The sequence below is a fragment of the Anopheles coustani genome, chromosome 2 (genome assembly GCF_943734705.1).
Source record: "Anopheles coustani chromosome 2, idAnoCousDA_361_x.2, whole genome shotgun sequence".
Classification (NCBI taxonomy): Eukaryota; Metazoa; Arthropoda; class Insecta; order Diptera; family Culicidae; genus Anopheles; species Anopheles coustani.
Window position 1 is genome coordinate 16,318,730 of NC_071289.1, and position 125,881 is coordinate 16,444,610.

Consider the following 125,881-nt stretch of genomic DNA (forward strand, 5'->3'; position numbering starts at 1 on the left):
TTCGCCGCCGAGGACACGTTAAACAGCTATCTTGTTCGGGTCGTCACACTTGATGACTATCTGGACCGGTTCTACGATGAAAAGCTGTGCACGCCTGTGCAAGCCATTATGCAGGTGTTGATCGCCTCTGGACCGTGGGCCGACTACTGCTTCAGCAAGTACTCGCCCCGCCTACCCGAGCTGGTGTCGATCAACGCGAACCGATTCCAGCTATGCTACGAGCTCGAGGCAGTTCGACTGGAGAAACTGTACGAGATCGTCGATCGGCTGGTCCAACAGATCCTGTACGACGTGGAGAATCTCGCCGAAGACATCCTGACCTGCCTCTACCGTTGGGAGAATGGCTCAGATTGTATTGCCCTGGTAGGTCGTGGTGTTTTCCAACACTCAGCTAAGTTTCTCAGTCTGCATGTTTTAATTCATCACACGCTTTTCCACCTCCCTTCTCAGATCGGTCCGTACTACCTTGAGCTCGCCCAAGTGATAGTGAATAAGCAGGAGGACCTATCCGCCATCCTCGAGCACGAAACGGACGCTAGCTACAACCGCATGGCGGCCTGCGTTAACGGCGGCAAGTGTGGACTCCTCGCGTCCGCAGAAGATCTCGTGGCGGATATACAAGCTTGCGAGCTCGATGGACCCAACGCCTAACGCGGTGTACGGGCTGCCCTGTGCACTGGGTTTTACAAAAAAGATGGGTAGTAAATATTGGAAACTCTGTTTTTGTTTGGGAACCAATTAAAAGCAGATAATAAAAAAGTTAAGATTTTGGGTTAAAAGATATTTTCCTCTCAAACGTCCTTCGTACGAAGAAACATAAGCCTGTTGAAGTTGGCTCCATATGCTGGGAGAAACGATACGAGTCGCGAAAAATATCACACTTCGATAAGTATTCAGCTGAAATTCTAAGTCACTTCACGTGCTCCCTTGCTCGTATGTTGAGGTTAGGTGCACGTCCATAAGCAGTGGAGCAAGTAGAAAATTGTGGACAGCTTCTGTTCAGTACAGATTGCAAATTGGATTTAAAAATAAAGTTGTGTACCGATGTTGACGAACCTACAGCACTACAATGTATAGTTTCAAAAAAAAAGAGCAGATCTTATTATACCTTCGTAACATTTCATCGAATTCGCAATCTCATTCCATGGCTTTTTTCAAGGTTACTTCAAGGTGAAACATCCAGCAAGTTTCTCGACATTCACGACGAGCGCAGTGCCCTCTTGCGAACGGTACGACGGTGGCACAAGTTTGTACAGCTGCATACCGAGCTGGCCAAATTTGGTGAGACGGAATACTACTTCTCCCGCCCGTTTCGTTTGTTGTTCTTGCCTTAGAAACGTCGCGCTTCTTTTTTGTTGCTGTGTCCGATACCGTCGCGGTGCGGTGCGGTGCTATCAGCAAAACATTTGCACAGGAAGGAAGTAACCGTCTTTCCCGGTTCAGAAGTGCACGGCGTCCAGCCGGACAGTGATAAACGAACGGAGTAGCGCTCAGTTGCGCGGTTGCTATAATCGATTGGTGCAAAGCAATGGGAGGATCGAGACATTTCTGGACCGCCGCTTGTTGGCTGGTCAGCGCAGTGCTGCTGCTCTGTTGCCTGGTAACGACGAACGATCACGTGGCGTTAGAGTATGGACAATGATGATGATGAAGATAATTTGTTTTCTCTCCTCCGTTTTGTCTCGCGAACCTTTTCGACGATGTGACGTTTTGATAGGGAGGCGGAGAAGCATTACCGTTTCCGGATTTCGGCATTCCTGGACCGGTGTCCAATAGTGCCAAGGTGCAGACGATCGCTAACAACATTCAGGCGGACTTCTCCAACGTGGACGAGTACGGTATCGACGTGGAATCTAACTTCCAGGATCTAGCCACTATTCGGGACATCCTATACTCGATCAGCCAGGATGTGGCGACGGCCGGCGAAGCCATTGGGACAGCCTTTGCCACCCTCGCCACCAACACCGGTCCCTCCATTGATACGGTGTTCAATGCGGCTACCAACGCCATCACCAGCATGGAGACACTGCTGTCGCAAGGTTTTAGCGACGAGTTCACCACCCTCGAGGACATCATCGGTACGTACGTTACGACCGAGTTCAGGGACAGCTTCGGAGAAATGGGTACCGCGCTGGCTAATCTGCGGCTAGCGCTCGGCCGGCTGAAGCCGGGAATCGAGCAGGCAAAGGCGGCGAGCAAGAACTCAGCCACCATTCCGGCGGCGCTCATCAATAAATATGTTACGCCAAAGATGATGCAGGACGTGCAGGATACACTGTATCGGACCCGTTCGAACATACAGGTGATCACGTACACCGTGACGAACACGCTCGACAAGCTCGAGGTGGCGGACGCTTTCATCATCGACATTACGGACAAAGTGATGACGGATATCACCGAGGTAGAGACCGAGTTCGATAATTACTCAACGGCGACCCTCACCATGGCTGGAGAAAGCTCGGACGGGATTGCCGCGGCACTGCAGGCAGGATACGAAACCGAAACGGATGCGATTGCACTCATCCAGGACGAGCTGGACGCTAGCACCGATTTTACCGACAACTTCGCACCGGAACTGACCAAAGTCGACGACATTCTCGGCACGCAGGCGCTCGCTTCCTTGACACTCGACATCACCGACGGTGTCGCCGCCTACCTGGATCTCGTGGGTGCCGTTGACGACGACGTGACGGAGTTCTTCAGCGAGGAAGGCTGCCTGCCCTTGCTTGCGGTGGTGCACGTGCTGATCGACAATGGTTACTACGCGACGTTCTGTTTCGAGAAGTACTCCTCATTGGCGTACAACATGTTCGCGAACTTCGTGGACATGGTGGGCGACTGCTACGCAAACGAGAACGTAAAATTCGATTACCTCTACGAGGCCACTGAGCCGCTGGTACAGCTCATCCTGTTCGACGTGGAGGATCTGTCCGAAGCGCTCACCACCTGCATCTCATTCCCGGACAATACGCACTGCTTCTCGATGGTAACCTTTAGCTGCATTCGGTTCTTACGTCGTCGGTCATTGGTATCCAACTTTATGTCTCTTTAACCTGTTTGTTTCTCCTTCCACGCTCAGATCGCTCCCCTCTACGACACGCTGTTGGGATTGACCACGGCCAAGCGCGACTACCTCAAGGAGCTGTTCACGCACGAAACGGATTCCAGCGTGCAGCGTTTCTCAGCCTGCTACCACGCACAAAAGTTCGCAATTCGGCAGGTAATGAATGAACTCCAGGCGAACGTCGACGCTTGCGAAACGGATGGGTCAATGGCGTAGTAAAGCTCCCCTGCACCCACCGTTTACCGACTAGTGAAGTAAATGTATTGCTTAAAACTGTTTTGTATGTGTGTGTGTTTTTGTTTTTCGTTGGTTTGACCAAATAAATTCTATTAAATTACATTATAAATCACTTAAAAATAAATCGGTTCAAATATCGGCCAATAACTGATCGAATATTTGAATTTTCATTCATTTTACTGGTCTGGACCATGCTCCAACGTTGCCTTGCTCATCCGTAGAAGTAATCCATACTAGCCGGCTTCGTTTGAACCTGCCGACACTGAATGACTTATTGAATACGAAAATCCAATTAAAACTGCTCATGGTTGCTATGAAAATAGTTCTATCTCATAATTGGTTGCCTAAGATTGATCTCCTGATTGGCTTTACCCAGTGTTGGTCCTCCCATTGGGGACAGCATAAGCTCTTCGTCTTTTTGGCGTAACAACAAGCTTTTTTGGTCATGCCTGCCCATGAAAAGCTTACTAGACCTTTTCCCTTTTGTACGTTGATAGTCAGTCCTCTCATACAGAGGAGGAGGGTCCGGTTTCGGTTGGGATTCGAACCCACGCCGGCGAGGTGGTGGGCCTCGGCGCTCATGGGCCGATTTTCTAACTGGCGCTACCACTGTATTTGTTGTACCCACCCTCATCTTGGGTTATTATTGAACTGTATATGCCATTCGTAGTAATATAAAGCAATTGCATATACAAACAGCTTAAAGAAGAACAATGTGAAAATTTCAAATACGGAAACATTTCTAACCTTACTTAGAGAATCTTTTGATTAAGCTGTTAAGTACATTTTACAAACTAACAATTGTAGATAAAAATATTTTTTCGAGAATGAAGAATTAAAAAAACATAAATACTTCCATTTAACCACCTACTATAATAACATAGGATATCGTTTCGTCATGATCAAATACTACTGTATGCGAAAAGTTTCTAGAAGAATTTTAAAAATATTGCAAACCTTTCATACAAATAAACCTATCATAATAATTCCCTACGGGAGAGTTGCGATAATTGTTACAACGTTTCAGACAAAAAAAAAACGAACGACTTGAACAGCTCCACGCGATACTTTGTACAGCTGCAAGTGCCAGCCTTGCTACTAGCTGAACAAATCAACCAAGTTGAATAACAACACGTTGTCTCTACGACAGAGGATAAAGAACAACAAGGGGGGGAAAAATCTAAAAATTCGTGCGCACCGTTGCAGATTTCCGACGCAGCATGAAGACACGCCGTGAAGTATTCCTACTCAGTTGGTTCGCTTGCGTAGAACCCCCATAACGCACCGTCTGTACCAGCAACGGGCACAGCCTGGAAGACAAACAAACGCGCGGGTCATAGGTCAAAAACTCACCGTACCAGTTCGTGAGTGTTTGTGAGTGAATGTGTGCATACTCCTCCTGGGGCACGATGAAGATGAACTGGGGATGCAATGTCCTGCCGCTGCTGGCACTGGTGGTTTTTCTGGGAACGACCCTGCAGGTGAGGATGAAACACGACACGTCATCAAATCGCTCCAATTGCGTTCGGCTGTTACGTCACGCTAACTACGATATACTCACACCGGTTTTTTTTTATTTGGCTTCATTATTTAGCATGCCAGGGCCGAGCCACGGCCAGATTTTGCCATCAAGGCCACTCTTACCGGAACCCCGAAAGTGATCACCCTGTCCACCACACTGATTAGCACGTTTGACAGAGTTGACAATACGGACCTGCCGCTCACGTCCGGCTACAACTTGCTAAATAATATGAAGACTGCCCTTATGCAAATCGGCTCCAAAATTACCACCAAGGGTACGGCAATTGCGACCGCCCTCGGCACCCTTGCAGCGGACAAATCAAACGTGAATGTGACTCCGCTCTTTCAGGCCGTCAGCACGGCCATCAGCCAGCTGAGCCAGCTCGTCCAGAGCGGCTTAACTGCGGAGATGGCCGTCCTGAAGCAGCTGAACAGCAACAGCAACATCGCGGCAGGCCTCAATAACGGTTATCTAACAACCGTGGAAAGGCTGAACACGCTCTCCGGCGCACTGGATCGCCTCAAGGCGGGCGTTATCGCGGCACGCGACGCACCAGGCAACACACCCACCGCCATATCGGCCGCCAATCTGCGCAAGTACATCACAATCAATATGGTGCCGGACGTGCAGGATGCGCTGATCAAGCTGAACTCGGACGTTCCCATTTTCAAGTATGTCATCGAGTCGGGTCAACAGATGCTCGTCGTGGCGGATGCGTTCATCAGCGACATCAAGGACGAAGCGAGAGAGAACGTTGGCTTTGTACAGGATGATCTTCAACAACTGCAGAACAAGGCCACCGACATTGGTGACAACATTTCTACCGGATTTGACGACCTTATCACGCCCGTGTACAATGCACAGCTGACGGCACTCAGTGCTGTGCAGAGTACGATAGAGAGCATCTCCACCTATGCGGACGATCTGCAACCAGCGCTTTCAAGCCTGGATCTGCTACTGAACGCGGACTCCTTAAGCACCTTGACCACCAACCTTGAGGGCGAGTTCACTGCCTACAATGCGGCCCTTGACAGCTCGATCGCTAGTGACAGTGCGATCGAAAGTTTCTTTGTCGCTGAAGCTTGCGGAGTGGTTAAAGCCCTTGTCAACTCGCTCGTTGCCGCCGGTGATTACGCTGAGTACTGTTTCGTCAAATACTCGAGCAGAGCGTTTAGCCAGTTCGGGATTGCATACTACCTCCTGTCACAATGTTTCCAGATCGAGCAGATACGGTTGGAGCGGCTGCAAGACTTGACGGCAACGATCACCCAAATGATCATCTACGACATCGAGGATCTAGGTGAAGCGATCGCCTCTTGTGCGCCGCTCAACGACGGTGCACCGTGTCTGACTTTGGTACGGGCGAGTAGTTTTAACTAAATTGTAGTACATACATTTCATTACTTATCGTTTTGATCTCCTTCTAAGCTAACTGTCCTGCTTGCATAACCATTGTAGTAACTACTAGTTTTCTAGCCTTGATATTTTTCATAGTGAACCAAGCTGATGTAAGCTACGGTGTGAATAATCGTTCATTTTCCAGCTAAAAAAATCATGTTTCGATTGCAATAGAATTGTCGATATAATAATTATCTCAGCTCACAGAATGCGTTTTCATGCTACCTTCTCTTTTTCCAACTTCAGATCGGACCGCACTACGAAGTTCTAGCCACCACCATCGATGACAAACTAACCTATCTGCTTAACTACGTCGATAAAGAACTAAAGCTTAGCCTGCAGCGCGTATTTGCGTGTGTAACTGTATCCAAGTACTCGATGGTTGTCGCCCTGCAGCCCATTCCTGTGAATCTAGCTACGTGCGACCGCAACGGATACGCCCAATAGACTGGGCTGAATAAAATTCAGCCTGCTTTGCGTGAAGTAAACCTACGAAAAAAGAAAATGGCATAATAAGTACACAAATAAATGATTACAGTCAACGGATACCAATGAATGGATTCTACATTTTCGGTACGAAAGAAATCCAAATATCTTACGTATTTATGCAACTTTTGTTCGCAACGTGGGACTGTACATCCGTTATTATTTCTTTCATCGTAAACTACCAGGCGTCTCCATGGCAACTCTACTAACCACTCTCATCACTAGGCGGGGCACTTTTTTAAACTGTATTTTTATTCTCAGTAATTCATTTCTTTCTTCTATATAGTTTACATTTTCTTTTATCACCCACCCAAGCTTTAGAATGTCTAGGATTTTATAAATTTATTTCCTTCTTCCCCTTTTTCTCCTACTGGCAAACAATCCGTAATTTGAACGAAACAGCAGCTTCACTATCGCGAGAGAATATGGAACATTTGGATTTGGTTTGAAGGTGGTTACAACTTGTTTTCAATATGAATAAAACAAAAACCATGCACGTTTAGTGTTGCGTATTACCGATTGTTTGTGGTTTCAGATATTATCGCATGTAAAATATAACCTTCACTGGCTCCACAAAATTGAATAAAATCATCATCGCGAATAGAAGCGACAATCGTGAATAAAAAAAACGAAAATTACAATTTACCAATAATATATCCTAATCCCAGTGATGGTTACTGCTTCGATCAAGCGAACCGAGAAACGGATCGCACATTACACAGAGCGCAACTGTGACAAAGGATAATCTGTTGTCACATTTGTTCCCTATCTTTCCGTTGGTTCGTTGCCCTACAATTCACCAAATTTGGTCTAACTATTTTACATTTCCCGATCGATCCACTTACGAACGTTCTTTCTCTCCTCACCCGCTTGATCAACTCTATACATTATATACTATCTCTTGGCATATAGCCCTTCTCACGTTCAAACTTTGCTTCCACCGAAGCTTTGACATTCATACAAGCCGATACACTCAACGAATACCGTGTGCCGACTGTGTTGGAAATTTTGTTTGAAATGAAAATGTAAACCTAAAGACTAATTCTAAACAGAGCGACAATATAAGTATTAGTTTGAGACGTACATAACGTTTTTCGTCTACAACGCTACTGCTTCTGAGGATCTGGTACTGAAACGAAGTAAGCAATAGGCAAATTATTGTTAGCGTTTGATTTGATTTATAAACATTGCTTTTGCATTCTTTCCTCTACCGGAATAACATAAACGTTTACCTACACACAGGCTTTTCTCACAGTGGTATACGCGTTTACGTTTGTTTTACCTTCCACTATTACTATAAAGGATGGATGGTGCACTTATACAACAAATAGGAAGAAGCACTGTTGCAAACATACGCACACGAAACACAAACTCGAAGTTTGTGGTTTGCGTTCGTTGTTTGTATGGAAATGTTATGCGGCGCGCTCCTTCCATCTTTTGAATACTTTTCAGTAAATAGGAAAAACAAATTGGAATCACAAGTAGCTGGTAAGAGAAGCTCCCGCGAGAACCGGATGATGTCTGCCTGTACTACGCGTGCACACCTGTAATGGACCTACGAGTTTTTCTATAGTTTTCCAACGATATAAAAATAAGCCATACGACCATACGAAGAGCAAGGCACTGGGAGGCCAAGAAGCCTCGTGCAACGCTGTTTCAAGTCCCAAAGATATGACAGGGAAGGATTGGTAGCATGCGTCCTGCCAATGGTCCATTTGTCCCAAAGAACGCACGCGAACCCTGAAATTCTATCTAATCGTAATCGAACTTTGACTACTGCAAAGGCGGCATATATGACGTAAGCTTATTTTTTTTTTTAAATAATAACTCCATAGAAGACATAATGAACAAACGAATCACAGTCACATTCGTTCGATACGACGATCTCTTCCAGCCGTAACAAATATCAACAATTACCCTCACACCTCAGAAATAGAACTTTTAAACAAAACACACTGTTTAGCGGATTTTTGCAGCAGAGCTTACTGTTAGGGAGCCGCATACACTTTCACTGTTTTCTTTTTCCATTTCGCATTTCCATCACATCATGTAACGCATCCTGATTTTTACACCATGTGCATTTATAATCTATCTGTCCAGTTTATGGGCAGTTGTAGACATCAAATTTTATGCATAATTTTCTTAACCCCTAAGAATCGCCTGTGTTGCATTCTACCCTTTATATACTGTGTCTAGGCGAAGTGCGTACATTGGAACGGGCAGAAATAGGAAACACACAACCCCACCCCCAGCAGGAACTGGCATTCAACCGTGGATTATTATGCTCATATTCGTTACTCGAACCTGATTTTGCCCCCCGTTTTTGCTTCGCATAACACAACTATCCTTTCTTTACTCTCTCGCATACAAATACATACATACATATCCATCCATGTTTGATTCGATAAGAACCATTTCCTATTACAAAACTCTGTTTTCATTCTATAACAACCAACAAATAAGCAATCACAACGAACCCTTTCCAACTAGTTTCGCACACCCTGCCATATTTTTCATATTTTGCTTGCAAAAACTTCCATCATTATCACTTTCTTGTCCCATTTCTTTACATTTTTTTTGTTGTGATAGTAGCAAAACCGCACGAACATATGACCATGACTTTCTTCCACGACTTTACTTGCTTTGTTTTTACAATCCCTATACCAAATTTCCTACTGTCAGCTGAGATTTCCAGCATCGTAGCGTGCCACGATAAAATGTATGTTAATTTCAATATGTCTATCCATCCGGAGACAAATGTATACCAAGCCACACACGCACACACAAGACAAGAGCTGGAGTTTACGCAAGTTATTTGATTTTCCTTCCAAGTATCTCTTCCGTTTTCTACTACCTGTACATTGCCGCAGGATAAAGCTTACCCTGTGCGTTCCGTGTTCCATGCGAAAGATTCCTATCACTAAAGGAAAGGCCCATGAGTCGATTTCTCGAAATTTCGATGTCTCTTCTAATGATTAGGTTTGTATTCCCCTTTCAATTGTTGCTTTGCATCACAACGACGCCAATCTCATAGAGTCGGCAGTAGTCAGGAACGGAAAACCGGTCCACTAGTGGTAGCTCTTAGAAAGAATTGTGTTGAATCACTCGCTAGCTCTAGCCTTTTTATTTTGCTGTGCAATTTTGATGGAAATGTAAGACCCTACATTTGATCTTCGTAAACGATAGGTCGCGTATGAGCCACTGTGTGTGTGTGTGTGTGTGTGGGTGTATATTTTACGGTCTCCGAACATCTAAACTTCTTCTCCGATCAACGGACCATCATGACTAAAAATATAAATATGCATATATAGGTATGTATATATATATAACGATCTGTTGTTCATCCACTCCCGATCACCATGCTCCCCTGTACTCTCCTCGGCAATGATTTGTCTGCACGCGCAAAAAGCAATGTTTCAAGCTCTTCATTGCTTCCACCTGTTGGTTTCTTCCCGCTCGCGATTGGAAGCCGAAGCCGTACTCCATGACGTCGAATGCAAGGTACTTCGAATGCTATTATCGTCCGCCCCGTGGTCTCTCTCCCCGTCATCGGCGGTGATATAACTGGGACTCCATCGATTCGACGATGTGGTTTCCTTATCTTCTTTCTTCTCCTCCACACCCTCCTCCTCGTCGTCCAAGTCTTCGGAATCTTCCGCTACTACTAGCGGGGCCTTCGGGTGCTCGATCTCCGTCTGCGCGTCCTTCGATCTGCTCTTGCGCAATCGATTCCGGCTGGCTGCAGATGCTTTGGATGTTTTCGATGCCTTCGACGATAGAGACGACGAGGAATTGGAGGAAGTTGGCGAGAGCTTCGGTGCGCTGGCGCCACCGGAGGCTGCAGGCAGCTCAACGTTTGACTGATGGTGGTGTACCGGTTCCACGATCGTGCTCCCTCCTTTCGGCTGGCTTTCCCTCTTTATAGGTCCGTGCGGGGCGCCCTGCTTGCTGGAGGATGCTTGTTGCAGAAGAGGCTCGGTAAGCCCCTCGGTATCCTGACTTGTAGGAACGGCGTGTCGGACGTGGATGTCGAGGATTGTCCGATGTTGTTGGTGGTTGTGGTGCTTCGGGGGCGACTGATGGCCTCGGTGGCGTGCTGCGGCGATTCCACTAATCCTTCTTGCTGCGTGTTCGGTTTTTTCCTGCTCCTGCTGAACCTTAGTGTAATGCGATTGGTGTGGTCGCTGCTGGTGGTTATCGTCGCCGTCGTCGTGCTGGATGATGTCGTCGTGGTCGTATTCATAGTCGGCGGATTGTCGTTTTTGTCGGCCCTCGTCGTAGTACGCTGCAGACTGCTCCGGATTCTGCTCCTCATCGATCTCAGCAGGATTGGGGTGGTGTTGGGTATTGGCGACGTTGTCGCTGGAACGTCTTCTTCGGCGATGCATCACGCCTGCGTTACGACGACGATGCGTCCAAAAAGGGCAAGTAAACAAAACACAAGAAATCAGTGATCCGAAAACGGTTCCACAAAACCACGCGTACGGATAGGGGGAGAAGGAAGATAGCGAAGAAAATACATCACGAATAGCAGAACTGTACATGACATAACTATGAGAAGCACTCTACGATGATACGGTAACATATTCCGACTAATAAATAAAGCCAACATAAATAAACAGTTAGCGGAAACACAATACGTACTATAACTAAACTAAACAAAAAATGCAAATTCAACAACCTCGAAACATAAATTAATCAAATAGATATCGTGAGCTATCAAGCGATTTAGTTTGATCAAAATATTCACAATCTTAAAGAATTCAAAATGTATATAGGCCTTTATACAGAAGACTTTGCAAAATACACCTTACATCCAAAGCAACTATGAATGTGATTGCCCTTCACATATTCCCTGCCGTGCCCTGGTATGCCATTTATATACCACGACCGTGAAAAATGCTACATACTCCCAGCGGAAAGGTTAATGGCGCAAAAGAAAACGTTGTTAAAAGCTTTAAGCTAAAATCGTACCAACTATCCCTCAGCCACGACCGGGATAACGCTGTTATGTGGATGTACACAATGTGTGGAATGTGACTTAGTATTCAAAGTTGTGAATATAGGGTTATAGGCGCACGTGCGCAAGTGTTCATTGCTTGACACTCCTTGGGCAGGTGGTTTCTGTCTAGTTGTGTATATTGCCGCTACGAAACCCTAGAAAGCAGCATACATCTATTGATAGAGCGCTATGCACTAGGAGTACCACAGTTGATGCCGACCGGGATCGGCAAAATACGCACCTTTCCTCAACATGATTAAGAACAATGTCTAAAAAGGCACTGGCGACCATTGTCGGGCGTCGATTGTCGGAAAATTTTCCGCGTTGCGCACCCCATGGTTGGTAAACATATCCGAAGGTGGACTAGAACCTCCAATAATGCCACTTTTGCGCAAAATAATATTAAAATATCAAAACGAAAAAAGGCTCCACCAAACATTATCAACCACTGTGTAGATTGAACAAAAAAATTACTAATTCAAAAAAATACGATCAATTTCAACACATAAACATTGAAAGCTCATTTGGAATGTCTGTTTCATGGTATAAGCCATAAGAGACTGGTGCAACAGATGTGAAAATGATAGTGCAAAACGATCGAAGTACCACATGGGGAAAACAATAAACGGTAAAGGCCAAACCAAAGGAACACGACGTTTGCAAACATACTAAAACATATGAGCTGCACATTTATCGATGAGCATTTGGCAAGATACGGTGAACAGTATCCTTCCAATACAATATCTGTACCATAGCATATAGAGAGAAAGGCACGCACAGAAAGAAGATTGATCAAATGAGTTCTATATTCTTGGTTGACAAACAAAAACAATAACGAAAAGAAAGACTCTAGGAAAATCAAAGAAACTGAAACGAATGTAGAAAAGCACAATCATCGACGGAATACTTAGTAACCGTGTATATCGGCCTCGATCCGTTCAAACATAAATATTCTTTCATCCCGGTGCAGCTGCAGCGACAACATTTCGTACGCAACAAACGGACGAGTACAACACACGGGCGTATCAGGATCGAGAAGGGCAGAAGTACAATAGCAAGATGAACGGGGTGAGAAACGCCGTCAAGAAAAACACGGATATGGAAAAAGAAAAAAGGGAAACGAAACAACAATGGTACGATTAGAATTTTTGCTGCTACTTTGCCTTAGCTCCCCTTCCCCCCCGCAATCGATTGATGATGATATGCGTTCAATTGCTAGTGCGCTCTAAGTTGATTCACAGAACAGAAAGTAAAGTTAAACAATAAACGGATAAAAGGAAGGAACAGCACATCGGGTCAAACAATCAACATCCTTCGATGGATAGATTCTTTAGGAAAAATAAAACAACATCCCTTTCACACGCACAACGATTGACATTTGCTACCATGGGTTAGCAAAAAGCTTTCTTCATGTTTGCAAAATGGATAAAAGACGGAAGAACGGATGTAAATCCTGTTGAATAGGATCGATTCGTGTGGATTTCATGCATACACAATTAAAGATGAAAGTTGTTAACCAAACCTAATTGTGTACACCTGCATGATAGAAAGAATGCCAAATTTGCTATGAACGTGGACAGTTCTCACGGCTCATGTTTAGAAAATTTTAAATTCATATTCGGAGAATGATAGAAGCGGTTTGACAACTTACTAAAAAAAATGACGATGCTGTAAAAGAGTGGGTGTCAAAGGGATGCACTATTTTCTATTAATAATTCTCTTGTAAAATGTTGAAATCTAATTAGCAATGGACGAATACAACATTGGTGGTTACTATTCATCTCCAATGGACGATGATGACACACAACATACGAACGAAAAATACCAAAGAAGTGCTTGTGGAACCAGTGAAAGTTAAATAGACTTTCGTAAGTATCGGCGTGTACTGTGGAGTGCCTCAAACAGTCTAGTTAAACAGGCTACAACAGATTGTAAACAAACCAAACGTGGCCCTCCTCCAGACGGTGTACTCGGTCGAAGTGTATCTAACAAATTCATACCGACACCAAGATACACTAAATTGGTAGGTTGCGTAATAAATGATACATACTTTAAAATGAGGGATGCTAGTGGAGTTGCAGTAAACACCAAGCGAAGCCAGGTCAAATGGAGTTGAATGATGGGCGCAAATTTTACATGTTTTTCGATTCCATCCCACCAGTGGTTGTGGGTAGAAAACAAGGATCGTGATTGCCCACGATGGTGGCCACGTCATTCATCGGTAGAGTGACATTGAAGCAATATTCCGTGTTCGAATAGTACGTGCTTTCGTTCGGCTGCCTGACGGACGAACGGAAGCAACAGAACTTCGAGGGTGGATGCCGGTGGTCCCGCCCAAGCTTCCACCGATGATCGACGCAACTACCGCAATCGTTGGCTCCAGTCAACCCCCTGCGCTCTGCAGCATCTGGTGCCCTCATTTGTTCCGGCTGAAACCGGGTTGTTTCCGCCGGAGAAGGGTGGTTCGGTGGAGTGGAAACGTGCTTAAAACTGCTGGATTTACTCCAAACAGCGTGATTAGAACAGCGGCAACAGCCACCTGCTGCGCCGCTACTGCAAGACCGAGTTTGGCAGGGATAGGATCGTTTCTTAGAACTACTAGAACACAAAACCATGCGAAAGCAGTGCATAAGGGGTGCTAATGATGAGAAGGATGATGGTGGGACGGTGCGTGATGATGATGATGACGACGATGGTTGTGATAATGGGGATGATGATGTCGGTGGTGGTGACACTACGCTAGTACAACAACAACAACCACTAAAACAGCCTCCGAGACCACCAGGATCATCAAGGCAACGGTGGCCATCGGCAGGACGAGCGCTATTATTAGTGTGCGGCTGAGAATGGTGGTGATGACGATGATGCTGGTGGTGATGCACAACACTGGGGTTGGGTTTGCTTACGGTTGTCGACAGGGACGTTTCCTGGGTTTCCTGCATCGCTTGCCGTCGGTGATTGGCGAGTTTTACTTTGTTGATAGGCGCGCCTACAATTCGGTTGCCCGGAGGGGGGATTTTGATTTTTGTTTTCGACGGGTTCAAAAACACACATACACGTCAGCGCATTCGATTCCGCATCGAACGAATTTTGCATTATGCATCAACAATTGATTACGATTGTCCATCGATTTTTGGTTTTTGTTTTTTTTTTTTCGTTTTGCCGTATTCGTGCAGATGAACCAAACCAAACCGGTGACATTTAAACACCCGAATGCGTAATGCATGGACGTCATGGACACACATACAGACGGGAAGGGAACCCGGGGAGTTGTACGCGCGATATGTTTTGGTGGTAATCCAATTCGAATTTATTTCGGCATTGGACAGGTTTTTTGTATGGTTCATGGGAAGAGAAGAAAAACGGAGAAAAGAATACGTTACAGGATTAATAAATTTTGGTCTCAGAACGAGCTTTTTCAGATATGCGAGTATGTACATATATGTATCGCTAGAGGTAGCGAGATGGGAGTATTTGAAAGAACCTTGCTTTTTTTTCATAAACATTTTGGTTGGTCAAAATGTTTTCTGGTTGTGCGACTTCGAAGAGATTAATACGAACGAATAGTACATACATTAAAGAAACATGCACTACTACCCTACTGAGCGATGCTTCGATGGTTATTACCAAGGTGTTAGAAACTATGTTTAACTAACGTCGCGATGGTGGAGAGAGGAAATTCGGACGGGCGCACTCGCGGGATCTACGTAAACTATTCTAGGAAACATTCATTTTTAGATGAAAACATTGCTGCTAATGATATGATGACTGGGATGTTCTAGACACTATGTAGAAGAATCTTCAATGATTCTAGGTAATGGGGAACATGATTGAACAATTTTGTTTAACGAAATCAAAACTAAAAATATGAAGCCAAAAACCACCTTGCGATTGATGCAATTGGTATGAAGACAAATAATATGGTCTGGAGAAAAACAAAACTAAATATATTCGTGCGGAGGCAAAGACAAACAAAATACACAACTCATTCGCTATTCAGGGTACGAAAGAATTATGTCATGAAATGAAACGAGCTGAGTAGTTTCCTTCTCCAGCGAACCAACTCATCACGCACAGCGCACACTCAAACAAAAGCGTAAGCGCGGATGATCTTATATGATCAACTGTTTAAAATATGAAATTACTTCATACTAACAGCTACTTAGAAGAAAACAAACGCGATAAAGCCGCTCATTCAACGATAGCAACGAAACGATTCCTATAGCTCATTTTTCCTTCAAAGATGATCATAAACAACGGGGTCACTCGTCTGCACAAAAGGAAGACAATTATATAACTCACAATCCGCCGAATGCGAACGATTGCAAAAGCCGATAAGGTAGCGTAGATAGAAAGGAAATTAGTTGCGACGCACAGAGAACAGAGTAAACATAAAGCTCGAATTCGCACACCACCTTGTGTGTCTGTATCAGTGTAGAGGATCTCCCTCTCGGGTCGCCGAGGAGAAGGCAAGGAAAATCTTGGCTTGCATGACGTTGAACCGGGTGGCAAATGACACTTACCGATATAGCTGAGTAGAACCGGCAAAAACACGAGCCCGTGGGCGGCCCCGTACAGCACAATGCCCAAGTACATTCGGAAGTAGAACACCTGGAAGATTTGGCTGTGCGCGAACCCAAGCACCAGGATGCCACCGAACTTGGTGAGCGTAATGCCGGAGAACACGGAGCTACCCATCTTGGTGAGTGCGTCGGCGGCGCGCTTCTCGCGCGTTTCCTCCACCGACATGGCGAAACTGTGCACGAGATGAGAGCAAAACTCGACACTGATACCGACCGCCATTACCAGGTTCACGAGCGAGACGGCATTGAGCGAGATGCTCCAGTGGTACATGAGGCCACCGATGTTGATCACGATCATGGTGATGGTGATGACCACCACCAGTGACGAGTGGATGTCGAAGCCCATCAGTAGGAACGTGACGATGAAGATGGCCAGCACCGAAATGCCCATACTCTTGAGCGTGTCTGGCCACATCGTGAGGTATTGCTCGTAGAACACGTAAAACACTGAGTACGGGAACACCTCGATCTGCTGGATTTCCGCTTCGCTTCGGCCCTGCAGCCGCAGGTTCGCATGGATGGTGCTAGTGATGTTGGCGGAAATCTTTCGCGCCGACCGGAGCGCCTCGTAGTAGTCGGAGGACGATTTTAGGATAGTGTGAAAGGCCATGAAGTAGGATGCGCCAACGTCGTTGTAAAGAGCGGAGGCAGGATCTGGTTGGTACTTAACGCCCGTGCCATACGCAGCATGACCCGCCTTGGCACACGCTACATCCGGATTGTCCTCGAGGAAGAAGGACACGTATTGGCGGAAGCTACTCTCCACCGGACGTTTTTCCGGCGTCAGTGAAATATCGCACGCTCCACAGGCACTTTCTGTAAGCAAAAAAAAAAACAGTAAGTGGGATGTATTTAAAATTGAAAATTTACTGCTTATGCCCAATACTTACTTTCATGCGGACAGAAACTTCCGTTGGCCCACTGTTTGCAGCATCCCGACGAACCGGACCAATCGATGTAGTCGTCCAACCACGATTGGGCCGGCCGGGCGAGGTACGTGGACTGAGGCTGCTTGCTAGCGATGTACAACTGTGTCGAAAGGCTGTCCACGTTGCAGTACTGCCCGCCACAGATCAAATTCTGATCCTGTAGCATCGAGTAGTTTAGACCGTTCTTTACCACGAAGTAAACCGGAGGTCCAATGCTCAGATACTTCTGAAGGTGGCGGAAGAATTGCAGCACAAAGCTGTCACCCGGCATCGACAGCTCCTGGTCAAGACCGATGTCGATGTGTGGCGCAACGGCGATACTCGAGCAGAGCCACCCGAAGAACACGATCATCACGGCGACGCGCACCGGCTTCCGCATCACGAACGGTACGTAGATGCTTTTGAAGAACTTAAACAGCAGTCCCTCGCTGATGCTGGTCGGCATGTCCTTCTTGGAGCCGCGCAGGAAGCAGAGAATGTCCAGCCGATTGTCCGCCTGGCGGATCGTGTCGAGCGCCAGCAGACTTACAAAGCACGTAATCTGCAGGAAAAAGTCGATCAGCAGAGCCATTCCTGCGTACAGAGCGAAGGCACGTACGGCCGGCATATCGGACAGGCCTCCGAGGAAGAAGCAGCAGCTTTCGCTCACCGACGTGAGCAGAATCGATGGTCCGACACGACCCAAAATGCGCCCGATGTGTTCCGCGTGTGTCTCCGTCGGTTTCTTGGTGTCGCGCTGATGCGTCTGCACCAGGATGAAGATGTTGTCCACACCGACCGCAAGCACGAGGAACGGAATCACCTCCACGATGATCAGCGTTGCCGGTACGCCAATGTAGCCAAATATGCCCACCGAGGCAACTACCGAGGCCAGCACAATGGCCACACCACCCAGCCCGAGGGTTACCTTCGAGTCGATTAGCGCTCTGCTCCACTGGTTGACGTGACCGAGCGAAATGGCGATATATGCGAACATAATGATGTATGACACCAGGATGGTCGACACGTCGGACTGGGATTCGCGGGCCAGCTCGTCTTCGATCGAGCGCTCGGAGGTGAACGCGATGCTCATGTTTGCCCGCGTCCAGTTGCGCATAAAGTTCACGTACTCCGTTTCCCAGGCGAGAGCTGGTTGCAGCTTTTCCTTGTCGTGGTAGTTGCGCACCAGGAACGTTAGGATGACGGCGCTCGCCTGCGCATAGTTTGGCTTCTCGTCCGGCGTCTCCGGCTGCGGGATCCCACCGAGTGCGATCGCTGGATCGATCGGGCCACCGTACGGTGCCAGACAGTCCGGGTTGTAGTAGTTTCCGAAGCACTGGATCAATTTATCGAGATAGTTCACCACGTAGCCCTGGCCGTCCTCTTCCTCGTCGTTGAAGTTATCCATATCGTCCCCGAAGTAGCCCCACAGCGACTGAACCACACAGTCTTTCGTCACGACTGGCCGTTCGCTCGAGCTAAGCGGTGCAATACAGATATCCTTCAGCCCGACCGTATCGTTGCTTCCATCGTTGAGCGGAGCGGAAATCTTCTTGATCTGTTCCTGGAGATCGAACACGTCCAACAGAAACTGTCGATTGAACACGGGACCGAACTGTACCACACCGTTCGACGTGTTGTGCGATACGTTGCTTAGGTTTTGCGCCGCGATGATGATCTGCTCGATACGGTAGAACGGTTCGAAGGTGGAGTCGAAGTACTCACGCTCGACCCGAGACCTGGAGTACGGCGAGGCCCACAGTTCCACCGGGTTCGTGGTGACACGCAGGAAGTGAATGCCCATACCCATGGTAACGATAAACACAAGCCCTGCAACAACAAAAAGAAACATTCCGAGTTTAGTAAAATTTAAAACAGTCAGCAACGGTGTGTTACGTACCTCCGAGCAGCACAAGCCAAGGATATTTGGCGCATGTTGTTCCCCATGCGGTAAAGAAGTGCTCCAGTGCGGTCTCCGTCTTCGCTCCAAGGCGCTCGAAGTAACCCGACTCATCATCGTCATCGTCACCAGCGGCAATATCCGACGGATGGGGGCGCAGTTCTTGCTCGCCGTCCCATGTAGCACCTGTAGCTCCCGCAAAACACAAAAAAAAAACAAAAACATAATCTATCAGCGACAGCACTAGAGACACTTTAAAGCAAAGCTCACGTTTAACAGGACGCATAACATTTATGTATGAGTATTTATATATAATTACGATACACATGCACATTGTTTTACGGATAAGGAAAGACGGAAAAGATGTTTCAGAGAGTTGCGGAGAGGAGTGCTAGGAGAAGAACAACACAGGTTTCAACGAGACATAGTTGGTATGCGTGAGACTTGGGTTTTGATTTTGAGTCAGATCTTCACGTAAGAGATCGTTGCTAGCCTAAAAACCGTGTGTGTGTACAACATATGTCGATATATGTCACGTGGAAATTGTTCCTGTTATGGGCCACTTCATGTCATAGTGAGAATATTCTTGCTGGGTTTGTTACATCGACGGCGAGACAGCAACATAAAGCTTCAAAGGACATGAGTGTTGTCGGGACTAAAGCTTGAGAAAGTCCTTACGGGCGAACATAGATTGGTGCCAGTTCGGTGTTAATGTGTTGAAAAGCGGATGAATAACATAAAATTTGCACGTAATTTGTACTGAATAATTAAACCAACCTAAAACCATTGATGCAATGAAGCTACCAACCAATGGGATTAATTATACACCAATGAGTAAAAGTAATGGAGTTTCATGAATTTATAAGCAGCACAATGAGGATGTTTAATGTCAAACTGTGAATGGCTAGGTATAGTGCTTTTCGTGTGAAAGTTGATGGTCTTCGTTGGGTTATGATGATTTCAAACTATACACACAAGCGTATGATTTCCCAATACAGTATGTCTAGTATCGTAACGTACAAATATATGATGCCGATTGATGATGAGATGCGTAAACGAAAAACAACGTGAATAAAAACGTATCCAAACAAACCAGAAAGAAACCTACTCGAGCGCTTCGACTGTAGGGGTGAGTCTTCCCGATCCGTGCCCAGATCGCCACTGTTAGAGGAGAGTCCACCGGCCAGTCTGCGGCCAACGGAGGACCGCAGGTCCGAGGGTAACGTGTCATCACCGTTTACCAATAGTTCTACAGATGATGTTTGCAGTAGTAATTGCAGTAGTAGTAGTAGTAGTAGTAATAGTTGTAGTCCCCACACAGGAAACAGCGAGTGGCACGCGTGTTGGCACATCGATCATAAAGAGCGGGCGTGGGTTGATATTTTCGTAGATCATGTCGTTTGTTGTGGGAGTGGTGGGTGTTCGATGGAAATTTTTCGGTTTTGAAAATGGTTTTTGGCGCAAAAGAGGTGTTGACGTTTGTTGAATGCATGAGCGGCGGATGTTGCGTTTGTTCGATTCGGTTTTGGTTTGAATATTTTTGTTCGTTTTGTTTTCAAGTTTTCAGTACCGCAAATTCATGTTTTGGTAAAACCGAAGAAAAAGAGAGAAAAAAGAGAACGAAAAAAGAACAATGGTGGGATCAGTTTACAGTTATCGAATCCAGCGCGCAAGCGATTTTGTGGGTATATTAATATGATAAAGATTTTCTTTTTTCTCCTTTGATGTGAGCTGGACGTGTCCAGAAATAGTGTGATAGCGTGTGTTCCTGTGGTGATTTGTACCGGGCATTTTCATATTAGAACCTTTTCCCTGCAATTCACCTTAGCTTACAATCCGTGTCGGTAGATTAGTGACATTGGCGAGAATAGGTTAGAATCGCATGATTGAAAATATTCTTCTTTTACTTCAAGAATGAATATAAATCGATTTAATCAAAGTTGAAAAATTACACTAAAGTATAAGATACAACGTCCCGAAACGCAAAACCGTGTGCCAGACCCAACTGAATCATTTCAACCCGATCGTAGCAATGATAAAAATAATCCAGTTATTTGTTTTCCAGCGGACCTTCTGTTTGTATACACACAACTACTGTTCCCTGAATGGACGACGATTGCACGAACTTCTTCGCTCGCCAGTGGTTCAATCTAATCGTTATCTACATTTCGGTCGCTTATTGCCATCATTATTTTCAACGGTTTGAAAAACAAAATAATCATTACTCGCCGGTATGGGGTAGCAGCGTCTTTTTAGCGCAATACGACAAAACTTCTTCAATGGGTGCGCAGCACGCAACGCCTGTGAACTGAACAGTGTCCAAACCAGTACCTCCTCCTATCGTGCAGTAGAGCATATCCGGCACAGGGATGGTCACAATGGTTTTATCATTATTAACTTTAGTTTTGCATACATCGAATATTTAATTGCATTAATTGCCCTAAATTGTTTAAGCGGACTATTACATTTTTGTCTCTTTGTGGACGCACACATATAATTAATGCTGCCTACGTACCGTTCGTTCTTCGCAAAAGCAGAAGAAAAGTAACATTAAGTTAGACGAGATTAAATTCATCGCATTACATTTGATTACGCAAAACCAGACAGGACATGTAGTGGGAAGCCCGTGCTGGTTCAGTCCAGAATTTAAGTCGCCAGAGGCACGTGCTCGAGGTCAACCAATGTCACCTCGCTCGGAAACGGATAATAATCAACCGCAAATCTATGCCGAATATTCAATCCTTTCATTGCCACCCACAGACGGGATGGGATGCATCATTCATGAACTGGGTAAGAACGTACTAGACTGACCTCAGCGAACTAAAATCAATTTATGGAAATAAAAAAAAATCGAGTGAACGCTAGCGCGTTTGGTGGGGTTTAATCTTTTGGGGTTTCTTTTTATCCTGAGCAACGTTGAGGTTACGATTGAGAAAGGATTTCTCGCCACGGTTCTATGTTGTACATTCCATTTTTGATGCATTGAGACTGGTATAAGTAATAGATTGATTCTTCACTTATTGACATATTCATATCCTGCAGCGTAATACACCGGAAAAGCCTTTGGCATTTGTGTATAGCGGTAAAATTTGTAAAAAAAAAACTATTTTTTCAATTTTTGTACACTTTACTATCATGTGAAGCAATTCAATCCTCATGCCGTCATGCTTTCCCAATATAATATGATGTAAAAGAACATTGAAAGTTTAAAATTAAAAAAAAAATCTTCCACATAATTTTGGAATTAAAACAGCACAATCTCATGGGACGCTATCGCTGCTAAGGTTGGCATAAACAGCGCCAGACTAGAAGTAAAAAAAAGCACACACAGCTGACGTATACTTACTTGCTCCAATGACGGTTGCGGCAGCACCAGTGCTCGAGTGGCAGAAGCAGGCACCGATCAGGAACAATCCGCTGCAGACGACAAACACGACGAACATCACCACCGCGTATCCGTCCATGTTGTAGATGATGAACGGCTGTGGTGGACTAGGCGGTGGCGGAGGCTTCGGACAAGACGCCTCGCAGTCGACACAAGAACAGGCCGGAGTGTTGGGCTACGGTGCAAAAAAGAAGTATTACAAACGAACCCAACCGAAGTTGTTGTCTGTCTACTCTGGTCTCGACCACTTACATCCAGCTTTTCATGGCACGGCACGATCCGTGGGTTCCAGGGTAGGTACCCGTCGATGGTTTCGTTGGGCGAACTATGCGCCACGTAGTCGATCTGGAACGGTACGTACAGGTTGTTCTCCGCGTCGCCCATGAAGTGGAACCACTTGGACGGGCTGCAGCGGGATGCGCCCCAGTCGCCGCACATCAGATCGAGTGCGAGCTGGCCGGTGGACGGCACGGACACCTGGTTACACGACTCGAACGTCCCGTTCAGGTACTGCTGCGTAATGTGGATGTCGATTTTCGTGATGAACTCCTTGGCGGGCTGGGCCGTCGTCGTGCCGGCCGTTGCCAACGGCGCTTCGTCCTTCGTGTCCTCCCCATCCGTCGCTTCGACCTCTTCCGTCGAAACCACCTTTATGAAGCTGGATTGCTGCGGGCTGCAGGTAAAGTCGCACATATGCCGCACCAGATTGGACATGCACGACGGACACCGGGCGAGGAAGTTTGATGCCAAGGCAACATTTTTGTTCAGCACTTCAACCTGCCGCAATGCAGCGATGAGTAAAAATTAAAATTTTAGTAAAAAATAGATTAAAAGAAGACTAAATGGAATGATGAAATATTAACTTATCAACAAATAAAAGGAATTTGTGCATTATGCGACTTTGTTTCTACCAGCAAGTTCTCTTGACTATTAATGGTGAGTTAAAGGTGAGTTCTAAATTTGTATCGAGGAATTTTTAGTTCAACCGTAGCCGATTCTAATTTTTCTGATCTTGTCTATTTTTTTATCATACACATCAGGGACCATGTGTTTTACGCATCGAAGGATTGGATTTCCGTTTGACCAAATGTTTAGCTAAGTTGAAAGGTATACGATTTGGTTCATGACTATCTTTATATGCCTCCATGATCAGATCCTTAAAATAGGGGATGCTTAAAAATATAGACGGAGAGGCTAGCGATTGTTTGTGAAAATATTTCCCAAAACCAGAACCAAACTAAAAGTGGTACAGCAACATTATGATTGCTTAAGCCCTAAACCTTCCCTGAATTGCTGGCGTATCTAGGAGAAAAAGTGACCCTTCATTTGGCAAACAAGATTAGCCTCAGTTTAACGTTGCTCCAATCCAATCTGACCATGACGAGCAATCGTGGAATGGAAATGCAGCTAAGGTTGATCTTCTTCATTTTCCAATTCGTAAAAACACGTTTCGGTTCTTGGGAAGCAAAGAAAAAAAAATCGACACTGCCAACTGATGGTCAGCGGATGCTTTAAGCGATCTGGCAACCAACAAGCTGTAGTCACTATCCGCGGATGGGAGATATCCATTCATTTTTCTACCCAAGAGCTCATCCATCAAGCCAAACCCCGTAAACACACCAGTATTGCAGAAGCACGAACCGTGCAAGAAAAGTAATGCATGCTTTCTAAAATAGTCTATTGGCAAAAACATGAGCCAGTACGAGGAAGCAGCAAAACAACACACACATACAGATGCAAACATACATCGCGGTAGGTGGTCTGGTGGTGCTGAGAGCTAATGGTGTAGAACACGTCGGGAATACGCCGACATCTTGTTCCCTGAAAAACAGCGCCGAAAGTCTCGGCCGCTCTGTTTACCTTTGGGTCAGGAAATTCAAGTTCTCCTTTGAAGTCTGTCTCGCGGGTCGCAAAACACGATCGCAATTCGTAAGACAATGCCCACCCAAGGTAAGCCACTGCAAACACCGGGTGGGACCGGTTCGAAGATTCAGTGGGTTACTTGGCCGCGAATACAAGCTATCGAGCGGATCAGCATAACTTGCAGCCTTCGCGAATGTCACTGCCCTCTCCGAGAGTATTGCCGTGAGGGCTATTGGTGGTGGTATCGGGTGCATCGTCCTACGTTGACCTTAGCAGCCTAATGCCAGAGCAGTAGCGGTATCATCGTCAGTCCGTCAACCCCCCCTCCGGGTGACATCGCGACCGAACGCCTAAGACTAAGGCAAACACACCCGTGCGTTCTATCGCTGCACCTGTCTCTGGCAACAAACAATCATTGGCACTTTACTATTGCACCAACCGTGCAGATACCGCGCACTCTACCGCGTGCAACGGTAGTACCATTGATTCCGCTTTGCTCGGCCAGGCAAAAGTCGAATCTGCGCAGGAACGCGGGGAATGCGCACAATTCTGACGCCTCTCTCGCTTCTTCTTTAAAGCGCCAGTTTGTCAATTGCGTAGGGCGGAACAGGCCATACTTAATGTATGGCTACGCATCACAGACTTCGCCTCACGGTCCCGATGCGTGACACGCGGAAGCAGCTGGACGCGGCGGATAGAGGATTTTCGCCACTGTCAAGGTCAACCGGGCCGCGCTCTTCATTCCACCGTTCGTGTCCCCCATTGCCCCATGCTTTGGGAAGGAAACGCTACACACCGCCGTCAATACTATTTCCTTGCATGAGATCACAAGTCGACTACAACACGGTAGATTTCTTCAGCTTCAGCGACATTCTTCGGCTAGTATCCGACAGGTTTTCCTTCACAATTTTAGCAAAGAATTTTAATCTCCCATGCTGATAGGGTGAGGAGCGGAAGTGTACGACTTTAAGTGAGGAGCAAAAGTATAGGATTATTGCTAGTGATGTATCAAATAGCTCTTTTCAGTGAGTAGAGCATTTTGGAGATTTCAACCAGACTAAACTATCATCACGCGATTTGAACCGTGCATAATGAGTTATTAACCGCCGCATAGAATCCCAAAAGATTGAGTATGTCAAAGAGTCACTACTCACCACATCTTTGAATCAGTAACAAAGAATCGAATCCTATGGAGTCATTCTGGATTCGAATCCCTGTAGCGGATTTACAACCTCTCCTGCTCACTACCCAGCCCCAATTATTGCGTCGCAAAAAAAAAGTCGTCACGCAAATTCCGAAGGGTGATGTTATCCACCCTTTAAAATCCTGTATGATCTAGGCGTGTCCATTTGTCCCTTATCAAATAAACACTACAAACCGGATCCACCGGCGGAGTTGGCCACTCACCTGCGCCGCATCACAGCACGTGTTCACGTTGCCTGCGTCATCCTCGACCAGCAGATGGCCGCACCAGACCTTCAGCAGTTCCTTCGTCTTGCCGTCGACCACCTTCGCCGTCCCGTTGTACGCACAGTACTTGGCCCGGTTCAGGGTGTCCACGTTGCAGATGCCGTACCATACACACTGGCCACCGTCATCGCTACTGCCGGCGGACTGACTCTGCACCTGAGATGAGACACGAAGTGAAAGAAGAATTAAGGATAGAGAAATTGATAGAATGTACATTACGAACGGTGACATATTTATTTATAGCATTCAAGGTGAAGGCAAACTACACAAAAACGGAGAAAAAGACACAGGCGATGATGTGGCGCAAGATTAATGATCCGCGCAACAACCACCACAGATGCACAACGCCAACATGCACCGCAAATCATCGTACAGTCAGAATTAAATAATGGCCAAATTACGATGTGCTTGCATCGCGCGTCACATTCCGCCCGAGTTTTCCTAGTTTTGGTTCCGCTGCAGCAAGGCTTAGGCAGTTATATTTTCGCACCCTATTTTCAATGTCACCTATCTTGTGCCAAAATGGTCAAAAATTGTCAACACGGACCCGAACGACTGTACTTGTGGCGCACAGTGACATTTATTCCTCGGTGGTTACACCCGTACAGGCAGGAGGAGGAGGAGGCACATTTTCCCAGCCGGATGTGATAAGCAGAACGTTTCAATGCATACAAATAAACACCGACGAATTGAAAATAATCGATCACTGGCCGCCAGTCGATCGGAACGCGTACATTTCCATTTCACGACTGGAAAAGCAAGCAACAACATTAAACTTAAGAGCTATTTAAACATGGATGACTACTTGGATGGTTCGTCCGTAAATAATTTAGCGTCATGGAAACGTTTGAAGGTCTGCTTGGTTCTATCTCTGGATCGGTTGCATCAAGTTCAAGTGTGGCTAATATCGCTGTTCAGTTTGTAGAATGGAAAATTCCTCCACGGCAGCAAACTGGATACTCGACGAGGAACATGTACCGTACAGCTCAACTCCCCCACTCCCCGTTTCCCGGCGCGATATTTTATTCAACTAACCGACGTTCCATCAACGAGAAGAATATTTCTCCCATAACGCTACCTTTACGCAAACATCATATATAACAGACGGGGGGCAGGCAGGCAAGGCAGGTCTCGTTGGGTTCACGCTCGTCTGATGAATGATTAGCATCAAAGTCAATTAACCCCTACGACTACCCTGGCCGTCTGCTCTCACCACGGCCGTCTGGAACCATGAAATCACGGACCCTCACTGTACTGTTAGATAATTTACGCACCACTACCTTCTCGATGGAAGCTGGTAACAAATTGAATTTTCTACGGTTGGATACTATTTCCCATCGTGATGTTATTTCCTGGGTAATATCATTTCTCGTCTACCTGCAGCAATCTTACCACATGCAGATAGAAAAGGCCACCTGGAGCGTTTAAAAAGCGAGTACTTCTCAGTGCGACGTTCGATGTCGTAGTGCGGAGATGCAGAAGTCCCCTAATTCAATCAAACAATTTCACACGTCACATCGTGGCACCCGCTTGCCAGTGAACTGCGGGTTCAAAAAGACCGACCCGCGCAGTGCTCCTTCCCACCGAAATTCTTTCCCTTCGCCTTCGGTGGTCGACCGTTTTGGCAGGAGGTAAAACGATGGCAGTTCTCAGACAGCGACGTCACATGGAGGACGGACAATCGGTGGAATATGAGGGCACATACTTGAGATCATTTCCGAGGCAATTTCAAGTGAGCCTCTCTCCTGCACCGACCGAGCTCCACGATCGCTTTCCTTTCGTGTGACGCATCATCGGCGACGTTATCAGATCAGACCATGGCTAATTCAATCAACGACAGTCGGAAGTCAATGGGGCATTTTGATGAATAAGAAGTACATGGAACGGTTCTCTCGCAGTGCTGGGAAAACATCGCAAGGATCATGCCACCGCTGCTAGTGATGGGCGTAATGAGTGAGAGCGAGTGAGTGAGAGCGAGTGAGTGAGAGTAGATACTTAGTGAGTGAAGCAGTGATAGATTAAACTCAACACAGGCAGTTTTTATAGCACTTTTGAGTTTTAAGCAATGCAATGCAAATGAATTAGGAATTGCAACACAAATTTGAGTCCTAAGCAAAAAACAAATTCGAAAAGTGAGTAAAAGAGTTAACAGTATTCCAAAGAGGAATTCGTATCCCAAAACAATGAATGAGTATATAAACTAGAGTTCATAAATTTTATATCTTCTGTTTTACTTCTTCATTTCCTTTTTTAGGATTCGCATCCCGGATTTAGCCTTCAAGTATCTGGGACGACTAGTAGTAGCTCTTTTGCTCACTCTGGGGATGTGAATGATAATTTAGTATTCGAATATCTGAGTCAAAACATATTTTGCATGTTATAAATCACCAAAGAGTAACCCAAAGATTAGAATCAACGTGATGATTCTTCAGTTCGATACATATAAATGGTTAGCTAAAAGAGGATCAATCTTCAGACATCACCATCAAAAGAGATCAATCGATCAATAACGGCGTAGTATTTAAGCATCCATTAAGCCGGCGATTCGGAGTTGTGTCCCATGTGTGAGACGTCACACACCGTGCGCTCTGGGGCTTGTCACTTATTCTTAACGGAACTGTCTCGGGTTACCTTCCATCTTCTCTGCTCGAACAAAACAAAGCCACTCCACCACACCCTCGTCAGGTAGTAGTGAACGATACGGCACGTTTTTAATGGCGCTTTCGCGACGATGATAATCATGATGGTCCACAGGCTGCTCGTGTGCCGCTCGTGTTTTCCATTGTCCGACGCTGTCCGTTAAACGCGTCTGTTCGATCGTCCTAAGAATCCTATTTTTAATCCGCCCAAAAACAGTGTGCGATGTAAAAATACTACGATCCGTTGTCTCCCAGAGTTCGCGTTAGCAATGGTTGTTTGTTTTTTAATCTTTCGTTTGCCGTTTTACGACAGCGCCCAAACGTGTTGTTGCCCAACCGGTCGTGCGCTTCCTTTTGCCAGATGTGAAATGCTGCGTGTTACGATCGTTACAAATTTTGCCACAACGTCCGCGAGTACGACACGGGGAAGTAATGAATAAAAAGTTCACCCAGTTTATAGATTCTCGTTTCCTGGGGAACTTGGTTACACATTTAACCCTCCCAGTAAAACCGATTGAGACAGACAATTTATTGGCAAGGCATTATAAGCCCCTCAAGTGACTGGCTTATTTACTGGAAAGCAATCGCATTCTACTTGCGCTGACTCACTGCGAAATAGCCTGTTCAATGGATTGTAATGTTCATTCTGATCAACTTAGGTTTCCCAAGCTGGTCACGTGGGACGCATTGACTATGAGCGTGAAGCTTCCCAGTTTTATTGTTCATCGGAGATCACGATTCACGGAAGCTCATAACCAACGGTGTGAAAATAAAAGATATACGAACAAAATGAGTTAGGCTTTTGCGTTCAGAACGATCGGTGAATTTGTTTCCCATAGGTTTCCAAACGTTTGCTACTAGCTCGCTGATTGAACATTATTTTTAAAGAGGTCGTAAATGTAAACAGCACTTCTTATTTTCTCTACACAAATTCTACGTCACAGACTTATTTTGTCACGAACTGGCGTTCACCATATCTTGTCCTGTGCCTCATGTCTTAAATCATCGAGATGTCGTTTGTTTGCTACCTTTCGCACCAAGCTCGGACCGGTTTCCAGTGGTCATAGGGCGTAAAAGGCATACTTCAATTAGGCACCACTCACCACCTCACCTTCGGCCGCTCTCTTCCTGAAGTGAAGCTGACTACGACTCGAGCGGAGTCGAGTTACAAGGTTTATTCATTGCTTTTCCGAACGTAAAATAATCACTGTGACAAGTTTACCTTCTCCATCGATGGCCGAGGTCACTACAATAACCACTTGAAATGGCGTGTTTCCAATGCAAATAATCGATACGCTGAAAAATCCCTCGGAGGAACTGAACCCTCTACTGATGTGTAACTTTCTCGGAAATGAAAACACACGATATTCTTGGAGACGCACTAAAGCCTGCATAAGCGAAACGAGTAACTCGAGAGGAATGCAAAGATCGAGAACGTTCGACGAAGGAGGGCTTCAGGTAACATTGCGCAACGTGTTTTGCGCAGGCCGCGGAAGATATTTTGATCTTTCAACAGCGTAAGCGCCTGTCCAGCTAGTTCCTAGTTCCTAGTGTTGTAGTGGTTAGCCTTGAGGTCGTGATGCATCGGTGTGATCACGGTGCATGCGAAAAATGCAACGATAACTGCTAGTAGTTCGACTAAACATAGAGAGCTCCTCTCCAAAACACTTACGGTAGAATGTGTTAACACAACTTAAGTAGTAGATAAGATGAAACGAAGTAAAAAGAATAAATGAAAACAAACAACTTACTACACCGAAGGCATACCGAAGCTTAGAAGAAAGTGTATTTAGAGCATAACTTCAAACGGCAGCCGTTGGTGATGATTCCAAACCGTTCCAAGACCAGTTAAGCGCTAGCGCAAACGCCGCTATATTTACGTTAAGTTAGGTGATGCGTTACAGAGTTGTATTTTATTTACCACCGAGCTTCAATTTCCAAACGCGCACATTAACCCACTTCGAAGGCAGTGCAGCAAAACAACAATTAGGCTGGTATTTTCGGAAAGCTGTTTAAAGCACCATTAGCTGGAGAATTTGGACCAGTGGTTATCTGTTTTCATCGATTGTGCCTGGGGATAAAACCGCACTAAATTATGCACACTCACACAAACCCCCACACAAACACTAAGATCGATCATTACACCGTCGACGATGCGTGAACTAACGCGCCTCGAATTAGTGCCATCGAATGTTCCAAAGTTCGAGAAACTTCCTCCAGTAACCTTGAGGAAACGAATCAACGGAAATGAGCGAAAAAAAAAACTTTACGATTGATTAATTTGCGAGCCGAATCGAATATTGTTTTCAAAACAACAACCTATGCGATAGTAATATAAATTTGCGTTTAATAAAAAAAAGTTTATATAAAACCTTCAAACATATAAATAACGGGTACGAAATTGTTCTTAGTGAAAGTTCACCAATCGATTTAAATTCAATGCCAAATTCTGAAAACAATTAATTTGAAATGTAAAGACCATTCGAAAAACAACATCTACCCTGTTGTTTCTTTCTGTGCCATCCATCAACTTCAGCGCCTTCGAAACCGACACCATTGGCCATGTAAAATTGATGCGCTGAAAAATGCATAACAGAGAGAAGCCACCGCGATTCTGCAGCCTGGTCAGACGTGGTCCAAAGGAAACAGCACTCCATCGCGATCTGCTTGCACGATCGATGACAACCCGTGCACCAGTGAAATGCATGCCACCGATGGCCACGATTAGCATATGCGTGTCCAGTCGCCATCCGAAGGACATTGCTTATACATGCACCCTGTGTGAAATGCATCTAGAATGAATTGCTCATTTCCCACCCGGTGCCTTTGCGATGGAGGAAAAAATGGACGCCAATACCATTTCCACAAGGGGGCCCACCACCACCACACGGTGGAAACTACATTATTTCCACGCATTCAAATGACCCGTGACCCACCGCCCACGGCCTGCAGCGTGCAGTCTGGCTCCGGAGGAACTAGACGGCACGAACTAGGTTAATGCTTAATTTACATAAATTGTAAACGATGCCTCGCGGCAAACAGGGCGCGAAGAACAAAACAAAAAAAACAAAACTGCGCCTCTCGCGGGAAAAATCCGGGTCATCTACCCAGGATAAAGGATAGCAATTGTGCTGGAGAAAATAGTGCCAACGGACGATGATTCCGGGTGGAAAATGGGTAAGTAAAAATAATTAAATTACTCAAAGCTCTACCCTTGAACTCGCCACATCTCACGTACTGGCACCGGTCCAGAGGGGCTAAACGCGGTCGGAAGTCGACGTATGAAAACGTAGAAGGACGGGACGCTGTAAACGCTTCCGGAAGGTCGACGTCAGGGTGTGTAGGAAAATTTAGTTTAGACTTTTTGTCCCGATCGTACGCTGGATAAATGTAGGTCGAGGACGCTCAGACGAACGACGCTGGATGAGTCCCTCGAAGGAACGATCACAAATCGTTTCGTTCGTGAAAGAAAAGTGCACAAATCTGATGCAAACTGCAGGGACAATGAACTTAGGTTACGTAAGTCGAAAAATCATTGACGTCAGGCAGCTTCGGGAAAATTGGATCAAGGATAAAGACATGAACTAGGACATTCCATATCCCTGAACTACCAAATCTTAACATTTGTCATGCAAAATTTTGTTTAAAAAATTCAGTAGAATATTGAATTTCAGGTAAAGATATTATATGCACGCGTTGTATCTTTTATGACCTGCACATAGAAAAGGAGACTGTTACTAGGCATAGGTTCATCCCCGTTTAACGCGATAATTGAATTTTCCACGTGATCCTCAAAATTCTCCCTCACTCGCCGTGCCTCCCAAGTGGCCTTACGGAGAGGTCTCCAACCGTTACGGACAACATCAACCTTGAGGGTGCTGCCCATGACACACGAACGTGACCGAAAGTTGACGAGCATAAACAACGTCGAAACGACCCGACAGCAAATCCTACTACAACGGACGGGGACCAGAAATCAATTGTGCATAGGCAACAACCAGTTTATGGTCGTGGAAAATAACGGCACGCCATGCTGTGCACCGACGATACTCCTTCCGATGACCTTCCACACGCAGACAGGTTTTGCGGAAGAAAGCGTCCATGAACATCCCGTTTGGACCACTCCATCACTTTGACCCGACGCCTGAAGGACACCCGCTGCCATTGAAAAGTTCAACAGGACACACGCACACACACACACGCTGGCTCTTTTGGGGGACACGTTCTATTATTCAGCAAGCCTAACGAGCCTAACGTCGAGAGTTCTTCGGGCGCAACCTTTTTTCCTGAGCAGAGTTTTCTTCGGCCAGAGTTGAAAAGTGGGCACGAAACTGGTAGCACAAATTGGCGTCACGTAATCATCAGCCTCCAAAAACCAAAAACAAAAACAAAAAAACTGGCCTATGAGAACAAACCTAACCGCCGTTGCCAGAATTGCTGCAGGTGGAGAACACGAACGGCCACAACGCAACAGCCTATCATAATGATGATGATGATGACGGTCATGGTGACGATGGAGAAGGTCCAAACGCTTATCGATTGACGTTGGGAAGGTGGTTCGACCATGAAAATAGTTCAACTGTTTCCACCAAGCATATGCAAATAAGCTGCTGCTTGTTTTGCACTGTTGCATAGCAAACATAATTCTTCACATATATTTTACTCTGTGCTGATAAGACTCGACACATTGATGGTTGTGCAAGAACCATAATATTAAACGATTTCATTTAAACGAATCAAATCCTCATTATACAACTCGAACCACAACACCCCCTTCCGCCACGTTTATTTTTGTTATTTAGATTTGTTAATTATAGGACGGCGTCTCTTGAATCATTTTTTCGCGTCTTATCAGCAAAGTTTCAGTACCGGCAAACCATTGACTCATCGGCATTTTTTCTGTTTACATATTTCAGTTCGTTGTACCCCATCGGTTGATTTGAAACCGCACAACAATCACGCGACCACTCGATGGCAGCCTCTTGATAAGGGAACGGAAACGGTTGCGTTAATCTGCGCCTTTTCATCTCGAATGATTTTGCATGTCTGGCTTAACATCAAAATTAATGCAAAAAAAAACACACCGAAGTAAACGCATTCCATTCCATACAATTCCATTCCAGACATACAATGAACATAATCTTAATTTATGGAACCAAAGGTCTTAAGGGCCAATCGAGCCGTTTCGGAGGGAACACACAAGGGAAAAGTAAAATCTTAAAATTCCAATACACTTGTTCCTTTAAAAAAAAAAAAAAAGAACACTGATCATGAGGTGATGGAACTGGTTCTACCACTTTTCATTTCGAACGACCACGGCGTAATTTGGATGCTTTTTAAACGCCATAATCGGGACGAGATGTTTCGAATGCCTGCAATCGCCTTTGGACATCTTGAGCATCACAAAACGAACGGGGAAAAAAACGAACGAAGTTGATAAACGACCAAAAACCGGAGTTGATGCTCCCGGCTCGTACTCTCAAGGTTACATTTTTAGGCACGCGATCACGTCACAAACCATCCTGCGCACACTTGTAAAACCGGTTAGAGATCGCACTTCTAGTATCGACACTTTTGAGGTGTGTGTTTTTATCCACCACATGGGGTGATGCGATAAGAAATGATACTAAAAGTATTACGCACCGAAAGAAGGTTCGGCGGTTTTTCCAATGATTATAAAATGTCAATTGCATTACAACATGGAGCTTGAGCGCCAACAAAGTGGAATGGTATTTGCTTCGAAGAAACATCGCCGTTTCTGATATGGCACGTTGCATGTTCTTTATACGGTTTATTGATAAGAGCAATGCACATTCTGATACGCTGTTTACAGGACAGCATTTATGCATGAAGTTTGTACTTAAGCTCTCAGAAGGAATGGCTGTCGTGCATGCACGATATTCTCTGGCTGATTGGACATTACTTCTTATCTTCTACACGTGAGCGCGCAAGATTGTCCTCCCTGTAAGGCACAGACCAGGGCCGGCTTGAAAGAACCACCAATGTCAGTGTGTCTTTCAGCATTTCCGACACGGTGGTTTTATGTGATTGTCCACAATTTGAGTCACATTGCCACTAGCTAGTATGTAAATAATGGTATGAGATCCTGCGCGAACATTTAATGACTTCATGGTAGTTAAAATTTCGCAAGGAACCGTCCCCAAACGAGGTCATTCTGGACAACGTAATGAATTCCCCTTCTTAAAAGGAGATGGTTTCAGTGATAATACAATCATTTAACAACTTTTAGACGCCGTTCTTTCAAACGGCGCTGGATGTTAAACAGGCACGTATAAAAAGGGTCAAGCAAACGATGACTCCGGCCAAATTACACCGGTATATCTTAAAGATGACGATGGGCAATGCAATCAACACATACGTAGGTCATGGCGCAACGATAGCGTGACCGGGCACATGGAGGTGTCGGGATTACTTTTATTGACGTTATGACGTTGGACAAACCTGTTCCTACCACCCTAGCGTACGTCAGAAGTACGACAGGGATGGTTTTAAAATTGCAAATATTTATAACTTCCTGTCGTCTAACGATGACGTTCTCTTTAAACAGTGTTGGCGACATTTGTTTCTTTGTTTTCACATTCAATTAGTAAGCTCAAGCGTTTCTTCCAACTTCTCAGAATAGTATTTGATTTTTTGGTAACATCTCTATCAAAAAAGATCCAACGACAGACAGCCCGGTTGGTAAATTAAGTCCTCAAGTGATGCAGAAAAAAAGGAACTCAAGGCTTTTGTTGGTACTTCTCAAAAGAAAACAAATCTTTCTCTTCCGATGGCTGGCAGTTGTTCAAATCCCTTTCGGATTAATCACGAACAGGTTCCTGCCCACTTTAATTCCAATTTGGATGGTGGATGATTAAAGGCATTTTCTAGGTATGATGCTCATTGTCGATGCGTCATGTAGATATTTTCTTCCACTCTTTCCTACTACTTTGTTGTTTTGCCGAGTTACCCAATTGTGAAAGAAATCGACGCTTCAAATGTCCGTCAACAGAAAGTCGATGACGATAATCAACAATTCATCTCCATTAGGTGGAGTACACGAACGGGTTTAACTCATCAACGTTAGTTAATCGTCTATTGTATTCCAACCGGAAATATATCAAGACGGTATCACTCGACGACGTTTGACCATTTTGCAACCCGCCCTCACAGAACATAGCTTGGTTTATGGCATTCATAAGTAGTCTAGAGCAAAAGTAGCGAAAGTATGTGAGGTTTCAGGTATCTCACCGGAAACCTTCAAAGTATACGTTAGTATGGCATTTCCTTTGTCCCCAGGAAGCCGGACCACTGAAGGTTGCGCGAAATAACAAATCAAATAACAAATAAGTGCATGTAGGACAAGCATGAACCGTTCCACAAGCCAGGTTGGTTGACTGGCAGGTGTCATATAAGCACATTTTTGCACAATATTACCAATGGCCAACGTCGAGCCTAACCGACAGTATGTCAAAGGGGAGTGAGTCATTCGGAGCAACCACAAATCGACTTCACAAGCTGCCCCGTGTCTCATGTAGCCTTGGCTTGTTCCAGTCGCTACACCAAGACGAAGCGAAGGAAATATGATTCTCCAGTGGATACGCGAAACAAACTCCCCCCACAAAAACCAATGACGTCATCGATGGATATGCCTATCAAACTTCAGACAGGTCTGGCAGGTGGACCGTGTATGTGTGTGCCATGTTTCCGAACCTGCACACACCCCCCTTGCTAAAAAATGGATGGCGAATAGAGCCTGGGCTGTTCTGGAAGGGACTGAACCTAACGTTGTGAAATCGATAAAGGACGAACGGTACGGACTGCTGGCTGCTCGGAATTAAGACGCATTTTCCTCACACCCAAAGCAGCAGCAGCAGCATTCAGCGACAACGTGATTGGATGAGGTTTTGGCACGTTGGAGCATCGGTGGAGCGGACCGTTACGTGCGTTACGGGAAACGTAGCGTATGGAGGTTCGCCGAAATGCACCCAGCCTTATAGTGCGCAGACTCCTGTACGGACAACGTGCCAGGAAAACATAAAAGACTGGTAGCGAATTTTGGCTGTGCAAGGACTGCACGAAGGAAAAGCCCGATTTGTTAGATGTGTGAGTGGGCCGGGATTTTTCCCTCCGGCGAACAGAAAAACAGATCCCACCAGTCACACCACCTTATCTCGGCCTACTGACTCACACTACTACTTTGATAGTGCACTTTGCACTCTGCAACAGCTGATGTAGTGGCGGTTTTTGCTTTCGAAACTCAAAACAAGCGAATCTGAAATGGTTATAAAAAGATCCAGTTTTTAAAGAGTTGTGCTTAAAAAACGTGATATGCTCAAAAAGCGGTTGCACACGTAGGTTTTCTGTGCCTCCCCGAAAGTTCGAGGCTAGTCACATGTATTTGGAATGGAGCTCCACGTGAGTTTCCCATCGTTCGGAATTCACCATAGGCTTCACATTCATTTGACAAACTGCCCTTTAACTAACATAGATCTTAAACAAACAAGACAGCAACAAGTAAAGCATTACTTTTTCGTATTCACCAATTGACGACTAAATGAATCGTGATGAATCTAGCAAGATAAAATAATCGATTCAAATAAAAGATGTACAAGACACATGTTTACTCAATACGTATTATTAAATAATCATTATTACCCTATATAATTAAACCATAAAGAAATGCAAGTGCAAGATGCAACGCACGAAAGTAATACAAAAAATTCTGTTCATCAACACGGGAGGATATGACTGAGATTATAGTGAACAAGGCGTGAGTTGGCGACACATTCAGAACAAAGACGCCAATCTCACACCAAAGGAGACCATTCGGTGGACCTGCTTATCAGCAAGTCGGCTTAGTCACAGCGCAAACCGAACATACGAACACACTTTGCTCGTCGTGTTCCAGGAAGCGCGACTCAAAGGCAAACACTTGACGTGGTTGTACGAGAAAAACATACGGTTTCCTCGATTGGAGGTTCGGAGGAATGAATACTGTGCCTCCTTCGTGCTCTGCTGCTTGAAGATACTTCGAGTATTACGGCGTAGAACTCCACCTCCTCCCGATCGATCCAATGTCCAGTCCAAGGCTCGAAGGGGGGGAGATGGACTTTCTCCTAGGTTTGATTGTGGTCGATTTCATTTAGGACTTGGTGGGGCAAAAGTTTGGAAGAAAGTAATCCATCCAATCCGTGGAGCAGACTTTGGCCGCCACTAAGAAAGCGTAAACAAACGGAATCTTACCCACTTGCGCTGCACAGGGCAACGCGAAAAATGGTGCAAAGAAAAACATCGAACGCGAAAATGTGCGAACCCAACGGAAAGCGAACCGCTGGACTTTAATTCTGGACGTGAAATTTTCACCAAGTTTCACGGGGCTCGAACGCACTTACACATTTGGCGGACACTGCACGCCATGGAACAGTCTCGAGCAGGACTGTGAAAAAGACGACGATGGACTAACATTCCACCGATGCACTAATGAGTTCACCATGACTACACATTGGTCGCCAATCGACGACAGCTTCGTCATCCGGTTATTGTTTGAAGTTTGTTTACAAACAGGTGTACCAAGGCCGCCCCACACGTCATGCCGCTTCTGCAAAGCGCCTGACTAAACCGCTTAGCCATCGACACCCGATATGGGTGACTCAACAAGGCGATCAAAACCCGATCTGATGGACTACAACCGTTGACCCCAAAAAATCATAACGAAAACATCCTCAATACCGCCGTTGGGCAAACCACGTAAGGCGATGTGAGCGGATGGCTGCTGGAGTAAGAAGGTCAGTGTGTTGTCCAATCGAATACCGAATACCGGAGGGTCGGAACGTGCAGGGTCGTAACCAGCAGGTACTGAAAATCGTCCATCACTCGTCACGGTTCGTGTCACGGACTTCTGGTGTCCTCCGGTACCTGGATTGCGGCAGTGGAAGCGATGTGGTCAGAATAAATGATTGGAACAGTATTTAACACATTCCACGAGATTGTCATTGCTGGAAGGGAATCGTAATCTTTTATCTCTTGAAATTCATCAATAAAAATTGGACAAACATTTCTGGTCATTAAAATACATTTGCAATGAGAGCTGGCAACCTGTGCGGCTCAAGAAAAATAAAATGGGAAATTTAGTGCTCTTTAATCATTTTAAAATGTTGTCCATTTCAAACTGAAACTCTCACTTCGGTGATACGTTGGTAGATCAGGCCACCAAACCAAAGGCATGGCAACTTCACATCACAAATTAGATTAAAGAGATTGAGGCGGATAACACACGGAGAAGCCTAAAGAATTTAGCAACGAATTTCGCACGTCCGTCTTGGCGCTGTTGGTGTTTTTTTTAGTCTTTTTTACCGAACCACACCAAAAATCGATTGATAGCTTAGTATTGCGCGCTTTAGTGTCTTTGTAGACAAATGCAACAGCACACCCAATACTCACGTGTTTCGTACGGCACGCAACGAAGGACATTCGACGTATACGACATGTGACCATGTCTAGCGCTGTCAGTTGCAGATTCCGCCGAGTTGCAAAATCAGCTTAGGCCACCGAACGAACAACTCGACCCTCATACGGGGAGCTTTGGAGAAAACATTACATAAAAAAACATACTTTCGTAATGGTGCGTCTAACGCTGGCGTATGCACACATAACCTTGGTGCAACGTTTTGCGCCACACGTCCACCGACCGACCACATTCGGTGTGTTTGCTAGTAAAACTGTCGGCCATTTTGGCACGGGCAAAAAGGTTGCTTCTTTTCCTAGCCCCACAAATGTCGATCAATTTCGTCTTCCTAAAGGCCAAGTGTGCATGGTGCGATACATTACACGTCATGTTAAAAATAACTCAACTCCTGGAAAGCATATTCGATTGCTTTCCGAAGAGATAACAGACCGGCTATGAGTAAGCTACCTGTAGCGTAAATCCCAAAATAAATATTAAGAACCCAACGCTTTGCTTTATCTTTCGTTTTCGGCTATTGGGAAAAGGCAACCTTCAAAAAGAAACCCCCTTCTTATCATCGTATGTTATACGATGGAAACTACCAACTCCCTTCGCTGAGGTGTCCGTTTCGCTCGTAACGGTTAAATGTTCATCAAATCTTGTAGCAAAGCCCTTCGGAAAACTGGTGGTCAGCTTAACACTGTTGCTGCAAACAAAGTGTTGCAAACAAACAAAATTATTATCAACCGTCCGACTAATCGGGCGTGCTCGCCGTCGGGGAACTAGTAAAATCCAGATAAGCCGTTGCCACTAATTGGCCCTCTTAAGTGTCAATTTTCCTTGGTCGACGGACTGTACTAGTTAGCGTAAAAGTGCGATCATGCCACCACTTGCGTCATTCGCATGTGCAAAAAATGTTATACACGCGCTGTTTGGTTATTTTAGTATGTTTCCGTAGGACATACCTTACAAGACGAACACATTTTACTTCAAACAGCCTTATTCAATGATTTAAAGAACAAATTCGCGCCCAGCAAGATGTTCTTATGGACAGACTTATACACGAAAAGAAGTCAAAGTTAGGGACGAAATTAAATACGCAATTAAACGAAGTAAAATATTTCGGAGGAGAGAAAACCAAATACCCGACGGGATAACAACCAATGTTGATTGCAAAAATCCTTTAACTACCATTATGTGACCGGAGTGGAACAAAATTATATGTAATTTTGGAACCATTTTTTTTTTGCATTTACTGCAACCTAATTTGCATTGTTCGACCGAAGCGGCAGGGCATTGGGCCTAATTGAATTAGCAGGCGTTCGCTAGTTCTTTGACTTTAGCTCTCACGAAACCGAAAGAAGGATACACAGACAGACAGTCGAGCAAATTGAGCCAATTTTCGTTAAAAGGCAAGTCACATCGGGCACCTTCCTGTCGGGCATTCTTCTTCTTAGGTCCTTGATTGATGAGTTTTGTAAGAACATGTTACGTGGTCCTTCGCCCTTCAGGAACTAACAACAAAATAAAATGGATCGGCGACAGAATGTCGGTCGCGAGCGATACAGCTCGAACGTATGAATTTTTCGACAGTCCATTTGTTTTCTCGTACTTTTGCAGGCTAGAATCCAATATTAAAATAGTATCTTTCAATATGCCCTTCTACATGCCAAAAAGAACGGTAAATAAAGTATTACCCTAGGATATAATTTAATTACCTAAACTAAAAAAAAACATGGTCAACCGATGCAAAATGTTTCACAAAAGGATCACCACGCGTTAAAGAAGTATCATAAAAAAATCCATATAAACAACCTGATAAGGAAAAAAGATAAACACAAGATCAATATTATTTTTATAGTTTTACGTCTTCGTAGGTAACTCAATACAGTCTGTTCAAACGAAGCCACAATCACCCCACAAAGGAATTGGAGAGATCGAAAATGCGTTTGCAAACTAGTCTCTTTCTACCTCCTTGACATTGGGGGTATTCGTCACACAAGGACGAAGCAATGCATGTCAACTGTATCATAAATGATTTGCATCAGCGTCCAATTGCGACAATCGATATCGTCATCGCCATTTTTATTGCTTGGGGAACATGTGACCGTTTGTTAATCACCGTGATAATCAATACGGGAGCCGCCATCAAGCAAAAAAAACTACACCTACCGGTATCATCCTCACCCTATATGTAATGGAATTGACGCCAGTCTTCGTTCGACCCAAGCTTGGTTGTTGGTTTAAAAAAGAGGGATAATACGGGGAAGCATTCTACCCATGACCCAGATAACATCCCCGTCCGACATATCATTGGTTCCCGTTGCCGACGAGGACCTATTAATCACCCACCAGGAACCACCCGGACTTGCTGAAGACCCATATTCCTACTCCGCATCCTGGTACACCGTGGGGCAATCTGTCCGGCGAGGGACCTTGTGCTAAATAGTAACCGCGTTTTTGGCAGCTCAAAATAATCACTACGAACGTGGGCTCTAAATGTCCAATCTTCCGATCGCATACTATATCGATGACTAAAACATAAATCTCGTTATAGCACCAGGTGCGACACCAGCAATCCGACATCAAGATGACGTACGAGGAAGAAAAAACAAGGAGGCAAAAAGATGCGAACTCACCGCTAGATTAATAATGGCCATGGCAATGGTGTCGCACATGGCTATTGTTACTGATAAGAATCCACCCTCCTAGTGATACATTGATTGTTGATGCGGGGCGATAGGATTGTGTCGAGGGCTTTCAGGAGAACGACACACCGTCAGACGCGTGATTACCGGATGTCCTTCTCGTACAACAAATACCCCGAAATAGAGCTCTGATCGACCCTCCGCATGAGTTACAATTTCAAAATATATGATTTGTTCACCGTAGCTGTTTCTTATCAAACCGTCGTGTGCGATCTATCAATGAAATCAATTCAAGTGAGTAACGTCACAAAATCACAAGTGAACGTCGTAATCAATGTTGAAATTGAAAGAAATCTCTCACTAGATAAAGATCGCACAAAAACTGCCTAGCATATACATATGAAAAAGAGTTTTCTAAAATCAAAGAAAACATTAAATGTAATGTTTGAAAGCGGCAATCGATTCATTCGTGAATTCGTAGCACCTTTAGCTGTGGTTCTACTGTGTCGAAGAATGTATTGAACCTTTTATTAAAGTTTCAAACATGTAGCTTGATTTCAAGCACGTTATGTTGAGCATTCACCGAATGCGAAAGGCCTGCATTTGTCGATTTGGAATTACTTATCACTTTAAATGTTTGCGAAACTGATTATTTGAAAAAAACGGGAACATTTCAGAATGAGGTGAAAATTGACCCATCCACCATTGGCAATAGAGTGCGCCATTTGTCCAACAAAACGGTTTTAGACTGTCCAACGAATTCCGAGGCAACAGCGCAAAGACGTTCTCACCTACAAAAGTCCTTCAAATGTGAAATATTGTTACCTATAGCTGAACAATTTACATGTATCATCTTCACAATCGTGTGGGTATTACAATTAGCATGCTGCATCTTACTCTTTCCTTCTGCTTTGGGCTGGGTGTTGATCCTTTTATCAAACGGCACTACCGATTGGAAAGTAGACTTTTTAAAACGAAACATCAAAATACCCCACGCAAAACCGGAGATGTAGCATGTGTGAAATGTTTTAACCGTTTCACGAGGCGCCATGAACGGTACATCGCTGCTATCATTTAATACTTCTTTTCCAGGCAATGACGTCCATCGATCTATCGAGAAAATTTTTGCGCTTCGGAATGTTTTCGGCTAGCGCGCTACAGAGAGCTTGTCCGGCAGGGGTTTTCCTGCATCGTTGTTTTTTTTTTGCACTGAAACAGCCATACCAACATTACCCCACCAAGGTGAAGTAGCAATCAGTACAAAGAGCGCGAGCCCCTTCGGGGCCAGTCTACTTTCCTCTCGCTGGTGCTAAAGCTGTGTGAGTAGGCATTCCATGGGAGGCCACATTACTTTACTTTTTTTTTAATGGCACACGGCATTTTCCTCTGGCAGGTCCCCAGTCTGGTGGACGGTGTTGTGAAGCTGTTGTGAAATATGCAGCGACGCGTAAAATCGTTGTGGCAAAGCGCGACCTCTAACCATCAACGGGCCCGGTCCACACTGATGCATTGCAATATTTGTATGCAATGTTTAGCACTTGTGGGGTAAAAGGAAGGAGAGTAAAATAAGCGGGGTGGTACCCCATGAATCACTCCCTCCCGCGGAGGTGCATTAGAGCGATAGATGGTGATAGAATGAAACCGATGCGCGCGCCATAAATCGTGACGTCAAACGAGTAGTTTTTTTTTGTAGTATGTAATTCTCCTTCCATCTTCATGTTCGACCGCGAGCAAATGTGCAGCAGCCGAAGAATGATGAATCTGGAAACCGCTGTTTACAAACAACTAACACCAAGACAAAAGGGGGTGCGCTGCCAACTGGTGGGCTCGATTATTGTCACTAGGTGTGTTACTTTACCTGTAAATAAAGAAATTGAAGCACAAATTAGGACACTTGTATTTGGGTTTCAATTGCATCGATTAACCAATGTCAAAGTAACACTTGGATGAGAGAATGATAAGGACCTTACTTGGGGAGGACACAGACAAAGGAAAAACGGCTACTCACCTGATCGATAAGCAAGCTGGCAAGTAGGAATGGAACCACGAGCCACAACGCGACGTGTCCCCTGCGTGATGTTTTTCTATTCGAGCTCGGCAATACTCCAGCAGCTGCGACCGGCGGGCAAGCTTGACTACTGCCACGGAACATTTTCATTGCTTGCGCACGGTTGCATCTACCGCGTGCGGAAATCGTAAACCTGGCTCCGGTGATAATCTTTATTTTCACAGATTTTCTTTAAATCGGTGTCACACCTCACGCCCGTTTATGCTTTAGTTTATTTCCTTTGATGCAAAATTTTCGATCGACAAGAAATCGAAAATCTCCTCTTTCTTCACTTTTAACTGTTGCCGTTGGTAACAGCACACCTTCACTGTTTTGCACTGCACGGCGAGGTGAGCATCGGACAAATAACACAGTAGAAAATACACCACCTTCTTTATGCACTTTCTTCTAGCAACACGAACGTGTAAAATGCATGGACTAACTGCTAACTAAACCTGCTATTAGAAAGCTACACTAACTAAACGGTGGCAGTTTTAGGTTTGCCTTTTCTTTTTATCGTGCCGTCCTCCACGACACCGACATTGATTTCTCAATCGATAATAACACCTCACGCAAACGTTACGCGGGGTATGCCACAGCTGCTCTGGCGATATGATTGGATCGGGGGGAAAAATAAATATGTTTGCATCGAAACACTGAAGGGGTCTGAAATCTTATCTAGCGAACGACGTGCACGGTACACACTGCCTTTTTTTCTGCACACTTCCCAACGAGGTGGAGTTTTCTTTTGTTGTTGGGACAAGAAAAAATTACCACTGCTCCGCCATTTGCAGAAACCTTAGGAAGACGGCACACGCCACACCTTCGCGCAAATGGTTAGGTTACGCGATGGATAAGCTGCTATTTCTTAACGGTAGCAGCAATGCCAGGCACTACGCCCCTTTGACCACAAACGAATGCGTGCAAAAATAGTGATTTTGTTAACTTTTTAGCTCGAATACCGTACGAACACTTTAGAATACCCCCAAGCGAACCTTCTAGTTCGCAATGCAAAATCGAACTGAAGTGAAAGATCAGAAAACTAGTGTTGGCAGAATCAGGATTCCGAAGATTCGAAGATTCGATCCCTAGGCGGATTCCAAAGATTCGAATCCCATCTGACGGATTCTGAAGATTTGATTTGTTTGGCATTCGTATCATATTTGATTTGTATCAGTTGTGATTTGATGGTATGAATCCCATGGTATGAATCCCATGGGATTATTTGGTATGAATCCCATGGGATTAGAATAAATGATTTCCAGACCGGCATTGATTTGTTTCGACCGTCTCGCGACTGTTTGCTGGATTGGGATTCGGATTTGGGGATTCGATGTACCCACCACTAGAACGAAGCAGTAGCACCACTAAAACAAGCATCAAAAACCTTGGTCACAGCTTGAAATAATGACCGAAATTGCTAATTTGTTAATAACTTTTTAGCGCCTTGGTCAATTTCAGCAACAGACCCCTCAAATGAAAAGTCTTTTGAAGGCAAAAAACTTGATACAACCCTTTGGGTTTCACGAACTTCTTAGATTTTAAGAAAAATTGTTTTATGGGAAGCAAAGTGCCTATATTGAGACCTTATTTTCACTGGGCGATAGTGTTCTTTGAATCATTCAAAAACTGAAAGCAATAGGCAAATTTGTTCCTGAGAAGTTAATATTCTCGTTAACTGCTCTTCTTAGACATGTTTATCATCGTTTTAACTAAAAAAAACCAGGGCCCTTTCAACGAAACAACAAACATACTCAATCGGCTGAATTACACAAACCACAGTTGCTATGCCCGTTCAAAAACACATTTCATGAAGTGAATTTCCTTTATTGGTTAATTCACATAATTTGCACGCGATTCTGCTGCTTCACTCGTATTCAATCCCAAACCAATCATTTGTTATTCAATTAAACGCGCCTCCACTTCCAGCTGATGGACAGCTTAATTGCCCTTTTCCCTTCTGTGTTAATGCTTCTTTTTCTTTTTCTTGCTCTTGGATTTCTTCTTTCGCTGCCTTCCCTCGTCCGAGGATATCGATCCCTTGCGTTTCCTTGATTTGTTACTGCTTTTCGACTTCTTTTTAGAGGACTTCTTCTTTCGTTTCCGGCTTTCTCTCTCGCCCGACGAATTGGAGCTTCCGGATGAATCCGTGCCGTCCGAAGAGCCGGACGACGACGTAGACGGACTACGTTTCTTCTTTTTTCGTCTAGATTCGTCGGATGAATCCTTGCTGGACGAACGACGTTTAGCTGCCGGCTTTAAGTTCCGTTCCGGCTCTCGACTGGATTTAGCTGCGGGTGATTTCATCGATTCATGTTTCTGACTTCCCTTTACCGATCGCTGTTCGATGACGCCTCCGCGATCCTCAGAGTAGTTCCGGCGCCTCGAAGGCCCATCCCGTGAACTCGATCGTTGCTTACGGTACCGGGCGGGGCTTTGACGACGATCTCTGGAACGTGACCTGCTTCTAGAGCGTCTGGGGCGTCGATCTCTAGACCGTGACCTAGAACGCCTGCGTGGCGGTGGATCGGGTCGTTTCGCACCACCACCACCCGAGCGTCCACCGCGTGCTGCTTGCTTATCTTTGGGAGTGTTCCGTTGAATGAACGTGACAGGATAGGGACGATTTTTGTAGTCGACCTTCCCTTGATTAATGCGAATGTCCCTTCCATTGCGCTGCTCCAGATAGGCAGAGTTTCGATTGGTCAAGCTAGGCTTCCGGGCACGCTGGTTTTCCACTGGGTTACGTCTGGGTGAGCCTTTCTGGCGTCCTCTTTCACGATCTCTATCACGATTCTGCAACGGAGACCTACTGCGTTGCCTTCGCGATGCATTAGATCGTTTCGCTGAACGCGACCGGGATCGAGATCGAGATCGAGATCGTGAGCCCGACTTCGAACGTGAACGGGAATCCGACCGAGAACGGCGCTTTGCCGATGGCGACCGAGAACGTACTCGTTCTTTCCGTGGAGAGACTTTCCCCGCCTTGGGACCGCCGTTCTTGTTCGATTGCTTTTTTCTATCATAGTCCCGAAATGATCGCTTATCGGCACCGTCCTCAAATTCGATGCCGCGACCCTTGCCGCGCCACTTCACCTTCGACACTGACTGCGAAAAGTCCACGTGAATACGCCGGTCATCGATGAGCACGTTGTCCATCTTGAAGTAAGCGTCCTCGCATGACTTCTGGTTCTCGAACTCGATAAAAGCGTACTGCAGCGAGTCACCCGTCACCTTATCGCGGATCACCTCACAACCCTTGATCTTGCCAAACCTACTGAAGATAATCTGCAAATCATCGTCGGTCGTGACCGGGTTCAGCTTGCACACGAACAGTACGTTCTCCGGTGGAGCAATGTCCGCGTCCGGAATGTCGCCAACAATCTCCAGGATGGTTGCGCGCGCTTTTGCCTCCCGGTCTGCAATCATTTCTGCAATTTCCTGCTCCGTCTTTCCATCCAGATCGTCGATGTCTTCGTCTGCGGCGATACGCCCACCCTGCAACCGCTCGGCGGACGGCGATGGCGAACGACTAGGCTCACGGAATCCTCTCGGATCCTCGAAAGGATCGTCCAGCACGACCGTGTGCGTAATGCGTACGTCCTTGTACGGTCGATGGCGGTCATCGCAAATCACTTCGTTCAGCTTACGGAGCACTTCGTGACCTTCGGTTACCTCACCAATGACCGTGTGTCTGCCATCCAGCGAGGTAAGATCGGCACCGAGGGTAAAGAAGAATTGCGACCCAATTAGATGCTCGCCAGCGTTTACCATCGAAAGCAGACCGGGCTCGGAATGTTTTATCTTCGGCACGGCTTCGCCTTCGAAGTACCGCTTGTGTGCACCTTCCAGTATGCCCCACACGGACATGCCACCGTCACCGGCACCGGTCGGATCACCGGTTTGAGCGATGAAATCCTGCTGAATCGTGTGGAACAGATTGAAGTTGTAGTACTTCATTTTGCATAGCTTGACGAAGTTTAGCGAAGCCATCGGACGTTCCTTGAGAAACAGATCGACCGTAATGTCGCCAAGAGTGGTTTCGATGACGACCGACATTTTGCAGCCGGGGTGGAAAACACGTCGATTCCAAGCGCAATATTGATTAAAACTCCACGCCGACACGACCACACGGCAGCTCCTCACAGTCCAAACGTAGGAAAAGTAAAACACCGATATTACAGCTTTTTTACTGTAACATTTGTTTACACTCGTTTCTATTGATTATTGAAAAGGCGCATTTCAACATCTTTTACAAAATGCCTGACAATTGATAGGAAAAAAAGAAACTCAATCGGATGTCACTTTGACAGCGATGCGCGTCTTTTTCTGACAGCATAGCAAACAGAGACTAGGCTTTTACCAAACTCTTTTCCAAAAAACTATATTTTTCACTTACTCACAATTAAAAGTACTAAGCCCATTATTTAAATCAATTTAATGTTAAATTTACACTTTTGTGTCACATAGACACAATATGGAATAGTTATTTTGCAATGGATTGAAGATAGAGACTGGGAACGTCTACTTACCTTTGGCATGTAAACAAAAGCAACTAAAAACAAATGTATTTTCCACACATCCCAATCAGAAATCAATTTGATTCATTCATTGTGAGCGAAACAACGTTGCAGAACCTGTAATTGTAAACAAAAATGTTTCTTTATTGGTTCACTTGAAATCGGTTCTAAATTAATTGATTTTTGTTGCAGAATTATGTATTAAACTCAGCTAAACCGAAGATGGAGACAACGTCAGAGCTTCCTTCGTACTACTATCTTCAACCATCTAAAAACATCGATGGGGAAGACGAAGAGGAGCTATTCGATTCAAATGGCATCCACATCACTTCCGAATATTTGAACGATGTTGTTGCCAAATCGATGTCCGATCGGTACACCGTTGTAGACGATTCCCCGGATGGTTGCTCGTACAAGTGCAACGAATGCAATCAAATGCTTCATAACACTGGCCACCTAGTTGGTCACATCGTGGTGCACACAGGAGAAACCCCGTACGTGTGCAGCCTATGTCAGCGCTCGTTTGTGAACTCCACCCGGCTTAAGCTGCACCTTCGGGTGCACTGTATTCAAAAGCCCCAGCCCGACCTCACTGTGACGAGGATTACAAAGAGTCCCCAAACGGCGACGGTTCCGACGAGCATCAGCACCACCGAAGGCGCAGAAGCTGACCAGGGCGGGGTATCCGAAAGTGAGCGAACGTTTCGGTGCATCGAATGTGACAAGGTTTTCCCCAAAGACGAACTATATAGGCATATGAAGCAGCATTTGTTGGAGAAGAACATTTTTGCCCAAAAACCAAACACCTCCGACCCGGCGGGCAACGAGAGATTCGATCAAAGTTTGTCCCTCGAACAACAGCAGGAAGAATGCAGCGGTTCTATTAAGGTATCATCCGAAGTGGAATTGGTTCCAATTAGAAAGCCAGACGCAATCGCTAGCAAGAAAAAAATTGTCCAAAACCCAATCCTTTGTGGATTATTGATGAGGGAAAGCAATGAACCTCCACCGTTAAATGTGCCTACGGTGGAATTAGATTCACCGGGCGAAGAAGAGGAAGATGATTGCGGCAAGGATCCAGGACTGGTGGAAGATATTAATCAACTCGCGGAAATGGTGCCATCCCCGGAAGAAGTAGGTCTAGATAGTGGAGGAGCTGGTGGATTCATCATCAGTTCGGTCGCGACCGTTGATCAACAGTTTTTGGAAAGCCTGGCCCAAATGGAACTCCAAGCTCGCACCCCGGAACTAGAAGAGCTTCCGATGGACGACATGTTGCTGGAAAACTGCGGGCCGAACGACTCGAGCGGTCCGAAAAATACCGGCTCTGCCACGGTGTGTGGACTCTGTGGAAAATCGTTTCACGAACCGTTCGGTCTCCGTCAGCATATGCGCATAATGCACGCCGAAACGAAGCCCTTCAAATGCCCGGAATGCAAGAAAACCTTTGCCCAAGAGAGAAGCATGTACATTCATCTACGGGTGCACATTAGCCAGCGGCCATTCATTTGCATCGTGTGCTATAAAACGTTCACACGCTCCACAGCCCTTAACGGGCACATGTCATGCCACGCGCACGATACGATCAAATGTCTCGAATGTGGGGAACTGGTGACGAACATTAGCAACTACGCGAAGCACGTTGAAACCAGGCATCCCAACTTTCCGAACTTCCTTGATCAAATCCGAACGGATCGGCCCGAACACGAGCGGTCCAAAATTTTGCGACGGATTTTAATGAGCAACATGGCGTCCAACTCTGGCAATGAGCAACCGGTCGAAACATTGCTAAAAGTGGAACCAACTGCCGTAGATTGAATCGCACAAAGTTTTCCAACTAAATGATATTCAAAGAAACACAAACCAAGAATAAATTAAACCACATGAAACCAAGTTTGTAGAAAAAGAAAGATTACTTCCCATTGCTTTTTATTATGATTTAACTACACCACAGTGTATTTTTTTTCTTGTTCCATCGAAAAGAAATTCACAACGTCAGACTGCATCCACATTTCCAAATTATTCAATGTACGGCGTCAAAAGGGATGCGTCGGTAACGATGATTGATGTTTGTATATATTTTTGCTCTAAATTCTTCCAATTGAATTTCACATTTTTGATGGTTTAAAAAATATATATGTATGTATATCTTCCGAAAATAAAAAAAATAAAATATATACTCCGATGAGCCCCACCCGATATAATTTTAACCTCTTCAACGGTCCGGGGTCTGACGGAAATTGCCACGTGAGATTAACATGTCTAGTGGTGCTTAAAGGAGTGACGGTTCAAAGTATGTCCACTGAAAAAGGGTTTTAACTAAACAAAGTAGTTTCTCCCTCTGTTTATCGTTCTGGAAGCAGTAGGCGTTAACTGCGCATATAAATTACATCTCGATCATAATAGTCCTTACACGTAAGACAAACATGGGACAATTCAAACACTACCCCTTGCTATTCTAATCAACAGCGTTTCCAAGCCAACAAATTAACGGTACTAACTACCTCTTTTCGCGCTATTACTGCAGTTGTTGGTGCGGTTGCTGTTGCTGTAATTGGTGCTGAATTTGTTGATGCTGCATTTGCTGCTGCTGCTGCTGCTGCTGCTGCTGCTGCTGCTGCTGCTGCTGCTGCTGTTGTTGTTGTTGTTGTTGTTGTTGCTGCTGCTGCTGCTGTTGTTGCTGCTGTTGCTGTTGTTGCTGGTGAATTACTGGATCGATTTGCTTCAGATAGCTGGGATCGATTGCGGCGATCGAATTGATAACGAAACCGCCGGCCGCACCACCGCCAGCCGTCCCACCGGAGATAACGTTCCCGCTGGCATCCTTAAGGCTAATATGTATTGGGGCGAGTGTTGTTTGCTGGGGCTGTGCATGATGAACCTGCTGCAGATGCTGGTGCTGAGGGGCGATCGCCGTAATTATTCCGTGGGGCGAACCCGTGTTGGACGTACCAGCCTGAGGACTGGAATGAAGCGGAATGATTTCGATCTGATTCTGCACGGGTGGCAGGATCTGCTGCGCCTGGTGCAAATGGTGCTGATTTGTCGTGATGGGGGTAGCCGTGATGGGCCAGGCAATTTGTGTGTTCTGTGTGATCGGTGTTAAGGTTGCCGCCGTGGTTTGCTGATACGGATTGACGGCCGCCAGTTGCGCACTGTCGATTGCGTGCACCGGAATAAGCATTCCGTTTTGCATCACATACATGGTGGTCATGGCACCGTTTGCCGCGTTCGGAATAAACTGTGCTGTTGGGGTGCAGTGCTGTATCTGTTGGTGCTGCTGCTGCTGCTGTTGCTGTTGTTGTTGTTGTTGTTGTTGCTGCTGGTGCTGATGCTGAATCTGTTGTGGATGCTGTTGCTGTTGCCATTGCTGCGGGCTTTGAAGGATCTGATGCCACGATCCGTGCTGTACCTGCGGCTGAGGGGCGTTCGTAATAACGAACTGGGGCGTCTTTCCCGCAACCTGATGTTTGTTCTGATAGTGCACACGAATTTCGTCCAGGTCGGCGAACGCCATACTACAGAAGCTACACTCAAACGGTGTGGTGTGCGAGTTTTCGTGCATCTCTAGCTGCAGTTCGTTTCCAAATATTGCTCCACACACGCAGCACTGCATATCGTCGTAAACACGCTCGTCTTCCGGCTGCTCGAAGCTGATCAAACCCTGCTGCAGTTCAATTTCTTCCTCCACATCGTCTTCTTCATCGATTTCCTTCAGCACGGAAGCCATTTCCATTGGCTCAGACGTACTATCGCCCGTACCTGCCGCCTCGACAGACTCTTGCGACTCTTCACCGCTCGATGGAGGGCCACGTACTTCGACCGGAGTATGAACGCGCTTTCGTTTTGGTTTAAGGCTGACAAGCTGCGTCATCACCGTTCCCCCGTTGCGAATTGCATCGTCCATTTTGCGTAACTCACGCATCCGAATCTTTACACAATGGTAACGCTCGTAGTGCATCTGCAACGATTTGTAGCTCGGAACGCGGAACGAATCGCATCCGAGTTGGCACTTGACCACGGTCGCTATTGTGTGCTTTGCCCTAGAAACGAAAAATACTGCTTTGAGTATCGCAAACTATCAAACGAACCAACATGAAGACAGGTACAGACTTACTTGATGTGTATCTGAAGTTTGTTCGGATCGAAAAAGTACTTGCCACAGTCCCGACACGTATGCTCGTCTTCGAAGTGCAACCGAATGTGTCCCAGCAGTTGCATCGTTTTGTTGAACGTTAGTCCGCACGTTCGGCACTTGAAGCCAAGCCGCAGCTGCTGCTTCGAACCGTCCGTGATGACCAGGAAGTGCTTCACCATCTTCACGATTTGGAAGTCGCGAAAGTTTGGAAAATCTTCCGCATTCGAGGGTCGCGTCTCGTTCTTGGGATTGTACGGAACGGCACAGTCACTGACCGCCGTTGTGGCCATGTTGTTGGTGTTGTTGCACGACCAGCAGGATTCACAGTTTCCGCTCACGTAGTGCGTGTACGTAATCTGCCAACTCTTATTGGTGTCGGTCCCCAAACCCGTCGATACCGATGTTCAGCCTTTATTCACACCCCAATCCTCTCACCTTTGATGTGGCGGGGGTGGCGTACCTTGGGATGGACGTAAAATTAAAACAAGTAACCGAGTTTTTGCTGGGTAAACTTATTATTTTAGAATTTGTTTCTACACATCTAAGTTTGCTGTTTATTCTGCATTTGACGTTTTTTAGTTGTAAACAAAGTCGGATTAACGTCATGCGCAAGGTGTATATATAATACTTGAAAACGATGAACACCTTGAAACGGTAAGTTTTAAATGATTTTGTAAAAAACGTTGTGGACTGATGTGGTCAGTTTAGACTTTTGGAATTATTCTTGAACGGCAAGCGAAAAACATCATCATTTTTGTAGATCAGTTTCTTCATTATAGTGGATTACCAACTAGTTAACTTTTAAACAAACAACGTGTTCTTTACGCAGGTTCACGAAAATATCCTATCTCACGAAATTGCACCGATTGGTCAGGTAGAAAATCGGATGCCAACGTACCTCTAACACCACAACCATTTAAGGAAGCAAAACGGAAAGAACATTTCGTTTACAAAAGATGTTGGAGACAAATCCCTCAGATTCCATACCGAAGAACGCTTGAAGGAAAAATATGCAAAACCCGTTTCTCCAGTGCTGTGCTTGCTTGGCGCATATGCTGTCGACACTAACAGCCATCGGTAGTCGCTGACTATTTTTCATGATTTCGCACGCGCCTGTTACCGAACAGGTTCATTTTACAACCCAAACGTCCTGACTTCATGGCCATCTCCCGATCTCAGTCAATAGCTACAAGCTAAGCACGGCGAATCGGATGCGATGAGTAAGAAACAGGTTCGGATCGTAAATTTGGTTGCTCTGGCTGCACTACACAACTCCATTCGATGCTGATGCGTTTGAAATCTTCGGCCATGATGCCGTTGTCCGTACTTGAGAGTTGCCCCGTGTTGTTCAGCCAAAAGCAGTTACCAGTTTGTGACAAAAAAGGAAACCCGCCTAAAGGAGCATGGTGAAGGTCACTGAAAGGAACAATGCAGAAGATTTTTAGTATCTCCACTTGGATTCTTATGTGTTTTAATATAAATTAAGGTACATAAGTTGGTTAGATAAGTTTTAAAAAAACTGTTGTATAGTTTAAATTGACCCTTTTTTTTACATTCAAACTACCTAAATATTACAGGGATTCAAATGCGCACGCGTCACAAATATGTGCGATTCCAGAGGTCTATGCCCAAAAAATAGTGCTGTTTTCAAAATACACATCCCACCGTCTTGGTGAGTGAAACCTATAATTATTTCCTGTGTTCATATCCATCATTTTGCCGTGACGAGTTATGTGATGACATTCTCCCAGACCCGGCACAACTTCCTCCACAATCTGGACCAAACGATGCGCCAGGTACGCACTCTTTTGATGCACCGATGATATTTTCATATCCAATCAAAACGATCATGGTCCAACGGGGTCTTCCCCGTTGCCGATTTTTTTACATTTTTTTTTCGCAAATTTTATGCGACGATCGTCAACAGTTTTTACCACGAGTAATCGGTCAGTTGCTTTCTTGCCTCTTGGCCCAACGTTGCATTGTGCCGAATATCAACCCCAAAAAGGAAAAACCAGCAACGAATTCTCCGATGGCCTTCCAATACGCGGGTTTCGGCGGGGACTTCGTTTTTTATGCAATAAATTATAACTGCCGCCGATGGATGCGGGCGATTGATTATTATGCACAAGAAATGAATGGTTGGATCGGTCGATCCAAGCACATTGACTCTTCGGACCCTATATAAAAGTACACCTATTTATGCATAATTACGAAGATCGTATGTTCAATTGTCCTTTTCTCTTTCGCACAGTTTAAGTGATGAAACAAAAACCAAACAGCCACATTATGTACATACATTGTTGCTGAGTCTTGAGGCCAGGTTCCGCAATCGAAGAATTTTGGTTTCGTTTTAATGTGATATTTGTACTGAAAACTGGAGTAGAGAGTTTTTTTCCCAATCACGATCCTCGGTGGTTTAAAAATATTTCTGTTATATCTGCGTTTAATTTTCAAGTCAAACGTAAAAACTACAATCTGCTCTATTGCTTAAAACATTATGGTCAAATTAGTTTATTTGAGGGAACGATCGATTGAGGGGGACGTTTAAAGAGAACAAAATGCAAATTATTGTTTATTTTTTCAAACAAAAAGACGAGTTGATACGAGTAATGTTGACATGATCAGCTTCCTATAACATTCCTTACCGCATGGGTCTCCCTAAATAATGGTAAATGAAAACAAAATACCTTTCGCCTCGGTGCAAACCAACCGCTGATCGGTCGTTTAGAGGATGAATTAACTTATCGGCCGATCGGTGCACACCTTCCGAAACGTTAGGTTTTTGTGTTTTACTTCTCCGGAGACTGTGAAATAAAACCCGAAGAAAACTCGTTTCTAACAAAAAGAAATGGGTAAAGCAACTCTTCGCTACGCCACGGTCTGTGAGTAACTTCCGTCATGCGTGGCCTCTGGCTCGGACACAAGAAAGAAAGCACCCCCCAAGAAACAACGCTCCCAACGCAGGGCTGCGCGAGAACAAACAATAATAATGCCCCAGCACTCCAGCCATCCATCCATCCATCGACCATAAAGTTCCATAAGTTTGTTCCGGCTCGGTGCGTCGCGAGCCGGTTCCCGGGGAGGTTGGCGTCGTTCAAACGCGCTCCGGCCGGAACTCTGCCGGAGTCGGTCGGCTTTAGCGGCCATTGGGAATGCTACTCACGTAGTCACATTTGTGTCTAGCAGGCACACGCCCCGGGCACAGGCTCGCCAGGGGTATTTTGGATGTTGTCTTCTTCGACCGCCTTCAGGCGTATCGTAAACGTGGTCCGGTACACCACCAAGTTCCAGACCGGAAGCACCAATAACCTCCTCGCTTATGGTACTGCTTAAAGGGTGAGTAGAGTAGCAAGAGAGAAGCTTCTCCCCCTACCGCCAGATAGCGTTACTGAACCTCCGTTTCGTTTCTTCTTGCAGACCTGCCGTTCCCCTTTTCGGAAGTTATTATCAATTCCGCTTGGAAGTTATTCAATCCGGCAAGGGTGGACGAAGAGCAGGAATCGCTAATGACCAGCAAACAGAGTAGGTAAGAATGGTACGGGAACGGCAAGAACCGCCACATGCTGGCCAAGAAGAAGGATTGTTGCACGCTACGGGAGCGCTTCGGGTGCTGTATCCGTTACGCTCCGCTGGATTCTGCCCAGCTGTCGGATCGCCGAGTGGCCGCTTTTCTCTGGGGTGTCGAGGGTAGCTCCACACGCCGATCCGTTAGCGGTGCGATATGGGCTTTTCCGCTGTCCACCCTCCGCCTAGCCACGATTGCCAATCGGTCGGCGTTGCGTACGATGAACCTTCGGTCCATTGCGTAGATCAGGGGTAGGCACACATGTGTCGAAAAACACCAGATCGTAGTAACCGTGGGTCAGATACCATAAACGATGTTTGAATTTTTATTAGGCGGGAGTCTTTTATTTTTTCGCGTCGGAAAATATCATTCAAACGTGATATAAGAAAGAAGTTTCTTTTTTAATCTTTGCAATTAAAATTTACTCATTTATACAATTCTGTTACAATATATTGTAGTCGAAAATAATTACGTTTAGAATTCATACATAATCTTTTCTTTGATTTTTTCTCATCTAAATAATATTTATCTATAATTGTTCTTTGTGAAATGTTAGATTTTCTTGTCGCACCGAATCAAATGTTTTCAGGACGAGACTTTGTTAACCCGTGGGGTAGATGATCATCCAACGTATCCCTTGGATGATCGAGTTTTGTTGGGTAGAATGGAACAGTTCGCTCGAGCTGTCAGAGTTCTAATAGACGAGCTACTATTTGATGGTAGTAATTTTATCGGATTTTACACAAAATAGAAATGAAGAACTTATATAGCTAAAACATTATAACAATTGAAGAAACCAAACGTAACAAAGTTCTGAACCGCAGCTAAAGAAATAAAGATGGAATAATTTGTTTCAACATTTTATTTAAAAAAATAGTCTAAAGTCTTTTGTCTAAAGTAAATCTAAAACGCATTTTTTAAACATTCCCGATGTCATTATCATTTTAATAGACTATTGTATGAGATTCCTTCAAGTCCCAACATTTGTACCTACTTCAAGCATATCGACGATTTTCGAACGGAAGCGATCCGAATGAGTCGCTTTCGTCGTGCATGCAGATGGGTGCTTCCGACGAGCTTCTCGGGGTGACCGGATGCGATCGCCGCTGCCGTGACGGCGTGCTGCACGGCTCTTGGTGTTGATGACCTGTTGTGGAACCCTAGTGACCGTGAACCACGACCCACCCGTAGTATGCTTCGGAGGACGGATTAGAATTTGATGTCATACCTTTCGTTCTATGCTGTTGCAGCATTTTCCACCACCACCACTATTCGCCATTTCCTGCACACACTTTCAGTCCAGCAATTGTGCCATACGTGGAGCTTCCGGCGAATGCTAGCGGAATACAGACGATGTTGGTGTCGCCGCTACTCCACATTAAAACAGACTTAATTGAATTAATATGCTAACGGCGACGGGGAAGTCTCACCTTTGTGTGCTGTCAGTTTCATCGATCGATTCTGGCGCAAAAGATGATCACAGAAAAAGGGCGTCTTTTTCAAGGGAAGTAAACTATGCTAATCTCGGCTAGAAAATAAGATGTCGAACAATAAATTTACCCTCCATTGCTCTGTTTGTTAGAGTATTTTTTGAAGAACCTGTTGTTTATTTCATTTTACACTCCAAGCTTGTACGGAACACAATTTTCCTCGTCCAAAGTAGGTGAGCACGTTTGTGTCCATTACTTCCGTTAGCAACAGACATTCAATCTCGGGCTTCTTCCCGAGCAACAGCATCATCCAGCCACCGATGATTATGTACGCGGTCAACAGTTTGTCAACAGCACCATCTCTCATCCGGCACATTTTTGGGCCCCACGAGAGGGCACTGGGACGGGAACTGTGTGTGACGTTCGTTTTTTTTTCCTAGTGTTAATTAGCATCAATTAACGTGTGGTTCTCGTTTATACATAAAAAAAAAATCTTTCCTGTCATTCCCAACTCACGATTCTAGGCTCATCTGGATTCATTCTCGCTAGAACTGGACGGGTTTTGGGAGGAAAACAATTTCCGCATCGTGGCGGATTCGTATTTAAAACGAAACTACTTTTTTTTCTGTTCCAGAGGATATTTTTTGTTGTTGGCTGCTTTCGACATGCGAAATTGTTTTAGCTTTGACTTTTAGTAGTGAATTGGAAAATGAATTCTATACAGTCTAAACAACAAGAACAAACATTTGTTTGATCCTATATTTTTAAATTTTGATGTTTGTCGCTGCCACATAAATTGTGAAGTTTTTGAATATAAGACACATTGTACTAACCTATTTTTCTATATAGCTTACTTAAAGTTCATCCCTTTGATTTATATCAAACAGATGACAAAAGTGACATACAATCAGATGGCATATTACCTCATTGGCTGATGAACGAACATTTTGAACAAAAGTATCGTTTTCAGAATCGAAAACAAATTACAATTTCTTTGCGTCCTTTATAGTTAAAACTTCACTTATTTTGAAGCATTTCTATGTGCCCGTAAACTGCCACCATACTGCATCGTATCTGTGTGAAAACACGCGCTTTGTTCGCGTTTACCACAAGGAACACTATTTGTAATGTAATAATAACTTTGCCTACCTCCCTTATTACATACGTGTATGCGCCCAAGAGGAAGGAAAAGGGGCCGTCATTTCACACGAGGAAACTTCCAGCCGTATGACGCATGACGTACTTACCATGGTCGATACCGTCTCGTGCTCACATCATAGGCCACTCGTCATTAAGAAGGCGAAAACGAAAAACGCAACATAAAACCACCCCTCTAGCGGATGGTTATATGTGGGCTCCTGATGTGGTCAGGAAAATATAGTCACAAACTTCCCTACGATGCCACACTCACATGTTGGCGGCGTGCAGCATTATTACGTAGTGTTCGTTTGCAGTACGCTTCAGTTCAGCACATAAACGCTCCATCCACAACGACGATATACCGGCCTATACTGCTGTGTTAAAGTTTCGTTTTTGTTTTGCTTTTTACGGTCCTCTGTTTTATTTTTTACTTCATCTTTTTTAAATTCCTATATCGAGCAGTTGGTTACCGCTTTGCGAAAAGGTTGCTGCTAACTGTAAGCCTGCGACGTGATCCGACGACCGAACGCGAGTAGGCGATCTTCCGCGAGTCCCATTTTGGCGCTTTTTCGACATCGCGTCACCGACAACCGCAAGCAGTGGCAGCAGATGGTCCATGAAATGCGATTCGCATCGGGTAAGGGGATGAACGAAGTGAAAGAAACACATAACAGGCCGAAAATTATCGCCAAAAAGGAAAACCGGCAACCGGGGGTAGCGAAACAAACAGCATGATAAAGACACTAGAACTTCTAGCAAAACCCCAACCGGTGGAACACACACACAGGCACACACTGGCGAAAAGGTCGACCCGAGTGGGAAAAGGAAACCCCCCACGGGGAGCGGAAACGGCGACACGGGAACGGAAAACAGGTCAGCACGGTACTTTTTGGGGCGAGCCTGGCGATCGCGCTCGTTTTCTCGTTCAGCGCGATCGGAGACGCTTTCGTTGCTGATTTCTGTAAGAACTTGTCCGTACACGGCATCGAAACCCACCCCGAGTCGCAAACGAGTACCCCATTGGCCAATGGGGCAGAGCGTTTGGGACGGTTCCGAAGTGAAAGGACAGAATGCGTTCAGTCTGGAACCGGATAACCGAGCGTCGCTAAACTGCCGGCCGGTCCAGCTTCGACGAGTCGGACGATCTCCCCTTCATGGCTTCAGTTCATCATCGCGTCCTCGATCGTCATTGAAAAGCGCACCGCATGGGGTTAGTGGTAGGTGGGAAAGGAGATTTTGCACGAGACCCTTACCTTGGGCTTTAGTGAACCGTTTTTATCTCCATTTTGAACCAATCTCGCTCGCACGAATGGAGCGCGCTTTTATTTCAAGGTTCGTCGCTTATTACCCAACGGAGTCTTTCGTATTTAAATCTGAAATTCGGTCTATCCGTAGGGGTAGGGAAAACGTTGGTTTTAACCATATTTGCGCTTAATTTGCGTGGCAAACATAATTAACAAGGTTATGCCATCGATTGGGTGATCGCAAAGGGATATTGTTTAACACTAGAACGGTCCAACGGTCAATTTGTCGGTTTTTACAATTTCATTTCCAAATATCCATCGAAAACGGGCGAATGCTTCATCAAATTAAAAGGCAATTTTCGTTACGTGATTGTTTTGTAAACCTTATAACTTTATTATAGTGCTGTTTTAGTGGTAATGGAGAAACTATTTTAATAAACTACCGCTGCAATATTTAAGAAATCATGTGACACATATTCTCGAAATGTTTCTGACTAAAGATAACATTACTTACCGATTACTAATCACTTTGATTAGTTGGATTTCTTCTGTTTTCCGTCGCATCTTCGACCTTCGTCCAGTTTGACACCACTGCCCGAGTTCAACGCCAACACTCCTTATTAGTTGCTCGTGCAATGGATCGTTTTCTCGCAATAAGTCATACGAGGTTCATATACCCCAGCGCAATTCCCAAACACCGTTGCAAACATCCCCGGAGCGGGTTTTACTGAATTTTTAATGTCCAGTCGTAACAGAATTGCAAACAATTTTTCCGTTCCGTTTCACCGATCCGTCGAAGTTCGACGAACGGGTTTGCCTGGCTGAAGAAGAAATTGTAAATTGTGATTACCCACCTTTACGGTGCTTTTACCGGCTCCTTCAGGACGGCTGGCGTTTCTCTCGGCTGACCTCGGAGGGCTGGCGTTTCAATGTTGCTTGCTCGATGGAGACGAAGAAACCGAAACCTTTGCCTTAGTTCGTAAATGATGATTCATGCCGTAAGTGAACGAACAAAACAAAAACAGATGCATCTCTAAATGCACCGCCCGCGCAACCGTCATTGAATGTCGCAAATGACTCTTAAGATTCTGCTGATTTCGCTCCGTAAAACCTACCATCGTGGTGAATCATCGCCATCACTCGATCATCGTCCCGTTCGTCGGGTTGAACGGCCTCTTCTTCCTGCGTGTCGATGGATGTTTCATCTTGTTTTTTTTTTTTGAATCAAACGAAGCTTTCGGAATCACGCATCACTCCGCATCATGAATAAAACACTTCACAAAATAATTTTACGGTGTACACTTTTGTCGTCACACGGAACAGAAGAAGGGTATTTCGGAGCACGGGTGGTTTCGTTAATGTATGCTTCAGCTTTGTTATTGTTTTTTTTTTGCTTTATCATTCTATTTTTATTTTATTTGTTCGTGAATTATTATTTTACAAATGCAGTTTTTCAAACGATTTCGCTCTTGCACGCGTACATCCCACGTGCTGAGGCGTACCAAATTTATACAAAACGCTAAGCTACGCCAATACCCTAACCTAGGACAATATGTGTCGTATAAATACCAAAAGCGGCTTACCCTCTTCTGCGCATCCCCTTTGCGAAGGAAAGCCAATATCGAATTGGATACAAAGACCCGGACCTTCACCGAAGAAGGTGCGTTTAAGTTAATTTTGCGGTAATATGTAACAAAACATGCTTCTAACGACTACAGTATCATGGGATTTGTTGTTTTCTACCTTTGCAACTGTCCCAAAGCTTTCGACCGGACGGACCACTTAATATCATCACGTGTAGCGAAACCATGCACACCATCTTCTTATCACTCTATGGTTGGAAATCTATTCTCTCGCAGCGTTTTTCTTAATTTAGTTAAATGTATGCAAGCGAAACCTTCGTAGTTAAGGCCACCGGCTCGTTGTTTTTTTTTAGTTTTAAACTTTAATTATTTGTCTGCTTGTGCCTCTTTCGTTGCAGGATGACACCCTCCGAAAGGACGTCCGGTTCTTGTTTCAGGATAAATAAACCAACATCGTCCGGGGACCTCGCTGATTTTTTTTCATCGCGCCATTCTTACCCCTCGATTTTGCTCTGATTTGCTCGTTCTTAGTCTTTTTAAAGGTTTTCTTTGTGCGTTTGTTCCTAATTAAATTCTTGTCTGCTTTTTTTTCCTTTGAGCTGTTATTACAGATAGTGACATGGTGTGTTGTTTAGTAAAAGAATTCGAGAAAAAGTACCTAGTTTTGATATTTGCTCAGGTGATTGTAAGGACTTACAGATAAATGCAACCGGCCGAAAAAAATATATATTGAAAGAACACAACAAATAAATGATTCCCAACTTTCCACGATCGTGAGTAAACTTCCCTAAATAGTATTGCCACGATAAATTGGACAACTATCGTGAAATCATGTTTGTTACTTCAATCCAAATTGTTTAAATGGTTAACTACATCTCGTTCACTCTCATACCTTTCCTCTGTGTGTGTTTATCATGGCTGTATACATTCTTGATTAACGTTTATAAATTGCAGAGGTGCAAAAAACGTGTCACATGAACGAAAACGTGGGTAGTGCCCGGTCGTGGAGTTCGTTCCTGTCCGTTAGTTGAAGACGAGCTGGCAAGGCGAATGGCAATTATTGCCGTACCGGGGATGCAATTAAGTGCAACCTCGTTGAAGATCGCCTTTGAGAGCGAGCTTCAAGATAGAGAGTGTGTGAGTAAAATAAATTTAAAAAACACACAGGCACAAGGAACATTTACCAGCATTCGAACGGGACATTTTATATCACAACAGTGTAAAATGTATATGCTTTAAGGTACCGGTTTGTTTGAATTTGATGCCCAAGGCGTGGACTAGTGAGTTGGACAGAGACACTCCAAGGTGAAGCGAAGAGATACACAACGGAAATGACCAACGTTGAATTATTAAAAAAGTTGGTCGTCTTTAGCAAATTATAAAGCATCAAATAATTACAAGTAGTCCATAAGACGATTTTTCATTAAACCAACAATCAGTGAAAACCTTATACAGCAAAGGTTCTGTACTAAGAAAGTGAACTAAAAACTGAGAAATATTTAACAACAACTGAGAAAACAAAGTTAACTGCACTTCGAAATCTCACTTTCTCGGTGATTCATGTTACGTTTGGGGAGCCAGAGCTTTTCAAGTGCACTTGCGGCGAGCGAAAGAAAACATGCATAACTAACCTTATTATTAAGCGGGTCTATTAACTCTCCGCCAGGGTCGCCATTTCACAACCAGGTGGCGACTTTCCATGGCCTACTACTACAACTACTGCTTCGACTACGAGCGGGAACAAAGTAAAGGGTACCCGTTGGAGACCGTCATGACGGACTAGAGCCTGTGTCCGACCGGCCTTTCTCTCCGCCAAGTGTACACCCGGGCCCATATAGGGGCTCAATAACGTGCGTATCGCACTGCTGACCGCATTTTGTCGTCGTCGTTTTGGTCGCGACTGAAAGAAATGGCTAGGCACCCCCCCCCCTTTGCGAACTGCATGGATGCGTGTGGGGACATGAAATGCAAAAGCGGAAATTACCCTTGCACGCAAGATCCACCACCGCCTTGGGCTCTCTCTTCCTTTCGCTGGTTCATTTTTTTTCCATCGGGGCCGGTTGGTCGGTGGTTCGGTTTTGGTTCGATTTCCTTGTGCAGCGGAAAGAAGGACACAGGTTGAACCACGCGTCAATACTGGGTGGCGGTGGTGGGTCCGTGCCAAGTGCTTCACTGAAGGCCACCTCCTCCCGTAGATGGCCGGAAGATCAGGGGAGGGTGTTGTGTGTTTCTGTGTGTGCTCCATGTCGACAGATTTAGCGCACATGGTTGCATGTTATGTTGGGCGTCGATTGACTATGTCCGGCCTCGGCCGAAACCTTGACCATCGGCGACCGGAATGACGGATTTATTCGTGCCCCGACCGGGCAGGTACGGCGCCATATCAAGTTTCCCCTCGTCGAAGCTACGGGGCTTCAACGACGCAGCAAAGAAGCAAGGTACGAAGGGCTGATAAACGATATGTTCGCAAAACGAGCACGCACATGCATACAATGAAACTTCAATAGCGGTGATTTGTAGGAATATCACGTGAGTTTTGGGGTTTAGGAAAGGTAGTTTTTAACACGACGTTCCAAGAAAGCCAGCGTTGAAGAAAACAGTAATGCGAGTAGTTTACAAAAGGGAACCACACGTATGTAGAGAGTCGTGAAAGAGATGCCTTATACCATAAATTATTCGAGCCGACATGTTGGTATGAAATAAACTAATATAACCATTTCAGTTCTGTTCTATCTTAAAAGATAACACTTGATCTCAAGAAGATAAAATGTAATAAGGATTTTCAAGAAAAGGCTGAGAAATATCCAAACTCCCAACACTCAAAGTAATGGCTGAGCTTTGACATATTGTACTTTTTTGTGTGGTATACTAGTGGACATTTACGATCGATTTCTCGTTGGGAACCAATTACTTAGTTGATCTATCGTGTGCCTTTTGGGTGAAAATTAAGCAAAAAACATGTTTTACATGTACCTCGCGGTCCGGAGTTACACGTATTGCAAGGCAGATACCGATTTCTCCTGCCTCGTGCGACCCATCGTCGACTTAGAGAAGATACCACGAGCGTGACTGTACCTGGCATGAGATCATCAAAGCGCAATGCCGGCTATCGCCCGCCTTCGCCACCGAAACGATCCAGTCTTTAGCGGGCGCTACTAGGGCGCCCCGGCTGCTGCAGCTTCTGCCGGGCGGCACACCTCCCGACCGTCGTCACAAATCACACACCGACCCGGCGTTGCCCGTCGTAACGCCCAGCAGCGTATTGGTGGCGGGATCGTTCGCTTTGGCCGTCAGGACGCCGATCTTGACGGCGGCCGCCTTGGTCGCCGCCTTCAGGAACTCGGCCCCGTTCGCCGACGAGAGCGAGGACGGTGGCGAGGGCGAGGGTGACTGAGCGGGCGACAGATCGCCCATCCGGCACGGTGCGAACTGTGCCGGCGTTTTGGTGTAGATTTGCGTTTGGCTGAGACAGTAGGACGGTGCCGGCTTGGTGACGGTTTGGCTCGACTCGAGCAGCTCGTGGTACCAGTTGAGCGGGTTGAATGTCGGCCCCTCGCCGCCCAGCTCCGTCGGTAGGATGTCCCGTGCGACACAGTCGTGCAGCGTTGACAGGTTGCTGCCGTGCAGTTTTATTCGAGCGCGCGTTTTCTCCTTTAGGAATGGCCGAATGACGGCGAGCGCCGCCTCCACGTACCACGGTTGACCGATGAAGTGGATCGCCTTGAACCGGACCGGGAAGCAGTCCTGGTGTAGGGGAAGAAAAACGCGATCAAGGGCGGTTAGTGATCAGCAATGCATAGGATACTCAAACGCATCGTATAACACGATATAAATCAACCATACCTGAAGTCCCTCGATCATCAGCTTCAGTACCTTCGGGTTGAGGTTGGACGACTGGCGGAAGGTGAAGTTGGTCCAGTCGACGATGGCGATGAAACCGTTCGCCTGGTTCTGTTTGTCCTCCAGCAGCTTCTCGATCGTCAGCAGCATCGCCCGGTACACGGTGACTAGCGAGTAGGAGGCGTAGTCCCAGTTGGCCGTGAAGAACACCAGCACCTTTCGTCCGCGCCGGTCACGGTTCGGTAGCACGCCCGGAAATCCGTCCCGCAGCGCGATCTGTATCGTTTCGTCCAGCACCGAGAGGCGCTGCAGGAGCGCCGCATTCCGCTGCCGGTACGCGTGATAGTTGATGACCAGCTGGAACGCCTCGTTGACGTTGAACTTCCGCGCGTACAGAAAGCGAAACAGGAACTCGTCGTCCTGGAAGCAGGATTTATCCTTCAACGCGTAGTCCCGGCTCGCCCCGATCAGCTCCTTCAGGGCGATCAGGGCGCGGCTTCGGTCGGTCGGTTCGTTCCGGTTGAAGCCGAGCTTGAGCTCGGAAATGGTCAGATTGTGCCGGTACCGATTGTTGGACCACTCGAAGTCACAAATATCGGACATTTTGATGTGTGCGAGGATAGATGCACTTCGGAACTGGAGCCACTGCGTACTTTCTGCTCCAATTAACAAGAAGCTTTGCCTCGCGGCTTAAGTGTAAGTACCTCGAAGGAACCGGACTGATACCTCCGCGTTATCCAGCTGTTTTTCGGTGGCGGGGATTTACTTTTCGCGCGCTCTGTCAGAACCGGATTAACACCTTCGCTTTGCTTCGCAGCCGACCTTGGAGCTGGTGGTTTGTTTATCTGATTACACTCCTCGCTCTTTTCCCGGCATCGGCTCCAGTCATGGCGCCGGACCTTCGATCTACGGCGCGTCTCGCCGGTTGATATTCGAACACTTCCACTAATTTCTAGACATACCCATCGTTACCCTCTACGGGGTTATGTCCAGTTTCTGTAAGGGTAGAGAATTGAGACAAGAAAATTAGTTCACCGTATTAAAATGTAAACGATTAGTTCTGTTTTTTCTAGCACTAACTAACAAACAAAAGTTGAACCATCCTAGTACAACAAATATTTGTTAAAATGTATTACAAATTTAGGCTTTAAAAGAACCTAAAATGTTACCAAAATAAATTGAAAATAAAAACTGTAAAGTTATATTAGCTTTCTAATTGGAATTACTATATAAGCGATATTTGCTACCGGCTAGGAAATAATAAAAAGAAGAAACAAAGACCCACTCCCGGTGACTTGTGGAGTGCAATTTATCACAGCCTTTGCCACACATTCGATCGAATTGCGCCAGCACACTCATCAAATTCTTTGTTGCGGTTAAAACCGGTAAATATAGATATAGAAGATAACTATATTGTCTAAATATCAGTACGCTAAATGGACAAGATAAGAGCGGGGTTTCCCTCTGTTGTTTTATCTTTGTTTTTAGTAACGGGTTTGGTTCCGCTTGAAAAGAAAACGTTTCGTTTTCTTCGCTGATAAAAGAGAGAACCGAACAAAGCACAAAAAAAGATTTGATTTGCTGAAGCAAGAGATTTTTCTCCCTGACGCGAGAAAATAAATAAAAATCATGCAACATGATTCATGCACTGAGTGACGTAAGTGCATACAAGAGCTAAAAAAAAAGTGGAATGTGAAATAAGAAATGCAAGCAAAAAGCGCAATGTACCGACCAGATGAAAATGGGTCGAAAGAATGACAACGATCCAGCTTCACTATTTTCTGAGGTCAAAACTGCAGCGAAGCGGAGGCAAAGCGTGTCGGTGCAAGGTAATGTGATTGCAGTTGGAATAAAAAAAAACTATATAACACAAACAATCACCCCCACTTAGCAAGCAAACCACTCGAAATGGTGTAGTGCATAAAGCATCATAACATTAATGAGGAAAACCTAGATCGTGGCGTAATTTATTTGCCAAGCCATAGATTGTGTGACCGACGGACTTGCATTTAGAAACTAGGTACGGCAAACTTCCGTAGAATTGTTGTCGTTAGGACGTAATAAAACCGAAAGCAGAAACCAATCTCCAAGCCGCAATTGGTTGGCGCAATCTCGCAAAGTCTTGTCCGGTAATGAGCGTTGCTTTTTCCACGAAATGGAAAGGAATGCTTTGTCGTTGTTGATTTATGCAATTTTCCAAGCTGCAAACGAACCCTTGCGGGTAAGAATTCTATTTCGATTTTATTTTGATAAATAATTTGATTTGAAGAGGAAAAATATAGACCGCGCTACAGAGAACTATTAATGTAAATTATTTGTCAAAAAAAACAACAAAAACGCCATATCTTTTGAGAAAAGTTTTAATAGCCTCTTGAATAATCGTTTCAAGGTAACCGACTTGAACGAAGGGAATTGAACGAAAAACTTGACACAACTGTCACAATTTAAACGCGTCTAGTGGCAGCTAAGTTAGACACTAGACGAAGCTTCAAAGTTTGATCGATAGCAAGGGCTGTTTATTCTTCTTGTTTTTTGTTAAAAGAAGACAAATTTGAATTTAAAAATATTTAAATTGTTTAATCGTTATATCACGTTCATTTATTAAATATCTAAACTGAGGTACTTAATGATAGAGAAGGGACCAAGAACTGCACTCTGATTTACCACAAAACGAGTATCAGTAGTTCGTCCACTAAAAGCTGATAAGAAAACAATAAAATACAACGTTATCGTCCAGCTAATGTATCGCGTAAATAAAGCGAACGCATTGATCCGATAACATGTTTTCCCTTCTTCTCCGATCGGTTCGCGATCCGATCTAAAGCGTCGAGCAAATTAGGTTTAAGATCGACAGTAAATTAAACTGCACTAAAGGTAGGTGGGTGCGATATCTAGCGTCTCCCACGAGCCCATGCATACGGCCAAACATATGTTAAACCATTTTATAACGATGATGTTCACCGGGGGGGATATTAAATGAGATCATCGGCTATTGTACTTTCGGGTTGCGTTTCTTCTCCATCGAATGTGGGAGCGGATGCGAGGGTGTTGGAAGGGGAAACACAAGCGTAATGTTGCGTAATCGGCATGAAAATGCTTGTACCGAATTTATCATTACAACTAAAGCTTCTAAATCCCTATCTCCCTTCATCATCTATTAGGTTAGATACAACATGTTGGTTTGACTGATAGATTTGTAAATAGTGTCTTGTAAAATGTGGCTGAACAATATACAAACCCTTCCGCACAAGTGATTGAGAACCACTGCCGCTGAGTTTCAGCTCGCTTTCATTCCATGGTGAAACACGAAGGACCATGCTGCTCTAGGTTTTCGTACACAATTTACATTTTGATCGTTTTTTTTATCAGCCTATTCCGGACCGTGTCCTATTCCAGTTGCTTCCCGCGGTCAGCTCTGGGAAGGTGTCGTCTCAGAAGCAGAAAGTCGAAGAAACCCATCTCGTCGAACACCACGCGATGTGTTCCGCAACGCTTCCGATGGGCCCGATATGTCAACTGATGACTCAACCCCCAAGCACTACGATGGGATGGCCAACCTGGGACACCGGTCGCCTTTCGCCCCGACGATTTCGCTCCATCCATCCATCGACAGCCACACACTATATCCCCTGCACCCCCAGACGACCCCCTACACTTGCGCCATGAATCACGGCCCGTGCACTCCCATAACCGGCGTCTTCCCACCGAGGCGTTCGCGGTCGGTGAAGGGTGGCAGGCTGTGTGGGGAAATTGCAATTCCAAAATGGAAACACAACACACATCGCTGAAACTTCACTTCGCCGCGGAGAAGTGCATATGAATGTGCATTTTGGTTTTCTCTCTGTTGCTCTTCAGCGATCATTTGGTACGGTTTGAAGGGACCTCACATTGGCAACTTCGTCTGTCTACCCCTCCAACCCCGACCCCCCGACCGTGGAGGCATGGCTGGTCATATTTTTATATCTAATTGTAATTGCCATCATTATGGCCGTCGTCGTGGGTGCAATACTGGTGCAAGGAGAGTCGTACGTCTGGAAAGCGTCGGTAGCGCCGACCAAATATGGAAAGCCATTTATTCCGCTGACATCGAATGACGGTGCAACGGATGGGAATGTTTTTATTTCTGCAATAAATCCGTTCTTTGTACTAGGCTTTTTTATTGCTCAGGATACAAATTTTAGATTTTATTTAATTAAAAATCAACGATTTTTCTCAACCGAATGATATGAAAATGTATTTAAATTACTCTTTCCTATCCGCGGAACGTTTCAAATTTCCCTCACAATAAATGGAAATGGGTCAATGAAAAAAGGGGAGCAATGTTTAGTTGAGAATGGCATGGGGGGGATGGAATCAACATTCATGCTCGGTTGCGTTGGACAATTTATTTGGATTTTCTATTGACCAAAAGCATGGGGCATCTGCAAAGTGCAAGCTTTAATCCCTCCGCCTACTGCTCCTCCTCCTACCAACAAAACAGCTGACCGAAAAACCTAAATCTGCTCCATTTCGATGCCAACGAAGCCGAGAGTCGTTGTTTCTGCCATTCATCACCGGTGGTTTCCCGGGCCTCCTCCAGTACATCGACCGTTTACGTAAAGGCTTAGCCCCAATTTCGGTTCACGCAATTAGGCAGCCCATTTTGTCGCCACGATTGAATGCCGCTAATGCCCGCCGATCCGTCGAGGTTTTCCCCCGGTGCCCGAATTAGGCAGCATTTAAACGATGTGATGTGGCAACAGGCGGTCGCGGCAGCTTGTTAGTCGGCCCATTCGGACACACGGAAGACCCCGCCGATCTAAGCGGTGAGGCCACCGCATGTGGCTACTGGTTTTGGGGAAGCCGATTCCTTCGTGGAATTCGAAAAAAAACAAAACGCAACCAAGGGATAGTTAATCGGTTACGTGCCTTAAGAACGAGGCAGACACGTCTCGCTGAAGAGCTGAAACCCCAATCCGAAAGCATACGCCGCAAAGCGCGCACGCACGAACTTTCCTCGGCCGTGACACTCCATCCAGACTGGCGATCTCCCGCGGGGAGACACGTACACTTCGGTTGGCTTTCCACGTTGCCTGGCGGAGAAAATGGAAAACATCCGGCCGCTGATGCAAGATGCGGAAATTTCATCGGAACTCCGTTGTCGTTGTCGCCGGAAGCGAATTGACGCTTCGGGCGACTTTTTGACAGAAACTTCTTTCAATTATCCTCTTCGTGGTTGGAAGAGCGATTAGTTTTCTTGGGAAATCATGATGCCACGTTCGACACGCCAAGAATCTCTAATGGTTCACTTCCGATGCGTAGTATGCAGTCGCATGTTATCTAATAGAAATATGATAAACAAAGCATATCTTTGGGCAATGCAATTTTTATTGATTGATTATTTCTATTTCCTTGAACATTTGCTTTCAACTGTTAAGACATATTTTTCATTTTCATATAGTTTTCTTTTTAGTAAACTAGCGTAGAACATGTCAGAATTTTCATGTCGCAGGTAATTTACAGAAGTTGCCACCTATATTAAGCTTTATCCACCGGTGATTGAAATAGTTCTGTCTAAAACATATGGTGGTATTGAAATAGCTCATAGAATACTGTCTCTTACACTTCTGACTTTGTCTCTAACGCATCTGACTTTGTCACTAACCCATCTGGGTTTGTCTGATTTCAACTGACACAGTTATAATAAACATGATAACGTTATAAAATCTACTGGTACTGTTTAAATATCATGTGCTGCAGTTGGAATAAATGCTGCTACTGTTATGATATCATGTGAAAATCCCTGTAAAGTAGTTGTGGTTATGCTACATTTTAAAACTCGAAACCCCAAAAACATTATTATTTTTGTATGCTTTCAAGCTATTCTATTCAACGTCTGTACAGTATGGTTCAAAATCCAGATTATCAGACAAATGTGTTATTATTCAAAAAATCTAACGCATAAAAAAGTATGTTACAATAACCTTTTTTCAGCTATTTAAACTCAGATGAACCTCTACTGTTTTAAAAGAAAAACGAAAGGTCATTTTATGGTTTATGTAACACATGAGTTTTCAAACTACATGAACCCACCGTATCCGCGTTAAATTTACAAACAGGAAACACTTTCACTGGTTTCCGCTACGATGAAATAGGAAACATTAGTTGTTTATCGTAAACCATCCCGATAAGATTACGGGTGAGTTCGATAGCGTACCCGATAGCAAAGCATGGCATGTATTTTTAACCGCCTCTATTTTATCTTTACCGATACATTTGTGGCGAGATAAAATAAGAGACGCCGTCACCGGGCCCGGGTCAACCCTTGAGCTTACCCTCATTGGCGCCTCGGTTTGTAGGACACAATCTCCTTCGTCTGCGTACGTATGAAATACTTTGGGGGCTTTGTTACAACTCACATTTAGTTTGAAGATAATTTTTTTTCCACAATTAGCGCACCACCGTGTTGCAACCGGTTGCGGTTGGGGTACTGAAATTACCCCCTGAAGACTCCTCAATCGAACGGCAGTACACGGTAACGGCACCTAACCAACGCAGTTCTAACCGTAAGGAGAAGAAAAAACAAGTGCATGTCGTAATCGTCGGGCCCTTCCCGTGTTGTTACCACTTGGAAGAAACATTTTGCACCTGCTGTCGCGACTGAAAACAGCTTTATTCTGTTTCACGTTCCAAGCCACCCCGCCACCACCTTTGAGGTCCTAATCAAGATCAACCCTTTTTGCACCCTTCCCCTTCATCCCTGACCGGCTGGTGGTGGTGGCATCGAATATCGTGGTTTGAAAACAGGTTTTATCGCACCACCGGTTAGGGGACGGGGGGATGGGTGCCCTAGAACGCGACACTGACACACAGTGCTCCCCCCCACGGTGCCGCCGCCGCCGGGTGGTGGTTGGCACAACTCGTTCTAGATGCGCGTCCGGTGGTGCTTTATAACGCGAGCTATCGACTAGCGTATAACCACAACGCCACGGTTCCACAAAAAGAAGCAGAAACGCATGACAAAAAATGTGATAGTAAACCAATCAGTATGCATAACAGGCTGGTGGCGTCTGGTGGCCGACGACTTCACTGCTAACCGTGTCTAACCGTTAAGGTGGCGTGGTGGAAGAAATGCCCCAACGATCGATCAGACCGTACGAGAGCCGGTCCGAGAGCCGATGGTGATAAATCTCCTCCGACGTAGCACGGATTCGGAACTATGTGTTCGCCGGGATCGCTAGAGTATCCGATAGGTTTGGGCGGCATCAGACCCCACGGGTTGGGAAGGATTTAACCGGAGCTATCCGGTCGATGCCCACACGCGCGAAAACAGGCAACCGGTGCATTAAACCGACGGACCGCCCCCCGGTGAAGGTGCGTAGGTTGGCGAGCATCTTGGTCGCTCGTTAGTCAACATCCTACCCCCCTCTCGGCAGGAGATAAATTTTAACGACCGTCTCTTGGGCAGGGTTTGGGAAGGAAATCGTTTGAAGTGCTAAACCATGGGGCATTTACACCTACGACTTGCACAGAAGGTGGCTAGAGTCGTAAAAGTTTCTACATGCCGATGGGAAAAAGAGAGAGAGCCTCCAATATACCAAACACATTTGAAGCTGTGCGAAATCATCAAACCCTAGCTTTGGAAGCATTAAAATTGAGAGATCAAGTAATCAGCAAGCAAATGGTTGTAAGACAATGTTGGTATCATTGAATCCTTAGGTTAGGAAAAACACGAATTGGCTGTATAGATTCTAATTTATGAGGCAGAATAAAACCACATCTCCTTAGTTGGTGTTATTATGTCCACCTAATATAGAGCCAAGCTGCCGCGCTTTATTGACTGACCATTTGCGGAATGGTTCAGAAATATTTTATAGCAATAATTCCCTCGTACCCACGTCGAGTTCGAGTTGCTCTCGGCGGGAACCTACCGTTCAGACTTACTTCCAATTCTACGGTAAGCCTCGACGCCGCTGGGAGTCTGCGGCGGACAGGTTAATCGATCTGAACGCGACCGGCGGGACGTGCTCGACGATTCCATGAGAACAAGTACGATGATGATTCATTTCAGCGCCGTCGGTAAGCCGCACTTTCCTCGTCCCACCCTCAGGTTGAGGTCAATTAGATCTCACGCGAAAGAAGCCCAAGGCTAACGAGAGACCCGAGAAGCCCGACAACGGACGGTCAATGGCGAACAAAGAGCCCCTCCATGACTGGGTAGAACTTTGCACCTCACACCTTCTCGACTTTGGATCCGCTGAGACTTCATCGAGATCGATCGGTCTGTTTGCCCGAAAGCCGAACACAAAAAAATCCGCAAACCCTCAGATCTTCAAGGTGACAACATCTCGCAGATGGAGAGCGATCGTACGGAGCCTTGCTTGAAGATCCAACGAACTGACGGAGGTGAACCGTTCCGTACACAATGTTGTTCTCTGTGCGGGCCAAACGTGGGCCGAGCGCGTGTATACTTTGTCGTTTTTACCAACACACAAAAAGATCGTCGACAGTTTGGAACTGGAGTCGCAAGTCACGAGAATGAAACGACAGACAGGGTCCTCCATTAGCTGTGCCATCGCTTCCAACCCAGAGCCACCTGAGCCAGATGCAAGCGAGATCAAAGTTAATGGACTCGAGACACAACACGACGACAGCGCTACTTTACCGCGTTGGATGAAGTATAATTTCGTTGGAGCACTTTGCCACGCGCGCAGGGTGTGGACAAAGTTGAACCCGCCACCGTCAAGGTCGTCCGGTGTCGTAGGAACAATTTTGGAGAAGTGGAAGTTAGTCTGGTACCACACCAGTGGAATATCTGTTGAGATAATCTTTGTTGTCGAAAGTTGACACAGACTGACTTTGTAGCAGTCAGTTATTTCCAGAACAACACCTTGCCACGGTTAAGGATCGTTCTAGCAATCGACCACCGTATGCCTATATATCTTCTATTCCACACTTCAGCAATCGAATGAAACATCGATCGAACATTCCGCTCGTAATTCCTCGCGATGATTAAGAGGCGATGTGAACCGATAACAGGTTACGCTTGCAAATCTCACCCCTCCACACCCCGAGCTCTTAAACCTTCGTGGAGAACATAGTATAATTAATGCATCATCGCAAAACCTAACCTCCCTTCGCACGCATGACCGCAAGCACAAGTGGTGGATGTAGATGGCCTTTGGTTTGAATCGAAGCACCAGTTGTGTAAACCCGACTACGGACTCGAAACGAACCATCCAGCAGCCTTGGACCGGGGGGTGGAGCGGTAGCGATCGCACTCGGGCAAAACTTGCGGTCGGATGATGGTGTCGGGTCGGAGCAGAGCTATTGCGTTGAGCCATGTAGATTGCGGAGGGTACGAAACACGGTACACCTCCACCAAGTATGGTTCTGAATTCGAACGCGCAAGTCACCATGACGGTTTGGGGGAATCGGGAATCGGGTTCTCACACGAGTATCGGATTGTGTTGCAAGTGAGCCGTGGTGGCGCGCTGTGGCTTTTCCAAACACAACCCCAAACGGGACGAAGGTTCTTTGGCTTCAGCTAGAATATCTCCCGCGAGTGTGGATAGGAACAACGATAGATACCATCGGTTTCGCCATCTCGAGTGTGCGGATTCCAGATAGCTCAGTTTCAGCCTCTCCCTCCCAGTCTTGCTGGAACCAACCGTTGAAATGAAAATAATTGTTACGATATCCATTAAATGGCGTTGCTTGCTTCCATTCCGAAGCCACCACCGGAGATGGAACGAAATAAGCCGGTTTCAGAAAACCGTGAAACAACAAACATTACCATCAGCTACAAGCTTGAAACTTCATATGGAATCCACACTCATCTCGCGTATCATCCGCAATGGGCGTGACCGATCGAATGGGATGCGTTTTATCGAATTGCACATTAGATAACCATTGGATAAGTGGAGAACACGATCCTTGGTTGCGCACAAACAAAAAAACAGTTTGGTTTATTCGCAACGGGTTCGCTGAAAGCTGACACTCCGTTCGATCACATTTCAAAAATACCTTATCATTGCTTCGTGCCTTGCAAAAGGCAAACAAAATGTTATGCAAACATCCGCGGTACCGGTGTGGTCAAGCATCCGAAAAATAAAAACGAAACAAAATAGCAAAAACCCACAAAAACCATCGGTCAAGGCGTTTGCGACCGACCTGCTGCAGTCACCTCATAGCTGCCCAACCCTGAAACGGAAGCTTTGGGACCGGCAATAGAATATGCCTGAGAAAGGAAAAACAAAACTTATTTTTGGGTGGCATTTGGTGGGAATTTGGCATGATGCAACAACATTTAGATGGTCAAGGTTCCGTGCTGAAGTTGGATGAAGTAAGTGAATAATAAAGCATTTGCTGCATCTGGCAATCCAACCCGTGGGATTGAACAACGCCAGAAGACGACTGTCTTAGCCAAGACCGGAGGTAATCATTTCGAAAACCTTGGAACACCCTTGTGATCTTCTCCGAAGGATGTCTATAAACTTGAGTTTCTCGATGAGATCATCTTTTCAAAAAATGAAAACGAGTTCCTGACAAACTACCATAAACGTGAATAAGTACGGGAAATGAAACACAATGTTTTAAAGGCCTATGTTTCCCTTAATTGAGCTCATTAGATTGGTTTTTCATTCCCTCAGGGAGCCTGGAAATTATACATACGCGTTCCAGTTTCCCGCAAGTACGTCTTGCCCGCTAATTAAAACCGATCCCTCGGCCTAAGTATCATATTACCCCTTTGGCCGGCCGCTTGACATCGGTCAGATTTTTCTCGCCATCGACAGGGCGGGGTGGAAGGGAAAAAGTTAATAAAGCAAGGAAATATAATATGCACATACACAATGTATACCCTTTCCTATCGGCTTGATTATTCGTTCCGTGTCCTGATGCCCTCGTTCATTAGAAATGCCCATCGGAGGCCGACACGAAAGATAGCAAACCCTAAGCACGCGGAAAGCTTGCGAAAAGGGGGTAACTATTTACGTTTAAAATAACGCTCTTCGGAGACGGCATGAAAAATGTACCCCCAAAATAGGTCACTAACGCGGGGACATAGTACATATGCCGGGAGCCAAGCCGCATCGTACCGGCATAAAAAAAGATGGGCAACGGAGGACGCGGTAATGGGAATCGTATGTAAATCCACATGGGGCCAGCTCACAAGTAGCCCAGGACGTCGGTCGGTCTTAATGTCGCCGGGACAAGCCCTGCCAAGAGCCAAGTGGAATCCCCACTCCTTCCATCGTCTCACGGGGAATAAAATCAATTTTCCATGCGTTGCCAACACTCGGCCGGCGTATTGAGTTGTGGAGAAAAATAAATAATCCAAGTGTCTGTTTTGCAAAAACACGTAGGCGTAAGGATACGGTTGGCAGTGGGGGGAAAAAACGGGGATGCGGACAAACTGCACGGGGTGCCGTGGATGTTATTTACGAATGAAAATGCGTGCATAGCGAAACAGTGTCACACTGTCTGGCCCACGCCAGGCCTACATAAACATAATTGCATGGCTGGCTTGCCGGAACGTCGGTCCGCAGCGAGGAAGGCATGTGGGCGCCAGAAATCTTACCGTCAGCATCCAATCGATAAATCGTATTTTTACGCAGTTTAAGTGCGGACATTGAAAGAAAAAAAGCAATTGACACATGGCCCTTGACAAACACACCCTCGATAAATGGAGCAGCAAAATAAATGGCTTGAAATTTATGATTTAAAAACACATTCAAGCGTGCTGTTCACAAATAAACTATTCTGAAAGTATTCTATGCATTAGTATAGAGATATAAAATTTAAACTAGAAGTAGTTGTTGTAAAAAGGCGAAAGTCGTGCTTTAAACCTGCTTTTTAAAGTGAGATAAATTACACCACCGATGACAATCAGGAGGTTCAACCTATAGGGTCGGTAAACTCGGGATGAAAAAGTGAAAAAGGCAACATAAATAAACCAGTTACGTACAAATCTTAGACGAGGTGAAAAGCTAAGAATCACCCCGCAGTAGAGAACGCAAGAATGCGACCAAAGAATGTTACGAGTGCTTCGAAGCAGACCAACACCACGATCAAGCGAATGATCCTCGCTTCTATGCTGGCATCGGAGAGATGAGAATTTGGGGCTCTGGCGATCGTCCTTTCTTTTACTTCTATTTTCCTGCCTAATTTTTCAACGCTCCACGCCACGATCTTCTCATCGCACCGGAGGAATGTTTCTAGTTGGGATACGTTTCAGCCTCGGGCACCGTCTCGCGAGTCTTCTTCTTACTTTCATCTCCCGCAATTACAAGCCCAATTAGAAATCGAGCCCAAAACGAGTTCTGGTTTGCGTGCGTATCCTCCTGGAACGCAGCGAAAGATCAGTTTGCGCCCCAAAATTCGATCGGCATCGAAGAACCGGCCGGTGAATGCTTTGCTTGAAGCGATGCGTTTCGTGTTTCCTGTTTCGACCGGCCATCGTCGTCGCCCCGGCCATTGCTGTCTGCCACCTTTGACCACCGATCTCACTCACACAGCCCCAACCGCGGGGGCTCGCGCAGCTTCCGCGATCACAGTCTCTCTCGCTCTGTGGCGGCATTAAACCGCTGTCGTCAGACCCCATGATCATTCCCAACCGCCGACATGTTTGATCATGTTTGGTGTATGCTTATTTTTTTGTTTTTTGCTTCCATTTCGTACAGCCCAACCGAGAAGGTCGAGGTCGTGGTAAATTCACTGGATCCAACGCCAACCGGTGTCCCCGGGCAGTTGCATGCCACGCTATTATTGAGGATGAAATCATACCGCCTGAATCGAGATCTCTCTTTTGCATTTAAAATTCTCGTCGTTATTCTATCGAGTCAAAATCACCATTCGCTTTTCTCAACATTGCTTATGAATATTTCGAGGTTGTTTGCATCATCCATGAAATAAGAAATATCTTGTATCAAAGCAAGCGGCTTTTCATAAAAAAGTTTGTACAATTTGATGGCTAGCAAATTCATTGTACTGCAAAAAAGATTATCTAATGACGAATATTTGTCGTCAGCATTTCTGGAGCAAGCTTTTTTTTAAACACATGCAATCCAATGGTCAATGTTCACTAGAATAGCTTTGATGAAAGGATACATTATCACTTTTTACATGTTATTCCAAATCTTGAATGAGTAAGTGTGAGCTCTATTCTGACACATTTAAGAATTTTATTTTGCAGTCGCTTTATTTTTGAAGCAATATGAAATCGTGCATACGAGATAAAATTATCATATCCATATTGCCATTTTTTCGCGATGACCGATCTTGCAAACGGTAGGCAAAACAATTGTTGCTTTCTGTTGGTGTTACACGAAGCGAAAACACCGCTATGAGCTATCACTTTGAACTGGCGGCTTTTTATCGTCAATTCACGTTCCGCTTTTCTGTAAGTACGGTAAAAAAGGGCTCCACCGGCGAGCGCTAAACACGTTTCGCTAAAACACAAATATCACATACGAGATCGACGTCAATGGTGGACGAGTGTTGTGCCCCTTGCAACGTTAACCGAGCAAGTCTGAGAAAGAAACCTTCAAACAGCATATTGTCCGTTGGTTTTTACCGAACGGTGCGCATTTTTATTTGGCTTTTTGCGTCGCGGTGTTTGTTTTTGAGATAAATATTTTAAAATTGAAAGAAACAATTTTACAACAGCCACCTGTACTATGGTTACATAGAGAGCGATGCTTTCGCGAAATACGGTACATGCGCTTCCGGTTGGCGCTATGACGACGTACATGCATATCTATTTGATGTTGGTTTGGCGTGAGCTAATTACCTGGCGGTAGGGCTGTTTATGCAATCGTTGCCACGGCAATCCGCTTCTCTTTCCTGCTGCTGTATGCACTACACATGCACCCTGCTAGGGACGGATAACTGCGATGCATCAACCGTTTTTCACTTTTAAATAACGGCACAATTTTCACTTACAGGCACGGGGCGAGTGTTGTGTTAGAAGGGAAAACACCATCTGGTGAATATGGTTTCACAACGATACTAACGGCGGGCACGTGTCAACCGGCGTAATAACTGGGAAACTTGGACAATTGGTTTACGGCCTAGAACACAAATTTGCACTTTTTTTGGTTTTTATAACAATAATAAAAACAAAAAATACAAACTGGTTGAACAGAAATATTTGTATTTCTTTGTGATTTTAGTGACCTTTTTGTTACACTATATTTTAACTTAGAAAAACCGTCATGCACTTTTTCGACTCACTGCGCATTTATCCATTGGCAAATATTCGATTGATAAACAACGATCTTCCTTTTGCAGCGAGCAGCTAGGCAGTTGTCTCATAATCCACGCGGCATTCGATGGGGACGCCAGGCGATAGATATGTTGGGAAAACAATTGCACAAACTCACGGTACAACAATCACCGTAATTGTTACCGGTTTTGCTTCAGCACCAAACATGTACCACGATACGGTGTACAGTTACGCAAACTCACCAAAAAATGTGTATTTTTTCTTTGTTTATAACGAGACTTTGTGGAGCTCCCGTTGCAAGACTGAACTTCACGCACCACACGGCCCAAGTGTTTCTCACAAACTAAATCGAGTATTGAAGTGGTGACGAATCTGGATTCGGAAGATCCAAAGATTCAATCCCAACACGGATTCCAATGATTCGAATCCCTTTGGGATTTAATTTTCCCACCACTAGTTTGCTTAACGAGCAACCCCACGGTTACTTTAGCCAAGCTAATTGCTTGAATTGTAACTTTGGTAGAAGAACCTGGTTGGAAAATGAAATATTTTGAATTGCAACCTTCGGTTGAATGGAAGAACGGTAGTCAAGAAAAGGCAGAGAAAAGAAAACAATTATTTAGCTAAAATAGTTTTAAAATAAATAAATAGTAAAATAGAACATGAGGCTCTGGCCTTAGTTTTTTCGGTATTGGACTTAAGAAATACAGAATAAGTTTGTATATAAGCTTTGCTGGCGCTTGAAAAAAGGTCTTAAGAACCTTGACTTCATCTTTAATTTTTTAGCTTTTCAGTGTTTTTTTGCAAATGATCTTAAAATTTTCCGAAAATCAATTTATATCATAGAGACACCTCCAACAGGAACAAAATCCTATTACGCTAGGTTAAACGTACACCTTTTTGTCATTGTATACTTAAAATAAACAAACGGTCTATGGTATAACAGTCTATTTCAATAAAAAACTTCGTTTATTCTATTATATCCTCCGATTCTTCTTCCGGTAAACCCCATACATCTATGTGCCGTTTTCTGGCGAACAAAATATCACTTCCTGTGGGATGTGGCGCTAGAGAATGAACCACCTCGCTTCCTATGCGCAACCGTTTTACTTCCGTACCTTCGAGGAGATCCCAAACAACCGCTGATCCTTCCGCCGATCCAGATATAATTTTAGTATCGCTACAAATAATGCCACACTCGATGTGGAAATCGTCCACCCGGTGTCCCTTGTACTCGGACAACATTTCACCCGAATCATTGTCAATCAGTCTTATTCTACCATCGGAACAGGCCGCCAACAGACACTGGCCATCCCGCGTCTGCACGAGGTGAGTGATAGGTACACCGATGGTATCGCAGACTAGTTCTCCTGCCCGAATGTCGTATTGCCGGATGGACCCGTCCAAGGAACTGGAAATAATCTTATGTTCGCTCACCACCAGCGCACTGATGCAATCCTTTGCCTCGCGCATCGTCTGAATGGCCTCCAGTTTACGAGTACGGATATCCCAGCAGGCCACCGTGTTGTCTTTCGAGCCGGATACGACAATGGATGATTCTTCGTTAAATCGAATGCAGGTTACACCACCAGCATGGCCCCTTAAACGACGCACCGGCAACCCTGTCGACACATCCCAGTAGATAACGCTCTTGTCGAGCGAGGCAGATACGATGTAACTACTTTCACAACTCCCGGCCGCATCCATCACCTCATCAGCGTGTCCGCCGTACGTTTTTAGCAACAGGCCGGTACGCGGGTTCCAAAGTTTTATTTTCTTATCCGAGCCACAGGACAAACAGTATGAACCATCGACTGAAAAAAAAATGGGTAATGGTTATCCAAAGCGGATACAATTCCTCATACAATTAACGTTACCATTGTAGCGCACTGCTCGTACCGCTCCCTGTTCACAATTTATGCTTCGTTTGGCCACTATATCCATGTTAAATAGTTTTATTTAAATCATTCACAAAGTCCCTAACAAATCTATAAACAAAAACATTTGGTTTGTAAATAAAATCTTGGAATTGCCGGCTGTCAAACAACTTATCGATTTATCGTTTAGAGGTGAAAATATTTTTTTTAATCGACGAGGTAATTCTTTAAAAATGCAGCGATTTTTAAATGTTTTGTTTCGTGTTAAATAAGAAAACCAGCATACAAAATTTAAAAAAATGTACTCATATAAAAAAAAACAATTTAAACACATGGGAAAATGGTACAATACACCACCTGTTTGGCGCTGGTAACCCTAATCGAATGTAAACAAAGCACTTTTTCCACGTACTACGTATTTTATCGTTTTCCTCTGATGACACTTTTTGCGCGGAGTTTTTGCATGGAAGAACAAGAAGAAATACGCAAAATATTCAACCTGCAGGAAGGAAGAGTTTGCTGGCGAAAAACGGGACGAAAGGAAACGAAAAGATAAAGCGGACTGTGCAGAAAGGGTAACCGCGTCGTTGTGCGTGAACAAGCAAGCTGAGCAGATGGCGTAAAACGGAAAACTTATTGAAGTAACGATGACGGAATTCTGCGACGACGTTATCAAGCTATTCCCGCTTCGAGCAATACCGGACGTCATTAAACTGTTCCGGCAGCAGCTGAATAATCGCGAGGAGGAACCAGATCTAACGCTCCTGTCGATCGTGACCGGATTGATTGAACATTCGTTGACCACAAAGGTTCTGGAATCGACCTCGTCGTCCTCAACGTCCGCGAACAACAACAACATCCACAATAACAACAATAATGTGGAAGGTGGCAAAAGTTCAGCCGGTGCTGCTGGTGCAGATCCATCCGGAAACTTTCCGATCATCAAATACGACACCGTCGAAGGACTCTACAAGCGGTTTAAAACCGTTCTGGCACCGATCGAGAAGCTGCTGGTGAAAAACACGACCGACTCGAAGTTCGCCAACCGGGAGATCATCAAGAAGGTGTCCGATATCATCTGGAACTCGCTGCTTCGCAGCTCGTACAAGGACCGGGCCCATCTGCAAAGCCTGTACAGCTACCTGTGCGGGAACAAGCTCGACTGCTTCGGAGTGGCGTTCGCGGTCGTGGCCGGATGTCAGATGCTAGGCTATCGGGATGTTCATTTAGCTATCTCGGAAGACCACGTGTGGGTTGTGTTCGGGAAGACTGGCGATGAAACGATCGAAGTGACCTGGCACGGTAAGGGGGCGGAGGATAAGCGCGGTCAATCTGTCGCACCAGGCGTCGAGTCGCAAACGTGGCTGTACGTCGCTGGCAATCCGGTCGTTTGTAACCGCTACATGGAGGTGGCGGCCATTGTATCGGCGATAAATCCATCGCTTACGGCAACGAGCGCGTGCCTGGAGGTGGCAGACCTGCAACAGCAGCTGCTATGGCTGTTGTACGATATGGGACATCTGAAGAAGTACCCAATGGCGCTCGGGTGCTTGGGAGAGCTGGAGGAGGTGGAACCGACGGTGGGTAGGAAAAGCTGCGAAGAGCTGTACAACGAGTCGGTACGGTCGGCTCAAACGTATTATCGGAATCATCACGTCTATCCGTACACGTACCAGGGTGGGTACTACTATCGGAAGAATATGTACAGAGAAGCGTTTGCTTCATGGGCGGACAGCAGCGACGTCATACGATTGTAAGTAACTTACCTTTGATATCCCGGCGGAACTGTGAACATTGTTGCTTTTTTGTTTCTGTTAGGTACAATTACTCTCGCGATGACGAGGAAATCTACAAGGAATTTCTCGATATCGCCAATGAGCTGATCCCGCAGGTGATGAAGCTGGAAAGCTCCGGACACTCGGCGAAAAGTATTTTACGTGACTCGACCTGCTTCGCTAACCTGTTGCGTTTCTACGACGGCATCTGCAAGTGGGAAGAATGCAGCCAGACGCCAATCTTGCACATTGGTTGGGCCAAACCGCTGGTAGCTACGATCGCAAAGTTCGATCATGACATACGCTCGCAGGTTATTATCAAGTGTGCCGACCAGGAACCGCAGGCTCAGCACCACCATCAGCACGAGAACGGCAAGAACGGATCGGCAGAACCAGAGAAAAGTGCTCAGGCTCACAACAACAACAACAATGTAGTGAAGGCCGACACAAACGTTAGAAATGGTAGCAATGGAAGCGTTGCCAAGGGCGACAGCAATAGTTCGTCGATGGCGACTGCGTTACCGAAGTCGCTCGAGGCAATCGTTGGAAAATGCGGCGAGAAGCTGCTCAATCCCGAGTTTCTGCTGCAAGGCGGGGGGCAGCCATTCACTTCGGAAGAAAGCACACCCTCGTCCGATGGCGACAGCAATCTGGTAAGTGCATCCATCGGAGCTGATTTGCTGTTGGGAAGCGGCAATGGCAACGGCGATGCGGAGGCAGTCAAGCTAGAAAAAGAAAAACCGCCCGCGAAGGACAAGGAAGATCCGGATGTCGATCTCGAACCGAAACGGCCCATCATTATGCTGTACAGTCAAAAGATGAAAGGCCTGAAGGATCTGCTGCTGACAGAGAAACTGAACACAAACGCTATATCGTTGCAGATTACGGCCCAGAGTCAGGTGCAGGTAGGTGGGAAAAAGTTGCGCGGTTCACAGTTGGCACAGGGTGTTGCTTCTCTTAGCGGTGCTAGCGGATCGTTGATGTCCAGCGATGGCAGTGAGGGTAACACTCGACCGAAACGTGCCCGCCGAGAGTAATATTTCTAGCCGGTGGAAAATACACATAATTTATTAATTGGGGAGGGGGCTATGGCGTAAGAATGCGACAGGTAGTTTTAGCTACCTTTTTTTTTTTAAATCGTCCACTTTTACGTAAAGGTTCTTTTTTGTTGGGAATATCAGCATTTTTTTATATAAGTTTTAATTTTTATTCGTACAGCCATTCCATCACTCGAAGCGACCGTCTCTAGTCGGTACAAGTAATTTTATTTATCTTTTAGTTTCATAATTTTTAACCACATCGTTCTTGACATGAGTTTGCTTTCGAAAGCTGATCATTTCGGTAGACAATCAATCGATTACAGATGATCTGTGAGTTTTATGTTTCTTTCGTACTAAGTTCCTTCCGTGTTACAATAATGTGACAAAAAATCTAAAACGCTTCTAAAACGTTATCGTGTTGCATTAAATGCAATAAAAGTTTTTGCTAGGATTATAACAACCTATAGTCCTTTTCCAACCTCTGATGGGGTATAACCTTTTTTCTTTGTTTCTACCTTTCTACGTAATAAGTATTCATTCTTATGTGATTTTTTTTACTAAAACTCTATTATTAAACAATTTATTTCGGTTTTATTCATTCGATTTAATTTTATGTTACGGCCGTTATACTATGTTATCAAAGCTGCTTTTCACTTCTAATAAGTCGCGATAAGCTTTTCACTGTTGTTTGCGACTGGAAAGGCAAAATATTCAGTTATGCTTATCACAATTGGCGTTAATTCCAAACACGTTTAATTGTGAAAGGCGGCTCCAAGGTACAACTTATAAAAACCATGTAGAGAGAGTCAAGTAGAGAGCAACAACAATCAAACACTTAGCCAATCGGTATGCAATACACCGGAATCAAAATTGTTTTCTTGTTGTAAATATAACCTCGAGCTAGTGTAACTTATTATCTAACGCCACTTTTATTCATCAATTTTTATTGTTTCACTGGCATGACACTCATTTCTGATTGTTTCAATGCATGTTTAGTGTATTTACATCGTTAATCTAAATCGCTCATGTTTTATTTGGCTCCTTCGAAGGTTGGTTTCGAACCATCTGTTTGTAAGAGCAAAGAAAAGCATATAAAATAACGAGGATAAGTCACGGCAAAGCCACAAAACTATTGATTCGTATACATTTGTTGCAAAAATTTAATTTTTTATCACAATTAACAATGACATACATCATAAATGAGTTTGATACATCCACGCTTCAGTGAACATTTTTCGGGAAAAAATGAAGAAACCAATTTACTCGCTATGTTTATAAGCGATAAAAATTCATCAAAAAGAGATTACTAAATATGCTACATAGTAGTGAAAGCAATACTAGCATGGAAAACAACCGAAAATATATTAGGACAAGCCATGCAATGTAGACATTTTAGTGTAAGAAGAATGGTACGCTCTAACATACAATCGAAATTTGAAAGTACAAACATTTAACTACTGGTACCGACCGAAACACTTCACTTTTACCCTTTAGTATTTCCTAGCAAATCACAATCGATCTAATACGATCCGAATTCGGCAGGACGTTTTACAAAAAGAATAACAAAATTTTTCTAGATACCGTTGACACTGGGAAACAAAATTAATACTAAAATTCTTTAAAACAATGTTTGTTTCAATCTGCAAAACTCCAGTACCTTTGAAGCGTAAAAACTAGCTGAAATCAAGAATCAAATACAAATTCATCTAATCAGGAAAATTGAAAAGAATGGGTACAACTAAATTAACATTACTAAAGCATTAGAATACAATTAGGGGCTTGCTTTAGTTTGAATTTGGAACGCTTGCAAGCGATATTGAAAAAAGCAGTAACGAAAATTAAAATCTGGTTGCATGGCAGACAAATGAGACATTTTGGCACGTTGAGAATCAACATGAGAGGGGAAACTTTGGCATAACGACTGATAATATTCGTTTTTGATGAATTTATTGCAAAAGGATAAGACATCAAGCGTATGCGACTGACATGAATTAGAAAATCAATAAATGCGAAGGATGCTAACGTTTGAGGAATCATAATCAAATCTAAAAATTCCCCTGCGATGTAATAAATATATACTAAATAACCTGGAAATGTAATGCAAACAAATATCAGACATGTTATTTGACACATGGCCTTCATTCTTCTCAAGGCTTTATTAGTTTGAAGTGTATTTGATTTCCTCTTGATAATTGTACAATAAACTCACAAACATACCCAATCGGACATTTCATAGCTAGAAAATGATCGATTATCATCCCCTGCGCTTAGATGAAACATTATTATTTGATTGTTTTGATCTAAGCTCCATTTTTCCAATGCTAGAAAGTTAAAACAATAGACGGTTATCTGGAGTAAAAATAATAACAGCACAAGCACACATAGGGCACATATAAAACACTCAACGACATATAAATGAAATCGTGAAGATACACAATAGGCGTAATGGTATGTTTTAGATTTAGTTAACCTCTGGAAATCTCTCACGTAATACCGAATAAGATGAATTATGCTACATTAATCCGATGAGATTTAAAAAGGAACCGACATTAAGTAAACTTGTACCGACAAGTTGAAGATATGTTTAAACAATTACAAAATACATCACATTCCTCGCTCACTAGAAGCATGTTGTAACAATAGAAAAAAAGGCACTCAACTAAACATGGTATCCACCGTTTCCTAACAGTAAACATTAAAACTAAATGAAATTGTGCCATGCCTAACTTATTTGATAGGATCAACGACAAACTCACAACAAAACTACAGGCACCAAGAGTGCTCTCATTAGGCTTCACATAAATCGTTCAAAATGTTCGGTTTAGCTACAAGCCATCGCTTGTATGTGACCACTATCAAAAGAATGGAAAAAATCATGATTTATTTAGAGATTATAACCAAGCTCAATTGCAACCTGCTCTGCACCTACGAGTTTTAAGTTGCTACTAACGGCAATCCTTGAGGAGCACATCTTGCCACATGAGGCACTCGTGGGAAAGAAAAAAAAAACACGAAAACAGAAGCAAACATTCTCAAGCTTGAGGAAAATAGTCCCGCTTGAAAAAGTATGCACTACAATTCGTACAAAATGTTGTTAATTTTCCTGTTTGCTGCAGAGACCAGTAGTTCTCGCTAAGCGTGTATGTCTGTTATGTATGGTATATATTAAGTACATGCAGTGAAATGCACTTACGCGTCACACATATTTAAATACGACCTTAGAAGTCATGCTACACCATCTCAGTAGTGTGTTGAATGCTGGGAGGGAACAGAAGCGAAGGAAGGACATTATAAGATTTGGGAAAGAAGTATTAAGGGACAGACATTATGATTAGAGTAGAGGCTATCCGTTTTTTCCTGCTGTTGTTGTAAAGTTTTCGGTTTCTAATGTGTTAAATTGGGTTCGAATAGATTGTTTTGGGTTTTTATTATTAAATGTAAAAGATGTTACTAACGGGATCGGGTGAATTCGCATTTTAAATTGGTAATTGTTGCATTAGAATTGGTAAATTCAGATCAGATTAAATTGTTAGCTATTCGATGAAGCAAATTATGCGACTATCCTCGCCACAGCGTATCGTGTTGCACTTGAAATATGTTGATGGGTTTACTTAAATTGATATGAATATATTGCACAGTTATAAGATCATTTCGAGGAGCAAGTGAATGGAATCTTTTCAGTGTTAAGAACTGTTGATTAGTTTTCGCCTTTAGAAGGACTGAGCTGGTGATCACGATAAAAAAAGCATTATAGAAAGTAGTTGGTGTTCAGTGCACGCTTATGTGTAGCTTAATTAAGTCTTGCGCAGTCTAAGTGCGAATTGCTGAACACTGTGGTAAATAGAAAGGAAGCGTGAAGGTTCATTTCCAAATCCGAGCGTAACATTTGATGTTGGAGCAGCGGGATTTGGGGGCAAATTGGTTCTGGTGAAATGTTAACGCATGTTCTATTGGGTGATGATAATTGGCTTATCGTGTTGTGCATGTGAAACACTAAACTAGCACATGCGACCGTTGAGGAGACGCGAAACAGCAACAAACATGTTGTAAAATCAAACTGGACGGAGATTAACAATAATGTGAAATCATATATGGAACATTCATATATTTTTGAGATAATATTCATATATTTATACATAAGAAAAAATCAAAATGGGGAAAAATACACAAACACTATAGGCGGCCGGTGAAACACTAGAAACGGGCCAAACAAATAGTATTGGCAATATTCTACCTTTTGAATAAATGCATTTTCTTCTAACTACTTTCACTACCTTTCCGCAACATAAAATAGACCTGGTTAGTTTTGAATATTGATTGATAAATATTCTATATGCACACACCACCACGAAAGCAGTAAAGAGCAGCCGGTAAAGAATGGAAATACAAACTACAAAAGTAAACAGTAGCAAATAGTAAAGAAACCTTGTAAAACATGAAGGAAAAATATAAGTTACGATAATTTAGCGTACATACTTTGACCGAAAGTTGAGAGTGCGAATGTTCGTGAAAGTGAAACAGCGGGAGAAAAATCTTATATCCAGTGTTAGAAACGTAGCAAAACATACAAAATGAAGGTTAGAATAGAGCCATTAAAAATGAAATGAATCCATTCACACACAATAAATATCTATACAATGTGACAAAAAATTTGCCTTTTTTTTAATGAAATATGCTTTAGGAATTTTGTGAATTTCTATCAATATGAATTTATTAATTTGTTTTCGAGTTTTAACGGCGTTTAATAAAGGTTGCTTTATTTTAATGCTACGCACTTTCATTACCCTGTTTTCCTTATCAAGGATACTTTGGTGTTTTGTTTTGCTTCTCAATAAAAATCCAAAATTCTCAGTTTGCATCGTAAAAGAAGTGCGCCAAAGGATATCGAATTGTGAACGCGAACATGGCACAACCGAGCTGGAAAATGACCAGCAGTCGGTTTAACCGATCCTCCCTTATCGGCCCAGTGAGGAGGATACAAAAGTTGATGATCGTAAAGTTGTTGCACGTGACCGTTTTTCCGTCTCGGTCAACCTCGCACCGGATCAACCGTAAGTGGTGGAAAATCTGATAGCAAAGGCGTCCGAGGGCGTTCAGCTCATCCACCCGGAACTGAGTGCGGCTGATGTGTAGCAGGTCGGTCGTCGGGTCGTGCTTTGGCATGCGGTGCCGAGGGCACGGGATGAATCGGAACAGCTGTGGCACGGAGTACAGGAAGTTGAGCACCTGCGGGATGAAGAAGAGCAGCACGGTTTTGCTGAAGTGTCCGAGGATGCCGACCACGGCGAACGTCATACCGGAGAGGTAATTAAATGTGTCACCAACGAAAACCTCCGAGGGGTACCTATTGCAACGACAGAGGAAAAAACATACTTTGATTAAACCGGAAATGGAAACGCAATCGTCAGAACAACATGTAGTTATTAAAAAGTAAACAAAGGAGACCCTACTGTCAAAATTGCTTCGCTAGGACTTGTCAAAATGTATAGGGCACTGCGACCAGTGAACTAGACCGTTCATGGTCGACACACGAACCTTAAGTTGACAACACCAGACAACAACAATGACTCATTTTTTGTACGCCGTGCGAAATGGGAGTTCGCGTTTCGCTCGCTAGATGTTGGTTAGTTCATTTATAAAACATCTATCCACGGGCACAGACAAGAGTGATATCGCAAGCCGCCTCCAAGAAAATTGGAGTTGCTTTACAGCTGAAACGTAAGGAAGTGGAATTTTGCCTGGAAGACAAATGAGCACCATATTCAAGTGCATGCGTGATGGCCGATTCGTGAGGAAATGTTAGCAGCAACAGCATCAATTGTGCAGTGACAGTGTGACGCACGGACGAATGGTAAACGCCCTGAAAAATCAATCTAGTTGGCGAGAGGAGTAAGTGTGTGTTCTCGTAGCCCGGAAAAAAGGTGTCTTCTCGGCACATCGTAGTGTTTGGGCAGAATCCCCGACGTGGTCCGGGGAGGGGTGGATCGATCGATCAAACACCTTCCGCGTTGCTTTTTCATCCCTTCGGCAGTGCGGTACCGCTGGCTATACCGAAGGTCCGAGATCGTTGTCTCGGATGTCTCCGGGTGGCAGCAAACGGAAACTGGACGTACGGCTGTTCCTATGGGGTCTTTTTCTGCTGCAAATCTCGCTTATCTGTCTGTTTCTGCTGTTCGGGACGTTGCTCGTGTCCACCGCCGTGGACGATACCAATGGCCAGACAGTTGAGCAGCCGATGGTCGAAAACGATGGGCACGGACAGCGTAAGGCAGGACACCCGCTATCCGATTGGTCCCCGTTTGGAGTACGTTTCATCCCCAATCGAACGTCGACGGCGGCATTGGTGTCGTCGGAAAATGAAGCAGCAGCAGCAGCCGCCGAACAGGGCAACTCGATTCATCTGCACGAGAGACAACCGTGGGTATCTCAAGGCGACGTGCTTGACGACAGTCAGCTGTTGAAAAGGAAACAGCTGCACCCAAGGCATCCAAAATATCGACCGTGGATTCAGCGGGTGATATCACGACCAGAGCGAATGGAGAAATATTTCAGGTATGTACATTAATTTAATTTTGTACGGTTTCATGAAAGTCGGACGGAGTATAAATGTTTTCTTTTTCTCTCAAATTTTAAATAGAAAAGAAATGTTTATCTCTTTTCGTCGTGATTTTATTCGTGGGCCACTTGAAATAAAAACTCTCGTCTAGCCCAGTCGCCTTAGCTCAATGAAGTAAAATCTCTTTGTGAATCCATTTCTCAAATGATTACGTACCATCGTAAATAAATTGCATTTTAAATCTCAGCTCATAATAATTCATGATACACAACGCATCCACCAACAAACTTTTGCGATTGCGTTGATGAGCGAAAATAGCTAGCTGCTGCACATTTGCATCAATTTGCTTCAACTAGCACGATGAGATTGTGCCAAATCTTGGCGCATCGTATAAATTGACTTGTTGATGGTCTCGAACCATACGTCTGCGTGGGGGTGTGGCACGAAAGAGGCGTACAACTGAAATCCATTCCATAATCTGGCACATTTTGTGCCCGTTTCTAAAGTCGATAATGAGGCTAATGGTACTGAAGAGACGTCAATGGCCGTTCGAAGGACGCTAATTGGCTTACCGGGTTTCCGGGTGCCGAATGCACCGAGTGGCCAAATGGGGGGCACTTGACTCGAAGAACTGTTCGATCGTTGAAAATCGTGGTTAAATTGTAGTTAAAAGCTTTAATATTCGTACACATCAAACTAAACAGTTGTTTGTTTCATTTCTAGGACAATTTCCTTCGTTGACTGGCATGGCATTCGCAAACGACGGTTGTGCTTCATCGAAGGCACCCGTGGTAGCGCACAGGTGACTTCGATGGATCAACAGAGGAGTAAAGGCAGCAACAATGAGACTGAACTAATAGATACAGGAAAAGAGGACGTAGTAGACAATGCAAAAGAGCTTAAGAAAGGGAATAAGAAGTCGGCAGCGGCTCCTGACGCAGCAGTGTTAGATACCGATGGAAGTGTTGTGACGATGGGAGAGGACGCTATTAGTCGATGCCGCTGCAATTCCCAGTGGCACGGTACCGACTGTGGCCAACCGGAAGTGATCTGGCGAGCATTCATTACCTCGAAGATTCCGCCACGCGACCAGATGGCCGTTCCGCGAACCGTCGCACGAAACGTCTTCTACATTGTCCAGAGTACGTTCATCAGTGTGGAAGTGCTCGAAATTCAGCTGATGGAGCTAGCCGAGCAGGTAAGTCTGTTCGTTCTCTGCGATCAGACACGAGATCCTAGCGAACCGCCATCGAAGGATGTTTCCATCGCGGATCACCTGGAAGATACCGATTTTCTGCGAACCCTTCGCGATCGATTACTCATCGTGTCGGACGCAACATGCAGCGGGAGGAATGTGTTTCGAAAGCTGCAAAAGTATACGGCAAAAGAATCGATTCGATCGGACGACATTGTGCTGTTGAGCGCAGCAGACGAGATATTGAACCGAAAAGCGGTAGCATACCTCCGGTGGTACGACAACTGGCCACAACCGGTGCGGTTTCGCTTGAAACACAATGTGTATGGCTTTTTCTGGCAGCATGCATGCAACCGTACCGTCATCGGCAGTGCAGCGGTGCAGGTGGGGATGCTACGAGAGGTTTACGGGTCTGATCCGGATCGTCTATTAGCGATCGAGAAGCCGGTAATGTTGATCGGTGATTTAAACCACTTTGGTGGATGGTACTGCCGAAGATGTTACCAACCGGGCTCGATAGTACAGTACTTTGAACATCGCGCCGGCTTATTGTCCACCGTGCCACGGGCCGAGAAAGCGTTAGGGAACAAGAAGAGCGAGCCTCTGCTCTTCCTACCCGATCCCAAGCGGACGAAGGTGTTGAACGAAGAGTACGTTCAGCAGGCAATCGCCAGCGGAAAGGATCTCGAAGATGAAGAGCGCGCACTGGAGCGCTTAAGTCGCCGAACGGACAAGTACTATCAGCCAGAGTACGTGCGGGACAACGGTTGGAAGTTCGATAACATCGTACTGAATCTATTTGCCCGCTGGGATGATAATCTGGCAGAGGACGATTACTTTAGCTAGACACTAACTCTCTGTGTGGACTCTTCTTCCTTTGGTTGTGTACCTGAGTCGCGTGGGAAGGAAGAGGTGTTGTCGCGCAATGCATAAATTAAACGATATCTTCCATCTCCTACTAAGGCAAGGCCAATCATCGATAACCGACATGAACAACACATCACATAATCATCGCAAACTCGCTCCTACTAAAGCAACAACTAGTCAAATATTTGTATCGCTTCAAACCAAAACATAGATGAACCCTTGGAATCTCGGATCGATAGCATAATCATTAACATTATCATCGCCATCGTTCATGACCGTCGTATACGAGACGGTGCCAATGCACACACTACCTATATACATACAGCACCGATCCACGAAGTCAGGGAAAACACCAGAAAATGCGAAATGATAGTTCTCTATCCTCTGGATTCAACTCACAAGTAATATAAACTGATGTATGCGCTGATAAACAGTACTATCAATATTTATATATACACACAAATGTAGAACAATAGACAGAACGATAACGTTAGCGAACAGAGCGGATCTGTTCCCATTGGCATAGAAAAGGAAACGGATTAGTGAATGTGACACCAAGTATTCAGTAGCCCAATCCAATCGGACTGTGTGACTTAATCAGGGGAAAAGGCATTAGCCTTCATTATCGTTTGTAGCCTAGTTGCAGTGTACTCTTCTGAATCACACATGGAATGGCGCTTTGGAGAGTAAAATCATCACGACAGAGGCAAGCATCCGTTGGAAATGTATTAAAATGTGATGGGATCAGTTGGTGGTGTTGCGCCAGATACAAGAAAGCAATTAATGAGGGCAAAGGAAAGGATAAGAAAAATGTGATCGACTGATTCGAGTAGCCTAATGCTTTGAAAAGAAAAGGATTTATAAACTTGTGGAACTGCATAGTTAGTTAGTCATCAACCTTAAGTTATCGTCAATGTAGGTGGAATTAATAATAATGATAATCGTAAAAATATCAGACCCAAACGAAAGCACCCGGGCACCATGACGTTATACGATGTGCCAAGTGTGTCGAAACCCATTGGAGAGAAGATTCTTAAAATGTGTTTTTTACTCAAGTCGTAATTCTATTTTGCAATAATTTTTGCAAATTCCGGAAGGATGATCAATGCATAGAGACTGGAAGCATCGTCGCTAGAGGCACGATTGCTAGTTGTTTGTTTTATAATTTAGGTAAAATTTGCTAAATAAATGATCAACTTTAAAATGAGAAAAACTGTGTTTAAATTCTATATGAAGAAAGGTGATGAAGATAAAGATATTTTTTGCAGTTCTTACCTATTATACCGCCACAAAGCCAGCGTTGCACCAATGTATGGCAGCATGATGTACAGTGAAAACTCGTGTGCATCATTGTGGTGTCCACTGAGAATCTCAATCACGTTGAACACGACAATCGAACCGGCAATAATGAGGGATTGACACACCTCAAGCCCATTGATGCCGGCCAAAATGTTGATCGCGTTCGTGCAGAACACAGCCAGCATTCCCATGAACACGTAGTAAAGCACTCCGATATCGAGCGACTGGCCTAGAAGGGGGCGCACAAGCTTCGGCAAGATCACCGTCGTTGAGTTGAAATTTGTGTAGTAAACCATGAGCAAAGGGAGCGACGCGATTGTCGGTAGGTAAAGTTTGTCCCGCCATCGTAGGTTGAGTACGTCGTCGGCGAATCCCAGCAGAATCATGCAGCAGATGGACAGCATAGCGGCAATGAACTCTACAAACTGTAAGCGAATCGTGAGTGAACTGCTCTTCAGGGCGCGTTATATTGAGGTCGGTAGTACAATCTATACCTTATCGTGAGGAAAATCACCCTTCACTGTGGTGGAAAAATTCCTCAAAAAAGGCACGGGTATAAAGAGGAAAAGTGATACGAGAAATATGCATCCAGTGACAACACCAAAGGCTTCTGGGCTGTGAAACAAGAGAATAGGTGTTGCAATAAGCAATATGCTTTCAAAATTTTGAAATTTCACATCAATACTTACATTTTAGGTTTCGATTTTTTATTCATATCGATGCCGTACAGGTTTGCATTGATAAACATCGGTTTCATCTTTGGTATCAAACTACGCCCCGCCAGGAACGCTCCCGCAGAGATGGCCACATTTAATAACAAAGGAACCGGGAGGGATACTTGCTGTCCCAATATCGTGAACTCAAAGCAGTGTACCAGCGGCATTTTTAACGCTGAACGAATTGAAAAATCTCAAACGTAAAGCTATTTACTGATGCACTTGAAACCGCAAGATCACAAGATCGATTGTTTATGTTTTAAATTGTCAACACGCAACAGAATCCACATCGGCTGCCGAGGTATATGCACCTAGGTTCACGAGAAAAGATCGGATCACGGTTACTGGAACGAAGCAATACTGCATTGCCACAGCTTGTATGTCTCTTAATCTTGATTTTGATAAATCCAAAACTGTTTGTGCTTGTTTGTTTTATCGTATTTCTGTATTAACAATAATCCTTTGATTTCCCCTTATTTTCTGTTATTCACGTTCAGCGATGCATGGTCGACTCCTATCGTATATCGAAAGTAAGCTGAATAAAATCAAATCGACCTCGGAACAATTCAAATCTGATTCCAATCCGCCAAATGGGAACAAATCTTTAGAATCCGTCAACGGATCGAGTATTTGGGTCTTCCGAATCACGATTCTGCCAACACTACTTTCCACGGACGCGTTAGATTTTTGTAGCAACTTTTCCCCCTCTTGTATTTTCCCATTTTCACATCTAGTGCTGCAGTAGTTTTGGACAATTTTTAGTTCGATTGCAATGCTCTATAAACACCGTGTTAATAGAATATTTTAGTTACCTGCTGCCGATAAGCTACAGTACGTATTATTCTTCGAAAGGCTTCATTGGCCTGCTGTAGGGCATTTGTTGTTTTGCGATCTTGTGAATGATTCGCAGACAATCAATCGCTCAAAACACTGGTCCAATACACTTTCCGGGAGTTTCGTGTCGAATTTAGGTGCTAACATTGCTAAACGCTATATGGTCAATAAAGTTAAGAAAAAATAGTGCATTCCATACTATCCCAAGTGTGCCTTTGTACAAGTGAAATTGCTGGTGTATCAAATGAAGAGCAGTCGTAAAAAAGTTCAATAGCATCGTGAATGCGGCGATGCTCAAGTTTGCAACAAAAGAAATCGGTGTCGGGAATTGAAAGGTGCATCAGTCGAGTGTTGAGCCTGTAGCCCGCGGATCTTCCTAGCGGATTCGTCATCTTGCACCAGTACTTCCCCGGAGCAAAAGCAAAACGTAAAGCCAGCGCATTCGAAAGCGGAGACTCAGGTGAGTAATGGATTCCCGTGTACCCGAATGGCCGCGTAGCAAACGTGCGGGGTCATGGTGCTAAACATATTCTCAGCGTCGCTTCCATGACCATGATGCGAGCATAAATGGATTCACCAGGTGGTGGTATATTCCATACGATCGCCGGTGTGTACCCCTTGAGCACGGCGAGATGGTGGTGTGGTATGTGTGCGCAGGTGGAAAAGACGGTAGAACAAATCCGTCGGGTCATAAAAGATCGAGATGCACACCGTGCCTTGCACAGCATCCATTTCTCGTTTCAAGAACGTAGAACGTCTTGAGCTAGACGGAGACGAACAGGGTAGTCTCTTCCTACTTCAGCGTGTTGTTTGATCATTTTCTCCCTTTTTCCTTAAATAGCCGGTCAAGATCGCCGAGCGGTCCTAATGCATGATGCAGAGGTGAGCAACCTCCGATGGTAACGTCCTATATTTTGAAGATAACTATTTGAACTGGCTTAATGTAAACTCTTAAACATGGAGTCACAATGGATTTAAAATGTTAAAATACGAATATAAAAAATATTAAAATACCGATGGATGCTTAAGCATGTAAGGATGAACAAATCATCAGTTCATTGAAACTAACATAAGTTGTCTTAACCAATCAACTCATGTTGGATGATGATGATCAATTATGATAAAACAAATGTTAATGTTTGACTTCGGTTAATTTTTTTCTGTACTTATTTTTGAAGTGAATGTAAGTGATAACTTCTTTCTATCAAAAGCACTTTTTCAATCATATGTGCAAAAGTTCGCAAAAAATATATAGAAAGAAGAACAAGTTTTTGCTAATTGTTTTTTAACCTAAAATGGTCATAACCAAAACTGGATATTGCTATCCTGCGGTTCTCATCTTAACTAACATCCTTACTAAGATGTTGTTTAAGTACACGTTTGTTAGTATCGTACCAAAGTGTAAACTACTTGTTTATGACTACTTGATTTTTTTTAATTTTAATTTGTTTAATATTAAAACCATTTTGAGTTGTTTGTCCATAACTATTTTTTTTTGTAATAGTAATTGTACACTTAAAGCGGAAGAAAATTAGCTTCTCTGTTGGTCATCGTAATTGTCTTTATAAATTGTATAGTTTATGGTATGTTCTAGGCTGTTAAGAGCGTTTTATGTACTCTCTATTCTATATCTATTGTACTATGTACTCTCTATATGTATCTATTAAATTATAACAATTAAAAATCACTTTTTACTGTGTTTAAATTGCTCTTGTTTTAAGTTATGTTATGTCTAGCGTCTTGTTTTACATCTTGGTGCGATAAGCAAAATGATCATATGAAGTTCCAGCTGACAGAAGGGACCGGTTTTTTTTTTAACTTTATTTTACTCGACACTTTTTGTCCGACTTCCAGTGTGTGTGCGCCATATGCCACTTCGCATGGCAAAAGCCCTTCAGCGATCATCTTGCCGCCGCAGCGTTTGTTAGCAATTGCGGGCGCCGACGCCACCCGCGCTACCGCCAGCGGCACGATCTTTGCGCTCAGCTTTACTCCAAAGCGCGGTTGTCCCGATCGGATCCGATCCGGCATCCTCGGCGTTTGCAGCACGCGCACTCGAACCGGTTCTCAGAACATCCCGGTCCACGGTCGTCGTCGTCGTCGTCGTCGTCGAAGGCGTCGAACGGCCGTGCGCCCTACCGTTGGTTTCAGTCGCTTTCGAACCACGGTCCGGACCGGTTGTGCCGTTGCTCCATTCTTTCTACTCCAGTGGAATATCGGTGTTATAGCTGCCTGACCACCGAGTGTTTGCCTGGTTCGTGAGGGTTTTCCCTGTTTTCTCGAAGCTCGTAGAACCGATCGACCCAGCCACCCACGTGTCCAACGATGGGTAGCTTCTCGGGTACCTGTGCGATTGATCCCGCGCGGTTTTGAGGACGAAGCAAAAGGGCTTTTATAATCATCCCTGTTTAGTTCCGAAGTGACGGTGCGGAGAAATCCCATTGGCAAGTGCAAGTCGGCTGGCGGCCAAGGCAGAAAACAAGCCCCAGCGCCGCCGTTACGTCAGCACGTTGTTGGTGACGAATTGTGCAAGTGTTGATGGCATTGTTGGTGTCGCGTTGTTAGTTAGTTAGTTTGCGAACATCACAAACGAGTTATCAATGGCGGTCGACGAGTTTGCAATATATTGCCACTCCTTCTTTCCTCTTTTCTCTAACTATCTATCGCAAAATGTAACCATTTTTAAAAGCCAACAACCGGGAACGTCGCAATATATTGTGGAGTAGTTTTTTCGCTCATTTGTTTTATTTTCTCACGCTAAGAAGTTATGCCTTCATTAAATACATAAATATATTAACCGAAGCATTTTGATAGTCGCATCTACTTTCATTCTCACGTTCCTACATTCAATATTGCTTACCCAGCTGTTTCCATTCAACAGAGGTATCGAAAGGGTGTGAAATAAATTGATTAAAGTTAACTCAATTTCCTCTATCTTTTCCGTTGTTGCGTACGTTTTCCTTTTTTACGATGTCATACTCAAAGCGGAGTGGTGAAAAACTGTCTGTCCCTAAATTTGGTTCTTAAAGTTGAAAATTCACTTGATCGTGATTTTCAGCGGCAGATCGGCGCGCCGATTTCCCTTGCCACCGCTGGTTGTGCGTGTGTATGTGTGCTTGCGGGAGGGAACCGCGGTCGCAGCGGGAGTGTTGTCAGTGCGTTCCTTTAAAACCACCTTTCCGCTGTGTGTCATTATTGCACCGCCAGTGCAGCGAACCCGATTGTGGTGGGAGTGTGTGCAGCTGCATCGCGATCCTCGGCGCGCGAAGTGGCCACTTACACATGCACACACGCACAGTCGGCGGTCGGCGGACACAGTTGACAGTGGTGCCAAGGACGGAAATTTATCTTTTCTCGTTCCCACACAACAACGCAGTGCAGCAACAATTGCGCCAGCCAACAACGAGCAGCAGCAGCAGCAGCAGCAGCAGTTATTATCATAACTCACAACCAGAGAGTCGGTCGCTGGAAGTCAACAGTTGGCCCCCAAAAGCCAATAAAATCGAAAGAAACAAGAAAGTGGTCGTAAAGTGTGGTGTCATTTAGGAAGAAAAAAAAAAGACAACCCCGTAAATCATTAAACGGCTGCCGACCGGCTGCAAGTATCTCGAGTGAGTTGCTGGAAAGCAACAGGGTTTTGGGATTAGGACGTGGCTAGGGCGCAGCCAGAGCTGCGTTAAACAAGCAGCGAGATGACCATCTTTAGCTCGTGAGTTTTATTTATTTTATTCAATGCTATTACAATAAGGTTTATATAATGAGTGAGGGGGGCAGGGGGAACTGTGAAGAGAGCGGGCCCATAACCAAATAAGACCGAATGCGTGGGAAAGTCATGTCTCAATCAATCACCTTGCTTATTTTCATTTATAGTGGACATCGAAATAGCCCGAAAGTCATCTCTCTCCTTGATAATTCAACTAACCGCCAACAACTAAAAAAGTCTGAGATCTTGCAGAAAACAAAGACTTTCTATCATGAAAATATACTATGATTTATTATTTTAGTTCAAATTTTAGATGTGCGTTCAAATGCAACAAAATTAAATGATGTCAATGCAAGTGAGAGTAACATTGGTCATTCTGCGTTATGATCAGAATTACAAATAAAAATGATCGATCATGATATTGTTTCTAACAATACGAAAATAAAAAGTTTTTTCGCATCCCTTTTCATCGCTTTGGCAGAATAAAATCAACTCGGGGTTTATGTTTATGCCAACTTTAATAGCATCGAGGAAAAACATACAATCAAAACATGCATCATTGTGTCCGACAAAACAACATTTTCAAACCGCAAAGGGTTTTATTATTACTATTTACACAACGGATGGTATCACTCAGCGGAAGATTTTACAGTGCGTGATACTTTCCTAATATTTTCCTCCTCCCAAGTTACATCATAAGCCGCCCCGATACGTGTCGAAACCGTTTGTCGGGGAACCACTGTTTAGAATAGTACACGTAAACACGTTGTTCGCTTCCATCAACAAATTCTCCCTTTTGAGTGCGCGATGGCGGGAATGTTTTGAAACCCACCTTGTTTTTTTTTGTCGGCAGCCAACTTCCGTGGAGCAGGAAGAAAATGGTCTATTGTGATTTATTGGAAAGATAAACGAAAGAATCGTGTGTGAGTGGAAAAGGGCTGGGAAAAAGGGCCCCCACCATTTTCAAACCCTCTTTTCAATCGCTATCGTGTACGATCGACCGAAGAAAAACCACACCTGTCGTTGGCATTGTCGTTGGTGGAAGGATTTTTCCTCGGCATGCACCCGGCCATTCGGTTGGATCTTCTCGATCGGAAATCCAATCGGACCATCGATCAATGGGTTGGTTTTGTGCGGCCTGTGGGGAACGGTCTGGCGCGTTTAGGAGGGAAATGTTGGTCTAATTTATTTCAAACATGCCTTTTCCTGCCCCACCAACCGATGCCGATTGATGACGATGGAAATCTATTGCTTCCGTTTGCGGCCAGCGTGTTTCTCGTGTTCGAAAGATTCATAATTAATGAACAAGCGATGGAAATTCGTGGCCGTACGTATAGATCTTCCCATTTTCACCCCACGCCGATCGTTGTGCTTGGCAGTTACATCTTTTTTTTCCCCTCTCCCCCGTTTAGCTGCTTTTGTTTGTTTGTGTTGTTTCATCATCACTATAATCATCATTTCTTTTCCGATTCAAACTCGAAGATTCTGCCAGCAAACGAAATCGATATTTAAAAGACGTTCGATTGGTATATCTCCCGCGCTTGAACCTTGGTTTGTAGAATTTAATTGGTGTCTGCCCGTCGTCCCGAACGTTGTGCCTGCTAATTTATTATGTGACTGGGCGATTATTTTATTTCCTGTGCGAAACAACAAGTTGGGGCGGCCTTGGTGACTTAAAAAAAACCTTAATACCTGTTTCATTTCCCGGAAAGGGTACATTCAGTCAAAAAAAAAAATGGACCAATGGAATGTGACTGAAATCATTCGATTGAAATAATTTACCTCAAATAAAACATACAAGAACACCAACCCTTCAACGTTTGTTTTACACAAACAAAGGAAAAAGGTGGGTAAAATTGAGTTGTAAAAACTCTTGCGCCAAACCGGAACAATTTTCTCGTCCCTCGCCGAGGGAAAAAGCGAATACCGGAAGCAAAATTGCCGCTTCCCGGTTGACGCTGAACGCACGACACCGGAAGTAGAATGGTCGTAGGAAGGTCGCCGGGAAGCGAGGAAGATTCCAAAGACGATCGGGGGATTGAAGAACCGTAAAGAATGGACACGCCGTAACGCTGTGTATGTGTGTTTTCTGTTTTCCCCCCTAATCGTTAACGAGTGAGGAACGAAATGACTGAATAAATCAAACCGGAGTCTTCAGAGTTGGGCGTAGCGAGGAAAGCGGAGTGGGCAGGGATGAAGGTAGAAGGAGAAGCTTAAGAGAAAAAAAAAGCCGGACGAACCGGAAGTACCGGAAGGAAGGAAACCAATTCAATGAGAAAAGATCATACAGAGAGGCAACAGGCTGAAAAGATGCTGCTCAAGAGGTGTAGGGGGATCGGGACGGGTAAGGCGGGTGCGGGGGTGCGTGTCAAGATCGGAAGTGCCCTCGAAAAGATGCGAGACCAGAGCAGTATGTCGTTAATTAGGCAGCGTGCGGTAGGAGGAGGGTTGTATCAACAACGCAAGCAATTTTTCCGGAAGAACTTCTTTCCGGTCGTCCGGATGATGCGTTGATGATCGTGTGGAAAGTGGAAGGAAGCAACAAAAGAAAGAAGAATACACACACACACACACACACGCACGCACGCAAACCTTCCTCCTCCCGGTCGCGATACACAGGGCGCGACCCTTCCCATCCCTTTCCCGCTGTGCTGGTCAACACATTGTTTGGCGACGGAGGCATATGCCGTGTGTGGTTCCGAGAAGATCCGAGAGGCAACGGGGCTGGAGAACACCCGGGAATGTAACGATCTTCAGCAAATGACGATCCGAGCGTTCGAAGGTTTGTAGCTGGCGTGTGGTGTGGCGGTCAGAGCCCTTTCTTCCCTTTTTTTTAACCTCCCCCCCCCTTCCGATGTTGTTTATTTGTTCAGTTTTTCTTCTGGGCGCAAGACGGTGTAAGCGTAAAGGAAATTGTAACGTTATAATTTGTTGTATCGATCGTTGACGGGAAATGGCACCGTAACCGAGAAGCGTTTCGCGGCAGCCAGATATTAGATTAATAAGCAGGAAGGGGAGGTTATTTTTCTTACGGCATGGCCACGTAGTACTTCCCCGAAGGGGGTGCAAAAACAGGATTTTCGTTTCCAAGCCCGTACCTGTTCTTTTTATCATTAATCATCGCCCGGAGCTGATGGATCTCTCTTCAACGTTACTTACTCGTTGGAGCGATATGTCTAGTTACACTGGTCTAGTTACAATACCCCACCATAGGTGAAGTAAAGGGTCATCCGGTCTGTTATGGCAGATCTACAGCTGCGGCTTGCGATCGCACTGGAAACTTCCGGTTCACGTTAGTGGCACAACACAAATGTGAAGGTTTGCTGTTGATCATTCGTTTCTTCCGTTGAAAGCTTTCGTACCAAAGTTGGGGGGGAAATGAATTACACTGATTTGAAGAGCTGCTCTGATGATGATGTTTGAAAACACCCACGACGAATTCGACGATCTACGAATAAGTTTTATTGTTTGTGAAGGGCTTGGTGCTTAATTTATCTCTTTGATTATTAATAAAAATTGTTTTCAATCGAACTAGGGATTAGACGTTAGAACATTTTATTCTGAACTGTGGAGGAATTGTGTAACTCTTTCAAAAATTTTGGCAAATTACTAACGAATCATACCAATGTCTAACATTTGAATAGTTAATATGAAATGTTTTCCGAACCACAATGTTACCATCATTTATATTGATAACCTCTACGCTGTATATAAATTCATCCTATTCATCATTATTTTTCCAAAAGTTTGTCACTCAAAATTTTGAGCTTTCCACATAGAATTATAAAAAATGGAGGTTTTTCTTTGAATTGGAAAAGTCTGACAAGCTACGACGTTTTTTAATTAAACTTACAGAAAAACAGATTAATAATGCTTGCTATTACATTAGTTTTTCTGATGTCAATTCGTTGAATACTTAGACCACTTCGAAATATATGGAGTGTGTGTTTCTTACAGCAGCTAGAACATATTGTAGAAAATGGTACCCCGGTGGGCTCCGGATACCCGACGATCGGGGGATCCGGTTTTATCCTCTTCTCCGGAGGATGAACGGATGGACGTCGTCACCCGGGTGAGTGTTGCATGTCAATTGAAAGTCCGGTCCGGTCTGGATGTTCATCAGGGGGAAGAAAAAAAGCCTTCGGCAATGCTCACAGTGGAAAAAGGAAACACGCTGGAAAGCTTTATAATTACCGTCATCCGTAAGAGATTCATACAGCTCAACTGCCACACCTCTATTCCAGGCCTGTGGCTTGTGGCGTTGGGTCCTCGAGGGGAGGCGGAGGAGATAACCGTCTACGGCGTTCTTGAACGTCGGGAACGACAAGCTGGAGAAAATCATTTTCCCCGGTCCGGCTAGACTTCGGTGGGGGGGACAGTGTTGAGGAAGGAAGACCGTCTACCGGACACCTTTCTTCATGTCTCGATTAAGTGGCTGCATGCCGCCAAGAGTGTACGACCAGTGTAGCTTTTGCGTAATGCTTCGTGTGACCTTAGGCAAAAATTGTGCCGATGTCCGGCTTGTGGGAATGGGAACGGATTCGTTCAAAACAGACGCGACACAGAAAATATACCAAGCTTAAGGACATTGTCTTTTTAGGCTCGTGAGATAAGGATGGGTTCAATTTATCACACGCCGATCCATATATTTTGTCGTCAGACATTAGGAACAACCGAAGGTAGACAGGTTGGGTGCCTCTCTGTTGGCGATCCAAACGCAGCCCGTTGCAGTAATCAAGACTGCACTCAATCCCCGCCCCTCCGAGTGACGCCAGGTGCATGTGCAATCACATTCTTTCTTCTCCATTTCTTTTTTAACGTTGCTGCACGTCTCGGTACCGGAAGTGCACCATCAGCCCTTCTTTGGGGGTAGTTGGAACTCGCGGCGTCACTCTCCGCCCTTCCTCCGCGCGTCCTTTACGCTTGGTACGCCTTTTGTTGGACACTTTCCTCAATCAAGGTTCGGTTTGATTCGGAAACCCGATGGCAGCTCCCGAAGGCGTGGATAATTTATAACGGTGCAACCGGTAAACATCCTCGGTGTCGGCGGAGGAGTCCTCCCCGGTGGAGAGCGAGCGATATTTACCGATACTTAACGTCCATTTCGTGCGTACACCGCATCACCATCACGATCATCATCATCATCAACATCATCGGCGTTGTCGCTGCCATGATGAAGAAATATCGTGCGAAAATAACAGCGACCCGTTAGCCTGGTGGGCAGAGAGAAAGAGAGAGAGCTTTGCTGGGAAATTGTACCTATCCTTCCAGGGTCGGGGTAAAATTTATGCTAATTATTATCGGCAAAGGACGAACGAGCGGGTCGGGCGGGCATTTTCTCCGCGTTCTCGATATAAAACGATAATTGGTTTGTTCCTGTTGGCTTGTTTTTAAGCAATGCAATTTGTTAAACTTTACTGTGGGAATTTTTCGGACGGTGGTGGTGATGCACATGACATGCAACTAAAGATTTCGTGAAGGTTTTACACAATGTGGGTTCAAAATTAACATCGAGTTTGCTCTTCATGTTTCCTTAATAATTATTGCATTTTGCATTACAAACCGCTAAACGGTTTGGTTACTTCCTCGAGCTGTAAGACATGATGATATTCTTTGTTGCATTTTCCAACGCACGCCGGAGCTCTCCTTTCTGTGCTGCAGAACTTTGAAATACATACATATTGTTTCGAAGCACCCCGGCTCGGAAAGCCGTTGCGGATTTTCTCCGCCTTCTTGAACTTCAACCTTCTAGAGTTCGAGTATCCGGTTTCCCATGCTCCCGCACTTGCTGGGAGTTGTGACCTTTGCTGGTGCCCCCCGACCCCGTGACTTAACTCGATGTTCTGGCTCTCGCTTCGAGCAATCGAAACTTTCTTCCGCCCGAGGGTGCTGTTTTTAAGTCTCCCCCGCTGGATCCCACTCATTTGTGTTTTTCCTCTACCCGTGTTATGTGTTTTGTGGGAAAATATTTGGCACGCAAAAGAATTGAAATTCGTACATTTTGCAGAGTGTAATAGGAAGGTGAGGTCCGTTTTTTCTCTTCATCTAAAACACGGCTAGCCCCTAAAACCAAGGTTCTGGCAAAGACAAAATGTTGATGACAACTAACTGCGTGTCGAACGGCTAACAACGCAGCAAAGAGGCAAAACTTCGAACTCCATCAAGGTTTCTCATTCTCCGTGCTTCCCATGCAAGAATCGACTGCAACATCCTGCTGTGAAGACTTTGCTATCGGTTGTTGTCCACATGTTTTTGACATTCCTAGTGCATCTGTTTTGTGGCATCCTGTAGATGGTTTTCGATGTTGCCAGCATGCTCTAGCACATGGCAAATACAAATCTTATGAAGTTAAAATTATTTGTAAAAGCGACCTTTCTATCGCGACCGATAAATTTGCGACCTTTCTATCGACTTTCTGCACCTTTGTTCAAGTTCTTGGTGGTTGGGTATATTTTATCTCGTTGATTATTTATTGAAATAATAAGTATAGTATAGGTTTAATTCTGTGTTACTTTTATCATAAAAGACCGATTACCTACGACGATAAAAATAATACTATTACAAGTGATAAATTATTTAAAAAAAACGACTCAAACCTGCCATACGTGGAAACGCTAAAGATGTTCGTCCTGAGAAAATCATTCCGTTGCCACGCAGTCATCTGTTTGCGATCGACAGTTGGTCGAATGCTTCACGCATGAAAATATGGCTTCATGACTTCTTTTTTCCGACTTTTTTTCTTCTCACGATTCTGCTTCCAAACTCAACACATTATCGCCAGCTCAGCGGACAGTTTAGAACCCGCTGGTGCCTGAGTTTTGAAGCCCGTCGGTGTGTGGATGTCGTTTGATTTTTCGTTTTCATCTCGTTTATCTCATCTTCTCGTCCATCCGTTTGCTTCGGTGCACTTTCATCCTGTTTCTTCTCCACGCGCGACACCGCACGGATGGTGTCCTTCTCAACGTTCCTCCTGCGCACAGTTCACCTTAGTTCCATCTGGCTTTTTGTCTGGTTCACTGCGTAGGACCTCCAGCAAAAGGAAGCCAGCAGGATCGAAGAATGAAGCATCGCGTATGCCGCCTCAGAGGCCACTGGAAACGAACGGATCCTTTTTGGGTGGTGGCTTGTTTTTTTTCCTCTGAGGCTGTCCGTATCCTTCCATCGCTCGTTTTCGTTCGGTACCCTAGCGAGCGGCACCCACAGCTGGTAGACGAAGGAAGAAAAGGACAAACTGCAGCGTCCGATGTCGGAGAATGTTGGGATGGGAAAGCCTAATCCATTTTGATTGTCGTACGAACACGTGTGGATGAGTACACTAATCGTTCAAACGAGAAGTATGAGTTGTTTAGCATATTTTTAAATCAAAAATCTTACTGAATATTAGAAAACAACGAAAAACTGATTATTTTTATCGATTTTACGTGAGCTTTTTAGCAAATAGAATCTCATAGCAATGTTTCTCCGAATTCTGGTGTTACTAACTTAAGCTTAAAGTAAAACAACAGTTCAGTAGTTCTAAGATTTTTATTAAAATCCAACATGACATAACCTTTTTTCATTGTATAACTGAATCTGTTCATCCCATTAATAATCCCTTTCTTTTTTTTTTGTTAAATCCGAAAATATTTTCCTTATGCTTATTCCTTTGTTCCGTTGTTTAATGTTTTCGTATTTGTATTCAACATCTCAAACATGATGGCAACAACAAATTACGTCAGTACAAATTCTTTGGAATAACATCTGTGGGATGAAATCACCAACAACAAATCGAGGCAAATAATTGCAGATAAACTGTGTTGATCAACACAACTTCGAGAAACGAATCGGGCCTCCCTTCCACAAGAAGTCAAGGTTGGGGGGGGAGGGTGGGGTTCTGAGAAGAGTGTATGCAAATATGATTACTTGCTTACTTCATTCGATCGTACGGTTTTGTGTTTGATTTGGCACGGTCCCCGTCGGAGGAGACCGTGATTATTTCGTTCGGGTTAGTTTTGGTTTTCCCTCGCGGCAAACTATTGCACAAAGAGTGGCCCCATTTGCACTGCACACACACACACACAAGCTCGTGCATAGATCCCGCAACAAAGGGTCATAATTCCGGTTGAATGACCCCGGTGAGCTCATAAATATGCTCTGTGCGTCCAGGTCGGCAAGAGCGATGGAGATGTCCTGTGCTCAGCCGTCAGTTGTCAGCCAGCGATCATCGGCTGGTTCTGAAATGAAAAAGAACGGGAAAGTGCCACAACACAAAGACACCGTGACATAATGCGAGAGGGCAAAAAATAAACGAAAGAAGCCGGCGAGCAGCCCTTTGTTCCGAAAGTGCTTAGCGCTTTTCCACCACGGTACCGATCCAGCGATCGGTATCCCGGTACGGGTTCTGGGGAATCTTTCATTATCCAGAAGGTGGCGAGTATGCAAACAGAACTAAATCTTCTCCCCGGCAGATGAGGTTTATGTGCTCCTACTCTACTTCGTGCCATCTGCACGTGATTACACAATAGAGTTTTTTCGTCATAATTTTTATTGAGCCTCTTCCATGCGACACTGCGCCCGCATCATTCAGTTTTCATGTTGAACTCTGGAAAAGGCATAAATGCAAAAAAAGTGTAATACATGATCAAACCGGTAGCAAATGCGTGCTCATCTCCATCCATGTTAAGGTTTTTAAGTGCGTGCCTTACCATTCAACCAACCTTATCGAGATGAATGTTCTAACAATTAAGGGATGAAGAATTTGCAGACACATTTTTAACGTCGAATTTAAGGTTGAAGATATTCCTTGAACTGACAGAAAAACCTTAGAAACGACATCCGACGTTGTTCGACATGGAAAACCCATAAAAAACCGCTCCCTGTGTTGGACGACATGGTGTATCTTCTCTGCATGTGGGCGCCTACATGTGCTCTGTCTTACAACAAAGCATTCTCCCTCCGGTTTTTTTTGTGTCCTGTGTGAAATGGGGTCTTCCTTTTTTTTACGTTTTGCCATGAAATGTGAACCCGATTCCGAAGCCAACAACTACGGAAGGGTTGCGTCGAAGTTAACAAAGAAAAATAAAATCTCTTTTTTTAACTCTTTTACATCTCAGTAACAATCGACAAGGTTCTTGTGCCATTGGCGGGAAGAAATCTCATGGGCAGGGATGAGGAAGGGAAAGGAATTGGTGGTGCCAAATGACGCACCCCAAGGTAAGGCAACCATGTCTCGTTCGGCAAGAAAATTCGCCGCTTTCCTTCCGACGCGTTTTGCTACACGATTCCCCAAACTCCTACAAGGCATTTTGGTACTTTTTCCTTCCATCTCAGGGAAAAACAAGACGGAAAACGCCCATGTAATGTGTCCCACAAAAGTGTATGTCCCACGAACCGTAACTCAATGCGACTTTGATATTCGATCACCCGTTACGAAAGGGTTCCATTCAGGTCGTTCGATTTCTTCCGGGGCTCGAGTGCAGGGAATGCGTTACGTGCTGGTGTCGTCGCGGCTAGGTGCGCTGCAGTAAGACGAGTACAAGCAAGGTGCTTGTGAATTTGAAAAATGTTGCAAGGTTGGGGAGGATAAAAAATCGATTCCATGAACTAAAGGGCTTAAAAAGGAGAGTATAGAAAAATGGATATAACGGAAATAGAATAGAAAAAATCTGAATCAAAATGTAACGGTTACGGAGAGATAGGGCAAGGAATGTTTGTTCCAAACGAGTAAAATTGTAACATCTTTCTAATTTTATGTACAGAGCATAAGTTATATGAATCTTATCCTTTGTTATCTTCAGTTTTAGACATTTTCATAATATGTCACATACAACTCATCCTTAATTTGTTTTTTTTTTCTACATCGTTTCAGTTATGGAGTAAGGACGAAAGTCCAGGAGAAGAAGAAAAAAATGACTCCCGAGGAGCAACAGCAGCAACAGCAGAACCAAATTCCAAACATTGCCGGAACGATCCTGATCGGCGGAATCGGTACCACTAGCCCTGATGGTGTTGGCCAGCCGAAGCACCACAACCAGCAACAACACCAGCAGCAGCAGCGGCAACAATACTCGGCCCATCTCCTACCTCATTTGCATCAGTTCTGCACGATGACCGGCTCGAACCCGGCCAGCCTGACCGGGGCGTCGAAGCTGCCGTCGAAAAGCTCGCCCCTCGGGCCGTCACCGTTCCGGCAGCTGCTTCCGGTGACGCTCTGCATCATATCGTTCGCGACCGTGCTGAGCATACTGATCATCTACATGGACACGACTGGTGAGTTTGGTTTGGTTTTGGGTGGCACACACTCACACGAGCGTCGTCCAAATCCGGGGGCAATCAAACAAACCGGGCGTTCCTTAATCGATCGAGTCATTCGGTACAAATAAGGCCTAACACTTCCGCCGAACGATGAGCGATTTAAAGTCGTGCTGCGGTGGATGAAATGCTCTGCATGTAAATGAGTGCATTCTGTGAATGTTTCGAGTAACAATTGCATATTCAATTTTGCCTACAATCATCAGGAATATTTTTATTAAAAATAGCCAGGATTAAATTTTAAACCTGCATGAGTATTAACTAATTTTCTTGGAGTTGATTTTGCGACCTTTAATGAAATGAACAAGATTATTGAATAGTCGACCGTGAACTCTTTTCCATGAGACGTTAATCACGTTAAGATTCAATTAGAAAGTCCGTTCGACACTTGAGTCAACATTTTAACGTAAATAAATAATAAACAATAAACACTTGTATTGGATATCAAAAATCCCATTCATGTGGAGACCAACTCGCTTCTCGCCCTAGGTTAGATTTTTTATTTCCTTTACGATTTATTTAGTACTCCTAATTATGTGGTGATTTTAGTTATTTTTATAGCCCTCCATGGGAATGTGTGACTCGAAGGCTCCTGAAGGGAATGGTTTCAAAAAGGTTGTGAAATTTAGGTGCGTGGCACGCACCGAGCACGCTAACATTCGATCAGTTCGCACAAGATTTTCTCTTTTTATGGACGAAAATTTAGAAGGACTAGCCTCGGAAGGGTTCCTTCCTCGTTCGGGGCTCCAATTGGAATAATTAAATTTCCGGCATTAATTCCCAAAAACTCGAGATCTTCTGGGGACGATATGCGGGAGCGCCGCCTCTCTTGACGGTGCGTTATCGCTGAATCCGAAGCGCAGTTTCCGAAGCATATCTGTGGAGTATCGGGGTTTTATTGCGATTTTATTTTCCGTTCTCGGTTTTGTTACTATTTTCATATCTCGATCGAGTTGATTTGGTTTACCTCGGCTAAGCCACAGCTAAGTTCATCGCTAGGAAAGCACAGCTTCTTCGTGTCGTCTGTCGATGAGCCGCGATAACGTGTTTCCGATTACTGTGAGTTTAATTAAATCCCAAAGTGGACCTAACCTTATGCTCACGCTGAAATTAGGTTTACCAAAAAAAAAAAAACATCCATGGAGGTTATAACCGTCGGGGAGGCAAACCGCCGGTGGTTTGGAATATAATTTGTTTACCGAAAAGGAAATGAGCGCCTCCCATGTCCCTCACGCGTTTCGGATTTGTGTTGTGTCCGGACCCTTTTGGCCGGCTGTGTTATGTTGTGTGGAGTGTAGTGCTGCTTTAGAAATCGCGCCATTTGCCCATAAAGTAAAAGAAACATAAAAGCCCCGATGAACCACCAGGGCAGAAACGAAGCTAAAAGACTCTGTTCTCTTTTTCCCCGCCGTGTTTGGGGACCTCTCGTAACGGCCAGGAAACGCACGATCTCGTTGCGTAAAAGACGTTAAGCATATCCCCCCGTTCGTCCGCTGTCTCTCGTCCGTCTCGGCTCGGTCGATCTCCAACTCAACGCGACCGATCGTGGCGGGCAAAATTTTCTATCGACGCAGGAAGAGATAAACGGTGGTCACCCACCGGGCTCTCGTCGGGCTCATTCATCGACGGTGCGGTGGCTTTTTAAAATTTATTTTTCTTTTTCGTCCAACCAACGGCCAACGTAGAAAAATTCGTCGCCGAATTCAGAAATGAAAACGCACCCCAAGAGTGATCGTACTCTAACTGGGGGAAGGGATCGTGCACTGGGAAAAGGGTGGGCTCCACACACTGACCACCCTGACCCCTCCGTCTCTCCCGCTCTCCCGCCGTACGGAATGTGCGTATGCTTGTTTGGCCTTTTTTTCCCCGGCCCTCCCTCCCGATGAAAATGTTTTCATTCGTCGGCCCGATTTTCGATGCTGGGTTTTATGTTCGTCACCGGTTTTATGTTGGCTTGGGGCGGAGGAAGTGGATGCCGCTGGGGGGGTGGAAAGGGAAGGTAAGGGCGGCCCACGACCAAAAGAAGGCCACTCAACTTCCGGTCAACGGTTATTTTTTCTTTTTTATTCATTCTCAAAACTCGTTTTCCTACACATGGCTTCGGGGTTTTCCCCTACGCCATTAATTTGTGGATTAAAAGATTTAGCAAAAACGAAAGAATGGTTACGCGCCACGCTGAAGGCCGTCCAGTTTTGCTTTTTTTTTTTCGTTGTTTCGATTGCATTTTTGACAAATTTTGCATTTCATTCAGACGTTGGAATGTAGGTAGTTTTTTGTTAAATTGATTTCAAATCAGTCTTTCGGGGTGCAGTCGATGTTTTGATAATTTGTTTTAAATCCAACCTCCTTTACTCAATTTTTCTCAACGACAATCCAGATTATAGTAGGAAATGCTTGTCTCTGGCGTAATGTTCGACACAAGTCCCAAAATGTTACCTTCGAGAAAGGAGGGGGCTCTTTCGCTCGAGCCGATAATTATACCAACGACGGCGACGACATTGACCGGTGGCCGGTGCGATAAACGAAACGGACCCATTTTCCTGTCGGTATGCTTTACCTGCTTGGCGTCTTGGCGCACGTCCCCATCGTCGTCGGGGCCGGTAATTTCCATATTTTAACAATCTATGCCCTTCCAGATATGGTGCGGTGCGGCTTTCTGGACTGACAAGGGAATAAAACCTACGGAAGAAGCCGCCAACACCATCAAGTTCACCCGGCACGATGCGGCATTTAAAGGTAGTTCGAATTGTTCGAAACGCTGCTGCACGATAAATCCTGCTCCAGTGAAGGAGTCTTCTGGATTTGCCGGTCTCCCGGGTTCGGGTTCCGGGGGAAAACGATCGAAGAGACAATATCGATTTCCGGCCGAAGGTCGACGACATCGGGGAGGGCAAATTGGTTCGCCTCGTTCCAAGTGTTCGGGTTTCCCTCACCCCCGGGCCTGTCCGGAAGATTTTCTAACGCCTCGCGCCGCATCAGCAGCGCAGGGTCGATAAGGGAAAACGAAAATCAAAATCTTTTTTATTTTATGCTCGAATGCTCGGAACGGCCTCCCTCTGGTGAGCGATGCTTCCCATTGTGTAAGACCGTTGGAAGCTTTCTTATCGGGTTTTTCAGGTGTCGCCGAGCTGCTTCGCGGCAGCATCTAGCATCCCAAAATGTGGCATCCCGACCGAAGTGACCCACTTAAGATAAGCTGTTGTTTGCGGAGCCTTTTCGTGAATCACCAAGTGGCGGTTGTTTAGGAGAAAAGCTAAGGTGGGATGAACGTCTCGTTAATGGTGGTGCTTTTTCGAAGCAGTCACGGTAAAATTGTTATCTTTTTGGAATTGTTGAAGCCTCTTTGAAAAGAAAGTTTTTCACCAAAACAATGATTTTTGTAGCCGTTATAAAAACAGCTTCACAAACATCTGTAACAAAAACACGTCGAGTTTCATGATTATCCCTCTCGCTCTTTCAGCAGCATAATCGATAACATGGTCTGCCCTTAACGATAATCTAACGACTGAAATAGGTCAAAGGCAAATTATGGAGCAAACAGAATCGATGATTTATTATTACCCTACGAGGCCGGTGGGAGGAATTCAAAAACATACTGAATTATACCTCTCTTTAATACAATTTTCTACAGTTGATTTATATCCGTAGATTTGTTTTTAACTCAACCATTTTTCCTTTTCCAATGGCCATTTTTTCTTTTCCAGATAAAGGAAGAATCTGTTGTTGTCCCTTTGAAAGGTTGATACGAATGGACGAGTTAGTTCACTTTAATTATCTAACTGAAATTACGTTAGCAAATTGTAACTCAACCCGAAATGGATGGCTATCAACAGGCCATATGCTTATGTTTTATGTCTTACTTTTCCCTTTTCGAGAGAAAAGATTTGAAAAGCAAGCCGATATACAAATCTTTTAAATAATACGGTTGAAAATGAGCCCAATTTTGCTCGCATTAACAATGCCCGCAGCTGTTCGGCAGCCGAATGCGCTTTCGGTAGGAAAATTATTGTAATCATCGTGCTACTGGCCCCAAAAAAGGGCTGCCAGGATCGATAAGACCGTCTGGAGTCCTTTTTTTGTGCCCTTGTTTTTTTTCTCCTTTTGAAAAATTTAAAGTTAGTCCTATTTCGCGGGACGTGGAAGGCGAACGCTGTGTTGGGGAGTGTTGGAAGAACAGCACACAACGTGGCTTTTTACCACTGCACAGCTGCAATCATATGTTGGTGCGAAATTATGTGGTTTCGACACGAACATAGCCGTCCAATACAAAGTGAGGAAAGAAAAAGACCGAGGTTTCTGAAGGTTCTTCCCCATGGACCGACCTAAACAACGGGGTAGATCGGTGGAGTAGCGAAGGAGGGGACTAGAAGGTCTAGAAGGTGGAAGAATGTTCCAGTAGCCGGCAGAAGGCATACCGAAAGCCGAAAGGATGTTGACCAACAGCTGACGCTTAACCACTTAAGCGATGATCACCCGTTGATGATGGTGCCGGAGGTTTTTGAGGACGATCGCCAGCGCTAGCTGTGTTTGGCGCCTTTCTAATCAATTAACGAAACCGTTCGTTCCGCAGTCGGACCGCGTCGCTATCGGCATCTAAATGGGTTCGCAAATTGGAAGTTGTCGGATAAGCTGTCCCCGGAGAGTGCTGGAAACGATGGACCAGTGTGGTTGTTTTTTGAATGGAAAGTAATAAAAACTGCGGATAAAGGTAGGAAAAGATGGTACAACTATTTAATGTGAATATTTCTCAATTTTCGTCATATCTAATTTAATAGGCTAATAAACATAGCTTTCGCCTATCTCTGTAGGTTTCTTTAAAATTGGAAAAGGTTAAAAAAGATACCGCAAACTTCATCCATCACCATCTCGCTTACAAATTCGTGGGCTTCACTCGCTCGAACCTCCTAATAATAGTCATGCGGCTGATCATCGACCTAGCGAATGATTGGTGATGCAAATGATGAAGAATTTTAGTCGTTTTTGGGGGCGAGTCCGGTTACGAAGAGTTGTTGCTTTATGCTTACTCATTTATTTGTTTGGCAAGAACAGAACCTTGTGATCATCGAAGCACCGTTCCGGTCGCGTTGGTGAAGTTTTTGGATTGTTATGCTAATTGGAAGATGATAACAGCCTTAGCACGTTCCATTATAGCAATGAATCATGTTCAACTATCAATATTTAATTTGTCGGTGTATTTAAGAATACTTTTACTTTACCAATGTTTTACTAAAAATTATAATAAGTTCCAATGAAAACCGTTGGCCGATTTCTATTGACTCTTCACTGGACGTCCGATCGTAAATAACCCCGGTTTAAACTCACATATTTCTCCACCGGAAATTAGAGGTGCAAAAGTTGGTGCTAAAGGAAGTTATGTACCGAGTTTCCATTCCATCGTATTTTTTAGGATTTGGGGAACGATGGTAAAAACAACATACACACTGGTACAAAAAGACACCATTCCCGAGCATGAGTCGGGAATTTAGAAGTTTGAGGTGGAAAAGGGGTCGCCGGAGCTCCCTAGTTTCTAATTTCGCTTCACCTTGGGCGGCATTTTTTACTGCAATGTTCTTCGGCCACCCTCGGTTTAGGCTGAGGATGACGTTCGTCGAGCCGGGAGTGGAGCGCATTTTTGTGTATTCGTATAAACAATCACTTCCGGTGTCGGTGTTACCGGTATATCCATTTATCCAGTCAGCCGTTCTTGGTTGCTGAATTTTGCAATTGGTTTCATCGTTTCCAGGACGGGTTATGGCACCCAATAATTTACTGCATCTACTTCAAGCACTGCCAAATAGACTGTAGTTTTTGTGACGCTAAAAGGGAAGTTTAAATTGTTTCAGTATTAGGGTAATAAATTGCGCACTAACACTTTATAAACATCAGGTACCGTTTTTCCATCACGCTTTACATAAGTGCTTTTTGGAGAATATTTTGTCGAACTCAATACGCGTTTCTAAAAGATCCAAACTTCATCGTTTTGGCAGGTTTCCACGGTTCCAGAAAAGGCGGGAGCACCCTGCAATCTTCAATTTAAATTTGAAGGGAAAGAAAATCGAAGAAGTTGAGATGAAAATCAATTTACAACTAAACGTTCCCCCTTCGGGCTTGGGGAAACCCACTTGGAGACCGTTCCGTTGGAAGAAGTTGATGGTGGTGGTCCGCGCTGGTTAAAGGGTGAAGCAAATTGCTCAGATTGATGCATTTAATTTCACAGTAATCGGGCCCCATTATATCTGGTTGGTTTTCGTTTGCGTACGGCGTACGGGTCGCACAAACTGGTACGAAATTCAGAAGCATCAAAATATACGCTACGCTTAGCGAGATGGGCCAAGAGTTCGGCACGATCACCACGTGTTCAGCTTTCGTTCGATCGATCGGTGCTCCCTGCAATGATCTCGGACGCTGGCCCATCGCTAGAATTGTTGACCCGGGCCAGAACAAATCACAACCCGTTTGGGTCGGGTCTGCCAGGGATAATTCGTAATGGTGTAAGGCTGGTTGGTTGGGAGGCTTGGTTTTGGAAGCGGGTCGATGGCGCGCACTCTTTCGCGTGGCTAATCGCATGGAAAGAAGGTGAGGCGCGAGTGTATAGGACGGGCTTCGAGCAAGCAACAAGACATTATTTACGCACGCGTTTCGGATTTTCCTCGGATGGGTCCGTCCCAACATCGAGGTGCAGCACGTGCCTCCGTCTTGCGAACGGTTGTTAATCAACTTGCGCGCGTGCTCCTCCGTTCGATTGTGCTTTCGATACGATTCGATACGAGCCGGAGATGCTGCTTCTGGTAGGCCTGTATCGTACAGTCATGCCCGCCGACGTCTCGGCCGACGTCTCGGGTTGCAGAAGCAAGCACTATCATTAAACAATCACATCCTCTCACCCTTCCTGATGCGGATGAAGGGATGAGGGTGGTGAGCACGAGGTGGCATTATTGTAGTTTGCGCGTGGAGGCTAATGAAACACCTTTTCGCTGACTCACCCGAAGGAATTCACTTGACTTAACTTTTCTTCTGAGTTCCTACACTCGTGCCGGTACATGATCTTTCTGTGCAAATTCTACGGCTAGCATTAGAAAGAAGGGCTCGTCTAGGCTGCTTCTGGAGTTTTAATTGCAAATAATGAGGGATGCATGTTGGGTTTATCTAAAAAAAATCAAATAAAAAAGAACAAGGCTCGTTTGAAACCTTTTCTTAGTTTTACTAATAAAGTCTGTAATTTAAATGTAATTTTTCCATCATCTTACAACCACACGTGGTTGCACCGACTTCCAAAAGATAAAAACTAAAAGTCGTCAAAGTAACACAGGAATCATCTAAGCTTGTAGTTTTTAAGTAAATATCGAGTTGTACTTATGACCACTTCAACATCAGTTGCACTGATGTATTTCACGTTGCCATGGTATTTGGTTTTTTTTTGTACAATTCCAGTGTTGATATTCATTAAAGATTTGCTATTATATAAATCGGCTTTAACATTCTTCTGAATTCCGTACATTTTTTACATTGTTTTACCACATAAGGTTTCCTATTCAGTTCAACTCTGTTTACCGAGGGACTTTTTTGGCGTTTGATTATGTTTTCGGTTGGTCCAATTTTTGGTTACTTGATGCTCCGCTACTCGAGCTTCTTCAGAAGCACTTGTTGGTTGAGTCCGTGTGGTTTCAGTCCTTTTGCGACCGCAGGCTCGTCGACGGTGGGCTTGGATTATTTGACAGAATTTAACCTTTCCGCACCGGCGACGGTGGAATCCGTTCATCCTACACCTGATACCGTGCAGTTGACGCAAACTTGAAACCAAATCCGATGAATAGTTTTACTGGATTCGTCGCATAGGGGTAAATTTAATGCTTAATCTTAGCACCGGGCGAAGAGGCGAACTCCGGGTGTAGTTTGTTGGCTTCCCCATTTTTTTTTTTTTTTTCGGGTGTTACAGGGATTTGTCCTGGTTCGTTTGTTGTGGCTTAACCACATTGTTTTGTCGCTACTTTTGATGCACAGAAAAGCTACTTGGGTTAAGCAGTTGCCAACGGCGTTTTAGGATGTGGTCTTGTGGTTTTATCATATTTGTATTCGAATCCGGTAGAAGCATGGGAAACAACTGTAAATCCTACTCGACTGGGCGTTTCGTTGTGGTTTTGCCTGTTGAATAGTTAAAGTATTAAAAAAAGTATTCATTACACAAACTGTTGCTCAATATGTGTATGTCATACTATTATCGGCAATGTTCAAGTTTCGCTAATCGATCGTTTCTCTTATCGCATTGCAGAAATCCGCCACCAGCAGTTCCGGTTGAACATGTCGCGCGACTACGACCTGATGGGCGTGCCGCAGGACAATCCGGCCCTCATCAAGTACGTCCGGGATATCCACATGAAGAAGTACCCGATGACGTTCATCCGTAACGCGGACGGGCCGGGCGAGCAGTTGAACTTCACCAACCGGCACGAGCTGGCCCCGGAGATGGCGCACCTCATTTCGGACCTGCTCGGGCGGAAGCGCTTCGGGACGTTCTTCCAGTCGCTGACTGGCAACAGCGATGCGATGATGACCGCACCGTGGCTCGCGGAGACGATGAACTGGGGCGGTTACCTGGTGGAACCGGACCCGCGCAAGTACTTCTCGCTGCGCAAGCAGAATGCCTTCCGCTCGAACGTGCAGGTCATTCATGCGTGCCTTTCGCCGAACACCTACCCGAAGGAGGTAATTTTGGTGGGGGAAAGCAGTGGAAATGTGCCGCTTTTTCCACTTGCCCCGGTGCAATCGGTGTCGTTTTTCCGCCTTCTTACTGTTCTTCTCCGCTTCTCCCGACCGTGCGCAGGTAACGCTACACCACGATGACGACAGCGAGGTGCAGATCAATAGTGTGCTGGACGAGGAAACGGAATGGTTCCATCCGCGGGTCAAGTGTTTTCCGGTGTACACGCTCATGCTGGCCGTCAATCGAACCTCGATCGATCTGCTCAGTCTTGGCTGCCACGGACAGGAACTGCAGGTCAGTAAGCACAATTAGAATGGCCTCTGTTTGAGCGCGTGAAACGCCTGTGGAATATTTTATCATTGGCAAGAGTTATAAAACTCGCTGTGGCATCCTAACGGCTTCGGCCAAAGAAAGAAAAATAAAATCTGTTAAAACTTAGTTTTTTGTTAACTAAAATCTGTTATATTCAAGGTTCTTCCCAAAGTTATGTCATGTAGAGCGAGTTGAAAGGTAGCGCCATCATCTACTTTCGGATAACTAAAACAATCATACGTAAACATCGTTAGAAATCGATTGTATAACAATAAAAAAGTTGAAACATTATTTAACTCATAATTAGAATCAATAAAAATCTTCAAAGAATATTTTCAAATACAAATCTAGTTGATTGCAATTTCAATTGCAATGCAATTGTTAAATAAATAAATAAATGTAGATTTTTATATACAAAACTAATTGTGGTATCGTTCACTTTTCCATTTTAGATCCTCCAAACAATACCCTTCGATCGAGTTCATATCAAGGTAATTTCGATCCATCTGGTGCACTACTACGAGGAGGACGAGCAGATAATCGATGTCGACGACTACGTGCTGAGCATTGGCCGCTTCCTGATGAGCCGATCGTACAAACTCGTGCGCAGTTTCGATCGTAACTTTATCTATCAGCATCTGTCCGTGCTTTCGGCATCCAAGCAACGTCAACAACTGCAGCAGCAACAGCAACAACAGGAGCAATTACAGCAGCCAAATTCACCCTTCTTGGGACCCTTGCTACCACCGCTGCAGCCAACCATCCTTGCCCACAGCAATGCCATTAGCTCCGGCGAGAAGGCCGATACCTCGATGGACATCCGGAAGGGGCAGGAATCGGCCGCCAATGGTGGAGCTACTTCCATCGGTGGTGTAAAGGTACCGGTGTCCGTGACAGCCGCTGCTCCGTCTACCACTACCACGACGCCAACCTCTTCCAGCACCTCTCAACCATCGATTGCGAATGTTGCAAATGTTGCACAGTCCTTCGAAGGCATCGAATCGGAGTTTGGTTTGAGTTCGTCCGAGTTCGCCGCGGAAGATAGCGATGAGCAACGGCAGGATCAGGATGATGAGCAAGAGCAGCCGCTCGGTGGTGGTGAGGGAGAAGATGGAACGGTTCGGGCAGCTGGTTCGCCACCGCCAAGTGTTACCTCCCTGAAGTGAACTCGCGTCCAAAGGGGACGGTTTTCTCTCGATACGCATTTTATCAACTGAAAGCTACCAGTTCATCATTCCACTTATAACGTTTACTTACTACAAACGTCCCATATCTGCCCAATTGATCGGCAAGGGTCGAGACGAGCCTTCGTCTGCAATGTACCACACAGAAGTATACCTTTTTTTTTCTTTTTCCTTACGGACGAACTCATTTTATTGCTTAAGATTTTTTAAATTTTCATTTTATCTTGTTTACGTAATTTCAAACATCCATGCGAAGGTGAAATCAGTTCCATTCGAAGAAGGGTATCAGAGCATTAGATAAAAAGTGAGCGCTAAAAATGCATACCGAAGCGGGTACCTTAGGCTTTGTGATGGCGTAGAATTACTGAACCATATCGTAGAATTTTTGCAAGGAGAGGGTACCAAAAGGCAAAGTCGCATGGAGATTTTAGTTTTCGATGGCATGCATTTAGTATATCAACTCTTACTGGTACCATCCACGAGGGATTTTTTGTGGTTTCCTTTATTATGTTGTCTCCACAATTCAATGTTTTTCACCATAGGGTCTATGGAATTGGTCGATAGCCTTCTGCTCGTAAATTTGTCTAAAAATGGCATTGTGAAAGGGTGATAAAAATTAATTGAATATTAGTTTTCCTTTTACTTTACATTATTCAATAAGAGAGTATTACTTTTGCTTAGGTACTAAAGAGTGAACGGTATCAAATTGTGAAAAAGGAGTGATGGCATAAAGAGAAAGAGAGAGGGAGAAAGAGAGATAGAGAGAAGAGAGAGAAAAGAGAAAAGAAAAACAACAACACACAGCTCTTAGATCTGTAGATCAACACAAGCGTAGATAAATAAACAAGACTCTTATAAGTAGATCTTACGCATATTTAGAATACTGCCAAACTCCTAAAACTTGGGTGCCGTTGGGGGGAAAGATATAGATATAGCAACTCGTTTTTTTTACATTTACCATTGGTTATTTTCTGTGGCGCGAGGTTTAAATATTTTTGGAACGAACTACGTTAAACTATCTGAACTGAGTAATATCGAAAGAAGGAAATTCGAGGCGAACGGACGATTCATTTTTATCTAAAATATATTACACTATGCACTCGTTTAGGGCATATTTACAGAAACATTACATATTTAAAGCAAACTGCTAAGGTCGATTTATAGAAGTTATTAGAAAAATAACACAGAATAATTCAACCATTATATAATATTGTTAATTGCTCTCTCTTACATATATATGCAAATGGTATGCCTCTCTCTTTACACTGTTGGCGCGTTAGAGTAAAACATTCGTGGCAGTATCTCGATACTGTTTTGTATTTTTGCCCGAACAAATTCGGATTTGCCTACAAGGGTTGATGGGGTTTTTTTTGGAAAGCTCAACTAGCGAACTCTACCATATCAGTCCTAAATGATTCCTATTTGTGCTCTTTGCTCACGAAACAAAATATAGAAGATTTTGGTGGTATCAGGAGTCTTAGTTGTTAGCAGCGAGTAGTTTGAGGCATTGATATTGCGAAACAAATCACACAGATTACTTGAAGTAAAGCAGTCTCGAACTAAGAATGCAACGTACCGGATGATGGTGAAGTAATGTAGTTTTATACATTCGTTGCACACGTTGCGAATCTCGATTGTCTCTCTAGCCAGATGGGTGTGTTTTCTCGTAGCCAGACTTCCTAACTACCTAAGTATGAATTAGAAATGAGAACGGAAGTAACAGATAAGTGCATCCAATCGCGATGTCACATGTATTGCAGGTCGTCACACTCCTTGAAAGCGTGCCCTGCTTATCGTGAACATGTAATAAAGACGAACGATTTATTTTAAACGATGTTGTTTCAATGGCTCAAGACATAAAGTCTTCCTCGGGCAGTTAATTACGTGTTGTAGTTTTAGCCATTCTGTAGGTTAATGGCCTTTGAAAGAACTAAATGAACTAACAAGCATTCTTATTTCTTTCAAGGTTATCCTTGCTGTGGAGAAAATAGCCTTAGCGCTCCAGGGTTGCTGTTTGTCCTTCGGGAGCACTCTTTCTGAACGGGCTTGTTGTGTTCCAATCCCGTCGTGTTGCTGTCAAGGATGTTAGAAATGTAGCTAAGCATATAAATACTAACAAAATGGAAATCTCGCTCCATCAAACGAAGGGCAAAGAGAAGCATTTGAAGAATGAGAATATATAGTTATATAAAATAGTGTTTAGTTTATGCTCGTTAGTTTTCACTCGTATAGCGTCCCTGTTAAAATAAACATTTAACTTGGTTAGTTTCCATTATCCAAGTTGGTTTTTTTAACTACTTTTTTTCCTTAGTAGTAGTATCTTTGGGAACTGTTCCGGCAAATTCTATTTGTTTGATTGCTGCAGTAATAAAATATTTTGCTTGCTTGTTGTAGTAATAAAAGTAGTCAAAACATGTAAAAAGTTCTTTTTATCATAACAGTTTAGAAAACTATTGTTTTGTACCTCTACTAACGAAAGGTCTAAATAGGCTTTAATGCGCTGAAATAGAATTAGAAAAACACAGAAAAAAAGTGTAACCGTGTTCGAGTGCTTGTGAGCTGTTGGTGCGTAGGTATGTAGAGGTTTGATGCACGCTATTGAAGCCTGATCTTTATCAATGAGCAGCGACAGGAGCGCATCTACGTCAGCGGTCCTGCATAGTGTGGTAAAGCATGGGGAATCATATAGGAACAAAAAACAACAAGCAACAAACACATATGGAACAAATATACACAAGCCTGCAACGCCGAGGTAGGTGGATGCGTGTCGCGGGGGAGAGCGAAAAACTCAGCGTGCGGCCAACACACGGGTTGGCGCGAGTCTGCGCCGTTCTGGTCTCCCGAAACCGCCGAGCTTTCCGTTATCGATCGCGTCCAATCATACGTGCGTCCCGTGGTGTTGGTGTATGCCTGGCGCAACAGTGTGCTACGAGTTGGCCCGCATCTTTGACTCGGAGGAGGGAACCCACATACAGCTACGGCTCGAGGCCAATACGCCATTCGTCCCAGCTTGGCAGGGCTCAAAGGGCAGTCACGAACTACCGCTCGACTGCAGTGCACTCAGTCGAGGCAGTGTCAAAGTCGAAAAGTCTTTCTTACGTGCTCGCCTATAAAAGAGCATGCAAAACAAACTATCGGTACATGGTAGGAAGCCCGGAGCGTAAAATAGTTGCAACCTGAGAAATTGCAGGGAAACCAAGAGACCTTACAACGCAAAGGAACTGAGAGCTGGCGGCATTTCCCATCCTTTCCATCACCAGTGGCGTCAGGATCTGTCTCATCATCCTATCATCGGCGAGGGATAGCGAACCCGCTTGCTGAGCTTTCTGTGTTTTTCCTTACCGTTATATTTTGGTTGTTTTCGCGGTCCAAAGTGCCTAAGTGCAATAGAGGCAGGAAAAATAGTAGTACCAAGTGAAATCAACCGGAATGTGGAGTAACGGTGCGTGACCAAAAGCAAGGGCGTGAATCCGAACCCCCCGACTGTTGTGTCACATATCAGATAACGCGACACCGAGGAAAAGTGACAGCTTCGACAGTTTTTCCACGGTACACCAGGTTACGGGATACACTAGTGGCGGTGGCAGGGACTACTTTGGTGCCGTTGGCCTACACCCGTAATCGTCACATTCATCACAGAGCGGCACGTGAAATTGGCGTGAAGCAGGAATCATTCCCTACGTGTGTGCGACGGTACAGTTCACCGAAGCAGCTCGAGAGATTAATGGTAGGTTTGATGGAAAAACTGATAACGGCGGGTGTGTGTTTGTCAGTGTTGTTGTTTTTGTCTCTGCTAAAGATGCCCTTGCTCATGCTCGGTCGGGCATTTCTTTACTCGATGCTCAAATTGTTTCTATGTTTTTCCTGGAGTTGTTTTCCTTGACGGAGTCTATCAATATTTGAATACATTGTGGCAGGTATACATTTTCTAGCGAATATTGACCACTAATGTACTCTTCCTTCACGTGTTGTATAAAAACAAAATTGCCCAATTTTCCAGCAAGCCCGAAACAGCTGATAGATTTAATACATCAGGAAGGGGAAAGTGGAGCGCAATAAGCTTCCTATACCAATGCTTGTAAGGTTTTGTCAAAAGTATCAACTGTTTGATATATTGGGCAACTCTTTTCGCAGTTGGAAAATTGTTGGAACACATAAGACCTATAAAGTATGCGCCTAACGAGATTTTTTTTATAAGTTTTGAGCCATTGACAAGGCGTCAAATCTTCTTACAATGCTGGCCATACTGAGGGCTTATCGGTGCTGGATGATTCGTACAAAAACATCGAATCCTTGTGCATTATTTAAATACTGGGATACAGAGTATTTCACTAACATCCTGCCGTTCGACATTAGTTTATGGCAAATTTTTAAACTGTCGTGGAATTATTCAATTTACATCCAACTATAAAACTGAAGTCGAATTTTATTAGTTTATCAAGTAGATTATATTTTGCCAAACATGTTTTGCTTAGGGCATTATGAAAGTCATAAATATATTTCAATTAAAAAAAACTTTTGCTTAAAAACAATGATGAATTAAATTACACCATCCTTCGAATGATAATCTTTTGTTTAAAAGAGAACTGACATTTGTGGGATAAAAATGCACCATCTGGAATTGCTTAGAATGATTCTGGGGATTATTTTGAGGTTATAGGAGGTTGCCTTTTCTGTTGTTTCAGCAATGATTTTCGTGTTAAAAGGATTTCAAAAGCTATTTCTTGAAGCAATGTGACAGTGCACATGAACATTAGCACCCCGGTCGCCCCGTAACCTTCTGCCAAGCGCTACCCAAAGTGAGTGCCAAGGACCGCCGAAGAAAAGCTCCGGAAGCTCTGGTGAGTGTTCCTGCGGGTGAGGCTGCGTCGTCGTCGTGGAAAAGTGTCGGTCAAAGCAGCCACCGGGCTGCCACCAAAAAGCCCGGGTAAGTGCCGCTGTATGTGTGTTCGAGTGCGTGGGGGTTGATCGCGGCCTCGGCCGAAACGCTTGGCGGCAGTCGCGAAGCTGCTCAAGCTGCTACGGCCGCCAAGGGGCGAGTGCTCGCTGCCGAAGTGTACAGCATATTGTGCCGTTGGTCCCCCTGGCGGACGGTTGCATATTTTTCCGCCCGGAAAGTGTGTGGGACTTCTTCAGCGACCCTGCACCAGCCAGTGTAAAATTAGTGCAGCTAATAGTTTCTAGCGGAATCGCAGCGAACTGTGAACGCTCGAGAAGTGTGAACACCGAAACAACCGTGTCTCGTTGGACAGTCGTCCAGGGGTAGTGATTTCGTTTCGTTTTTTCTTTTCTTTTTATTTTCCTTTCCATCCCTGAGTTAGATTAGTTTTTCGGTTGCCCCGTTCCTTATTTTCCGTTCGATTCATCCTTATTCTCACGTCGCGGCCTGCTACGTTACAGTGTTTCCGTAGTTCGTTTGTGCTTTATTTCCACCATCCTGAGTGCGCCGTTTCCTTTCACGTTCACAGCATCCAATAGTTCTGGGCGTTCTGGTAAGCGCACGGGCGTTCAGCCTTCTATCCACTGGGGAATACGGGCAACCATATTGAGCGGACAAAGTTCCTCAAACGGCATCAAGCGAGCCGTCATTTGGTGGAAAATGGAGTCCTTTTAACGATGTCGTTCCCTCCCTTCGTGTCCTACAGTCGGATGTTTATTCTTAGTTGATTCATGCTCCTCCAAAGCCATGCAAGGTCAGAGGGTTTACCATTTATTTTTTACATCTTCAGTTAGTTTGCCGTCGTTTTTGTATAATCGCCATTTGATTCAAGCAGATTCTGAATAATCACAATTTTTCAAAGGATTATAGTCGCATAAGTATAGATAAGATGTGTCCTAGCCCGTCCTAGCTTTCTTTTTCGCTGCAATTCATCTTCATTCGCCCACGCTAATGGCCGTGCTGTTGTGTGTGAAATGATTTGCCGATCCAGCCTCGGGTCGTTTTTCCTTTTCGATAGCGAAGCGAAGTGGAATTTTACGATGACAACGACATAGATAAATAAGGACACACACGAATACCAACGCCGCGCTAGATGACTTACAGATAATCGCTCTCCCACACTGACATGGAAGGTTGATCCTTGTTTCTTTGCATGCTCGCCTTTGCGATGGAGGCGCCTGGTATCTGTTGACGAACACGTGTGTGGAACGGTCGGTGGGAGGTTGGGGGGCGTTGGGACGGTGGAAACATCTCTCGGTGAATCCTCGTGGACGTAATCGTTTGGAACTTTACGGTGTTCAAATGAGTTCCCGGTGCTCCTGTGA

At 44.7% G+C, this 125,881-nt stretch overlaps 11 protein-coding genes across 15 annotated transcripts in view; 5 read left to right on the top strand and 6 right to left on the bottom strand.

Annotated features, from left to right (window-relative positions):
• The window catches only part of LOC131263990 (uncharacterized), a gene marked incomplete at its 5' end in the record, with an annotated part of 1,563 nt that extends 912 nt beyond the window's left edge, over nt 1–651 (top strand). The window contains 2 exons of the mRNA XM_058266281.1: nt 1–363; nt 451–651. The exon at nt 1–363 is cut by the window's left edge and continues 912 nt beyond it. Coding sequence (XP_058122264.1) covers nt 1–363; nt 451–651 — 564 coding nt within the window. The remainder of the gene's footprint in view (nt 364–450) is intronic.
• Nucleotides 652–9,115: 8,464 nt separating this feature from the next.
• Nucleotides 9,116–44,594, bottom strand: LOC131266541 (NPC intracellular cholesterol transporter 1). Of its 3 annotated transcripts, XM_058269106.1 has the most exons (9): nt 43,561–44,594; nt 25,756–25,974; nt 22,738–23,262; nt 22,447–22,660; nt 19,101–19,286; nt 17,183–19,030; nt 16,233–17,108; nt 14,616–14,698; nt 10,963–11,100 (listed from the first exon to the last, which is right to left on the bottom strand). In XM_058269106.1, the coding sequence occupies exons 1-9, from the start codon at nt 43,708–43,710 to the stop codon at nt 11,095–11,097; spliced, it is 4,107 nt and encodes a 1,368-aa protein (XP_058125089.1). In that variant the 5' UTR covers nt 43,711–44,594; the 3' UTR covers nt 10,963–11,094. The 3 variants fall into 3 exon arrangements, with proteins under 3 accessions (XP_058125086.1, XP_058125089.1, XP_058125087.1); XM_058269103.1 differs by lacking the exon at nt 14,616–14,698 and having other exon boundaries at nt 9,116–11,100; XM_058269104.1 differs by lacking the exon at nt 10,963–11,100 and having other exon boundaries at nt 13,812–14,698.
• A 797-nt stretch (nt 44,595–45,391) lies between these two features.
• On the bottom strand, nt 45,392–47,824 carry LOC131267441 (peptidyl-prolyl cis-trans isomerase sig-7). Its single transcript, XM_058270321.1, has one exon. The coding sequence runs from the start codon at nt 47,656–47,658 to the stop codon at nt 45,565–45,567; it is 2,094 nt and encodes a 697-aa protein (XP_058126304.1). The 5' UTR covers nt 47,659–47,824; the 3' UTR covers nt 45,392–45,564.
• A 367-nt stretch (nt 47,825–48,191) lies between these two features.
• Nucleotides 48,192–50,044, top strand: LOC131267593 (RB-associated KRAB zinc finger protein-like). 2 transcript variants are annotated; one of them, XM_058270509.1, is made up of 2 exons: nt 48,192–48,244; nt 48,312–50,044. In XM_058270509.1, the coding sequence occupies exon 2, from the start codon at nt 48,342–48,344 to the stop codon at nt 49,935–49,937; it is 1,596 nt and encodes a 531-aa protein (XP_058126492.1). In that variant the 5' UTR covers nt 48,192–48,244; nt 48,312–48,341; the 3' UTR covers nt 49,938–50,044. The 2 variants fall into 2 exon arrangements, with proteins under 2 accessions (XP_058126492.1, XP_058126493.1); XM_058270510.1 differs by having other exon boundaries at nt 48,204–48,238.
• Nucleotides 50,045–50,247: 203 nt separating this feature from the next.
• Nucleotides 50,248–52,814, bottom strand: LOC131267592 (basic-leucine zipper transcription factor A-like). Its single transcript, XM_058270508.1, has 2 exons — nt 52,237–52,814; nt 50,248–52,162 (listed from the first exon to the last, which is right to left on the bottom strand). Exons 1-2 carry the CDS (start codon nt 52,545–52,547, stop codon nt 50,638–50,640), a joined length of 1,836 nt encoding a protein of 611 aa, XP_058126491.1. The 5' UTR covers nt 52,548–52,814; the 3' UTR covers nt 50,248–50,637.
• An 11,484-nt stretch (nt 52,815–64,298) lies between these two features.
• On the bottom strand, nt 64,299–65,665 carry LOC131265517 (clavesin-2-like). Its single transcript, XM_058267792.1, has 2 exons — nt 65,066–65,665; nt 64,299–64,966 (listed from the first exon to the last, which is right to left on the bottom strand). Exons 1-2 carry the CDS (start codon nt 65,663–65,665, stop codon nt 64,433–64,435), a joined length of 1,134 nt encoding a protein of 377 aa, XP_058123775.1. The 3' UTR covers nt 64,299–64,432.
• Nucleotides 65,666–80,218: 14,553 nt separating this feature from the next.
• On the bottom strand, nt 80,219–81,269 carry LOC131266562 (WD repeat domain-containing protein 83). The gene is made up of 2 exons (XM_058269130.1): nt 81,146–81,269; nt 80,219–81,082 (listed from the first exon to the last, which is right to left on the bottom strand). The coding sequence occupies exons 1-2, from the start codon at nt 81,210–81,212 to the stop codon at nt 80,238–80,240; spliced, it is 912 nt and encodes a 303-aa protein (XP_058125113.1). The 5' UTR covers nt 81,213–81,269; the 3' UTR covers nt 80,219–80,237.
• A 425-nt stretch (nt 81,270–81,694) lies between these two features.
• Nucleotides 81,695–84,006, top strand: LOC131266548 (menin). The gene is made up of 2 exons (XM_058269114.1): nt 81,695–82,898; nt 82,964–84,006. Exons 1-2 carry the CDS (start codon nt 81,793–81,795, stop codon nt 83,955–83,957), a joined length of 2,100 nt encoding a protein of 699 aa, XP_058125097.1. The 5' UTR covers nt 81,695–81,792; the 3' UTR covers nt 83,958–84,006.
• A 4,442-nt stretch (nt 84,007–88,448) lies between these two features.
• Nucleotides 88,449–94,822, bottom strand: LOC131266553 (UDP-N-acetylglucosamine--dolichyl-phosphate N-acetylglucosaminephosphotransferase). Its single transcript, XM_058269121.1, has 4 exons — nt 94,567–94,822; nt 94,372–94,492; nt 93,854–94,302; nt 88,449–89,304 (listed from the first exon to the last, which is right to left on the bottom strand). The coding sequence occupies exons 1-4, from the start codon at nt 94,758–94,760 to the stop codon at nt 88,809–88,811; spliced, it is 1,260 nt and encodes a 419-aa protein (XP_058125104.1). The 5' UTR covers nt 94,761–94,822; the 3' UTR covers nt 88,449–88,808.
• LOC131266550 (uncharacterized) lies at nt 89,604–93,284 on the top strand. Its single transcript, XM_058269116.1, has 2 exons — nt 89,604–90,512; nt 91,240–93,284. Exons 1-2 carry the CDS (start codon nt 90,037–90,039, stop codon nt 92,555–92,557), a joined length of 1,794 nt encoding a protein of 597 aa, XP_058125099.1. The 5' UTR covers nt 89,604–90,036; the 3' UTR covers nt 92,558–93,284.
• Nucleotides 94,823–95,282: 460 nt separating the features above from the next.
• Nucleotides 95,283–120,489, top strand: LOC131266551 (protein Star). Of its 2 annotated transcripts, none has more exons than XM_058269119.1 (5): nt 95,283–95,887; nt 108,978–109,378; nt 117,690–118,123; nt 118,242–118,415; nt 118,886–120,489. In XM_058269119.1, exons 2-5 carry the CDS (start codon nt 109,018–109,020, stop codon nt 119,597–119,599), a joined length of 1,683 nt encoding a protein of 560 aa, XP_058125102.1. In that variant the 5' UTR covers nt 95,283–95,887; nt 108,978–109,017; the 3' UTR covers nt 119,600–120,489. The 2 variants fall into 2 exon arrangements, with proteins under 2 accessions (XP_058125102.1, XP_058125101.1); XM_058269118.1 differs by lacking the exon at nt 95,283–95,887 and adding an exon at nt 99,120–99,136.
• The last annotated feature ends 5,392 nt before the right edge of the window (nt 120,490–125,881 follow it).

Bases quoted from the DNA above. Each gene is read 5' to 3' on its own strand.
- LOC131266541 (XM_058269103.1), bottom strand. From the start codon at position 43,710: ATGAAAATGTTCCGTGGCAGTAGTCAAGCTTGCCCGCCGGTCGCAGCT. The intron at 22,661-22,737 runs GTAAGTGGTCGA...TTTGCACCGTAG, and splicing joins CGTGCCATGAAAAGCTGGAT to CCCAACACTCCGGCCTGTTC. The intron at 11,101-16,232 runs GTAAGTGTCATT...GTCGTAACGCAG, and splicing joins GGTTCTACTCAGCTATATCG to GCGTGATGCATCGCCGAAGA.
- LOC131267441 (XM_058270321.1), bottom strand. From the start codon at position 47,658: ATGTCGGTCGTCATCGAAACCACTCTTGGCGACATTACGGTCGATCTG.
- LOC131267593 (XM_058270509.1), top strand. From the start codon at position 48,342: ATGGAGACAACGTCAGAGCTTCCTTCGTACTACTATCTTCAACCATCT.
- LOC131267592 (XM_058270508.1), bottom strand. From the start codon at position 52,547: ATGGCCACAACGGCGGTCAGTGACTGTGCCGTTCCGTACAATCCCAAG. The intron at 52,163-52,236 runs GTAAGTCTGTAC...TTTCGTTTCTAG, and splicing joins AAACTTCAGATACACATCAA to GGCAAAGCACACAATAGCGA.
- LOC131265517 (XM_058267792.1), bottom strand. From the start codon at position 65,665: ATGTCCGATATTTGTGACTTCGAGTGGTCCAACAATCGGTACCGGCAC. The intron at 64,967-65,065 runs GTATGGTTGATT...CCCCTACACCAG, and splicing joins TGATGATCGAGGGACTTCAG to GACTGCTTCCCGGTCCGGTT.
- LOC131266562 (XM_058269130.1), bottom strand. From the start codon at position 81,212: ATGGATATAGTGGCCAAACGAAGCATAAATTGTGAACAGGGAGCGGTA. The intron at 81,083-81,145 runs GTAACGTTAATT...TTTTTTTTTCAG, and splicing joins ACGAGCAGTGCGCTACAATG to TCGATGGTTCATACTGTTTG.
- LOC131266548 (XM_058269114.1), top strand. From the start codon at position 81,793: ATGACGGAATTCTGCGACGACGTTATCAAGCTATTCCCGCTTCGAGCA. The intron at 82,899-82,963 runs GTAAGTAACTTA...TGTTTCTGTTAG, and splicing joins AGCAGCGACGTCATACGATT to GTACAATTACTCTCGCGATG.
- LOC131266550 (XM_058269116.1), top strand. From the start codon at position 90,037: ATGTCTCCGGGTGGCAGCAAACGGAAACTGGACGTACGGCTGTTCCTA. The intron at 90,513-91,239 runs GTATGTACATTA...TTTCATTTCTAG, and splicing joins CGAATGGAGAAATATTTCAG to GACAATTTCCTTCGTTGACT.
- LOC131266553 (XM_058269121.1), bottom strand. From the start codon at position 94,760: ATGCCGCTGGTACACTGCTTTGAGTTCACGATATTGGGACAGCAAGTA. The intron at 94,493-94,566 runs GTAAGTATTGAT...CTTGTTTCACAG, and splicing joins AAAAAATCGAAACCTAAAAT to CCCAGAAGCCTTTGGTGTTG. The intron at 94,303-94,371 runs GTATAGATTGTA...ATTCGCTTACAG, and splicing joins GTGATTTTCCTCACGATAAG to TTTGTAGAGTTCATTGCCGC.
- LOC131266551 (XM_058269118.1), top strand. The intron at 109,379-117,689 runs GTGAGTTTGGTT...ATCGCATTGCAG, and splicing joins CATCTACATGGACACGACTG to AAATCCGCCACCAGCAGTTC. The intron at 118,416-118,885 runs GTCAGTAAGCAC...TTTCCATTTTAG, and splicing joins GCCACGGACAGGAACTGCAG to ATCCTCCAAACAATACCCTT.